Here is a 141,310-nt window from a genome sequence, read left to right as displayed (position 1 = left end):
GGAACCCTGCTTGTTGATAAATAATTTAATAATATATTTTTCTAATAGTTTAAATTTTTAAGTGAGACGATTATTTTATTTATCCAATATCGTATCAGAGCTCTAAGTATCTATTCTAAACTACACCCCTTTTTTATTTTTTTTTTATTTTTTATATTATGAGTATAAATGTAACCCCTTCTAATAAAATCTAGTGACTCATTTAATGATAGGACAATGTACCAAACACAACTTTCTTATTCTAATCTACACATGGATTGAAATCGTGAAACCTTTAACATGCATTGTCAATACATTACAACCATTAAATCATGGGAGGAAATTTTTTTGCACCATTAAATTTTGAAGTAAAATAACTACTCCCTCCGTTCCAAAACTATAGTTTCGGTTATATTTGATACAAAATTTAAGAAATATTGATATTATATTGGCAGTGGATAAAAAGTACGGATAAAAGACTTTTTTACCCTTGTGAGTGTATTAGTGTAAAAAGTAGTGACAATTGTGTAATAATAATAAAAAAGTAATGGTTGTTTTATAGTAATATGATTAGTTATTGAAATAAGACTATTGTAATGAGACGTAAAAAAAAATGGAAAACAAGACTATTGTATTAGAAGGAAGGAAGTATAAGTTAGTAAAACACAACAAAAAGACATAACAACACAAGTTTGTTTTTGGGAATTTTAATAATATTTTACTATTTTAAATTTTTGCCCTCGAAACAACATATCAAATCATATCAATAGTAAGTATTCTACTAACAACACAACATATACATAATTAGCAACATACATCACATAATTTATATTAATAAATACAATGCAGCATAGGACAATAATACAATAATCCATATATTATATGGTACCATTGATCTCATAACATCACGTAGTAACAAAATACAATATAATATAATATAATATATGTTATATATATAATTAACAACATATACATTACAAAAAAAATAGTATATTAGTAACGGAATTCTGTTCCTAAAGTTCACATAGTTAACTCAATTCACTCTTTAATTCTGTTTCTAATGTCATTAGTAATAGAAAAAATAGATTTAGAAAAAAAAAATCTTATTACAAAATTAAAATTTTCTTGTAATGATACTTAATGATATACACTATATATTGTTTAAAAACACTTAATTATTGTATATATTATGACAATGTGTTGACACCATAACCAGTCCGAATTCTTTACTTATTAATCTAAACAATATACAATCACATATGTTACATTTTAAGAGCTTTATGAATTATATTTGGAATATTGAAATTAAAGGCTTATTTGAAAGAGTTTTACATTATATATATATATATATATATACTTCCTCCTCTAGGTAAATTTAGAACATTTGTATCAGGGACAGAGATTAAAAAAAATAAATATTTTATTGAAAAGGTGATAAAAGTAAAAATGTAGATTGGAGTATTTTTGAAAATTTAGTTAAAATTAAAGAAAAAAAATAAAGAGGGGGAAAGTAATAAAAATAGTGACATTTAATTAAAATAAGTATTGAATGGAAGATGATAGTTAGATGTTTGACTATGCTAAAATTAGTAATGAGTTAAATTTAACGGACATATTAAAAATAAAAGTGAGTGTAAATTTAGCGACAGGAGAGGGTATATATAAATAATAACTATCTAATATAATATAGTTAAATTTAGCGGACATATTAAAAATAAAAGTGAGTGTAAATTTAGCGACATGAGATGGTATATATAAATAATAACTATCTAATATAATATAGTAAAAATAATAATCACATAAATCTAATATAAATATATTGTCGCAATACAATATATTGTTTTTACTATTTTTGTCCGTCACATTTAAAATTATCTACTACTTCTTTTTAATTATACTCCTTTCGTCCCCGATATTATGTCTTAGTTAATATAAATACGAGAATTTAGAAAGAATATGATTAGTAAAATTAATTACTATAATTTAATACAAATAATTATATATTAAGATTATATAACTAATTAATCTAATTAAAAATATATAAATTATAAAAAACTTATAATATAATTAAGGATGAATTGTTCCTCTGATATCACCAATTAGTCAGAGTCATTGTGTCTGTATTGGTTACTGATCCAGTATGAATTTTTGAGATTATCATATCGAACGGGAGTATTGAATATGTTCCACACCGTGGTAATTCTCTTGCTTACAAAGTCAAGGACCACTCCACCTATTACCGATTGATTTAGGTTGAAAGTCTGGATCTCTTTTTAACAAAGTATGTAATTATTTTCAAAATATAGAAAATGACATGAAATGTTGAAGAGACATAACTAGAAAATGTGACATTATATGTGGGACGCAAGAGTGGTAAAAATAATCATATATAAACTCTAAAATATCTCTAATTTTTACAAAACAATCATTTTTTTTATATATACTTTTAATGACAAAACTATCAAAACCATAGTACATATTTTTAATATTTAATAAAATACTACTCTTTCTGTTCCAATACAATAGTCTTGTTTACCATTTTTGTTTGTCCCAAAACAATGGTCTTGTTTCCATAAATGACCATATCACCATAAAATTATCCATATTTTTCCATTATTATTATACAATTGCCACTACTTTTTACACTAATATACTCCACAAGTACAAAAAAGTTATTTATCCTTATTTTACCAACTACCAATATAATATCAATATTTCTTAAATCTTGTGCCCAACACAATAAGATTATACTTTTGGGAAGGAGGGAGTATTAATTTTAAATTTACTATATAAAAAAACAAATTAGTACACTAAGTTAAGAGGAAGGAGTATATAGCAACATTTAGACAAAGAACATTAAAGCACATGAATTATTAACTAAGATATGAACATGGACCCAAAAATCATAATTATATATATATAATATATATATATATATGTATGTTTGTTTGGAAATAGAGTAGCTCGTAGACCCATTGACTTTAGAGTGAGAAACCCACAAAGATAGCTAGCCTTGTTTTGTAGTGTACACATGAGAATTTCTCAGAGTGAGTTGTTTTGATGAGATTAAAAAAAAATTGATTTGAGTTTTATATGAAAATAATATTTGATGTGTTGTTTTGTGAGAGAAAAAAATATATATTTTTCTCAAAAATTTACAGAATGTAAATAGTAAAATTTGAGAAAATTATACTAAAAAAACATATCCTTAGATCATCATGTGCCTAACTATTGATCAAATTTTTTTTATATAATAATAATAATAATAATAACACCTTCTAATTCCTTCTTGCCTATTTTCTTCTTTCTCTACATACTCCCAAATATTCCTTTCTAATATTTTCAAGCAACTTTGTCTGTCATTGACCAATTATATATATACATATAATTGGGTTTTATTATGTCTTCTCCCACATGTATATCAAATTTAAAACCCTCAAGTGATTATATAACTTTTCAAAACCCTAGGTTGAATCAAATCAATATTTTTTATTTATATATATGAGTTTTCGGGATCCTTTGCACTTTTTGGGAACCAAAATTTTTCTAGAATCTTTAATTAATGCACTTTTGGAAGATGTAATGGAATTAAATAAAAATATATATATATATATATTTTATTTGTGTGTATATTGCATTTAAATGTTGAGTAGAAGTAACTAGAACAGAGTGTACAAACATTATTTGCGTATAAACAATTGATCAGAGAAGACACAACTTGATTGATATCTCAGCCTGTGTTTGGCTGGTGCATTTAATATAATATTAAATTTTATTATTTCTTTTGGCTGTTTATATTTTTTGTTTTACTCAAAAATAAAAATAAAAATGTATGAGAGTAAGTTTTCTAGAAAAATATATTTTTATATTGCCAGCTTGTAACTTAATTTGGAGACTTCCATCCCTATCGAACAAATGTTATATTTTATTTATTGAGCATAATAATACTCCATTCGTCCCATTTGCCATGTCCATGTTGTCGTTTCTATCCGTCTCACGTTTCATGTCACTTTTCTTTTTTTGGAAAATGATTACCCATTTTAATCTTTTTTTAAATTTTCTAATTTAATTTTTTTAAAAATTTTAATTAAACTAATTAGTTATTTTAATCTTAATTTATAATAATTTATATTATAAGTTAATTATTTTCACTAATATATTCTTAATTATTTACTAATTATACTTATATTAAATTCTCGTGTCTAAAAAAGCAATAAATTGGAGTGAGGTTCCTTCCATTAGAGAATTTTTTAGAGTTTTTAGTTTTGAAAATTTTAAAAATAGTAAAAAGTTAATACTTGGTGATTATTTTGTAAAAATATATGTATATATATATATATGGTGTGATGTTTTTTAAAAAAATAAGTGCCGCCAAAATTTAAAAAATACTGTGTAACACGCGATGTTAAGTCGTACTGGTAATATTACCAAAAATACTACTGATGATAATTTTCGGCCTAGAATCCTCATAACATTTCTCCTTTGTTAATTCTATGTGGATGTCTTCTTTTTTTTTTTTTTAATCTTTGATTGTAAAATATACTTAATTTATTTTAGCACAAGCTCGATCATTCAATTGTTTCCCATTAGGTAGTAGTAGTAGTGATAGTTGATTAGGACAATTCATTTGAATAAATGAAAAACCATTTCAAGATCATTTTTGCATCAATCAAAGGTCACAAGGGAATTCCAAAGAAAGTTGAATCACAAAAATACTATTTAGAGAACATATTACCATTTGTATATTACAATTTGTTACATTGATCATATGCAATGTGATTTCTTGATTAATTGAGTTAGTTTAGACATATATATATAGGTACGGTAAACATACAAGAGGTTTCCCATCATAAATCATTCAATTAATTATAACCCCACATCAATATCAACATCTCTACCGGCTAAAGAATATTGACTTGTGAATTATAACGATGGACCGCAAGATAAGGACACATCTATTCTTTACAAAGACTTACCCTTTTCAAGAATTATATTCGTATTGAAACAAATATACGTACGTATGAGCATATATATTATTCCATATCGAACTATCTTTTTATATGTATTATCCAACGATAACGAAAAGGGAAGTGGATGAAATATTTGATCATGTGTTGTATTCATCACTATATATACTAATAACAATGAGGGGTCATATTCCAACTTCGTCATCGACAAGAGCTTATCAATGCTTCGAGAAATGACATTAAAATGGGACCATAATCCTCACTGTAGAATTGCCTTGAGAAAATGGCATTGGATGCCAATTTCTTGTTGGAACTACTTATGGTACATATCATCAAAATGCCATTGATTTGATTCAAAATGATATATATATATATATATATATGTGCATATATAAATTTGCACTAATTTCTTTGAAGATTGTGAGCTTGAACTAATTAGCTAATATGGGTTTGTTTGTTTGTCTTTATGCAATACCTCACTTTCATTTAAAACATTGTACTTTAAAATCAAATAAAAAAAAAGTTAATAGATCATATCTAACAGAAATCTTTTATTTAATATATTGTATTTAAATCTCATGGAAAACTACCACGAATCTAAAATTTTCATTTAATGTGGAATTTGAATTAATTTAACTCGTTCTCCAACAAGAATGATATGAACGATGATTTTAGAGCATAAGAATAAAAGCAAAAGTACAATTGTCATATTGCATTAATGTACATATGGGAAATTAGTATATGGCCCCTACCAAAAAAAGGAAAAATATCAATAGTAATAAAAATAAAATAAAATAAAATACAATGGGAGAGAGACTATTAAAAAGTACTAATTTTAATATCAATATAACAGATTTCCTGAAAATGAGACATTCAAATTGTTAACATACTACATTGTGTTTATTTGTATGGTTTTGATTTTGAATACTAAAATTTTGATTTGTAATAACTGTTTGATGTTATAATATTTTAAATTTAAAAGTAATATAATAAATAAAAAATAGGTGTTTGATTTGATATTTTTTAAGATAAAAAAGTCGGAATAATAAAACCTCTCCTAAACGATTCTTTTACTATGCTTAATATTCGACTTATCCTTAGAATAATTGGAGTGGTGAATTGGTGAATTGTTTTCACATCTCAAGTAACTATTTCTACACATATATTTTAATATCATAAAACTAATAACGAGTTCATCTTACACCACTAGGTTGTCTTTACGGGAATCTCTTTGGCTTATCAAAGTATTGTGTTTATATATATATATATATATACAATAATGTACATAGGGTTTTCAATATTTTCTTAAATATATTTGACATGATAGAATCTATATAACATAGTAGAAAATAATAGTATCGCAAGTACTCGAGATCATTCACACACAAAAAAAAAAAAAAAAAAAAAAACTGGTTGTATGTTTTATTTTTAAGATTGAATTAATTTGAATTTAATAATTAATCAACACTACATACAACATTCATCATAAAAAAAATACACAGAAAATTAAGAAAAAAAAACAAGAGAACGAATGTGCCCAAAATCATTTTATTTTAAGGAGATTCATAAAATCCTTCTTGATTAATAATAATAATAATAGCAATAATAATAATAATAATAATAATAATTACCACAAAGATGAAATGGATGAAAATAAAATAATAATAATAATAATAATAATAAATAAAGATATATTTATATATTAAGCATAAAGAAAGATATGAGAATACAATATATTCTGACATACCATTTCCACGTGCAACTACTTTTGAACTTTTCTAACACAATTATTGATGTAATGATGCCTCAGTCAAAAAGTTGACAACAATGAATACATATTACTAATATATAAAAACAATTGTACTTATTATTATTAATTATTATTATTATTTTCCACAAAACAAAGTTGTATGATTTGAAAGAAAGGAAAGAATAAGGAGGACAGACAAATTCCAGTGGGATAGATTAGAAGATTTATTTTAGGTTAAGTAAAAAAAAGCTAGATTCCCGGAAAGTCATGTGACATCAAGGTTTGTCACGTGACTTGACTTTCTTTAAATTAATTAATTAATTAATAAATAATGAAATTTAATTAATACTCTTAAGATGCACGCATTCTTTAAGCTTTTAATTTCACAATGTGACATGTTATATATAATCCATTTTTGCAAGGGATTTTTTTTTATTATTATTATTATTATTATTATTTTTTATGAAGTGGGAATCCGCCGTCGCTACCCGAAAATACACACTGGATAAACCTCTGATCGAATCTAATATCCTGTAAATCAGGTCCGACGGAAAAGTCACACTAAGCACAAGGAATTGTTTATCATAGAGATAGGTGATAATGATATGCTTGAAATCAAAATCACAAAACATTTTTTTAAAAATTTATGTATTATAAAATATATATATTTATAAAAGTACGTCATTTATTCCTAAAAATATCATATCTAATTCATTATTATTATTTTTTTTAAAAAAAAAAAAAAAACACTTAAAACACACCTTGTTAAACACAAAAAAAATACGTGGTCAACTTATGTAAACAAAAATTATAGGATAAAAATGATAATTATATATATGTACACAAATAAAAGTATAAAAGAGTATCTTTAGATATATTTTGGAAGAGTATTGAAGTTTTGAATAATTTTGGCATACCAAAAATTGGATTGAAAAATAAAAAATAAAAATCATTAGTGGATTGTTATATAAATAGATACAAATATAATATTTGGAATAAAAACAAATTATTTATTTATTATTTAAAATGAAGTATGCATTGGGTTTGAAGTTTTTTAGATAATAAAATATGAATAAACAATGTGAAAAACAAAAGGTGTGTGCTCATTTCGTATTTATAAATTTATATAATTTTTACTTTACTTATTTTTTGTGAATGAAGAATATATATATATATATATATAATATTGTGTGATGGTGTTTATATATTGTATTTTTTATTAATATTTATTGAAAATCTTATTATAAAAAAAAAATTATAAGGTGAACCTATATACTTAATTTTTTTTTTAAAAAAATCTTATTTATAATTATGTAAATACTAAAAGATAGTTTAGTATTATTGTGTGATTACTTTTACAATAATATAAAAAATTTATATTTTCAAATAGAATAGAAAAAAATGATTAAAAAAAATATTTTAGTAGGGATGGAAGGATTGTTAATTAATTAATTAATTATATATATAATAATTTTAATTTAATTAGCTCACAAATTAATTTAAATTAAGTTCCATTTTAAATAATTCAACTTAATTCACTATACTCATTATATTAGAACTGAAAAAACCTAATATGACACAACGTCGACAACACAATACAAAAATAATGAAGTTTAAATCAAGAATTTCGATCAAATTATGTATACAGATTAATATGAACCCGACACGATAATAAACAGATACCATTAGAATTAAATGATTTCATCCATTTAAAAATATTCCTATATAAACCCGAGACAAATCGACCAATTGTCATATCTAATTAATACATATATATATATATTTATATATATATATATATATATTCCCCTTAATGGAAGTCCTCTAAAATATTAGCTATATTACATGGCCCTACATGTCTCCTCTTCTCAATTTCACTTTACCCATGCACTTACGTACCCTTTTTATTATTTTTTATTTCCCATAGTTTATTTCATTTTAGATTATCTTTGTAGATCCAACTATTAATAAATGTGTCTCCGTCCCAATTATATTAATTATTTTTGTATGTCTAACTTAAATATAAATATTTTCTATTATAGTAAAAATATTTTAATACTAATGTCAAAATTTTCTTAATTTTTATATAAATTATAAATATATAATTACACATATTAAATACTATGCTCATATTTTATTATCACCCGGGATAATTTCGAGGAGCTATTTTAATCTCGTTTTGCATGTGATATGGTTGATGAATAACATTTTATTGACTAATAAAAATATGTAAGATAATTTTGATATTGTTATCATTTAATTTGACTTTATATAAATTAATTATATTATTATAATTTATTTAAAAGTAAAATACTAGTATTTTTTATATTAATAGATGATTACTTTTATTATAATAGAAAATAGATACTTTTGAGTGAAATGAATAAAAATAATATTTTAAATTAAGACGGAGCATACATAATTGGCCGGAAATGTATACCATAATCGCTATCACTATCACTATCACTTAAAAATTTTGAGTTGAGATTTGAATAGTAAAAATTTTGGAATTTGAATAGTTGTATGATGTGATATAAACAGATATTGATGTGATGTTTTGAATGTAAAATTGATTTTTAGTATAATATAAAAAATAAAAAATAGGTGTTTCATTTGATTTTTTTTGGAGAAAAAAATGGGATGAATAGTGTATTTAAAATCCAATCCCCCAAACAAACACACCTTAACAAAAAGATTAATAACCTAAATTTTGAAAATAAAGAATTGTGTGTATGAAATTTTTTCACTTTGGAATGCTTTTATTGCAGTCCTCTTTGTGTATATATTCATTTTAATCAAAGTTATATCTAAACGAATGAAAGCAACACTTGGAAAAGTATAGTAAGCTAATCACTTTATATAAAGTGATTTTCGACATCTTGTGTTCTTTCACTTTATGCACATACATATGTTTATTTTATTTTGTGCATGGAGAGGATTTTCTTTACATTGAAATATATGTCTTTTCATTCATTGAAGCAATGAAAAAGTTGCCCACACATTTTGGATATGCAAAGTGCTTAGGGTTTATATATACACAAAAAAATATATAACACAATCTTGCAATTTTTTTTAATTATTATTTTGAATTTTTTTTAAGTTGATCTTTCTAAAGAAAAGCAAATTACGATGAAGATGACGTGGAGTATATTTGAATTTCCCTTTTCTTTCGGTAGATTTTCTTCGAGGTTTGTTGATTTTATGTTTGTGAAGTAAGAGATTGTGTTGTTCATAGGTGACTCATTGATATATTGTTTGGATTTTGTGTGATCCGCGACGAAATCTTTACTTATTCCTCACTTTTGTATATGAATAGTTGGTAATAACATTGAATCGAGTGTAGCTTTTTTCACTCGCACTTTGAAGTTTTTGTGATTTTTTTAATTTTTCAAACAAAAATCTCCTAGTTGGTAATAAAAAATTGCATATTTCGATTTTTTTCCTTGATTTCAATAGACTCGGACCCGAGACCTTCGGCGGGATACGGGCTAAACCTTGGACTTTAGTTCTCTGTCCTTAGAATTTGGCGACAACAAGAAGAAAATATTTCATTCAATCACTATGTAAGTCAAAATATAAAATCAAAACACCAAGTGAACACATCCGAATTCATTGTGATTTCCTCGGACAAGAAGTTTGTTGAAATATAAACGGGTATCAATAACTGGAAAGAATATATATATATATATAACATAAGCCAAGGAATTGAGGAGAAAAGAACAAATATAAATGAAAGCAAAACATGTGAAAGCTCAATTTAACGCTAGTATGAAAGTCACGTGTGGAGAGTCTTTTTGGATACATTGATATCTTGTGTTGTCAAATTCTAACAACTTTGTTGAATTTATGAAATTATTCAAAAATGGGGAAACTTTTCTTATGCAAAACATAGAAGTTAGTAAAATGCCATTAGTAATATATATATATATTTGCAATTTTTGGTTAACAATAATAATAATAATAATAATAATAATAATATAGAATTTTATCTAAATATGTTCTCAAATATTTAGATTATAAAACTGTATCAATAATATAAAAGATAATATTTTGCCTAATTTATTATTTAAAAGAGATGGTCTGGTGGTGGACTGGGTTCAAACCACAACGGTATTGTCTGTTACATATTGTTCGCTAGTGTGATTTGTCTTGTCGAGCTTAGTTCGATCGGGAATTTATCCAAAGCATACTCGAATGGTAATGGTTGCAAATTCTCACCTTATCAAATAAATAAATTATTAGTTGAACAAAACCAATTTTCTTCTCACAAATCTATATATTGCTGGTCTAACCTATCTTTGATTTTCAAGAGGGTAGAGTTCCTTTTCTTCCAACAATTAAGGTCAAAATATGTGTGTCTGAGAGAGATGCGGGGAGGGGGAGGGGGAGGGGGGTGGGGTGGTGTGGGGTAGGGGAGGGGGTAAATGTGTGACAGAAGAGAAGAGAGTAGTCGGGCCCGTAAACCAAAAAGAATTAAAAGAAAAGAACAAAGGCAAGATGAGGGTGATGCTGCGTATGTATATGTATATGTATATGTACATATATATATACTCATTCTTCTTCAATCATCCCTTTTGACAATGGAATAATAATAATAATAATAATAATAATAATAATGGTATTTATAATTAATATTAATATTATTGAGAATGAAAAGACCCTAATTCATTGAATTGATTCTGAACCAAATAGAATGTAGTATTTGCAGAGAGAGAGAGAGAGAGAGAGAGAGAGAGAGAGAGAGAGAGAGAGAGAGAGAGAGAGAGAGAGAGAGAGAGAGAGAGAGAGAGAGAAAGGGAATAGAATAGATGAAACACGTTGATATCATCCATCCCCATCACACAACTACTCATGCTTCTCTTCATTAATTTCACACATCCATCAATTTCCTCCACACAATATTATTATTATTATTATTATTATTATTATTACTATTATTATTATTTACTTATCCCCATCCATTTCACAATTGCCATCCTCATACATATATATATATATATATATATATACATGCATGATCATTTATGTCTTACTATTAAAACATGCTACCTCTCTTCCCGAGAAGTATTATTGAATACAGTATTATATCGGTTGATTGCGACATAAAGTAAAAATATTTTGAAAACTCTATTGGTAATCGTTGGAATGCTTTGAATATGTTTCGACGTTGGTTACCACTTCGTTGAATTGTATCGGCTAGCTCTATTGTCTACTTAGACTGTTGGGCCTAGTTTAAAGCCAAATCAGATAGGTTTGATTTGATTATTATAAGTATTTATTACCATGAAATTCTTATTGTACTCCCATTCTAACTCTGATTAAATTAATCTTCTTCTGCGGTAAATGTTGCAAACGCCCTCGTTGATAAACCACGTAATTTTATTTTTTGAATCTTTTCTTTTTTTTTTTATTTTTTTTATTACATTTGTCACAACAATAATTTATAATGAAAATAGAGAAAATTTTGAATGAATTGAAAGTGTAAATGATTGTAGCATCTTTGTATATAAATATAATGTGGACAAAAATATATATATATGCATAAATTTGATGGACGAATGGAATAATATATATGACACCTCCAATCGTTATCTCTATTTTTATATAAAAAATAAAATAAAATCAAAATGGCTTCAATTATCTTCTAATTTTATAGCTACACCAAATGTTAAGCTCCGAAATGGAGCCATGGACATTGCAATAAAAATTAGTGTAAATATGTCCGTTATTGCATAGGTTTACAGTAAAAGTATACTAGTCTCGTCCAAATTCAACCTACCTATTTATTATTATTATTATTATTATTATTATTATTATTAAATTAAAAAATAGTAATATTTTATTAATAACTGAAAAGTATGAGATGATTTTGACATTTTTATTTTTTAAAGTACAAAAAATATATACTCCCTCCGTCCCTTAACAATCTATCCATTTTTCCATTTTGGTCCGTCCCATAACAAAGTATCTTTTTTCCTTTTTTAGTAATTGTACTATCTACCTAACATTACAAATACCATTCTAATTTACAATATATTACATAAATGTCATTACATTTATATCATACAATACTAATAGAGTTAATTTAGTCTTTTTACCTTTATTTCCACTTTATCCCAATATAAACCTAATATTTCTAAAATTCCGTGCAAATAGCAAATGGATAGATAGATTGGGGACAGAGGGAGTATAATTTTTGGAAACATTAGGAATATTTTGGTATGATTATCTTATATTATAATTAGAAACTAATACTTATGAGCAAGACGAACCAAATTAAAATGATAAATATATATTTATATATATATTGAATTGAGACAGAGATAGTAAATAAATAATGACCGTCTTTGTTTATTTTAAAATTTTCAGAGTAAAATTAATTAAATCTATGTATAAATATATTTGTATAACCCAAAGTTATAAATTATACTTCTCCTTAACTTATGTGTTTTTCCCTTTTTTTTTTTCTGGTTGTTATAAAAAATATAAAAAAAAAAATCGTTTCTTTTTTTTAGTTAAAAAAATATATTAATTTTTTTTTACTTTTTTTCGTATCATTAAAGACAGAAAATAACTATTATTACTTATTTTTATTAAAATTTGTTAATATGTAATGCACAAGATAAATTAGATAATGTATAAAACTTTTGAGTAGAAAATATAATATGTTAGATAAATTTTGATTTTGAAATTGATTTTATTTAAATAAATAAAATAATAAAAAGTAGTGAATAATGCATGGCTTGATAAGTCGGAACTTGTTATATGCCTTAATTAAAATTGTGATGAGTGTCCTTAAGTGTTTGATGAATCCTAGGTCAAACATTATGCAGGCTTTAATTTATATTTAGCCCTGCACGCCTCTTTTAGTACACCTTATTTGTAGACACACCTATGGATGAATCCATGTGTTTGGTTTACTTTTACTACTTAATATTCTCTCTTTCGTTCCAAAACTATAGTATAAGTTGTGTTTGACATGGAATTTTTAAGAAATATTGATATTATATTGGTAGTGGGTAAAAATTACGGATAAAATTTTTTTTTGCTTTTGTGAGTGTATTAGTGTAAAAAGTAGTGGCAATGTGTAATAATAATGAAAAAATAATGATAGTTTTCTAGTGATATGATTATTTATGGAAACGAGACTATTGTTTTGAAACGGAGAGAGTATTATTTTTTTATTTTTAAATTCTTTCATCTCTTTTTCATCCTTTCACGTCAATTCTTCACCTAATTTACAGAATGTTATGTTTGCCTCATTCTTAAACTCAATCTTTATTTTTTAGAATAAAAAATTTTAAAACAAAAAAATAAATAAATATACACTATTTTCGCATTATATGTTTCTTTTCACACACACAAATATACTCCTATAGTTTGTCGTGTCGGACTTAGTTTGTAGGGTGTTAAGTTCAGTTGGAGATTTACTCAGTGCGCACTTTCAGATAGCGGCCGCAAGTTCCCACGTCATTAAAAAAAAAAAAAAAAAAAAAAAAAAACTCCCTATTTAACAATTTACCTTTTTTTTTTAATGTAGATTTTAGTATATTAACATTTATAAGTAATAATACAATAAAAAGTTAAAAATATATTTTTATTTTTAAACTCATTTATTTTTCAATAACATTAGTTGGAATGTTTTAATTTTTGTGTAACTTAGAAGGCTACTCCAAGAAATAAATTATATATAATGAATTAAATTAATAAATGTAAATTCAACATTAAAAGATGAATTTTAAAATCCATAGTATTTGATAACATATTGTGTATTAACAAATATTATATTATTTATATTAATGTAATATAAATATATTATATGAACTAACAATAAGTATAGTATAATTTTGTACATATGCTATTGTTGATTTTAGCCTATAATATATTATTACATATAATACACTTATGAATATAAACAAAAAGTATATATTTTATTTTATACATCATATATTGTATGTTCGTCTATTAAATTTGTACTATATAACTGTTCTCAAATGTTTATTAGTGGTGGGAGTGAATCAAATAAAATGGAATAAGCATGAAAATGAAATAAATAAATAAAGTCTGTTTGTTTAATGTTTTGATTTAAATTTTTTTACATTAAATACAAAAACTTCTATTGATAATATAGAAAATAATAGTTTATATTCGTTCAGTCCCATAACAAATTATCATTTTTTTTATTTTAGTTTGTTATGTAACAAAGTATCTATTTTTTTTTAGTAGTGGTAATATTTACCTAATATTATAAATACTCTTACAACTTATAATATATTACACAGATGTCATTATCTTTATATCACATAATACTAATAAGGTTATTTTAGTCATTTCCACTTTATTCATACTATATCTCAATATAATACTAATATTTCTAAAACTCAATACAAAAAACAAACGGATAACTAGTTATAGTTACAGTACGATTGGAGTATTAAAATTTTTAATTTGTTGTGGGAGGATAGAATAGAAAATCGAAAGAACAAATCCAAATTGAATGGAAGATTAATTAAGGAAAGAAAAAACTAGTTGAAGCAAAGCTGTACCCGGGCAGGGCATTATAATAAGAAGTTGACATGAGAGAAATATATGGGTGGGGGTGGGTAGGGTGGTGTGGGGTGGGGTGCCATCTCAGAAGGCCCATTCCTCGAAAAGTTTGTAATAAATGCAAAAGGGACAGAAGGGTACAGGACTTTTTTGGCAGAACAGAAAAGATGGATGTGAGAGAGAAGGTGAAAATCATTTTGTAATCGATTGCTTTATGATTGATGAGAGAGAGAGAGAGAGAAAGATAAGAATGTGACAGTAAGAGAGAGATAGAGAGAAATTGATACAGAAGAAGAAGAGAGAGAAAGGGAGCTGTGTATTTTTCTTTCCACAAAAAGCCCTTTTCTTACTCTACTTGCTTTTTCAAAGGACAAAAGTTAAGACCCTAATACATACATACACATTCAGACACATACATACATTCAGACATACTTACATACTTACTTACAGAAAGAGAGAGAAGAGAGTACATAAGTAAGGGTCTTTTTCTTTAACTATTTTTAAAAATAATTTACTATTTATATTACACGTTTTTTTTTTTTCCTTATTTTTAAGAATCATATTTATTTTTTATATTATTGTATTTAATATTAAAAATATTTTTAAATTTTTATAATTTTTTGTACAAATTTCTTTATATTAGTATTATAACATACTAATAAAAGTATATTTATATTTTTTAAAAAATTTGTACTATATTTTGATGTAATAATTAATACTCAAATCAAGAAAAAAGTAAATTAAACCCATTGACCTGGACAAAGATAGTACATTTTTTCTTCTAACAAAATATCTCATCAAATATTCCCTCCATCCATCCAGTTAGAATGTATATATATTTCTATTTTGGGACGTACAATTATAAATAAATATTTCATTAAGTACCTTCTTTTTTTCACAAATAGTCTTATTTTACATCACATTATCACTTTTACACCAAAAAATAAAGACAGAAATGTCATTACACTACTTTTAATTACCCATTATAATTTAAATACTACTCCCTCCGTCCCAATACAAGAGTCTTGTTTACCATTTTGTCCGTCCCAAAGCAATAGTCTTATTTCCATAAATAATCATATCATCATAAAACTACCCCTATTTTTTCATTTTTATTACATAATTTTCACTATTTTTTACACTAATACACTCACAATGACAAAATAGTCTTTTACATATACTTTTTACCAACTACCAATATAATATCAATATTTCTTAAATCCGTGCCCAACCCAATTAAAATTATAATTTTGGAATAGAGAAAGTATTACTCCCTCCGTCCACAAAAAAAGTATATAATTACTTTTGGCGCGGTGTTTAAGAAATAATAGTATTTTAATTATAATGGGTAGTTAAAAGTAGTGTAATGATATTTTTGCCCTTGCTTTTTGGTGTAAAAGTAATGATGTGATGTAAAGTAGGGATATTTGTGGTAAAAAGTAAGGTATTTAATGAAATATTTACTTTGTAATTGGATGTCCCAAAATAGAAACATGTATACTTTCTAGCTGGACGGAGGGAGTATTTTTTAAAGATCGATTCAAAAATAATTATTTACTTTATGTGTGCACAGAAAAAATATTATTTTAATACTCTCTCTGTCCCAGATACTGTGTCCGCTACACTGTAGATGCGGTATTTTAGGAGGAGTGTAATTAGTAGATAATTTAAAATGTATTAGTGAAAATAATTATCTTATAATATAAATAATTATAAATTAAGATTAAGATAACTAATTAGTTTAATTAAAATTAAAAAAAATAAATTAAAAAATTTAAAATGAGATTAAAGTGTGTAATCATTTTTCAAAAAAAGAAAGTGACATAATATGTTGGACGGACAAAAATGGCAACATGAACATAGTATCTGGGACTAGGAGGGAGTATTAAAATTAAATTAATTTTTTTTGAAATTCAACCAAAAAAATCACATTGTTAGTAAATTGAGGGTGAGTATTAAGCGGGATCTGGGGTCCCTGGAGCTGGAGCGAATGAATGAATAATGAGAGAACAGAGAATTGTGGTTTGTTTGCAGTTGTATTTATTGGCAATCCCACTGCCCTAGGTCGATGGGGACTGCTGCTTTCCTTTCCCCTCTTTCTCTCTCTCTCTCTATATATATATTGAAAATAAAAATAAAAATAAAAATAAAAATAAAAATGAAAATGATTTAGGCATCACATCGATCGAGTCATATATGTATGGATGATCCATGCAATGCAATGCATGATGGTTGAGACTGACAATATTGTCCTTCACGAAAGTCGCTGACTGAATTGTCTACTCCGCATTTAAAGCGCGCCACTGTCACATTACATACACACACACACATTCATACCTACATTATCTTTCAATCTTTTTTTCTTTTTTTCTTTTTTTTTTTTTTTTTTTTTTCATTTTAGCTCTACTTTGCCTTTTTCTCATCTACGTAGGTTTTTCCATTTTTCTTTTATTTATTTGTGGACTACTTTTATTATCGCATTTTCTTTTATACAAACTTTATATTTGAATTATATAATTTCAAAAAATATATATTTTTTTTTTCTGTCTAATATAAAATGTTAGTTTTTTATTTTGACCGGCTTATATAATTTTTTTTAAAAAAATATAATTATATTTTTTCCGTCTGTCTTTATGGGTCATATTTACATTTTGCGTTATTATATTTAATATTAAAAATATCATTATATTTATATTAGTATTATAAGGCACTGATAAAAGTGTTTTTACAATTTTTTTTCTTAATTTATACTATGTTTTGATATAATAATTAATATTCAAATATAAAAAAAAAAAATGAAACCCTTACAACCGAACGGAAATAGTATATTTTAATCTTATTTTAAATTTTTTAATTTATATTTTTTAATTTTAATTAAATTATTCATGTATCTTAATTTATAAATAATACATTTCTTAATTACTTAGTAATTATAGTTTACCAAAATTTAAGTATTTACGGTAACATCAACAAAAAAGTGGAACAAATAGAGTATTTTTTTTTTTCACAATATTTCATTCGTTTAAAGCTATTCATTTTGTTATTTCTGTCTGTTCAAATTATATAATTTGTTTCCTATTTTAGTAAATTTTGTAAAATTATACTACCTATATTCTCGAACAGATAATTTATTTTCTTTTTTGATTTGTTGCAAAACAAGACATATGATCAATTTTTATTTTTAATAAATTTATTTATCTAAAATATATTTAATAAATAAAAATTAATTTAATTAAATTCATAACATTTTATACACAGGACCATCTAATACTCCTTTTACTATTATATATAATACTAAAAATATTTAAATACATTTTTCTGAAATTCTTTTAATCATATGTATAATAATTCATATTTTTTAAATACCAACAATACTACTCATATAAAAAATAATATCTTATTTTACTATTAATATCTTACTAATATATGGTATCTAAAAAATTGTGTTGAAAATAAATTGATCATATATTCGGAGAGCGTGGTAATAATAATAATAATAATAATAATAATAAATGAAGGTACAAAAAAACCTTTCTTAGTCACCAACCAACGTTGCAATTATTCTCTACCATTAACTGTTGTATTATGACTTTGGAGATTCTTAAAGATTTTTCTTATCCTTACAATGTAAATTTAATTTGATGGTCATATGTACGATAAATTCATTTTTATGTTTGAAAGTTCGTTTTTATGTGTATACTGTCATAATTATTATGTGTCGTGAAGTCCAATCCAGCTTTTATTTTTTATTTCTTATTTTAATAAATCAATTATTTATTTATTTATTTATGTTTTACTTGAAAACAGTACTCCCTCCGTCCTACCTACTTTTTCTGCTACATTGTAGACACGGTATTTTAGGAGGGATATAATCGATAATATAAATAATTATAAATTAAAATTAAGATAACTAATTAATTTAATTAAATTTTTTTAAAAAAAAATTAAAAGTTAAAAATGAGATTAAAGTATGTAATAATTTTCCAAAAAAGGAAAGTGATATGGTACATGGGACGGACAGAAACAGCAATATGGACATGATATGTGGGACGGAGGGAGTAATATTTATGAGGCCTGTTTATTTGTTTGTTTTTTTTTTTTTTTTAAATCAAATCATGGCATGCAAAAAGTAAATAAATTCTTTTAAATATTTATACTCTCTTCTATCTATTTATTTCTATACGAAGTTTTAGAAATATTAATATTATATTAAAATAAAATAGAAATAAAAATAAAATGACTATATTAACTCTATTAGTATTGTATGATATAAAACTAATGATATTTGTGTAATATATTGTAAATTGAAAAAGTATTTGAAATGTTAGGTAGATAGTACAATTAAAAAAAAATGAATACTTTGTTATAGGACAAACCAAAATAAAAAAATGAATAGATTGTTAAGGGACAGAGGAATTATTACACACCATACACCTTAGAAATGATTGCATAATTATAAACCCGCTTATTATATCATATCGTATCATATCATAACTATAAGCGGAATTTGATTAATTTAAAATAAAGGAGTATATTGTTTGAATCACATGGTTGATATGTTAATTTTGTCATTTAAATGAATATATATTCTTTTAGCCTATTACCCTTTTAATAGAATATGTAAATGTTATATATTATTAGAATAATAATAAATTTAAAATATATATTATTAATATTAGAATATGTAAATGTTACTAATCAAAGTAATACTAATTCATAATTGGACACCCAATCTTGACTTGTATCAAATCGAAAGTGGGCCCAAATTTGAAACTGCTTAAATTTGGGCTTTTTGGGGTTTGTTTCATATATAGGGTAATACTCCTCTTCCACTCGAAGAATATATATTTTATTTTTTTAATAAAATTAATAAATATTATATTTTAAAGATAGTTAGTAGTAATTTCGATAAGTAAAAAATTTTACTCTTATAATTGATATTGTAAATGAGTATAAATATGATAGTATTTGTAATGTACAGTGAGATTTATAAATACTAAAATATATATAAATATATTGTGTTTAGACAAAATAAAATAAAATAAATAAATTGCAAGATACATACGGAAGGATTATTAAAATTCAAGTGGATGGTGGTTGTCTTCATCTCTGCCGGAATTTCTTGCTACTGGAGTTTGTGGGCACCCATATTTTGGACATTACTAATATAATAAATAATAATTAATAATTAATATATTTTAATATTTTAAACAAGATAATATATATATATAGTTATTTGAGGATAAAAAAATTCGCAGTTGTTACTTTTCGAGTGAATTTTGGATAAATTTTTGATTAAATATAAATTAGATTAAATTATACTAGGCAGATCATGACAAACCAGCCTTGGAGGTGTTGAATATTTGAATTCATAGTCTTATAATCCCAAATTCACCTTTATGTTCCAACTGAAAGTACTATTTTTATTATTTTTTTTTCTCACTTAGAAATATTCATTTTACATTAATATCATTACATAAAGTACAAATAACAAAAATATTAAAATCATTTTACATTTTCACTAACCAATAAAATAGTCCATCCGTCCCAAAACAATAGTCTCATTTTCATTTGTGGTAACTAACTCTCCACATTTTTACAAAACTATCCCAATTTTTTCACAATAATTACATAAAGTAATGACATTTCAATTTTTTAAACACTTTTTCACTCATACTATCAATATAATACTATTATTCTTTAATTCTCGTGTCAATTCCAAATATCTCTATGATTTTGAAACGGATGGAGTATTGTTATTTTTTAATTTACTATAAAAATCTAAATAAGTACTCCCTCCGTCCCAAGCACCCTGTAATATTTCTTTTTTGGTATGTTCCAAACACCCCGTAATATTTTCAAAATATGAAATAATTAATTATATTTAATCTCTACCCTACACTTTATCCCCTCACATTATCCAAATAAAAAAATAAAATATATATCTCTCTTCGTCACATCACCTAATTTATAAATTATCATATTTTAAGTACAAAATGGACTTTCCAAACACTCCTTTATAAGTTGTTAGATTGAGCTTTCAGACAAGGCCCAAATGTAGAAAGGCCCAGAGTTTGTTTTCAGCATGCCCAGCAGATTAATTTAATTTAAATCATAAGTGAAAGAAAAGCCCATGAATCCGTTGCTCATCACTTGCTCAATATATGTCAGTGCTAAGATTTTTAATATAACGATGATTATTTAAATGGTAAAAAGTACATTTTTGTAAGGGTTATTAATGGTATCATGATATTTTGCTAACTATAAGGCATATCAAATGATTTGACTGTGATTTAAAATTGATTTAAGTTTTTATTGGAATAATATGTTGGTCGTGACCTACTCAACATTGATTTAACAATATTTTTCACTTGCAATATTATTTGAATAAATCCATTATTCATAATTAGGAAGAAGTAGAGTAGTCGATCATTTAAATGTAAAGACTAGTTTCGAATTAATTAGGTAACGTTACTTAACGTCCCGACAAGAGGGTAATGGAGGTGGAGTTGGGCAAGGGCGCCGAATTGTTAGATGATGCAGCCTCGCTGATAAACCGGCTAGCATTGGTCGAAGGAGGTCGTAGTCGCGGATTCACTTGGATAGCATCGCTACCTCTTGCACTTAGAAGTGTCACCAAGATTTCAGACATTGTTGGCCTCGACGAAGGCGGTGATTGTGTGCAAATCAGCGCTATCTCCACCATTTTCTTTACATCCTCGGCAGCGTATTCGGTCTTGTTCAGTGTCTCGTCTACTAGCTGTTGATGCACCCCATTCTCGTACAACTTCCAAGCCTGTGCATCATTATATTAATTAGTTTGTGAAGACAATTTGTTAAGAAAGGATCCGAAATTTCAACTTAAAATTAATTTTTACATTAATTTCGATGTGAAATACTCTAACAGTGATATATAGTATTTATTCAAGTTCTATTGTAATCTATAGTTTGTAGTCATAAGATCACAAAATTTCATTACAAATTATTTAAGAATTTTATAGAACCAATGAAATGATTTAATTATGAAAAGTTCTAAAAGCTGAGATTTAATGTTGTGAAATGTTTTTTTTTAAAAAATAAAATAAATTATTGTCTACTTAATAATAATTGAAAGTGCAACTATCTTTATTTTCAGAAATAAATTGAAAAAAAGTCATGAAACTAATGGTCTGATAATGTGAGTAAACTTGTGATAGTGAGAGAGACGATGAGTTCAAACATTTATGTCTCAAGGCTCACACGTCCTAATAAATAAATAAATAAATAAATATATATATTGAAAAAGTCTCTAATCATCATGTTTAGTGCATACCTCATCGAGTAAATATTCAGTTTCGATTTCAGAGTTCCTATCGCTGCTCCTCCGACCACTAATGATTTCGAGAATGACTACGCCAAAGCTATAGGTGTCAACTTTCTCGGATAAATGCCCGTGAATTGCATATTCGGGCGCCGTGTAACCCCTGAATTCAAGTATGTTAGAAATTTCTAACTTTACTATTGTTTTAAAAGTAAATTCAAATTTGAGGCAACTTTATTTTCTAAAAATCAAAATAAACAAAAAAGCGAATGATAAAGATGAGGATGAACTTACAATGTCCCGGCAAACTTTGTGCTAACATGGCTTTGGTTCTCTGGTAGAAGCCGTGCCAATCCAAAATCGGCGATTTTGGCATGAAAATCGTCGTCTAGTAGAATATTGCTCGGCTTTATATCCCTATGTATAATGCATACATGGTATTGTTCGTGTAGATACGCTAGGCCTCTTGCCGTGCCTAGTAGTATGTCGGAGCGTTGTTTCCATGTAAGTTCCCCTCTTCTATCGCCTGCAAGCCAACAATAGTTCTCTTATGTATTCAAAACATCGCACAAAATCCTTTTTTTGGGGATTCTATACAATATTTTAAAAAATATATGAAAATTTCAAGTAATTTTTAGAAAATTTTATGCGATAAATTTTCTAAACATAGAAAATATGATGTCGACTTTCTAAACCCAAAAGTGGTTTATAAGAAATTTTGCCTTAAGATATGTTATATAACAAAAAAGTTGAATTACCATATAGGAATCTATCAAGGCTTCCGTTTGCCATGTACTCGTAAACGAGAAGTAGTTGGGATCCTTTGCTACAACATCCTAAGAGGCGTACGAGGTTGCGATGATGGACATTGCTGACAAGCCTTACTTCACTCTCGAAGTCTATCTTTGCTCTACTGTAGCTTATATCGAGTCTCTTAACTGCAACAATTGTCCCGTTCTTAAGTGTGGCCTGATAATAGAGAATCATAGGTATGTAAGATACAAAAACATATAATGAAAATTAGTGAAGTCCATATTATGAAACTAGGAATTTCTACGCCCGAAGAAAAATGCACATTGAGTTTTTAATAATACATAGATTAAACTTTAGCTCAATCTACTCAACTGTGTACTTTGAAAGTTTATGATTGTGCTTGATGGACTCAATTAAATTTTGTTGACTTTGTTATTGAAAGAATTTTAATATGAATAAAACTTAATGCCATGTAAATTTTGCTCAAGATTTTTCAAATTTAAATTAAAGCTCCATTTGTCTAAACAAAAACCCTAAATATATGCTAAAATATTCAGCTGCTGAACAAATGAAAATATATACATTTGAAAACTCAATTTAAAGTTGATTTTATTATGATTATTGAGATACTTAATCAAGCCCAATTTAACGGTCAAAACAATTATTTTTTATTGGATCATTTGGAGTTTAAATTTGAGCTTAAGATTGCTCAATTATAACAACAAAACCTTGTTAAAATTATGTTGTTCGAATGATAATAGAATCACTTTAGTTATTGTGCTGATACTAATTTGACTCAATCAGCACATATTTATAAAAAGAATATTGTATATCCAATAACACATATTTTTACAGCACATTATATAATTTTATGTCTAACAGTATATTGTAATTTTAGCCCAATACAATATATTCCCTCCGTGCCAGAAAAGATGTCTTATGGGGATTGGGCACGAGAATTAAGAAATAATAGTATTTAATTGAAAGTGGGTATAAAGTAAAATATAAAAGACTAAAATACCCTTACTTTTCGAATGATTTTAAAAAGTAGTTATAATAATAATTAGAAGTAGTTTGTAAAAAAAAAAAAAAATTTTTGTCATAAAGTGGAACCACGATTACTAAATACGGAAATAAGACAATTGTTTTGGAACGGACGAAAATGAAAAAACAAAACAACTCTATTGGGACGAGGGAGTATAACTTATATACCACATGCTTCTATAAAACACATTATATGTTGTTTTGTGATAGAATGTTGATTGTTTAGAGTTAGTGTGTTGAACAAACTTACCTTAAATACATCGCCAAAGCCTCCTTCTCCAAGTTTGTTTTCCTCACTAAAATTATTTGTTGCAACTTTCAAATCCTTGTAACTATAAATATTTGGGCCTTGTAACTCGGTTGCACCCAATATATTATCTAGCATTAAAAGAAAAAAGAAAATAAAAATAATCAATGAATTTATTGGATCTTAAAGATTTTACATTTTCTTTCAAACAAATGAAGAAAATTAATAAGTATTAAAATTTGGATTACCTCTTTTAGACGTGGGCTTAGCCTTTCTTGAAAATTTATACCATAAGAAGAAAGCTGATAAAATTAGCATAAGACATACACCTCCCACAACACCCCCAATAATTGCTTTTTTCCTCCATGAATTCCCTGAAAATAAAAAATGAAACAATGATTTATATATATATATATATATATATATGATAAATTATATCTTATTTGTTGGTGTTTACACACAAATTTTATAAGAGTATTGTGGTTCAAGAACTATGCATATTATTTCATGATTGTTTTTCTATTTTTCAATCTATGCATATCGCACAAGACTAGGAAAAAATTGCACAAAAATATCTCTCATGCATATTCTGTTATCATTTTTGTCATGTATCTATCTCATTAGCAAAATATACCCTACATATCTGCAAAAGTCGATATTTCTATCATTTGACCGCGTGTGATCGCGCAGATATTTTTTACAATTTTCCCTACAAGACTACAATCCTTGAATATCAAATCTATAGGCTATTCCCAATACTATCATATTTTTATCCTAGGCACTAAATGTGTTTAATACACAAAAAACAATCTATCAATCCAATCATAATAAATCAAGCCCTAATGCGTTGACATTAAAAAATAAAAAAAAATAGTTACCTTCTCCTAAGTAAGGTGTGATATCCATTGTGCTATTTTCCGGGAAAAATTGATGATTTGAATATCGAAGAAAGCAGCCGGCATCGATAGTTTTTCCATCGGTATTGGGCAAGCAACTCTCAATGTTCTCAATCGCGACAACTAAGCAATCTCGACAGCCATCTTGACTTATTGTTTCAACACATTGTGCTATCCCATAAATGGTTGAGTTTGAACCACTTTCAACTATCATTTTAGTTGCAGCGAAGTAGCCATTAATCCTCGGAGTCGCCTTTACAAGATTTTGTATCAATATAAGACCCTTTTCTCTGAATGTTGCTTCTTGAGGCACGGTAATATTGTTGCAAATATGTTCATTTCCGATTTGTGTTGTCTCACTATAAAAATTGTTGCTCTCGTACCTCTTATGAAAAAAAAAACAAATCTAAGTACATTTGTTTATATTACATCATGATTCATACATGCACGTAAGTTAATAGAAGTAAGTTTAGAATAAAAGAACGTGTAAGTGCAAATAGTTCGACAAATTTAGAGTTCATCAATATTTAGTAAATTCGATCCTTGAGTAAACTGAAGATTTTATTAATTTCTACGCAATACTTTTGGATTTTTTTTATTTTTTATTTTTGTAAAATGCTTTGTTCTAATAAATTTTGAATCAATAAATTTTAGTCACTCAATACTATACATTTAGTTTATTTGAATTAATATCGGATTTCAATTATAAAGTAAATGACAAATTTAAATATATTTGTATATTATGAAGTATTTTAAATTTAATCCAATTTTATTTCATTACTTTTTATCGTAGACAAAATTATATCAAATCATTATCAAACTAGAATTTAAAATTTAAACTTAATTTTTAAATCACAAAGAAACACACAATATGGATAATATATTTATTATGCAATTTATAAAAAATACTTGTAGTTAATTAGTTATCTACACGTTCTTTTTTTAATTTATTTTTAGTTATCTACGACAAGAATATATTGCTCTCAAATTTTAAAACACTTTAGTAGTTAGAATTCAAGAAATATATTATATATATATATAGAGAGAGAGAGAAATAGAATCCTTTAGAAAAATATGCCAGCTCATGTGAAATGGATCGGTATCAACATCAATAGTATTTAATATTTATTAATAATTTAATATCCAGGCCGGCATTTATCCATAGCCAGCACAAAATGGTTGCTCTCTATTGCTTACATTTTTGGCCAAATTCTTTGTTGAGGATATTGCACAAGATGCCCTCTAATAACCACTATTTACTGATGTAGGGACACCTAACGTACATCATAATTGGATGTGTGTTTGTTAGCAGTATTTTTCATCATAAATATTATATTGACTTTTTTCATAAAAAAAATATACTCCTTCCGTTTTCCGTCCCAAATATTGTGCAATATTTGTATTTGACACCGGAATTTAGGTGGGGAGTATTAAGTATGGTAATTTGATATAATATTTATATAAATATTATTAATTATTTTTAAATTTAAAAATGTTGCAGTGAGTTTGAAATGAAACAAAAAAAAAAAAAAAAGTTGCAGGGTGTTTGGGACGGAGGGAGTATATTTTATTCTGTCTTTTACAAATACTTTTATTTTTTTAGTTAGTAAAAAATCTTATCATTTTCTATGTTAACCAAAACTACATCCTTTTATTAAACATATATCTAAAAATATTAACACATCTTTTCCAGACGAATAAATACATGAAAAATACGAAACACACAACGTTTTTTTCGGAAATGAAATTATATTTTTTAAATATGAAAACTTAAATAAAAAGCATTCATTAAACATAACTATAATTAACAAATCAATTAAATATATATATATATATATCAAATTTACCTTAGAAAACAGCCGTCGTAGATAACGCGAGCGCCATTGGCGGCGGAGCAGCTGCGAATCTCGGCGACGGCGGCGGTGTAGCAAGCGAAGCAGTCGTCGTCAGACAGGTAGTTCCTGCACTGTGCCATCCCGTAAACCGGGTCCGACGACCTCGCCTGCTGTGCGGTGGCGAACCGTCTCCCTCCGCCGGTCGAAAGCTGGGCCGCCATGGCTGCAAACGTGGCGTTCCGGTTCTCGAAGAAGTTCTTCGAATTCGTAGCGTTATACTGGCTGCATCCTCTGTTCAGCAGATTGATCTGCGGCTCCGATTTCGCCGCCACCCACACGGCGGCGACCACCGCCGCCGCGGCCAGCCACCTTGCCGCTTCCATTTTTCAGGGATATATATATATATGTAAATGTATATTGTATTTGGGGATGATGGGCCTTAACTGTTACAAGTAGCTGTAGGAATGGGAGGCGAGGTGTCCACAACATTAATAAGTAATAATAACATAATAATTACTCCTCTGGTAGCATGTCCACGTTGTCGTTTCTGTCCGTCTCACATACTATGTCACTTTCAATTTTTTTAAAAATGATTACATATTTTAATTTTATTTTAAATTTTTTAATTTTTTTTTAATTTTAATTAAACTAATTAGTTATCTTAATCTTAATTTATAATTATTTATATTATAGGATAATTATTTTTCTAATATATTTTAAATTTTCTACTAATTACACCATTTTGAAATATCATGTCTACATTGTAGCAGACACCAGACAGAGGGAGTATTATAATAAATAAATAAATAGTACTAAATAATTGAATATATTTTAATTTGGAGTCTACTCTATCGTGTCTGACTTTTCTGCCGGCACAGCGCAGCCGTGGTTACTTGGCTAATTATAATCGAAGTCCTCCTGTTATTTATATTTACATATTTGGGCATCATACTTCTGGAAATTATAATTACAAAATATTACACATAAATTGGTTTTCATATTCTAACTACTATTTCTTCGTCAAGTTTCAGGTCTTGTTTGTCAAATATGGGTCGTCTATAATAATTTGTTTTATCTGATCTAAGTTGAAAGCTATTAAATTCGACTAAAAATTTATCCAAAGTACATTCAACGAATAACAATTGTTGATTCTCACATCATAAAAAAAAATATATATATCAGTTTTGTCAGGCCGCGAGGGATAACTCTTGTTGGTGACGACAATGATGATCTTTCTTTATACTACATCTGCTAAAAGGTCTTGAAACTTTTGCCTTGTTAGATATGTTGTTTTTAAGTTTTAATTACCTCAAGTTTAACAAAACAAACATATTTATGTATCTTTCTTATTTGGCAAGCCCTGCTCCGTTGTTGCATCCGATCCAAACTCGTTGGATGGGTCTTCAATGTCAACATCAATCGTGGATCCAATAGAGTTCTTGCAGCAGAATTCCAGTCAAACCATTGTGAAGATTATTTCTTAATTAACAGTATTAATACAAAAATCCTTTCTTTCAATTTTGGCATATGATATAAAAATCTTTAGGTCCTCAGATTGTTAGAATTGCACAAAAACAACAAAACAGTGGAGTGTGCATAGAAGGACTTGGCCCCAAACCCATTATTCTATACTATTTTTATTTATAATAATTTGTACCAATAAATCTAGCTATAAATATAATACCTCATTCGCCCACTTGTCATGTCCATCTTTCTATTTTCGTCTGCCTCATTTATTTTATCATTTTTCTTTTTTTTTAAAGTAATAATACATTTTAATCTTATTTTAAAAATTTTAATTTATAATTTTTTTAATTTTAATAATACTAATCAGTTATCTCAATTTTAATCTATAATTATTTTTATTATACAATAATTATTTGGAACGGAGGGAGTAATACATTATATATTAATAATAAACTTTAACTCAAGGGAAAAATATGAATTTCTTCTTTCTTTTATGTCTATATATTGTCTTTTTTTTGTCATTGTGTTTGTTATTGTACAAAGATAAATCCAATAAAATAGACGAAATTATATCCGAATGATTTCAGTTCAAAGAATAAATATGAATTAAAAGAACAACTTTAAGAATTATCATTACATTTATTAAATCATTTCCACTTTTCTCGGGTTGAATAATATTAGAGATTTGGCCAAAAAAAAAAAAAAAAGGAAAATGTATAGAATAGCATACTATTTATAGGTTAATATATCAACTTATTGAGTTCTCATTAATATTAGTATATATTATATATTTATTTATTAAATATCTAAAAATTTACAGGCATTTTGCCCTCGAGGATTCATAAGCTAGTTCCTGAGAATGTGTCTTTATTGGTGAGATTGGTATAGTGATGCTTATGTGTGCATGTGTGTATATTGCCTCTACAAGATCAACATTTCAATCTCAATAATATCATATGTATCTCAATGATTTGCACTTCAATAATTAACCACAATGATGTCCATTTGGTAGCTCGAAATAGAAATAGAAAAAGACATTGCTCTCTATTTATATTTCACAAACTCCTAATTATATACACATAAAATAAAATAGCTAGAAATAATATTAAGTAGACGGATTGAATGACATGAAACTCAAAATCTTCTAAACCCAAGAACACAAATGAAATCAAATGAACAAAAATAAACTTGTTTGATTTATTTTTAATTACTTGGCAAAGTGTTGGACAAAAGCTCATCCAATAAATCTGATCCCAATTCCTCAAGAACTACCAAACCCTTATCCATTTCCATAACCTCTTGTCTCCTTCTGTTGGTTGATCTACTTATCATTTTATGGGAATCCTTTAAGGCCTTCGCCGGCGACGAGCCCTTCTTACAGCTGTAGTTCATCTGCGCAAGAGATTCCAACACTTTTTCCAATGGGAAATTCATTACAACTGAAGGACCTCTCATTGCGACCGCGGCTTGGTCGTAGGCCATGGGTGCATCTTCTGCAGTATCGAATGTTCCGAGCCAAACCCTAATCCCATGCCTCGTCGAATCTCTTATTTCTGCGGCGAACTTTCCCCATGGCCTCTTTCTGACTCCGATGTAGTGATCTGTTTTCCTTGTTTGTGGCTTTTCGACATGTTTTTTTCGCATTTATAATTCGATGGTGAAGATTCCCCTACTGTTAGGGTTTGGAATTTGAATGAGATGAAGGTTTGATTTAATTCTTGCTTGGTTTGAGAAGATGAATCCATGGTCTTGTTGTGCCATTGGCAATTAAGGGACAGATACAGACATGAATAAATACTTGCAGTGGGAAGAGGAATGAGATCTGTATAGGGTATGTAAATTGCAGATTAACTTGCATTAATAAAACTAAATTCACTGTTTATAAAAAATAAAATAAAATTATCTTTATTAAAATAATTTTTTTTTAAAAAAAAAATCACTAATATCTCCCAGGAATCAGAATAAACTAAAATAAGCTCTAAGGTTATTTGATAGTGAAACCCTAGATTCTAGGGCAAGTTGCACATTTAGAGAAAACTTAATTGAATTTTTTAAATTAGGTCAATGATAGATCAAAGTTTTACTAAATAATTTTCTAGAATTCCACAAATTTTGCAAGTAAAATGACAAATTCTGGGAATAGGAATCAGTACTCCAAAAAATAAGACAGCCTGTAGCAGAGTCGTCGTTCAGGGCATGAATATTTTATGCATCCTGTCTGAACTCAACTGTACATGTCTTGTAATGACTAATTAAGAAAAGCCTTTTATAATTGAACTGTCGGTTGGGAATGTTTAAATTAATTTTTGGCTTTGATCGGTATAGTGCGGCAACCAATGTGCCATTAATTTATACCGCCGCCATTAAAAAAAAAATGGATATTTTTATTAAAAAATAAAAAGAAAATATTTTAAAAATTTAGTTAATAATTAATAAAATATATAATAAAATTAATGATGTTTTTTTTGAAAAAAACAAATATTGAATGTAAAAGAATAGTTATATATATATATATATTTTTTTTTTTACTCTTTCAAATATAGCAATGGAATAATGGAAAATTTTAATACTGTGGGTTTGGGTTTTTGAGTTTGATGGAACAATGGTAGTTTGATGTGATATAAATAAATGCTAGTGTTGCACGATTTGTATAAATTGTTGAACGCACAATTTGTATAAATTGTTGAAATAATATTAAATAAATAATTAATTATATTTATAAATATTTTGTAGAAATATTTTGAATGTAAAATAAAATTAGAGTAGAAATCTGTCCAAAAACCCAAAAAAACACAATAAACTTGAATTTGTATCCAATTCAAAGAGGAAAAAAGAGTAATTTTAAATTAAAAAAGACGCCTTCGGACTGGTCCTGAATCAGATCTCTTTCCTGGACCGTGGTTCACGCAGACGGGCTGAACCGGTCGGGCCGTCTGGTTTCTTTCTGTGGGTTGAAGCGGTCGAACCGCCCATATTTCTCCAATCTGGACTTGAAGAGATTTTGTCACAAAATAATATTTTGGGATAATAATAACTATATTATAAAATATATAATATAATGTATTAAATTATATAACCGAACACGGCAATCCGCATTCCACATGAATTGGCTAATTATTTAAACTTGTATTTTAATAGATTTAATAAATTATCGGCCAACCTACATTATTTTAGGGCTCTGGTGTCCGATCTAACTTGCAAGGTACTAAGTTCAATCGAAAATAATTCAATATAACGTGAGATAATAAATAAAATAAAAATAAACAATATAATAAATAAGGCAAGGCACACTAAGTTAAGGCACACTAAGTTACCGGGTTCGAAAAATTATCAATTTAGTCATAAATTAAATTCTCAACAATCGATCGTAGTAAAACATTAAACGGATTACCAACATTAATTAATTAAAAGTTATAGTAATTACACAACAATGTAATGAATGCTAACAAAACCACAAGAATATGTATTAGTCAAAAAAGATCACATAAAGTAGTTTGTCATCATCTCTCCAAATTCCAATTCGACAATGATCAAAAGCTCGATATATATATATATATATATATTGCACTAATCATATATATGAAAAGAACATAGTACTTTTACTAATCATGCATAATCCAAAATACTTAATTAAAAGCTCTTCTCACTCATTCATCCATCAAGTAAATCTATAGCTGAGAGCCTCTCCAAGAACAAGTCGAACTCCTCATCTAACCCCAGCATGCTCGCTCTCACATACTCTGCCTCGCTGCCAAATCGCGCGCCACTTCTCGCCAAAATCTTATACTCCCTCAGCAAATTTGCGCAGTCGACGCCATTTTTGCATTTCAGCCACACAAATGCTGCCAAAAGACAAGTAGATCGATGATCATATATATATATCTATATGTTCTGTGGATTAAGGTTGTAAGAAATTAGTAATAGTGAATTAGTAAGGACGTATACCGGGGCATGGATGGGTGAATTTTTTGAAGAAATTGCAGTAGTGAATGGGGTATTTGGGGGCACTGAAGACTTTGTTCTTGGCAATGACATCTCGAAGACTATTCCACCTTTGTGCCAAGACTCCATAGCTGTACTCGAAGAAATTCTCGACCTCAAATGGCTTGTCACTTTGGCAACTCAGATTAATGGTTTCCAGCACTTTAGCAGCTCGGAGCTGCGACTCTTTCGACACTCCAATGGAACTCAGCACCAAGAAGTTCATCATTTTTTTCGCTGTAGTTTCATCCTTCACAAGTGCCCACCTTTAACAAAGTTAAAAAAAAAAATAAAAATCAAACCACATTATTTCTTAAGAAATCCATGGAAAAAAAAATAGGCGAAAAGTCTGCATTATTCTATTTAAAAATTGCATGATTCAAAAAATTGCACAAGATCTCACTTTAGAGGATTTTGCGCAATATTTTCAAAACTACAAAGAAGTTTCATAAGTTATAAGCAATTTTTTCGAAAAATTAAATATACCCAATACGCGATCCAGCATGGCCCGAGCATTTGGAGAGAGTGAAGAGCATAATTTCTTGATCGGCCGGGGAAGTGATGGAAGTGTATTGAGGCCAATAGTAAGCAAGATCATGAACAGTCATGCCTTTTCCTTTGTGGTTAGACACCACAGGCTCTCTGATAGTACCATCTGGATTATTCGGAGACGTGATCATCTCTATATACGGTCCATCTTTGTCGTAGCGACGAGCATCGCCCGACCATTTTAGTAGCCCCGATTGCAAGAAAGTAACCATCTCCGAATACGACTGCAAAAACGATCGAAACTAGACTTAATTAGTATAGAGACTAATGTTATACATAAAAATAAATAAAATTGTCAGTATAATACTTTGGACTTCAATCGAAACTTATTAATCTTGAAATTTTTTGGTTTGTATATAGTCGTTTAAATGCAAATTCAGTTGTATACTTATGGTCAATTATACATAAAAATAAAAAAATAAAAAATAAAAAAAGATTTATATGTGAATTAGTAATATACAAAATAAGAATGATAATTGACTTTGTATACAAGATTAAGTATGTAATTAATTTCCCCAAGTATAACATAATTATGTTTATGGGTACTAGGGCTAAATATTTAAATTTTCAAATTATAATTAACACTCACAAAACTCAATTAATAGTTTTCTTATTCTAAGAACTATAAAACCCAAAGTTTTTAAATTGGATACATACAATATATAAAATTACAATTAACATAGTTTTCTTTCCTTATTTCCTCAACACCTACAAACTAAATATATCAATCTAAAAATTTTCAAATTATGACATAGACTAGGAGTCTTAAATTTATTTCACATCTTCACAAAATTTAAAAATGATCCTTGTACATAATAATAAGTTAAGGGCATCAAGTGCTAACCGAATAAGCCGGAGTGGCGGCGACAACATCGATAGGATTAGGATGATTCAGTCGATCCGAGAGGGCGTACATTGCCGCGAGAATAAGTTGACTTGATCCTGTCCCAACAATAATGTATCGATCTTCTACTACAGCATTGCCAACAATAGTATGAACCCTCTTGATTTGTTCCTCGAGCTTTGGCTCCAAAAACCAACAAAAGCTTTTGGAATTGGCAAAATAACTCATGGATTGATTTATAGGGATTGTGATGCTCACGTCGCACTTCTCTCCGATTTCTTTCCAATAGGCCTCGTACATTCTTGGATCGCCCCTGAACAAAATTACCATAAAAATAAAAATAAGCATGTATATATATATACGTTCTGATTTCTATGCTGACTGAGTCGAATCAGTATGACATTCAGCACATATACAATAAGATTATACATATTTAATAACTCATGATATAATTTCATTACAAAAAAAAATATATAAGTACAACATATGCTTCTATATAGCACAAAATTATGTGTTAACGCCAATGCGCGGCCATATATATATATATATGTGTGTGTTTATACGTACACATCAAGATTGATTAGGGTTTCGTGTTGGTGGGCTATGGTGGAGCCATTGGTTTCAGACAAATTCTTGGAGTTGCCATTGGCCAGCAGTTTCTCTTTGAGAAGACACATTAATTTTTATTTCTCTTTTGGGAGCAAACCTTTCGAATCACTACTAATATAAAAAGGACTGTCTGTTTAAATCCTTCTCACGTGTGTATTTTATAGCCAATTTCTTACACTTTTAATAAACTTTAGTATATTCTTTTAAGGAAAAACAAATATATAAAAATAGTAACAAATTTTTTGCAAAGTTTGAGATTCATTGTATTTCATATTTTAAATCTTGACTGTATTTTCAAATTACATAACGTTCATTGTCGACTTTAAATTTTATTATAAATATTATACTTAGAATTGGAATGTGGGATACTGCTAATTTTAATTCTTGTAATATTGCATCAACTGAATGGCAACAATTTTATTTTATTTCCTTAATATTAAGTTATATATATATATTTACATTTGGTAGGTGAATTTCAATGACATTATATTAATTCAATGAGATTTATTAATTCTACTGCAAATTTTATAATATCTCTACAATCCACAATTATATATATTTTCCTTTTTTTCAGACATATTTTATATTAGTGATAAGTATTTATTATATAAAAATCGACAACTGTAAAATTGAATAATATATGTACTAGATCGATCCCTATGTTATTCATGGGCTGTTTGACCCAAAAATGAATAAAAAGAATAGACGGATTCGACCAAAATAAATGTGACGTGATTCAAGAAGAGAGATGATCCGGCCCAATAAGGAGTGATCGGCCCAAAAGAAATGAATGGATCATACAAATTGGAGGCCCAAATCATCGATAAAAGTATAATACAATCAAGCTAATACATTATTTGAAAATGATGATTTGAGTTTCAAATCCGCCTTCAAATCTTACTTGTCATACATACATGATTCACCTAAAATTGACTTGTCTTAGTGATCTTAGTTTGCAAACTATCAGGTTCAATAAAATAGTTGTTGTGAATTCTCATATTTATTAATAAAATATAATGTATAAAAATGTAAAGGAATGACACACACCAAAACACAACACACAGATGAAAATAACAAAATATTCTTTAATTTTTACATAAATTTATTATCTTTTAATTTACAGCAAGCTCACATTATGTACAGACTAGAGAGCCACAAAGGAAGGAACCTAACCTTTTATTTAACCAACTCTTCCCATCATCGGTCCGACAATCAACAAGTTCCTCTAATACTCAATGTCCGGCAAAATAAACTTGTCCCGAGAAAACAACGGGTAACAATGAGATACATCCTCGATTAACAACGCGTAACAACCGAATCATTTTACTCTATTCTATTCAAGAAGAAATTCTAACTCACAGCATCATCCATTGTACTTATCAGAATCTTGAATAGTGTTTAGTCGAATACAAAAGTTGAGTGAAATACATATAAACTGATGTTGTAACTAAACTATAATTTTATCACGCTTAATGAACATAAGATCAAGCGGGAGTTCTTCCATCTTCGGATATGAGCTTTGGACTCATTCTCCATCTCCCCACAAGAAAATTAGTTTAACCTTAATACCTAAAATCACAATAATAGAGAAAAGATAAAAACTAACTTTTGTCACTGTGTTTTGGGTTCGAAAATTTAAGTGGAAAATGAATTTTGGATCGATATTTTAAGTTGTTTGGATGTGATATTTTCCGGGGAGAAAACTATTGCACTCTATCTAAGTTCTGAAAACTTTTAAGTTCAATAATTTTTTTTCAAAATTTTATCTGTCGACCAAAATACTCATTCAGCTCTGAGAGAATGAGCTTGACTATCATGCAGTGGTAATCTACAAGGAAATGCATAGTAAATCCACAACTAGAAAACGATTTCGATAAACTGAACTCAAATTCACCTAAAGCAATAAATAAAGGAGACATCAACCAACAAATTACTGCACAAACTGCACTCTCTAAAATCCCAATTTTCTGTATACTGAAAACTGTAGTTTTAGCCAAGCCATGTTCACACCTTCTCAATAACACCATAACCACACTTTCCCAACATCACGCAAAAGATTCTATTTTTGCAGCAGTTCTCTCACACTAAAGTGACTGATTCCATTACCAAAGAACTACAACTAAACTCGAAAATGTAGTTTAACATTGATAAAAAAAAGGGAGCTTTTATCCTTGAAGATTTCGAACAATGCAAAATAAAGCATACAGCACACTACATTACAGCTCTATCAACAGCAATTGGCCTATCCAAACTTTATTCTTGATTTTATCAAAATTAAGATTTCAAGTGAGTTAACATTGTCCATCCATACCTCACAAAATTACTCTACAAGGCAAAACCTTTGAGGTATTCTGGATCACGTTTAGCCCTCTCCTGGAACTTCTTGAACCACCTGTCCAATATATCCATGGGGACAACAAGCTTCGACCCATCCACCCCACAGAAAGACTGCATAAAATTGAACAAATTCTCCCCAACCTTCAACGCCAGCCGCTCAATCCTCCGTTCCGCCGCCACGTCGAGCGAGGGCAACGCCGCCAGATCCTCCACCGACACTCCGATCTTCGCCGACAGTGGCTGCGCATCGGCCGCCGTCAGCTGCGGGACGCCGGCGCTGCCTGGCTCCGGCCAGGGGAGCGAGAGCACGGCGGATGGGCGGGAGACCGTGACGGCGCCGCAGAAGAGAAAAGCGCTGCCGGGGGACTGGATGTAGACGGCGAGGGCTTTATCCGGCGGGAGTGTGAAACTGTTGAGCAAGAAAATGCAGATTTCGCGGATGGAATCGTATGATTCGCCGACGAAGTGATTCATGTCGAGAAGCCAGTGGGTAGTGTCGATTTGGGCGAAGGTGGAGATATCCAAAGGGAAACTCCGGTTGGGGAAGACTACGCCGAACATGATCAATTGGCTTAGCTTGGCTTGGCTGGCTCGATTTCGTGTCAGGAATTCGATTTTGGAGAGGGTTTCTGTTGGATGACAAGAAACTTGGGGGAATTTGGATAGAAGAGTCTAGAAAAGTCCAGCTTTGTCATCCGTGTAAGTTTCGCAAAATCTTGAGCAAGCTCCGAGGATACTGGCCCATTCAACCTAAGAAATTTTATTTGAAGTTAGGGTTTAACTACTTTGGATTTTTAAGGTGAGTTGATATAATGTATGTGTTTATGTTTAGTATAATTTTTTATAAATATTATTAATATAAAATATTATTTTTTATACTATCACGATACATTTTTTAATGTTCTAATTAGTATTTAAATATTTTTTAAGTAATTAATTTTTTAATTATCAATCGACAAAATTACTTTTTATTTTATGTATAAAAGAATTAAATAAATTAATTAATTAAATGTAAAATAGTAAATCCCGTGTATAAAAATTAAAAAAAATGACAATAATGTATTATTTATATAATTGATATTTAATGTAAATATATAAATTATTTAAAAATATAAAATAAATAAATTCATTATATTTCAATTCAATTTTTAATCTTTAATTAACTTATATTTCTTATGAAACTATATTACTAATTTTAATAAAATACTATTATTTTAAAATAAATTCATTCCATTAAAAAAAATCAAAATCAACAAATTTTTTATATTAAAATTAATTATTTTTATTATTGTTGATCTCAAATTCGTTCAAAGATAAACATAATTAACATTTTAATACTAAAAACACGGCACAACATATCATCAACATAGACACAACTTCTACTGTAAGATTGTAAATTCAAACTAATTATTTGTTGAACTATCGAATTGAGAATGAACATACTGGTGACCACAAAAACATAAAGTACAAAACAATTGTTAACTTAGTTCGATCATCAATAACATCCATGTATCCACGGGATCTCAAAACAGCATTAGAGTCACAATTCTCAATAAATGACTACCCTATTTCCTTAAGATACTCACTCCTAATCTACCCAATTGAGAATGAACTAATATCTCTTCTTTTTGCCCGTACAATGTTATCCTATCAACACAACCAATTCATTATTCCTCACAATTATATTAAGAATTTTATTTTTTTCAAATATATCTATAGCTCACACTATATTTTATTCACAAATATATCATCATTTAACAAATTTAATGAATAATGAAATCTTCTTTTTTTTTTTCACTATCTTTTCCATTTTCACAAATTTTGTTACAATTGATTATACCCACATATGGATTGGACTGAAATTTGGAGGGAGTAGCTAGGACGGACCTAATACCCTGCAAATCAAGTCTGATAAGAAAATCACACTAGACGAACCATTCGTGACAGATGACCTGAACGGTTTGATCGATCCAATTTTGGGTCACCTGTATATTTGTTCCGGTATTGTTCGGTCCACCTGCAAATACAAATACAATCTACTTTTAACAATTTTAATATAGGCCATTTTTTATATTTATATTTTTAAATTCTAATATTTAAAATTTATAAAAATAATGTGAATATAAAATATATTTTCAAAAAATTAATCCTGCCCTGAAATCGGAGAAGTAACTCGCTCAGGGGTGAGGGGTTTAGTTACGGCTTGTTTTCTGAGGAATACGCAATCGATCTTTCTAAGAAAGAGCGAATTGGGTAAGATTGTGCTCGTGAGCGTTAAGGCCGACCGAAGAGAAGTGCCTCAACTTTCACAGTGAGGGAAGCCACTCGATCGATTCACCGTTGTTAGGATTATTGCCCAAGCAACCAGTATCCGCCATCTAAGCATACCAATTGACCTCTGAATTCATCTCAGCATTCGAGTGTTGACGCCGGTGGTTCTCTTCTTGATAGAATTGGGAGCTCTTCCGTCGCTGTTGATACGGTATTTTCCTCTTCGTTTTAATTTGAAGTGCTTGTTACGATTTTCGGATTTGAGATTTTGTGAGAGAGTGGTTTTTTGTTGAAGGAGGTCTCCTTTTGTTGTTGTTGGAGGGTTCACTTCGCAGGAAGCTCATAATTTTTGTAAAATGAATTTTCAGAAATGTTTTCCCGATCATGTAGAGGAATCTATTTGTATTCTTGTAGCAGTGGTTTTCGTACTCAGGCTCAGTCTCAGTCTCAGGCTTCCTTCTCCAGGTGATTATTCTTCCCGGAAAGTTTTCTTTACAACTGCTGCTTTTTTTCCCCAGAATTTTCGTCTGTGAAAATATTGCATTTGTTTATTGATTTCGATATTAACTAGTAACGTGTTTGTCTTTTATATGTATCTTTGATTTGATAGAGCTTATTGTAGGATGATTATCTGATTGAGATTAGTTTAAGACTGTAAGTTAGTGTGAATTAGTTTGGAATTGATTTTGATCATAGGATAATGATTGTAGAAAAAGCTGTTGAATGTGTATATATTTATGTAAGAAGGATATGTGATTATTTGTGGTAAAAATTAGTTAATGTGGAAAAGTACATCCAAACACACTATTCATGATTTCAGTAAATTCTCTATGGCCACTGTGAATAATTGATAATTTAATTATTCTTTCTATAGCTGATGAGTTTATCGCCGTACATTTCAATGCAGATCCTTGCTTGACTCCGTAAGTTCGAGATGCAATTTTATAGGTCCAAGTAAGAGTGACATATACCCGCCAGTATTTGGGTTTGGATATAGAGGTTTTGTGTCAAATAATGGAACAAAGTTGAGGAGATTTAATTTGCCAAATTCATGTTTTATTAATTGTCGGCGAGAATATGCAACTAATGCTGTGACAGAGAAGAAATCTAAGAAGATGCTTATGTATTTGACGGGATTGGTTTTTGCAATGGTGGGGTGTAGCTATGCTGCAGTTCCGCTGTATCGGAGGTTCTGTCAAGCTACAGGTTATGGTGGTACTGTTCAGCGCCTGGAGGTGATAATGTTTCATTTGGTCCCATACATTTTACAAGTTCTTTCTTATGCATTTGTTTTTAGGAATCTCTAACTGAGAAGATTGAATTCATTCAAGGAGAGGTTGAAAGATTCATACGATGCAATCTATATCTTTTTGCAGAGGGTTGAGGAGAAGATTGCACGGCATGCAAAGGATGGTACTGTGACGTCTAGGTATGAATTTTGTTGGGTGGAAATATGATCAGTTCCATTTATTATTTTTTCAATAAATGACAGAATATATCATGGTTTATTGTAAAAGATAGAGGTGTATTTGGATGTAGTATAAAGTGTTTTAGATTTGAAATTTTAGAATGAAAAATAGGATTTTTAGTGGAAATAATTTTTGGATAGGGTACTTTTTAATGGAAAAATACTTCACTATACATTGTATAGTGCGAAAGCAAGTATGATAGCACAAACAACCAGAGCATCAGTTTTTTCTAACATAGGGAAAGTGAAAATTACATGGCTACTGTTATCTTTTTTCAAACTTGGATGAGTTCTTGTTCTTGCAGGGAGATTGTTGTGCAGTTCAATGCTGATGTTGCAGATGGGATGCCCTGGAAGTTTATCCCAACCCAAAGAGAGGTGTTTATTACCCAAACTTATCATTTTCCAACAGAGATAACATTTTGTTTACATACTACAAAACTTATTTGATGCTGACATATTCTATGCTTTTTGAAGCTTTACTATCACTACATTTTCTATGTTTTGATATATTATTCAAGTTTTTTTGTTTGTGAAACTGTGTGTTTTTGTTGATTTGAATAGTATTGTGTTTCTCTTATACAAATACAAGTTCAATTTGACATGAAGTGTTAAAAATGATTGTATATGCCTTTTATAGTTTATCACGAGTATATTGTTTCCAATATAGGTGAGAGTCAAGCCAGGGGAGAGTGCCCTTGCATTTTACACTGCTGAAAATAAAAGTTCAACCCCAATAATAGGCGTCTCTACTTACAATGTTACCCCGATGAAGGTAAATAACCTAATACATTTTTGGCATTTAAGTGTATTATTACTTGGCTGGATACTTTCTTTTTCCATTTTCATTACTGTCCTAATTGTTTGCACCATTATCTGTGTGGAGTTATTTTGGTTATTTCAGCTATCGAAATATGCTTAAAATACATTGTGTGCCTCCTTTGTTTGAAGAGGAGATAACTTGGTTGTTGTCTTGGAAATTTGGACCTTCGGTTCATGCAAGTCCTTAGACTTGACGAAGAGCCAAGATGCCATGACTGAGTGAGGATAGGATAAAGTTAAAAACAAAAATCGTGACATAATTACACACATTGCAGTTTTCTTCATTGAGTACTCATTTTCTAAAGATGTTGTAAAATAACTCATTGGCAATTTTATCCAGTTTATCTTTCAAATGTAATAATAATCAAACAACTGGGATGCGCAATGTTTTTTCTAGGACTCCAGGAAGAAATCACATGTATAATCTATACATATATATATGTATATATAATCTTAAGCACGATATGTATCATTTGACCTTTAGAAGTTAGAATGATGCTACTCTACACTGCCTAGGCTGATTGAAAAATATTTGCTCAAACCATTCTAGTGGCCATGGTTATTGGGATGGATATTCTAGTTTATAAAATACATTTTCAGGTGATTACATTAAATTTTAGTTACGTGGACATAACTGAACATTGCTTACCCATTTTTCCCATCTATATCGACATCTACTTGAGTCATCATTCAGATTATCAGTTTATTATAATATTTCATTTGATGATCCAACCAAGATAATCATTTTGTTACTTGAACACTACAACATATGCTAACCTTTTGAGATTTCTTATGTGCCCTCGAAAATTCATGCAGGCAGCCATATATTTCAACAAAATACAGTGCTTTTGCTTCGAGGAGCAGCGTCTTCTTCCTGGGGAACAGATCGACATGCCGGTGAGTGTTGTTTCGCCTCTCTTCCAAGCCTGCATCAATGTTGCTAATATTAATCAAGCTGGTATGGTGGTATATCCAGGTCTTCTTTTACATAGACCCTGAGTTTGAGACGGATCCGAAAATGGATGGCATCAACAACTTGATCTTGTCCTACACATTCTTTAAAGTTTCCGAAGAAAAATAAATAAATAAATTTGTGACTACTACTACTATTCGCTCTGCTCTTGTTTACTAACAGCTCCTCCCTATCTATATATATATAGATATTGTGTAGTCTCTCTCACTCACAGGGAAGATGAAGATTATCTCATCCGTTGGGGGAGCCATTCTCAAAATGATAACAGCAGCCATGGTAACGTTTTGTTGAGCTCTGTATTTCTTAGGTGATGAAATAAATATTACTATTATTATTATTATGTATTCATTCATTGGCCATTCTAGGCCGGGAGATAATCGAATAGATGTCAATTTACATGATTTTCAAAGTTGTGACTATGGAATATAAATTTATGTGGGCTTTCATAGAATCTCAACTGTTGAAAATATTGATAAATGTATATAAGTAACACATTTATATATAAAAACATTTATTCAAATTTTTTAATATATATATATATATATTAATGTGGTATTTTAAATGTAATAATATATAAAAAAATAAATCAAATTGTTGTACATCAAAATTCTAGTATGTGGGGCTTTACATTTAACTTTTGGAGTTTTTGGTATTATTTTTCAATATATATACATATATTTTTAAAAAATATCTCTATCATATCATATATCATATATATATATATCACAAGGCATTTTAAGAATAATAAAAATGCAACTAATTTTATTATATTTTTCTCATTCATTTATTTTTATTTTTAATTGAATTTTCAAAAATATTCTCAATCATCTAAATATTTATTTTTCTTAAACTTCACTAAAATAGGCTTTAGTAGAAATTTCACTATATATTAATAAAAAAACACAATCCCTTTGCAATAATACGGAGAACGATACCAAATTATATTGACAAATAAAATACAAAAGAAATATAATTAATCTTAATTTGAAAAACCTTAAATAAAAAAAAATTACGGGTAGCTAGACCAAAGGTGAAAATCTATTTACGATCAAATTGTATATAAGAGTCTTTCAATAATGCAAACACTTCCTAATCACCATTATATCAACCAACAAAAATCCTTAGGTAAAATTCTGGTCGAACTACAAATATCTGATTACAAATCTCACCGTTAGATTGAAAGTTGCTAACACTACTCGAAAAATGCTTGAAAATTTCTTTTGTGTTTTCTGTATCAAAATAATCAATAAAAATATTAATAATTAAAAAAATTATACTCCCTCCGTCCCGGTACAAGGTTACCGTTTACTACCCTATTAGTATTGTGTAATATAAAAGTAATAACATTTGTGTAATATAATGTAAGTTGGAAGGGTATTTATTAGGTTAGGTAGGCAGTACAGTTACTAAATTAGGAAATGATAACTTTGTTTTGGGATGAACGAAAATGAGCCGAGGGAGTAGATGATTTTTAAAAATAAAACCAATTTTTTTTTATGCAATAACAATTTATAAAATTAAAAGTGAAGTATATATATATATGTAAAAAAACATAATATTATTCATATTTTTGTTATTTATTATTTCAACAAATTTGAATTTTATTAAATTATTTGTTATTTTAATAAATTTTAATTAATTTTACAAATTATTATTTTTTAAATAAACTTCAAAATTATGAGAGTGTACGTTCTTGTCGTCTGTGTGTATATATATATATGATACAATGATATGATATGATATGATATGATATAATATAATATGATATATGATATATATATATTATATGTATGATGATATGATATGTCAAATATTTATTTTTATATAGAATTATAAATATTATGCCGGATAAGCTTATTTTATTCTTAAGCAAATAGAACATGAATAAATAAATATATAAAAATCAGTGACTCGTCTTACAAGTTGAGTCCACATTCTATTTTGGCTCTTTTGGGAACACTGCTAGGCGTTCGTAATCCCAACTAGGGTTGGGAATCCTCGTCCCGATTCGGTCTCGTTGTTCCTCCAATTCATCGATTCTGGGTAAGCAAACCATACATAAGAATCATGTTTCTAAATTATTGGTTGCTGAGTATTAGTTTTCAATTGTATTGCGCCGCGTTCTCGTCCGGATCGATCCCTTTTTCGTAGGTTTCCTTGTTCGTGCATTCATTCTATCGAATGACTAGATTTTTTGGGCTGGGTTTTCTGTAGAAATTGGCGGATAACTTATGTCGAGTTTATTAAATCGACGCTGTAATCTTAACGGATTTGTGCAATTGCTGGATTGGATGCAATAATGTTCGAACTTTTTGTTATGTTGAGTTTAGAAATAATACTGTGAGCTTACTTTTCAACGTGAACTTCTATTTGAGTTTCAGATTTCCTTCTCGTGAACAAAGTTAAGTTTAGTTTCAGGATGGCAAAACCAAAGAAGGGTTTTTTTTGGTTGGCTACGGTCTTTTATTTTATTTTGAATTTGAATCTAGATGCAATAAACCCAGAGTAGTTTGGGGGCGGTTGGCATCAAACTACTGTGGTGAAGCCTTGATGAGACCCGATTTAAGAGTTATCTGTGGGCCCATCCATGGCAGAATTTGGATACGAGGTGTTCTTTCGATACATGATGGCTTGTCCTTTTTGAGGAAAATATAGTGTTGTTATACGAGTTCTGTGTTGTTTGCTAGGATGAATGTTAGGTTATTTGATCATTGAACTGGAAACTCTTGCAGTAGCTGGCACATCCAGGGCTGAATCAAGGTTAGTTAGGGTTGTAACGGCTTTTGATACCAGTTGGCTAAACCCTCGGAGAAAAAAAAGGAAGGAAAAACTCATTGATCACTGCTAGCTTATTACTAACATGCATTGATAATTGCCTGTTTACTTTATAATTAAACTGAGGGATTATATAGTGTTTCAGTTTTAACAGTGATTTGTTTTTGATGTTTTACGTGATACAGTTCAGGAAGTGGGTGATTCAGTATGGCTGAAGTAAAGTCTTCAGGGAGACCTATTGATCAGTTGATTGAGAAGGTCCTGTGCATGAATATACTTTCCTCTGATTACTTCCGTGATCTTTTGAGACTGAAAACATATCACGAAGTGATTGATGAGATTTATGTTACTGTCACTCATGTGGAGCCCTGGATGACTGGAAACTGCCGGGGGCCGTCGACTGCATTCTGCCTTCTTTACAAGTTCTTCACCATGAAACTCACTGTCAAACAGATGCATGGCTTGTTGCAGCACCCGGATTCCCCTTATATAAGAGCAGTAAGTGTTTTTTAGTTTGCCTTTAGTGTTTGTTTCCAAAAAATGATGTATGGAAGTACTGAACAATCTAAACCATGAACCACTAAAGGAAAATGCGAGTGTTGAATAGTTTTTCTTTTGTGGGGAAAAATTATAAGGCAGCATTACAAATGACGCAGCCTCTGAGCCAGTTGCTATGGCGCAGCATCTTTGCCCTGGCACAAGGCGCGATTTGATTAATATTATTAATTAGGTTTATATTAGCGTTTTTTATATCCTTTTAATAGTCTTCTATATTATTTTGATTGACTCTCTCCCACTCGAAGCCTCTGCTCTCCAGCTTTATTCACATCACTTCTTGCATATGTGTGTATGTATATATGTGTGTGTATTAAAGTCACATTAATACTTATAGTGGGGCGCTGTCCCCCGTGTTGTGGCATAGGCCTTGCAGTGTGTTGTTCCATACGCCATTTACAGCTATGTGCTAGGGCATTTCTGATTTCAACTTTCAATCATGTTATGATATTATAACAAGTGTGGAACTTGCTCTAGTACTTTTGATTATAAAAAAGCTGAAGATTTCTACTGAATAGATGTGGTGTTGTTGACTCAACATACATTTATCTCAAGGATGATGAGTATATAGAAAGCCTTTCGAGTGAAGGTTCCTGGAGGAACAAATTTGGATTAATTATCTTAGAGACTAAAAAAATAACTGTGATAGCTTCAACATCCTTTGTTTGATACTTGAAATGCATGATATGCAAGCTAGGGAAAGTAACTTAGTAAATTAGATGCAAGTCAAATGTGTTTTAATGTGCTACATATAAAATGTCAACAGATGGGATAACCTGTAAAATGCCGAAGAACTTATCCATATTCATCATGAATTGAAAATGAAATCAGGAAATTTTCTATAGAAATGATGATTGGTGTTATATTGATACTATGATTGATGCGATTAGCTATTCATGATATCCTATTAGACATCTGTCTTTCACCAGCTTATCATCCTGTCTGCCATATGTCATCATGTGTGTAGTTTCCTAGTATTCACAAGACGTATTCTCTAAACCAAAACATATGTACACCAGCCCACTTGGCTTTGTTGATCTTTGAAGCTTCTTTATCAAGTTGAGTGAGAACTTGTTGAATTAGTTGGTAAATAATATATCCTTCCATCATTTAATTTTTAGCAGCAGCAGACTGTAATTGTGGTACTTTTATGATTTACTATTATGATATGACGCGCTCACATTTGATATTGCAGATCGGATTTCTTTACTTAAGATATGCTGCAGATCCAAAGACATTATGGGGTTGGTATGAACCATACCTGAAAGATGATGAGGTAAGAAAGTGATTTTGCTTGGTTCTTGCTCTTTGAATCTCATTGAAATAATTCTTCTCTACTATTTATAATCAAAGACGAATATATACAGTATGCTGTTGGTTAATTTTGGTGTGAATCCTCTTCTCTTTGCGCTCATTATTTTTGTTGTCCTCTCTTTGTTAAGTACCTTATTGTTCTCCATTATAGCCAACTGATTTCGCATGCCATAATTGACTGGTCGCAGTTTGTTTTGATTTTCTATATAATACCTTGCTGTTGCAATTCAATTTTGTGGCAGTGAGCTCTGGTAGGTAGTCTTTTGTCACTCTTATCGCAAAAACATCAAATCCAACACCAATTTTTTATTTATTATATTACACTAAAATCTCATTTGACATTCAAAATATCACATCAATACATAATTATATCACATCAAACAACTATTTCAATACAAAATTTTATTATTCAAAACTAAAACTAAAAACCAAAATTTTACAAGTAAACACACTCACAATGTGTCCTTTATCATGGTTGTTTTATGGAAAATGTCTAAGATTACTTGTTTCTTGTTTCATAGAGCTCTTGTATAGATTTGGGATCCTCTCCTTTTGTATTTCTGATACCTGATCGTCCAGGATCGAAGGATTTACAATTCCTCAGTGGTGCATCAGCATGATTTCTGTGCAGGTGAACTGCTTTTGTGTGATAAAATCATGAATGAAAAAACCTTGTAATATTTCAAGATACAGCATTAGATGTCTGAATATCTTGATGTCCATTCCTCTTAAAACTTTTTAACTTTCTTTGCGGAGGCTTGAGGACTTTTAATAAATCAAGGAAAAAAAATTTATTGATTCTGACTTCCGAGTACTGTTTTTCTCCAGATTCTTGAGTCATGTGATCAAATCTTTGCAGTTGTACTTTGTAACCCTTTTACAGTTATATTGTTGAATTTTTTTGTTTGCCAAAAATCAAATCTTACGTATGAGCATTACTATGGAGTGTACTTATTTTTTAGAATATTCTAAACCAGGAATTCTCTCCGGGTTCTGATGGCCGAATGACTACAATGGGTGTGTATATTCGCGATGTACTTCTCGGACAGGTAAGGCAACATGTTTTAATTGAACTTTCTGGGATTTATACAAAACATTAGGGGATTGTTTGTGCTTAACTAACAGGGGTTTGATTCTCCATTTATACAACAACTCCTGATTTATTTTCTTCTTGCAGTATTACTTTGACACACTTTTCCCCCGCATCCCTGTTCCTGTCTTGCGAACTATTACATCGAAACTTGAAAGTATGAAATTGCCCACAAAACTTTGTGGAGTTACTGGTGAGAACACCCGCGGATCCGATGAGACTGCAAGGAGGCCACCGTCTGTCAAAGCTTCACTTTCAGTCTCCTTTGGTCAGCGTGCTCCCCATCGCGCATCAACCCGGGATTCTTCACCAGTTCGTCGTGCTGTAACTCCTTCACGAGGGAGAGATGACAACGGAAGGAGGTCACCCTATAACCGTGATTTACCTGATCGAGATTATCCAGACAAGGGCAGGGGCAGGGAAAGAGACAGGGACCATATCCGAGATAGAGAGAGGGATCGAGAAAGGGACAGGAATCGAGACAGGAGGTCTCGAGACGGCCATTATGATCGAAGGAGTCGAGGTAGTTCCCGCAGAAGCCGGAGTAGAAGCCGGAGCAGGAGCAGGAGCAGAAGTCGAAGTGTTTATGATCGCGATCATACGAGCTCTAGCACTTTCGAACACAGCAACAGGGAAAAGACATCGGCATCCAGTAATCTGGCAAAGCTTAAAGATTTATACGGCGACTTGACCGGGAATAGTCGGAAGGAGGAATCGGGTAAGGACAAGGAGCCGATTGGCGCCAGCGGCACAGAGGAGGTGATCAGACTCGGCGGCTGTTCATGGAGGTAAAAAAAGTAAAAAACCATCTCTTTTTATCTCTACAACTCTACTCTGGCCCAGTCAGTCAGCTTAATTTCATGTTTAATGCATCAGAGGATTGTTGAATGACTGCTTATAGACATATAATTATTGTAAGCTACTTTGTAATTTGATACCAAATTATCAAGTTTGTGTCATTTTGGCTTATTTATAATTTTAATTGAATATGAATCAACATATATATATATATACATATATTGACACAGTACAGTAATTTAGTGATACTGTTGACAGATTCTTTAGTAGTTTGGTATATGGCAGCATTCAATGCGGATGGTAACTGTTGGGCATTATTAGTAGGGTGTGTTTGTTTGGGTGATCGGATTTTAAATTCATTATTTGTACTATTTTTTTTTTTAAATATTAAATCAATTATTTATTTTTAATTTTTTATATTATATATTTATTTTTAATTTTTTATATTATAATACTTATTTATATCGCATCCAGTTTCAAGAAGGTTATCTCCCTCTCTCTCTCTTTATAGAGAGAGTATATATATAGAGAGAGCCCATGAATAGGACTTATTGTAACTGATAGTGATACATCTTCAAATCTCTCTCTCTCATTCTCTCTCTTCTTGTACACACTCTCTTTTGATTGATTGATTATGGATTTGGTGTTTGATCCGAAGAGTGGAAGCCAATTCTTGATCGAAGCTGGTTTCTTCGACACCATTTTAGAGATCAAAGAAAAGATCGAAAAGGAGCGCGGCATTCCGGTCCCGAACCAAACCCTGATCTTCAAAGGCAACGTCCTCCCCGACGATCTCAACATCCACCACTCCGACATCGTCGACTTCTCCTGCATCCGCCTACTGCTCCCAGGCGACGAACACGCTTCTCCTTCCAACATCCGCCTCCTCCTCAAAATGCCGGCCTCCAAGACCCCCGACGCCGTCGAAATGGACATCTCCGACACCGTCGCCAACCTCAAGGAGAAGATTAATAAGATGGAAGGGGTGCCCACGAACCGACTCTCTATCCGCGCCAACGGCGTTGAACTCGCCGATCAAAAGACCATGCAAGATTGCGAGCTGTCGCATAACTCGGATGTGGAAGTGGTGGTGCGGCCCCCTCCGCCACCCCCGATTCCGGCTTGCCTGCCGAGGATGCTGAAGGTGTTTGTTTTGTCGAGCGACGGGAAGGGGAAAGTGTCGGTTGAAGTGAATCCTTCGGACAATGCAGGGGAGCTGAGGAAGAAGTTGGTGGCGATGAAGGCGGAGGAGGAGGAGGAGGTGGAGGAGATGGAGTTGGATCTTCCGCCGGATGGGTTCTTCTTTATACACAAGCAAAATGTGATGGATGACGATAAGTCTTTTAGATGGCACGGCGTGCATCAAGGCGATATCATCGAAATTTTTGGCGGGAGTGTCTCCAGTAAAACAAATTGATTATGATGGAGCGTCGACGGTTTGAATTCATGATTTTACAGAGATTATCTTTTACGTGACTGCTAATGAGAATTTTTATAATAGTATTAAAAAGATCTTTTAGATAGAAATGTGTAAATTTATGGGAAGTTTCTGTGATAGTGTTAAAAGATGTTTTAGATGGAACGGTATAAATTCATCTAAAAATTTATTTTTTAAGGGTATTAGAAGTCTTTTTAGATGACATCATGGAAATCAAGGTAATAGTATATCTAAAACTTATTTATTTATTTATTTTTTGCATACTTATATAATATGAGCATATACAGTGTATAACTAACTAAAAGAAGTTCAGATTATTTAATGATTAAAGGGAAATTTGATATTGATTATTTAATAACTAACTAAATTTGATTTTTGCATACTTAGTAATAAAATGTTATGTAAATTTATCTAATATTAATCTAAAGAAGTTTATTTTGTGAATTTTTACCAAATTCTTCTTAGATTGGGATCACTTTGATTGAGATGTTTTTGGGACATTAAAATATCCCCATGAGAAATACATCATCTCACATGCACTTATGTGAGATTTGCACTGAAAATTTCAGCTCATATATATATATATATATATAATAAATTTTATAGCCTTATTTGTGTGAGGTTTGCTATAGCAAATTCGAAAAAAAATTCATGAACTGTGAAATTTTTTTTTATTAAATTATATATATTTTTTGTTTCAGATATTTTGTTGACAAGGCAAGTCACATTAGTCGAATTATGTATCGCAGCAGGTTGGTTAGGAGTGATTTTTTAATGACTAAATTGAGTGGACAAATATTTGTGCTTCTTTTTTTCAAATAACGTAGGCTACAGACAAATCACACTATGCGAACCATGTGTGGCAGATGGACTTGAACATATAAAGACTTTGAACTCGTGATCTCACAGTAAAAAAAAATATTATCCCAAGAAAAAGAGGACAAGAAGAAGATTGGTTCACTCTTGTAGTTCACATAAAAACACACAGACACACTAGCTGGAAAATAACATAATATTCAAAATTCTATTCATCAGATCAAATGAATTCCCACGCCCTTATAAGAATCCTCTACTGATCTATATATATATATATATATAGTCATGCTGCAAAATTGGTTGTTTGAAATTCTAATCAACAAAGGATAGAGATAGAGAATACTGACTTGATCATTGGAGTTGGAGTGCTACTACTCGCACTTGATGGAGCGGTATATGTGTCGCACGAACACCAGAACTGCCCGAAATCCGACAGTCCCCAGCATCAGAAAGAATCCGTAACAGATGCAAGCCATGTACCCAAAGAAAAACGATGTTTGCATGAATCCCGACATGTCCGATCTTGCGTGGTAGTAATACAGGCAGTAGGCGTAGATGAACATCCCCGTCGATCCACCGCACAAGAACGACCTACACATGCTCATTTATTTCTTCATTAATTCATTAATACAATACAACTGAATTGAAATCTACGTACCTCCACCACCATTCATGGTCCTCGGCAACAAGCTGGAAGTACGTCAAAGCCACAGTCACGAACGCCGTGACGATCAGGAGGATGACGAAGACGATAAATAAGATGCTGTAGATGGTGTATATTCTGTGACCCCACACGCTGGCGAATATGTAATAAAGCTCGATGTATATGGCGCTGAAAGGCAAGAATCCTGCCATAGCCATTTGTGGCAGAGTCCCGCGATACCAAGGCAATGCAGGTATCTCCCGAGGGTATTTTGTGGTGCGGCATGGAGCTTGGAACTCCACCTTGCTGTTCTTCCCGGCAATCCCTCCCAAGACCAGCAATGGTGACGTCACCAGGGCCCATATCAGAAATATTACTACAATGGTGCCGAATGGTAATGCTGCCGTAGCTTTGTATGTAATGGCGACAGTGTTTAGGAAGCAGAATGTAACAAATAGTGGCCCGCTGAAAAGGCTCCCTGTTAGTAATAAATTCCGAACCTGTACGTGTAGTAAACAGAGTTTAATTGATCAAGAATATATGTAGATAATCTATCCCTTTCGATTTGATGATAATGATACACTTACCCAATTGGTTCCTTCTAGCTGGCGATAGAAAGAAGCTGCAGTATATCCTGCAATCCCTGATGTAAGTGCATAAACGATGACCAGAGAAGTGAACAGAGCTCCGCGGTTGTAGGGATAGAATACACCAACCAATGCAAGGATGAAGATAAATACCGTGCTGTGGACAATGATGAGATGACAATTATTCACAACATTTCCAGATCGAATGCTTTTAGGACGATAGGAGTTTGGTTGGAAATGGACTTACAGGGTAAAGAGTTGAGTGCCGGAACCAAGGGCTGCTGCAAATAAAGATTTGAATTTTGGGAACCTGAATACATCGCCATGGATGTACTTCCAACCAGTTTCTTCTTGATCATCAGCTATCTCCTCGTCATGAGCATACCTTTTCATAAGTTGAATTAAATTCAGAATCTTACTAAGATATAAATGAGTGCACAGGAAAAAGATGGATATAGAGAAGAATGTGTGTTTACTCACTTGATGAAATCATTCTTAAGGACACGCATCAGAATAGTGGCAAGGAAACCAGTTAGAAGGAGAACAGTCACGCAAGAATTGATTATTGAAAACCAATGAATCTCCAAGTGGCGCGGCTGTGAGGATGACTGCGAGTACTTCTCCATTCTCCTCTCAAAAGGAGTGTCTGTTTCTTTCCATTTTACTGAATACATGAGTTCAAGATCAATCTCCTTGTCCACAGTGACATCTGCGAGAGCATTGGGGTCAGCCCGTGCATTAACTTCGATAACACGATCTTTATTGTAGAAAATCTCGAAATGAAGGTGCTTGAATAGATAGTATTTGTGCTCTTCGGGGTCAGATTTTCCATCTCTTTCGACTCTGCCTAGGAAGCCCCAGATGGGCAGATCATCAAAGTACATTTCAAAATAGTAGTCCTTCAAGACTGCCTTTCGAAATTGTGCAACTTCTTTCTTGTTTAGTTTCTTTTTGCAGACAACTTCAGAGTCTCTGTCTTGCAAGAATTCAATTCTGTATGGGGCACTAACTAGACGATCTCCATTCAGAACTTCCCCTAGTGCTTCCTTTTTCTCTTTTATTTGCTCTACAGCAATTGCACAGAAGAATCAAAACTCATTTATATAAAAATAATTGCCACTATGGTATCATCACAAAGATAAAAGAAAGATACAAACCTGGAGAACAGAAAGGAAGATCAAAGTATCTGTATGTTTCACTGAGACAAAAGAATCAAATAAAGTCAGAGTATTATCAGGAAACTCTACCATTTAATATTCTAACTGAAGAAAGAGCAATAATTTGTAGCTTGAAAACAATCAGTTGGAATTGAATCATAATCTCTTCAATTCTAGTTTCCCTTTTGATATGCTTAAATTTTGTTTCGAATTACTGTTCCTTTACGTCTTAGATTGCCTAGTTTTTTGGCGGAGAGATGTGAATTATCCAAGCTGTTTTTAGTATGCTGTTCCTTCAAAGAATTCAAGGAATGGAAAATCACTTCTTTCCACAACCAGAAATGAAACATTGGTTTCTATGTAAGCCAAGAGATAATTGGCTCTGCAAACATTGATAAGTAAATTACAGAGACATAGATCAAACAGACAGAGCAGGTGAAGAAACTCTCACCATTAAATCCATATTTCCAGCTCAGAGTCATAACATCAGTTGCTTCAAAAATTAAATAAAGTCTCAATTTCTAACAGAAAAGGATAACAAGCTAAGAACGATGTCAGAACATCCTATAACACATTATTCTGTTCCCAACCTATAATATAATGATTTCCATCAAACACTCCCTTTCTTTAACTAACTCACTCACTCACAATAAAACCAGTTCAATGATTCTCAATTCATCAGTAGCACTAGAACGTCGTTAACACAAAAATGATCCGGTCCATTCTCCAACGCCAAATGCTCAACATATTATCCAATCGAAGTCCAATCAACCTCAGTCCTAAACCGTAACAACAATCCAGAGGTATCCATTCCATAACGTGCAAACACCATAGGTAAAAGCCTCAAACTGTAAAGCTCTCGACAACAATTCGAACAGTAAATTACAAAAATACGAGCAATACACATCACATACGATTTTCACACAAACAACCGTAACAACAATTCTATTCTTTTCGTATTTTCATCAAAGAAAAACGAAAAGCTTACCTAGGGTTATGAAACGGTCCGACTTTATTGGCATAAAGGGGCACTGGATCAGCGACCTTGTACTGGTGATCCGATCGAACCAAAACTGCGGCGCATGCGAGCATCAAAACGGCGAGGTACAATTCACCTCCCGCCATGATCATTTACCACTGGTTCGCGAAATCGAACAGGGAGAATGAAAGCTAAGAGAGAAGCGAACAGAAAATGAGAATCACAGATAATGCCATTGAAGATGTATATTTATATGCTTTCTCGGCGTACATATTTCATGCCCCCAGTGGCGTGTGCGTGTGCATGTGATAGTATGGGTAATTTATCAAATTTTGAGGATCATTAGGCAATTAAAAGTAAATATTAAATAATTTAATGTAGAGTTAGTTTTAATTATTTTGAAATTTACTCCAAAATAGAGCTGTTATAGTTTTAAATCTTTTATGTTCTTTTGTTAATGTTTCTGAACAACAAGGTTAGTATTTTTTCGTTAAATATTTTTATTGTTTGAGTTTGTATTCGTGTCATGCTCGATTAACTTGTTTGAGCTAGTTCGGATAGATATTTTATTTTATTTTTAATTTATATATATAATATTTTATTTATTTATTTTTAAATTAATAATTTCATATATATATTTATGGATATTGACGAACAAATATTAGACTATTTTTGTTAATGAATTTATTTATATTGTTCCGCTCCATTCGTTTATCTTCCTAAACGGAGTGGAACTGAACTTAGTTAAATTCAATGATAAATTAATTATTATTTGTTAAAATGGATATGATAAAATTGTGAATAGATAAAATTATTTATAAATAAATTATATATAAATATAGTATGGAGTACAGATCACTCTATATCATTTTAGTTAATAATTTTTACTAATCATGTTTTGGCACTAAATAGCATAGGAAGAAGTATAAAAAGAAATATAAGAGATTATTACAAGAAATACATAATTTATATTAATATAAAATATAATACAATAACTAAAGGCACATAATATATTCTTATAGAACATATAATATATACTTCCATAGAATACACATTTTAAATACAAACATATTATGCATATTATACATACTCTTATTTCACAAATCATATGGTATATGCATTTTTTTTATCATTCCTATCTAGAAAAAAAATAAAAAATGATAATAATAATAGAAATAATAATAATAATAATAATAATAATAATAATAATGAGAGAAAACTTAATGCATCATTAATGTGTAATGAATGAGAAATTGGAAAGAGGAGCAAGGAAAAAATTCAACCAAAAAAATTAAATTCAAAGTTGACTAATTAATAGCACCATTAGTATAAAATGAATAAAATTAGTACAGAGCTAAGAACATAAAAGCGAATTGGAATTCTTTGACTATATTCTTTACTTGTAATTATGCAATTTTATTTAAGAAAAAATATAATTATTATATCTGAAAGAGTAATATCAAATCATTCTTACACGCAACTAAAAAGACAAATCAGTGCGTATTTTGAATGACGATTGCCGGATTTTCATGTTATAAAAAAAAAAAAAAAAAAAAAAGACAAACCAACTAAACCCTTTATTTCTTATTTTAAATTTTTTAAGAGAAAATATTATGTTGTATTTTATAATTTAATAATTGAAGTTAGATCTAATTTCTTGAAAATATCAAAATAATTTGTTTGAAAGATTTTGATTTTGATTCTACTATAATTTTTTTTTTTCTACTAAAAATATCAAATCAAATATTTATTTTTATTCATGATATTACACTTAAAAAAATAATTTTATATTTATAATATTGTATCTTTATATCATTTCAAAATTTTACTATTTAGCCAACAAATAAACGCACGGCACCCTACAATGTAGGTCTCACTTATTATTTCTACCTTTTCTTTCCTCGAAAATTTAATTATTTAATAAAAAAAAATTGGGGTGAATTATTTTTTCATATTGAACATGTGCTTTGAATATATATTTTGGTAATGGGCTTCAAACATCAAGTAATTAAGAGTGGACTTACAAGATTGATTGAGCACAATGAGGATAGAAAATTGACAACTTTTCGTGTCCAATTTTTAACTTTATAAATTTATCAAATTGTGTAAGCTTATAGTGCAATTGTATCACAAGTTTATTCAATATTGACAATTAATGTTTTATGGAATTAGATGCCTCCAATTCACAAGTGAAGAAAGCAATTCAAAATGAACAAGAAAAGTGAGATCCAACACACAATGTAGACCAAATATGGACCTATAATTTCAACTTTATATGATCTTTTCTTATCGATGATCATCGAGCTGTATAACTAAATTCGATTGTTTTATTAACTCATATGCACGGAAATGAAACATGGAAACAACCTTCATAACAATGGGGATTTCCGCCTTTCAATCGGCGAATATATATTTATTATTCCGACGACTTTTATTCTTCTTAGTTCAAAGTCTACACGTTACAAACAAAACAAACGCCATACGATTATGAGAGGAACTCTCTTATATATCTTTTGGGGAATTGATTTCCTGATCATGTAAGTTAAAAGAAATTTGAGTATGTAAACACATAATTCATGAAATAAATAAATAAGATTGACAGTTGAATGGTATGGATATACTACCTTGTTGATGATCACAGCTCTGTCGGGGATTTCCAGTTTTGAACCAGATTTAGCAGTGATAGTCACTTTGCCCTGGATGAAAATTTTAAATCGATAAAGCCAAAAAAAGGATGCAACGCCACATATTTCACTATCCATTTTATTATTTTAGGTTGTATATAATCGATATATTCTTCTTCTTATTTAATAAATATGGCCCCAAAACAAAAATAAAACACACTTACATTATCCCTAAAATTACAAACATACCGCTATCTATCATGTATAAATAATAATATTCCTTGATCCATGTATTTACAATGAATATGAAAAATTATTGCGTTTTTAAATGTAACATCTGAGCTCACCTTCAAACTCTTTTTTATTTATCTACATTAACTTTCACAGGTGATATTAAACAATTATAGATGCTAAAGCTAGTGAATACAAGGAAAGAAGAGTACCTTGAGAATTACACCAGCTCCAAACCAAACATCACCTGTCACCTTCAAGCTATCAAGTTCAATGATGCTAGGAATAGATTTAAACCGGCTTAAGAAATTGGCAACCTGAGGAGAATGATCAGAGATCACGTGCCCGAAAGTAAACAGATCAATCAATATAAGGCAAAAAAAAATAAAAATAGCAAGAATGAACATTAACCTTCTTGAATTCAGGACCCAATTCGATAGTAGGATTGGCAGGATTGGTCCTTCTGGGGTTCCGGATCACAAAGCCATCATGCAAAGTATAGAGATCCGACTGAAAATGAAAATGTTTGAGTCAACTTGTAGAAAGCCGTAGATTGTTAATAAGCTGAATTTCATGTCTGATAAATTAGCTTACTTGGACTAGAAGCAAATCTGAAGTAGCCTTCACAGGAAGAAATCGAGAGCGGGGAACGTTGACTCCAATGGCATTGTCAAAGAACTAAATGATGGATGAGAAGAAGAGGGGAGTTATTGCTTGTTTATCAGGTAGTTTGAAATAAAGAATTTTTTGAAAGAAGAAGAAAAAATCAATCGAGAAGATATAGAAAAAGTGAAGCATGAATACCATGGGTAGTTTACTCTCTCTCTCTGGGTCGAAAATATATTCATATATGTGTGTGTATCGATATATCTATATATATATATATATATATATTACTCCTTTGCAAAAAGTTGCATTTTTTAAAAGGGATATAATAATGCCCTGCACTTCTATAAACATGTAATTTACGTCTCAAGTGCCAATGAGAAGTTCATTTTCTCAGGCTTTTCAGAAAACAAGAATTTCACAGTAATAAATTTATGTACCTTTATTGCTGCCCCAGCAGCAGTCTCAAGTTGAAGAACTTGGACGCCATTGACTTCCTAGAAATCATATTAACTTTATCAAAAAAGATGCCAATATGCTAAGAAGCCTTCAAGAAAAATAGATCCAACCTACCTTTGGGTTGGGAATAATCTCCATCTTCAGTGCATCTCCCTTGACAAGCCTGTCGATTGCCCGCAGGTTGATCCACCTGCATGATTTGGTTTATATTAACTCAGATGTTTAGACCCAAAGAAACATTTGAAGTTGCCGACTGAGAAAGAAAAATACAAAGTTTGCTGACTTACAAGTTGTTGGTGTTGAAAATTTTGAACTTCTCGATTGACTTAAACTCATTCACCTGTGCGAAACAGAGATTGATGTCAAAATACCACATCTTGGTCTAACAATGCCTTTCCAATCTTTTCGTTTTTGTTTCTAGTGGTCAGTTAATTTAAGAGCAAAACTGTATGATTTTGAAGTGAAACATCATATTTAATGTGGACATGCAACACATGCAATATTATTGTATACACGAGCTCTTTCATCAATGTTGAGAAGTATTGCCTCTATCATCATGTATTATTTTATAAGATAGACATGACTTGAACTAATGGAACAGCAGAACTCACATGTTGCTGAGGAACTTGGGCTATTTCCAGGAGCTGCACCACACAAGATAAGAGATTTTTTGTTTTTTTTTTAAGAAGAGCAATATCTTGACAATAACCATGCAAAAGTATACAAAAATAATCTTCCAATACACGGTGTCAGGATTCACAGGTGAGTATAATTGAAAAGTTATAGGAAGACAGCATACCTGTACTTTCCCTTCATATGATATCAGAGTACCACCTTTAACATCTGCAAGTGTCTTGGGTGTGACCTACAAAACCACCCATCTTTAAGCAATAAAACTTGTCTTGGAAAGGCTACAAATCAGTGAAGCGATTCTTTACTTTATTACCTCCATGCAGTATTCATTCTTGTTCCTGATAAGATGATTTAGAATTTCTATAACAGTGAATCAAGGATATGGTTTCACAGTTCACTTCAAATATAGTTTCATCATTAGCAATAAATATTACTTCAATCAGAATGTAACTTGAAAAAAGTAACAAAAAAACAATGTCTTATGCAAAATGTAAAGGCTGAGATCGAATTACAAAGGATACTCAAATCAACAACGGCACCCAGGTTGTCTGAATTGGCAACAAAGACATACTCTTTGCCCTGCAAGTAAAAAGAAAAAAAGAAGACTCACAGGAATTATTGAGTCTTGTTTACACCTATAGTGTCGGATAAATCGCACTAAGGACAGTAGGCTAGACCTGAGATAACAATGCATCAAGCTTCCCACTGTTTTTCAAAGAAGGAAAGACATCTCCATGACCAGGAGGATACCTGCACAAGAAAAATACTTAAATAAGGTTGAAAGGAAAAATGCTCAACAGCTCAAGAGGTTTGAATCAACAAATGATTGTAGTTGCATGGATTGTATGGAAGAGGTCATTAATTTCAGATAAAGATGAGCTACTGATAACTCCAATTACATAAAAGGAAAAATAAATGCAATTACGTTGAGCGGTAAATCGTGGAAAGAATCACGAAATATAAACAATAAAAGCAACATAAAGTAATAATTAAGAACCTTGTGAGAAACAGGTTTCCACTTTGTAATCTTTTAATGATAAAATAAGAAAATAAGACCAACAAAGATAAATTCAAATTTCAGAACACAATGAAACCATCATAATATGATTCAGGTCTATAGAAAGAAAACCATCAACCTTGGCAAATCAACAATACATCACAATGTTAAATACTTCATAACTTGTCCAGCTAAAATTCTGCATGTATTATAGCAAAACTTGGATATCACAAAATACCATGCATCCTTTCCAGTATTTCCTTGGCAGGGGAGTGGACTGAAATCTGGAGTGACAATACGAGGGTATTGGCTCTGGAAATTGCAGCAAGTGTTGAGATATTAACCAACATAAAACATATCTCAAAATGGATGTAGTAATTTCTCAATGCATAAGAAAGAGGAGAAAAAAAACAAATCCAATGGGAAGAAAAACCTGGTTAAATGTGAGAATCTGAATGCTTGAATTGGTGTACTTTTCCACAATCTATTATTTGTGAAAGAAAAAAAAAAAAATCAGCAATTTACTTAATTTAAATGTTTATTGTGGAAGACCAACCTTGTCTGTACAATCAAAATTTCACCTTCTCTGTATCATCATGTGTGTTGAATGAGTTCATTAAAAGCAAAGGGACATTGCATCCATATTTGGCGTTGAGTTTCTGAGAAAATAAAAAATATATTTTATTTGCATGCTCTTTTGGATAAGGCTGTGTGTTACTTCTAGTTCAGACAATGAACCTCAATTTGAATGACAATCAAGTCAAGAAATGTCAAACCGTCACGAACTTCAATAACAGATCTGCAACATTTAAAAGGAAAAAAGATTGAAGTTACCAAAATATATGTGTATATAATTATCAAGTCAAATACATCAAGATGTGTAAAAAGTAATGTTGACATGAATAGACAAGCATTGAGACAAACAAAATACAAACTGATCAAAAACATGATGAACTGATAACATATTGCATAGTTTCCATCAATGTCAGATTAGTTCTGATCGAAGAATGATTCATCTTCTTTCAATTTAATTGTTAAGTACATTAAAATGCAAAATAAATAGGATCTCAGGAGTGCAATGGTCAGCACAAGTAGAGCTTAGGCGCTCTGAAAAATATTGCATTCACGAAACTGTTATTTGTTTTAAGTCACTGTGTCGGCTTAATAGATTCATGTCCACCTCTATTGTTTATTTCTGTCAAGGTCAACAACCTCATTTTCGGTTTCCTCATATCGGTAAAATTTAAGGTTAAAACAAAGAGCGAACAAGCTGATGAGCTCAGTTAATGGGGTCGGTAATAGCTCCACTTAAACTCAGGGAATCAAACTTCAGCACAAGCTTGACTTATTCAAAGTTTTAATGAGCTAGAGCTTGAACCTAGACTTTTGTTTGAAATTGCACAATTCAGCTCCTGTGATTTTTATATCTTTTAAGTATCTCATATAACTTAGGGGACAACCATTCTGTCCCACACTATTCCTAGCCAAGACTCTTAGTCAGGGTAAGCTCAAGTTCAAACTGAGAAATATTTAACAGCCAAGATCAAAGACTATTTCCAACTCATTTAACTTAGGGGACAACCATGAGCTAGACTCTTTCCTAAATAAGTTGAGCTTAAAATGTAAAAAATCGTCCTATTCGTTTAATTGATAACTTCAATTCAGAAAGTAACAGTTGCAAAGCAATCAAAATAAATAACAACAATAGAAGTGGGCTAATTTGTAAATGCATACTTTGGACCAGTGCAACCCATTGTAGTTCCCAAGCCTCCATTAAGTTTTAATACCACCAGTTTGTCCAGAAGCTTTCTAGTCTCTGCCGTACCTGCAATAGCAAAAATTTCAAAGTAGAATAGCATCAAAGCAAAACCAATCAATTATCACGTGCACATCAAGGGGCAACTTTATCATCATTTCAAAGTTCATGCTAAGTTAAACATGAGTGCACCTTCAGGGACAGGGGCTAAGGCATCATAAGGCACCACCACCTTATCAGTTGGCGTCCGGATCTTACTCCACTCTATCTCTTGTGCATCACCACTTTGATTACCGACAAAAAACAAAGGAAGAAAGTGGGACAAATAACTTAGCAAAAACTTCACATTATTGGAATTTCTTATTCAAATGCACTCCAGGAAACTTCAACACAGGTCAAAACGGAAGTATCATACTATCTTCAGAATCAAAAGACACAGAGAAACTCAATAACATAGAAATTCAAACAAGCTGAAGAAAAACAAGAAGCGAAGCTTTTCAATAACTGATCAAATCTGATATTCTCGCACTCAACCGCCAAAGCTTGCTGCGCGCACTTAGAAATGAGCGACGAACACCAAATTTTGGCATTATTTAGCGAAATTCCCAATTCAAAACCGCGACAACGCCAGAAACTTTCGACGTACCTGAGATAGCGGCTTACCAGGTCGATGAATCCAGATTTCTCGTTTCCACTGAACCAAAATATTTTCAAAACGCCAAAATCAACCACCGATCTAACATAAGCACGAACACAAAACAGTTGAAAACTATAGAAAGCTTAGGAAAACAAACCTTATTTGGTTGAGGGTGGCGACCTCGGATCGAAGCTTGGAGAGGACCTTATCCGCATCCTTGGAGGTGATCGTAGCTGCAGAAGCCATTTATTGTGAACAAATTTGGCGAAGTGTAGCAAGTGAAAGTGTACAAGGGTGGTTATATATATATATATATATATTATGTATATACAGAAACATGCACATATTGTAAGGGCGGTGGAAGAGAATTTGACTAGAATGGCTTCGTTGTGTGTAAAAAAGGTAAGAATCAGGTGCCACGCGTCGCTTTTTGCTTTTCTTGTCAAAATCTGTGTGTACGTTACTTTGTTAATTTTGGAAAGAATTTTATTTAAATTTGAAATTTTTAGATAGTTCTGAAAATAAATGTGTCCGTTGATGAGTAGATTTTATTTGGATTTGTATTAATTTAATAATTAATGAATATTTATTAAATTAATTTATAAAACTCATAATAATGTGAATTTAATATTATTTATGTAAATTATAAATAAATATTTATATATTTTTTTATCTTTAAGTGTCGCATTTACCTAACATTATAAATATCGTTATATTTGTATAATTTTTGTATAAATTTTTTACAAGATATTAATGAAAGTATTTTTTAATTTTTTTCTTAATTTGTATAATATTTTGATATAATAATTAATATTCAAATATCAACTACACCCTAACAGAGGTAATATAAAATTTTAGTTTTTTTAAAAAATAATATTGTATACATTAATTTAGCCCTTTGTTTTCAAACTATATCTAACATTTTATAAGAGTAGAAATTCCATTTTTATTTGAAATTGATCAAAAAAATGTCCAAAAACCCTTGTGAATTGGTTTCGAAAGCATTCCGCCAGTTATTTAAGAGTTTTATTAAAATATAGTTATTAAAATAATTAAATATATATTTTTAAAAAAAATTTATTCAATATATTATATTATAAATTAAATATATTATTTTTAAATTAACTTCTAATTCAAGAAGCAAAAGAGTTAATTTGGTGCAATATTGCATAGTGGTGGCACTGTTTGAAAAAACTACTCAATCTTACGATAAGTATGTGTCAAAAATTGTCTAATAGGGTTTGGTTTGACACCAAAATTGCACATTCACAGTATTTTCAAAGTAGGTTTGAAAAATTCTCTAAGGGATGGCGAGAATACACTAGTGACGGTACGATCATAAATTCAAAATATGATATTCTTTTTTGTTTGGAGTTTACTTAGTACATACTTTTCAGGTAGATAGCTATTGCGAATTTTCACGTTAAAAAAAAAATATAAAAAAAAATGATTGTGATTTCTATGTTATAAAAAAAAAAAAAAAATTTAAAAAACTGAAAGCCAAAGGAAAGATTCCGTCCCGCATATGCAAAGAAAAACATGTTTATTACCTAATACAAAATATATTCCGCAAAAAAATGAAATAAAAATAATATATTATATATGAATATATATATATATATATATATAGATAGAGGAATATACCTACTAAAATTTTCCAAAAGCAAATGGACTGACATGAAATATACCCATCCAATGGAGCTTTGGTTCTATTTTTTCGTTAAATACAAAATGGAATAAAAAAAATCAACCACAAAATATAAGAATCTTTAGTTGCGTTTTCTTTAATCAGAATTCTTTTATTTTCATAGATTTGTCAAGGACATCAAGAGTTATCCGAGTTTCATATGAATGAGAGGATAGTAATTTAATTTATTACCTGTATAGTTTTTGTAGAATTTGATTATGTTGAGCAGACGGGATCATATGTCCCGGACAGAACCTTGTCTTACTGTTCCAAACACACAGTATGTACACATATACTTGTGTATATATATAGATACACACACTATGACTTTATATATATATACACGTGTGTGTGTGTATATATAGATACACACACTATGTATATGAAGATATGGGAACAGAGTTATGTAACTTTAGAGTATTTTGTAATGGTTTCATTTACTGTAGTAATACATTCTTAACAAATTTTTATTTCAAATATTTTTCGAATTTTTTTTAATATAATACCATAATATCTTTGACTTTATAGGTAAAAATATTATTGGAACATCATTCACATGAAATTTATTGATTTTTTTCAATGAGGTAAAAATTCGCAAAAACTGTTATTTTGTGTGTACTTTGGATAAACTACTTTCGACCAAACCTAATTGCATACAAATTAAGTTATGTATGACAAACAAGACTTAAAAGCGCAGAAAAATTAACTCATAAAAAAAAAATTAAAATACTATTTAATTTAAAATTTAAATTATCACCTCAACCTCAAATCAAAACCAAACAAACCCAAAATGTTTAGTTGCAGAACTATTTTATGAAAACATAAAGGTAACTAAAAGCATTACAATGGCATTCTGATTTATTACCAAATAACTATAAAACAAAATATTGGAATAATTTGGTGGTGTAAAGATAACTCTTAGCCGTGAAGTTATGAGTGTTTATTATGCATAAATTGAACTAATAACAAAATAATACTCCATCTAATCTTGTTGTGTTGGGCACGAAATTTAATTTTTATTTGTCTTTATGAATATATTAGTATAAAAAACAGTGGCAATTATGTAAAAATAATAAAAAAAAATACAGATAGTTTTACAGTAATATGATTATTTATGAAAATGAAACTAATATTTTAAAAAGGATAAAAATAGTAAATAAAACTATTGTATCACGACGATAAATAATAATAATAAAATAATTTTAACGGAGTGAGGAATTAATAAATTATAGTCATCCATCCCAACCAAACTAAGGGTATATACAACAAAACTGAACTTAACAAAGTTCCCACATTATTAATTCACAGTTACGAAGGTAAAAAGGGAATGCAAAGGAGATGCATGCATACGTATATTCAGTACAATTAATACACAGCAAAAACCATCAACACAGCATAAATACACACATACATACAATGCATATATATATATATATATCACAGATGATGCCAACATATGCTAATTAACTAACAGTCAACGGGAAGAGCCATACCTGACAAAATAGACATCTCCCTACCCGGCCCGGGCCATCGCTGTTGCCGCCGTCATCGCCGGAAGTCCTTAAGGAAATGAAGAAACAGGTTACAGAGTTACAAGCACAGGCGGATTCGCTGCTTCTCCGTCTTCACAGCAGTTTTCGCATTGGAAATGGCCGAGCCTTGCTTTGAAAAGCATCTTTTGTATGGCATGAATCCCGACCGCGCCGAGATTCTCTTGTTCAACTTGTGAGACGAAAATGGCAAAAATGGCACTTCTTCCATACCTTTCCGATCAAACATTAGGAGGGTATTATTCGAGTCTTTCGAAGATCCCTCTTTCATCTCCTCACTTTCCTCTGTGTTCGCCTTTTTCGACAGCCGAGCTTTCACTGGGGTTGGACTATGCACGTCCGAAGCATTGCTGCAACGCGACAGCCATGGGTATGGAAGCATATGAGCACTCATCGTGTTTGACTCATCGTCGTGTGCCATTTGTGCGCACAAAAAGTTGCTCTTCATGACTCCGTCAGGAAAGGCTTTCCACGAATAATTACAAGGGCTTGTAGAAAACAAACAAGTTGCTTCGTTCCAATTGAGCGATTCGGATTTGCACTTTTCCACATTCAAATCCGATGGTTTGTTAGGATCCACGACTAATAATGTTTTTCCAAACAGCTTTAAGCTATGGGTGGTGAATTCAGTTGGATTTGTATCACAACTACTGTTAGTCGACGAAAGCTCCACTCCCTGTCAATAAAAAAGAAATCATGGCTGATTAGCTGAGAGGATGAGTTGCATCGTAGCAAACACATCACAAGAATGCTAAAAATATATAAAGTTCGTACCAGGGGAACAGGAGCGGGAGCTTCTTCATCAGGGCTCAATTTCTGATCATCATGATTGGGCGGAGAAGATATAACATCTTCTAAAAGACACTTGGGCAGCATCTCTGTACTCGATGCATTGCCGGGATCGGGCACTAGAGCGGATGTAGCAGATGAAGGGCTGCCATTAAGCATAGTGGAGTCAGGCCCGAGTGATGAATCTGACCCAACTGCAGATAAGACAGATTTAGGAGATTGGTTTTCCCGTTCCGAGGTGTTTGGTGATGCAGAAAACAGAGGCTTCTCAGGTATTATGATCATTGTTTTGACAGGAGAAACCAGCTTGCGTGGATATGGATGCACAGGTTTCCTCTTAGGCCGAGGAGGAGGAATTTCTATTGGCTTCACGGAACTTGCTTCACAGGTATTTGATTCACGAGCAACCTAACCCACAAAATGATACTCAAGCATTGTCATAATCACTACGACTTTTTCAAGAACAGAATTTGCACGCCTCGGTGTCATAGAGAATATGACTTACTCGAAAAGGCGGCATATAGATATAAGGGCAGATAATGGTATTGATTTATGAGCACTAAAACCTTGGAGAAAAACTTTTGAGCATGGCTTCTAATTTGGACTGCAGTCTTTGTTCCCACATGCTCTGAAAAACAGGGAGGAAATAAAATCAATCTCAGATGGAAAAACAAGATATGAAACATGCGGCCATAAATGACTCAGCTATAAACAACCACCTTCAATTTTTCTCCATGCTCGGCCATGAAGTTTCAAAGCCTCAATAAACTTTCTGTGTTCTTCCTCAGTCCATCTTTCTCTTTGTTTGGTAATGGTATACGGTTTCCTTGCCTGCACAGATATGAAAAATGAAATGTAAACAAAGATACATTGAATATTTACATCTACATAAAAACAAGTCCGGTGCGTATGTATACCTTTGGAGTGAAGTCATCATCCCCGGAATTCAACTGCTCTTTCAATTCGATAGCCTTCGTAGTAGGGGAACCCAAGTCTAACAAAAATTTGTCTCCTGTAGGTGAGGAAATGTTGGATCCATTGCATCCATTATGCTCCTGTAGGAAAACAACCAACGCAAAGAAGCATTGAAAACACTTCTGTCTTGCAAGGTTCAATTGCATACTATAAGATAAGAACAACTAAAACTTTCTAATCAAGACAAGAACACCAGGCCACACACTTTTTCTTTTCCTTTTTAAACACTAGATCACAGTAGGAGTGAAGTTGGCTGTAAAATCCCAAAGCTTATACATTCATGCTTAGTATATTGCGCAATATGAATGTGATCAATTATATACATCAAACATGGAGCTCAACCTTATAATCCATCTTTTAAAATCCTAACAGGAAAGGGTTCATATGCATTTCAAAATACATAAAAATTGAAGGGGTAGGTAAAATTAATTACTCGAAGGAATTGTTAATTTTGCTACCATGTAAATACTCAAATATTAGTTAGATAAAATCTAAGCAAAATTTGGCTACCCCTAAACTAAGTTCAGAACAATCATCATCAAACCAACATTCAAACCCGAGGTTTCAAGTTTCAACACGTTAATGCACTCTCGAGGAGCAGAGAAAATTAGCATGAACACAAAAGGCAAATCCACAGGCATTTTGAACAACCTGAAAGCCAAGTCAAAAGCAATAAAGCTCACCACAGCCATAGTAGCAGACACAATCAATATCACCAAATCCTCTTTCCGAGCAATTCCTAAATTTCCTCGGCTGATTCGATACACTTAATCTCCAGAAAGAAAGGCTTTTATATAACAAACGACTTTTTACAATACCAAGAAGGGACCACTTCCTGATTCAGAAACAAACAAACTTCCATATCCGATATATCTTTCTTCTCCATCGAAATTACAAAACGACAAGAGAAGCTCAAAATTTCATGCTCCTCACTGAACCAAGCCTCACGAAAGGGCGAAAACACTGCCTGTTTCCACACAAAAACCACCTGATTTACCGAAAAAAAGCGCCAACAGTGGAGCTCCAGCAGCAGCTACGCTTCAACACACCAAATATAGAAATTTCTGAACATCGAAACTTTCACAAACCAAAAGCAGAGTCTGAAAAAAATCAGGTGCAAAAAAGGCACAGCGTCCTAGAATCCTTATCTGTAACCCAAACCACCAAAACGAACCAAAATTCCGGGAAGAAACAATCCAGCAACGGATGAACAAGACGCGATTCCGACCCAAAACACCACGCCGGAAGACGATCAAAAAGAGGAATTGCGAAAACGAGAGAGAAAAGTGGAGAGAGCAAAAGAACAAAAAAGCTTTTTGTGAGTTAGTTCTATGAAGAGGGGATGGAGGAGATTAGAGGAGGGGTGTACGGTCGCCACCTCATGAGGGGTCAAAGTGAAAATAAGAGAATTTTGGAGGAGGTGGGTGTAAATGTAGAACGATCGAGAAATCCGTGGAATCTTGTGGCTGGAATTGAAAGAGAGGCAAAGACACGTGGCGGGGTTAGTGTCCATTGCGGGATAGCGTCGCTTTTTAGTCCAGGCCAATCCCACGCGCGATCAGAAGAACACTAATCGCCACGCACTGACCGCCACGTGTCAAGATTTTAGTGGACAGATGATATTTAGTACAATTGGGTTGGGTTGTTGTTGACCATTTCAGGCCTCGCCAATTCAATTTATTTCTTACTAAATAATCTATGTATGATACATCGTGCAACGGTAAGAACGTCGGAGTTGGTTCATCTAGCGTTTTAAATATACATTTTTTTATTTTTAAATACTATTTAAAATATACATTCCATTCCAGCTAATTTATCTCATTTAACTTAAATACAGATTTTTAATTATTATGTAATTAATAAATAATTAAAAAATATATAAGTAATTTTTTTTATAAATTATAAATTTTAAAATATAATTATATTTATTAAAAAAAATTATGTGAAAAAAAAATTAAAATCATAGTTTCTAAAATTCATCTAACTTCAAATAAACTATATATATATATATTTTTATAAATTAAAAATATCTAAAAAAATTGAGCCCATTACCCATCAAACTCACACTACCTTCTCATAATTTGTTACTGTGATGATAATAATAATTTATATGTAAAAATGGGTCTTACGGATATTATTTTGTGCAGGATAATTAAATATTGGTTATTTATGTCTATAATTTTATTACATATATATATATAATATATTTAAAATGAAAAATTGAATAAATATATTTTGATGAAAGGACAAGACACTAGCTAAGATCTTATTTGGGCCATCCTTTATATTCGATGTTATCTACAATTAGATTGAATGAATAATGCTACCTTTGTACTCCCTCCGTCCCAAATAATTTGTTCCTATTTTTTATTTTCGTTTCTCCTATATAACTTGTCATTTTTATTTTTAGAAATATAATTATGCATTTTAATCGCATTTTAAATTTTAAATTTTCTTAATTTTAATTAAACTATTTACTTATCTTAATTTTAATCTATAATTATTTTTACTAAATAATAATTATTTTTACTAATACACTTCTTATTACTTACTAATTATACTTTACCTAAATTTTCGTGTCGACGGTAATACACTCATATTACATGGGACGGAGGGAATAATATATTTGAACTTATTTTTGTATTATTTAATTATAATAAAATGTATTGTATGATATGTGAAACATACAGAAATAATAATATGATTATAATTAAATTATAAATTCGACAACAATCTAAAATTAAATTTTAACTTAAATTCATATATTTATATATTAATGGAGTATATTTTTTAGTTAATATGATCAATCATCATTTTTTTGTATAAGTTTTTCTCCATAGTCGTTAACAATAAAATTATAATTAAAAAATATTTTATTTTTATTTTTAATATTTGTAGTAATTAATTATTTGCATTTTCTTCTAATATTTAGAATAAAAATATAAGTAAAACTTATAGAAAAAATTTCATAAAAAAAAAACAACTACTAAAATAGTAACATATAAATATATTAGATTATATAATTATTTTACATATATATTTTTAAAAATATTATTTAAACAAAAATTCAAATCAACAATTCATTTTAAATTAATTTCATATTACAACCAAACAAGTGTTTTTTTTTCATACATTTATAGATTTCTATAAAAATATATTTATTTATATATATATATAAAGTATTATTTTAAAAATTAATTTTATTTAAAAATCTATATAAATCAAAATAGAAAAAGAATACTACCTAATCACAATTATTATTGTTACTCACTCCGTTCCATAACAAATCATCAATTTTTCCATTTTAGTACGTTCCATAACAAAGTATCTATTTCCTCTTTTAGTAACTGTACTATTTATCTAACATTACAAATACCCTTACAACTTACAGTATATTACACAAATGTCATTACCTTTGTATCACACATACTAATAAAATTATTTTGATCATTTCTATTTTATTCCTACTATATTCTAATATAATACTAATATTTCTAAAATTACGTGCAAAAAGCAGATGGATACTTATTTCTGGGACGGATGGAGTATTACTTATTATTTATTGAATTTGTATCAATTTCACATGTGATTCCATCAAAGTATGATCCATATTACAAAAAGAAGATAGCGTTGAAAAGATGATGAAAATATCTAAAGCCACTTAGACTGATCAACCCAAAATATAAAGAGTCATATGAATTCAATAGCAAACAAAATACGTAGATAAATAAATAAAATTAGGCTCCAAATAAATAAAATATTTGACTTTGACTTATGATTTTTTTATTTTTATTTTTCTTTTCAATTACTACACAATAAAATAAAATTTCTAAGTCAATGAAATTTATAAACAAAAATACTATATTCATTAAAATACTATAAATACTATGTTCAATTTATAGATATATATATATATTTTAGAATATGAAATTGAAATTCTCTATTTCAATACTAAGAATACGCATAAATTTATAATGATACACAAATCGTCTAAAATAAGACAAGAATCCTATAAATATCTTAAATAAGATAACTATCATAAATATAATATATTGCTTTTAAATTTATTTTAACTATATATATATAAAAATTTACGTTATTAACCCACTTATATATTCTTAAAAATATTTCTATTCCATATTACAATTAATCAATATAATACTCCCTCCGTCCACTTACAAAGTTTACATTTACTTTTGGCGCGGTGTTTAAGAAATAATAGTATTTTAATTATAGTGAGTAGTTAAAAGTAGTGTAATGATATTTTTGCCTTTACTTTTTTTTGTGTAAAAGTAATGATGTGATGTAAAGTAAAGTAAGGGTATTTGTGGAAAAAAGTAAAGTATTTAATGAAATATTAACTTTGTAATTGGACGTCCCAAAAAAAAAATATGTAAACATTGTAGTGGACGGAGGGAGTATTACATTTATTAAAATTTATGTCATGCTTAAACGAACATGAATTTTGTGGACAAAGAGAATGCTAATTTTATGTAAAAAAGATTACATGCAACAATTATTTTATCCTAAAAAAGAATGAAAAAATAGATCCAAACTAAACAATTGCTTTTCTATTTTGGAATTTGATTTAATTGTTTTTTTCTATTATTATTATTATTATTATGCACCCATCACAAATTTTTTATACAAATAATATATTATTTTCTCTTATAAAATATTTTATCAAAATTAGTTTTTTTTTTTTTTTAAAAGTAAACTACACGAAAGTAAAAGAAAAAAAAAAACTTTGTATTTTAATTTTTATATCAAATAGTACATGTTTTATATTGAAAATAATTAATATTTATTAAAAATTATATGAAACTGCATACTAAAAAAAATAGGGTGTGTGTGTGTGCGTGTTTTTTTTTTTCTATTTAAATTGGATTAAAATATTAAACTTTTAAAATCTAAATAATACTTAATGCAATACTTCTTTAAAAAATATACTCCCTCGTCCACAAACTAATATCCTATTTTCGTTCAACAACTATTATCCTATTTTTTTTTTCAACATAAATTTTACATTTTTATCCTTCATTTATTTATTACTTTTAATTTCTACCATACACTTAAGGGCAAATTTTTCAATTTATAACAAAAAGACAATCTCCTAAAAACTCGTGTAAATATACTTTAGAACAATAGAAATTGGACGGATGAAGTATTATTCTTCTAAAAAATATAAATAATAAATCATAAACAAATTATTTTGAAACCGAAAATAAACACAAAATCATGGCATTTTTTTAGATGATAAATAGAAACCCCCTGCATTAAAAATAGTATAGTACTCCCTCCGTCCCACGTGTCTGCTAGACTGTAGACACAGTATTTTAGAAGGGGTATAATTAGTAGATAATTAAGAATGTATTAGTGAAAATAATTATTCGATAATATAAATAATTATAAATTAAGATTAAAATAATTAATTAGTTTAACTAAAATTTTTAAAAAAATAAAATTAAAAAGTTTAAAATAAGATTAAAGTGTGTAATCATTTTTCAAAAAAAAAAAAATAACATGGTATGTGGGACGGACAGAAACGACAACGTGGACATGGTATGTGGGACAGAGGCCCTCCATCTCACGTGTCCATCTTTCCATTTCCGTCTATCCCACTTATTATTCTGTTACTTTTCTTTTTTTTTGGAATAATTTTATACACTTTAATCTCATTTAAAAATTTTTAATTTAAATATTTAAAATTTTAATTATATTAATTAATTAACTTCATGTTAATTTAAAATTATTTTTACTAATATATTTTTAATTATTTATTAATTATAGTAGTGTTTACACTAAATTGGAGAAAATACGCGAGAATGTGAGAATAATGTATAAATAAATAAAAATAAAATAAAAGGATAAAGGGCGAAGAAATTGTGGAGTGGAAACAAAGAGTGGTGGATGAGGATGAAAGAAAATGACATGACACAAAATGACATGACATGTGTCTCCCCTATTAATTAATTAATTAATTTCAATTAAATATTTTTATTATTCGAGGGGTCCACGTGGCGGATGACCTTTTTGCACTTTTTCCGCCACGTCACCGCCTCTAATTTACGAGTGGGGCGGGGTGTCTATCCACCACATAATTTACTTCACCTTTAAAATATTAACAGCCACACGTTTTTTTTTTTTTATTCCTTTACTATTATCATTATATACTCTTTATGTGGATTTTCTTTTGTTGGTTATTATAAAATTATTATTAATTTTTTTTAGAAAATATATTATTTTTGTATTTTTTTATTCTCTTTTATTAACATCTTTAATAAACAAATAGGTATAATCTACGACAATAGAAGGAATATAACTATATATATATTTTTCAAGTATTTTTTCTTTGTATTTCTGCGGTGATATTTATAAAAGTTTAGAGAAGGGATAAAACTAGAAAACAACATCCACAGATATTTTTAAATGTTGTTTGGTGGAATTTTGCATTTCAAATTGCTTAAAACACAGTATTTATTAATGAGTGACATCTATAGTAAAAAATTGAAAAACATTTTTTCATTGTACTCCATGTAAGTAACGTATATAAATAATAAATTAATTTTTGTACATGAATTTAATACTCTCTGGAGATGGGTTGATGATCTAAAACAAATTTTAACAATATCTCAACCTGAGTAAGTACTCTTATTGGGCCCAAGACTGGCCAGGCCCAGACCAGCCCAATTCAATTGGAGCTAGAATTGAATTTGAACCTCATATAATCCCCTAGTCTCATTCTAATATGTTTGTAACAAAAAATAAAATAAAATCATGCCATCTATATTACAAAGTATCTTATTTACTATTTTGGGGCAAGTTAAAAAGAATATGAAGATGGTGAGCGAGGTGGTGAAAGGTTACCTACCACCTGTATGATTTCCATGCTTTTAGCATTTTCCGACCGGCGTATCTAAGTCCGCGATTAATGCCGGCTGACAGAAGGCCGGCAACAGCCTGCCTTGCACTTGATATCATCACCTTGCGTTTCAGAACCGTCTGCAAGTAATATGCAGCTCCATCCGGGCATGTGCCTTCACGACAAGAATGAGATGAATAAGTAACATACATACATTCGACACAGAGGAATACTTAAACTTTTAGGTAAGACGGTCATTTAACATTTTGTAACATGATATCAAAGTCGGAAAATCCTGTTCGCTTGAACTTTTAGGTGAGACAGTTATTTAAAATCTTCGTAACAAAAATAATTACCACAAAAAAGAATGATGGAATTATGACATAGTTACATGCGGTATTTTTATCAATGAGTTGAAAAACAGTAGAGATCGTACCTGGGCGAATATTACTTCCAAGTTTAGCCTCCGTGAGGCTTATTATTCGCCGAGGAAGTTGATCTAGAAGGGCCCCTTTGCCGTTCCCCTAATTTTAGTACTCACCAAATTTGGTTATTTAGAAGCAGTAAGGAATTGACATATTATCAGGCTAGCATGAAAGCAGATACTGCATGGTAAGAAAAACATTCTTGTACTCTCCCGAGTTGTATCGGCAACACATGCATCGAGACAATGAACAGAACAAATGGATAATATTTTCCATGCAACTTTACTCGGGAGTTGATAAGAAAATCATAATGTGTTTCAGAAACACAAATAATTAGTTGTGCCTATTTAGTACAAGATCTACTGCAAGATGTAATTTCCTAATACACCAAACCACATACTATAAAGTTTCCATTACATTTTACATTATCTGACTCAAGAAACGAACGAGTTTGTGGGCAGACAACTTGTTGAAAGAAAAAGACAACTGACAAAAGGCATAAAGTAGTTCCCTTGTTCAATCAGTGAAGGGCGGAAAAAAGAACAAGTCCATGAACGACAATTCACTAGTGCATCGAACCTAAAATATTGGACTAACCTCTTGTATATGTAACGTTTGATCAGTATCATAGAACATCCTAATAACTTCCTTCGACTGAAGTGCTTTTAGACGAGGTCTATACAATGTTTGAAATAATGGAAGTTGACTGTTGACAATCTTTGCCACCTGGTAAAAAAACATATTTATTAATCAGTAAAATAAAAACACACAATTGTTAACACTACAAGAAAAAGTGAATTATCTCTTCAAAACTTGAAAATAACCCAGAGATTATGAACAATTATTGTCCTACTATAAGTAATAAGAGTTCAAATGTAGTGACCAATATCGGAGAGGACTGAATTAGCTCATTTATCATATTTCTCTGATGCAAGAACATAATGGGAATTTGTGATCTCGGAGTTAAAATCCAATTACAATACTATTTGAAATGGTATCGAGATACTTTACATGCACAGGGAAGTACTGCCAATGCACACAGAACAATGTCAATGTAAGTTTTCCTGTAAAGTCATCAAAGTGAAGCTAAACGCATTTACCTTGTCCCTATCCTCCGCAAAAAGCATCCGCACATCACCCATGTATGAAAGCCTGCATATATTGGAGTACAGCTGTACCTGTTAGTACAACAGACGCTATTCAGTTTCATGCAACATCAATTGATTGTTTAAAGTAATATATTTTCATACCTCAGTAACAAGTGATGGCCAAAGGAGGAGAGTAGCAGCAACTGAAGCCGTCAGGTTTAACTCATTTAGTTCTCTTACATTCAATGTATCCACTATGAGATCAACCTAAAACATAGGTGCAACCTGATGTTATATATGAAATTTTCAGATAATATATATGGTTAAAGTTTATTTTCTAAATGCCTACAATAAAAAAGATGAGTCGGTCGTTGATTTGAAATTTACTGGTTAAACTGTGAGTTTAGTAAATTGACCAAACCTAACCTGATAATTTTGTGGGTCAATCAGGTTTGACTCAATTTCAACCCAAATGCACAAAAGTTTAAACCTACCCCACTAAGTTTGGATTATGCCATCCCTAATCATTTGAATTGTAGACTTTAGAAAGCGTATCTCGAAAAACAGTAGCCTTACAAATGACGTCGAAGAGAGCAAACACATACAGGTTTCTGTAAGCGCCCACTGGCATAGAAATGCTGCCAAGACAGAACATCCTCAACAAGATCATGCATTCGAATAACACCATATTTGAACACCTACAAGTGTAACTAGTGTCAATTTTATAAGCATTTATTAAAAAGCACAAATCAAGATGTAAACTAGATAGATAAAGAACCATCCATATAGTCAAGATATAACCAAGATAATATGCTAACACAACCCCATCACCAAGTATAACTTCTCGAAATACCACGACAATGTTACTGATAAATTAATAACCTTATCCTTGTGTGGAACAAAGGGATTGAAATGTACACCAACACCAATTTCATCTGCAACATCAGTGATCTGCAAAAATAAATTTCACATAAATATGATACGAATAAAAACTGAATGAATTAAGAGACACAAAGCAGCACCGCAGCACCAGTTGCGCTCCGCCAAAATGGGCAATCCATGGAGCATAATGATCCCTGTTCCTCTTCAGATTCTAGATAAGGAAAGACCAATATTGTCCATTAATAACTGAACTACATCACACTAAAGCACCAACAAGAAGAAGTATTATTAACTTATTAAGTAAAAACCCAGTAATACCTCAGCATGCCACTGCTGGGGATCAGCCACACCAAGAATGAGATCTATCATGGACGACTGCAATATCCAAAACTAATATAATAAGCAGAACATAAAAAATGGAAATTGGGACAATAATGGATTGTTAATCTTTCAACATCAAGTCTTTATATTAAAAAGAAAAGACAACAAAACCAGAAAAAGAAAAAGATCACACCTTATCCAAATTGTTTGTATGGAGGGATGAACCATACACACAGCAAAATTCAACTTGCGGAAGAGTTTCCAGGAAACTGACGACAATTCGTCTGTGCTCGCTATCCATTTATAGTATCTACGAACGGAATAACAAAATAAATAAATAAGTGTTTGGCTCATGAATGTGTTCTCAGAAAAGATAAATAAATAGAATAAAAAACATTAAGAGGCACAAGAGTTGCATATGAGCAAATAAAATAGTTAACCACTAAAACAAGCTTTTTAGGCAATGGTAAATATATTCAAAAAACTATCACAAGCTAAAGAAGGATTTTTTCGCTAGGGAAATTTCACTTCTAGACAATAATATGAAACATAAAACCTAGATTAGTCTTAAGCCAAAATATTATTGGTAGAAATGCAAGTAATATAAAGTCCCAAACCATGTAGTGCTCAAAGAAAAAAGGAAGAGAATAACAAGACCCATTTCAGCTGGAGATTAAACAAAAAACCTATCCTACTAGGTTTGATCGGCGTTCATCCAGAGGGCAATCGAACAAATTCCACGAAGAAATTCCATCAAACCTACCAACGTAAACCGAAAAATGCGTACATTCAAAATAATAAGGTGAAGAGTAAATCAGATTCTAACCGTGGATGATCTCAGGCAGCAGAGCTCTCTCCTGCGGGCTTTGGCGCTTTTGTGAGATGAGAAGTGAGGAAACCCTAATCAACAAAGGTTTTAAATATAGAAATATGGAAACTAGACCGAACCCTAAACCCTAATGTTATTTCCCGGTGTTATCGGGTGTGGTTGTTTGGGATATGAATTTTGAATTGAAATTTGAATAGTAAAAATTTTGAATTTAAATAATTTAATGGCTGTACGATAGATATAAATAAGAATTGATACGATGTTTTAAATATAAAATTAATTTTTAATATAATATAAAAAATAAAAAATAGATACTTAATTTAATATGTAAAAAAAAATGGGATAATCAGTTTATTTAAAATTTAATCCCCAAACTAACAGAATATGTTCGTTATAATTTCTTAGTTATCGTTTTATTTTCAATTTCAAAAACTAACTAAATAATAATAATAATAATATATATCAATTTCAATGATGAACAAGAAGGCTATTCTATTCTGTTGAAATTGGCTAATAAAGGCTGCTAAGGTAATTTGCTTTGAAAAAAACGATTAATAAAACGACCGTTGATGGTTTACAGTCTGATAAAAATGTAAAATCAAAACTAAACTTTAATTTGGAATCTAATATCCTGCTAACTAGAACTAATAATACAAATCATACTAGATAAATTATATGTGACAAATAAACCTAAAGATGTCGGAGTTTGAAATAATAGTAATTGTAGTTCAACCCAAAAAATACAGAACCACATAAGTCAGAACTGCCAATTTGGAATTGTTTGTGCAAGTCTACAGCATCCAGACGTGCAAGATGTAGCCTCAAACATGTAAGGGAGAGCTCAACCATTTGAGCTATACATTCTCGGCAAGTCAACTTACAGTAATGAATCAATCATTAGAATCAACCCTCCCTCCCTCCATTCAGCTAGCTTTTCGAATTCAATTTTTCAAGGAGGATTTTGTTCAAAAGCCCCGGATTTGCCTTGCCTTTTGTTTCTTTCATTACCTGATCAAAAGACACACACAGCATCGGGAGATTCTCAGTTCAGTTCACCCGCAACAATAATATATATATATATATATGTACATGTATCAAGTCACATACATACCTGACCGGCAAAATAGCCTTGCAGCTTGGTTTTCCCCCCACGGTACTGCTCCAGCTGCTTTGGATTCTTTGCAAGAATGCTATCGATTATTTTCTCAATCTCAACCGGGTCTGTAATCTAATTGATTAAAGGCAAAAGCAACACGTCGATCAGTTGTTGGTTCCCCAAATGCAATGTATTGATTATCAACCGGACCAGCTATACACAGCACAAATTAAAATTAAAATGTTGTAACAACTTGCCTGAATCAAATCCTTTTCTTTTATAAGTCCTTGTACGGTTCCTCCTTTCGCCATTAACTCAAACAGTATCTGCATATTAATTCAGTGCACACGATCAACAGTTAAACGTGCTGTGCACAAAGGATATTATTTTGCAAGAAAACATCACTGTTGATCATTGTGCACAAAGGATATGCAGTAGAATCATATTCTAGATTGCTTGATTTATAAAGTAATTAAGGTGTACGGCTGCGACAAAAAACTGTAGGCCCATACGTACCTCTTTGCCCATCTTTCCGCTAATGGTTCCTCCTTTGATTGTAGAAATGAGCTCTCCCAATTCTTGAGGGGTGAGTTTAATGTCGTTAATGCTCAGCTTTTCATTGTTCATATGCGCAGTAATGTCGCCCATAATCCAATTAGCAACCACTTTTACATCAGCTCCTGTTGCAATCGTCGCATCAAAAAATGCTGCAACCTGAAACAAGGATCGGAACACAATGCACAATGCAAATTCAATCTGTTATACCTCAGTGATTTAAACACAAAAAGGTCCATCTTAAGCAACAATTTATCTACAAACTTAATCCAGAGGTCGAGTAAAGAGGTTGAATCAGGGCTTACATTGACATCATTTGTGAGAAAAAGAACATCCTGCATGCTCAATCCCAGTTGCTCGTATCTCCGGCGTTTCATTTCAGGCAGTTCAGGTAAGGAGTCACGGATAATGTTGATGTACTCCTCACTGAGAACAACCCCTGGAAGATCAGGCTCTGGAAAGTAACGGTAATCAGAAAGTCCTTCCTTCTTTCTCATCGTAATTGTTTTCTAATTTGCATAGCAATCCAAAGGGTTAGCAATGACAGAAACATGATACCAAATCTGACAGCAGGCATTACGGGATCTAACCTGAGCTCCCTCCTCCCAGAGACGAGTCTCCTGCACAATTTGATCAGCCTGACCTTGACTGTGAAGCAACACTTGTCTAGATATCTCAAAATCGATGGCCCTACCCACTGATGAGAATGAGTTCAAGTTCTTTATTTCAACCTGTCTAGGCGAAGTTAGACAAATAATTAGTGTAAGAGATGCATATAAGAGCTGTGGAAATCAAGCAAAAAACTCAACTTCAAATTTGTCAAAAAAAAAATGAAAAACACATTGTGCAGAAATTTTATAAAACACTAATGTACCTTTGTGCCAAACTTCTCCTGCCCAATCGGCCGGACAGAGATATTGACATCACAGCGAAGAGATCCTTCCTGCATATTTCCATTACTAACCCCAAGATATCTGACCAATCTCTGTAGTTCTGCAGCATATTCCGCTGCTTCAATTCCTGTCCTCATGTCTGGTTCAGACACAATTTCAAGCAATGGAACTCCTGCTCGATTCAAGTCCACCTGGCCAAGCAAAAGAATCGATGAATTTGAAACCTGATATCAGCTAGACGTGAAGATTAAAGACATAGTTCAAAGATTCAATGTATTGATTAAATTCGATAAGGAGAAATAACAAAAGGCAAATTTCCTGAGAATAGCTTGAGTTTCCAGTGTGAAGCAGCTTCCCGGCGTCTTCTTCCATGTGAACTCTGGTTATGCCAAATTTCCTATGCCCACCCCCAAACTCAACTGGTAGATCAACATCAATATAACCACCACTAGCAATTGGAATGTCGAATTGTGATATCTGATAGCCTTTCGGGAGATCTGGATAAAAGTATTGTTTCCTGTCAAACTTTGAATTAGGCGAGAGCTTACAGTTCAGTGCAAGCCCGAGTTTTACTGCATACTCTATGACCTTGGAGTTCAAAACCGGCAAGGCTCCAGGCAACCCCATGCAAACAGGACACACGCCCGTGTTTGGTTGCGCCCCGTAATTATATGGACAGCTACAAAATGCCTTTGCAAGAGTGGAGAGCTGAACATGAGTTTCTATTCCTATTACTGCTTCATAGTTTTTCAATGCTTCTTCAATTTTGAAAGTTTCGAATTTGGGTGAAGCTTTCGACTGAGCCAGCTTCTTCTCTTGTGTTGTAATTTGTCCTTGCACACTACCCATACTACAACATTGTAGAACACGTTTTCTTGAAACATATGCCGATGGGTAAAGCCGAAAGCAACCTGATCTTATACCGTTCAATAATGTCAATGCCATTATGTATACAGTAATACTTTCCCTCTGACTTCAGACCTCAACCAGCATGATGGTATACCTATACCTTACAATCAATAGAATTGTAAATTAGGGGAAAAATGATAATAATAACTGTTAGAATAAAAACACCCCCACTCCCCATAGAAAACAAACCACTGCCCAATCCATTCGAAGACTCAATTTGTATTGATTTTCGGAATTTCACTGGACTTCGGCAATTGCAGGTGAAAACAAAAACACATAAATTAGCTAAAGGACAACAATGACATGAGAGAGGAAGAAAAACCTATCACAGGAGAAGAATATCAGGAAAAGGAAGAGCTACTCCCGCCAATTTTAGGATAAATCACCAATCGTAGGTGAGGGCGGAGAGATGCGAGTGGTTCTCTGTCGCTCTTCTATCTTCTATCTGTGTTATTAAAAAAATATTAAAAAAAATACCTTTTTGAATTTTGATTTAAAACAACAGTGTTTAATGGAGTATTATATTTAAAGGTGTTTTAAAACTAAAATTAATCAATCATATCTTGTCGAAGATAACTTCAAAAATCACCCAAAATTGCATAAGAAATTCCAACAAAAGAAATAGATAATTTCCGCCCAAATAAACAAAAAATGAACCCGCCAATCCCTACAAGAATGCACAAAGCCAACAAAATTAACACTAAAACAGACATCAACCATACAATAAATCTTAAATCAATACAAGTAATTTCACCTAGCATCAAACGATTCAAGCAGAAACTCCTATAGCAGTCCTAATCGAAAAAAACAGAATGATAAAGCAAAATAATTCAAAAGTAATGTAAGCAATCGAACTTACAGAACCTCCATGAAACTGCAGAAGAAGTTTACTATACGATGCTGAAGAAGACAAACGTAGCCAGCTGCACTGGGCGTCTTTGAGGACGACGACGCCGAAAATCAAATTACGAAAGAAGCTACATAAAAGAAGACGAGAGGCGGATATAAAGCCGAGGGGGAGGCAGTAGACTTGCCCATCCGGTCCAAACCGCCGGTTCGAGCCGCTGTTCGCTGGTTCTCGAACCAGCAGCTACGGTTCAAACCGAACTGAAACCGTTTGTGTCCTTGGCAAACCGCGAACCGCCGGTTTACAGATTGAACCGGAGATTTGCCTTTTTTTTTTTGAGTTATTCTCACCGGTCTAGCCTACCAGTGCGCAGTGCAGAAGACAGAAAAGAGAGAGAAGGAAAGAAGAAGGCAGAAAGAGAAGGAAAGGAATGGAGAAGAAGAAGGAGGGAAAATCGCCGGTTCACGGCGGACAAAGACACAGACCGAAATCGAACCGGAATGACGATTTCCGTTTGGTTTGAGTCCGATTTCGGTTTGAAATACAACCACCGTTTTGAACCGGCGGTTTTTTCGAACCGGATGGTGGAGGCAGTGTAATAGATTTGGAAATAAGGGTCGAACCGGCCCGCTGAGATGAAATGGGTCGGGTCAAACAGTCTCGGGCCGGCCCAATCGGACACTTTTAATAAGGTTAGCCTCAAGTGTCATTTGTAAAGAGATGAGGGATGTATTTGCAAATTCATCATCTCTGCCGTGGTTCCCTTCCCTAGTCAAAACAGCGGGTGAAGGTTCGTTCAATAGTCTATGACTCCATCGGCGCGAGAAAGAGATCACAAAACACGCTAATGGCAATGGGCCATAAAGAAGGAGGGACAGAGGCGCAGCGGTACGTCTGGAGAGGCGCCATTCCGCTTCAGATTCACCTCCACGATTCCGAAGTCACCACGCTTCCGCCGCCTCCGCCAGCGTTGGTAACTCCTTTGTATAAAGTCGATTAATTTGGCATGCCTGCTTGAATGCTTGACACAAGATTTATCACTGGTTTATTTTTAATCTCTTTTAGTTATTGTAATTGTGGTTTTGCGGGAGTTTGGGTTGCTAGACGATGTTGGGGAGATTCAATATAGATGTGTAAAGTGATGTAACTACGAATCTCGGCCATCATCATTTATGAAAGTTTATTTTGATCAAGGTTTATGAGAAAGGACAATAAGGATGTATTTAAGGTATTCGATTAAAATAAGCATGGAATGATACTTCTCCTGGATAGCCTTAAGCTTTTAGGTGATGTAGATGAAGGGTGTGTTTGTCTGTGGGTTTTAGTTTTTGGGTTTGGATTTTTTAATAGTAAAAAGTTGAATTTGAATAATTATTTGATGTGACATAAATATAGGTTGAGGTGATCTTTTGAATGTAAAATAAATTTGTAGTATAATATAAAAAAAATAATTGTTTGATTTGAATAGTAAAAATTTGTGGTAGAACACACAAAAGAACAAAACCGAAGCCATCATTCAACTGATGATTTATTTTTTAGACTTGTTTCTATAAAATTGTTGGGGATGGTGCGTTGAACCATTTTCAGATTCATTAGTTGCTCTTCCAGCAGTTCGTGATATTGCTTGATTAAATGTGTCAAGACTAAATTTTATTTTTCTTTGTTTATAGGTATTGGCCCCGCGGATAGGGTATTTGCCTCTTTTAGTGCCTCAGATTAAGCCATTCTTTAGTGGTTCTCTTCCACCCGGAGTAGACACTGTCTGGTTTGAGTACAAAGGACTGCCGCTTAAGTGGTTTGTCTTATGCATCTTCATTGAACCATGTTTTCAAAAGGACACGAACTTGTTTTATATATAGTTTCATTTTGGCTTTCTTGATAGAAACATTGTTGCTTCAAGCAGTCTTGTGAAGCATGTCGGCTCGATGGCAGATAGTATAGTGGACTATCAAATGTTATAGATATCATATAATTGAAATGTTTAGGGATGAATTCAGGCGCAATGTTACATTCATAGTAGAACCTTTAATTTATGATATACTGATAAAAAAGAGTGTTTCCAAATAAACTGAAACTACTAAGCTACTTCGATGTAATGGAGGAATTGGATTAAAATTTGATTTCATGAAATCTTTTTGTATTGCAAAAATTAATTTCATTGATGCCCAGTGCCTCGATATTTTGGATTTTTCCCTACTAATTTGAATCTCTCACCGAATCTCTATTTTCTTTGCAAATTATTGTTCTATGCTTATTGGTCACTTCAAGCAGAATTAATGATTCTGATATATTTTTATTGACATTGCTGATATCTTTCAGGTATATACCCACGGGAGTACTTTTTGATCTTCTCTGTGCGGAACCTGAAAGGCCATGGAACTTAACTGTATGAGGGTTTGGAAATTCATTAATAAATGCACTAGTTGATGAATGGCTGCGTTGTATATTTTGTTGTTACCACATTTTATGTTCTTGATAGAATCATAGAATGAATAATTTTCTATAATGGGAACTAGAAGTTTTTTTACTTCAGAAGATCTTGTATAGTATATTTTGTACCTCCTTTTGAGCCTCATGAGTAAAGATGCTATAATGTTTAGGATTTTAGGCTTTTCAGTATTAATGCTGTGGAATATATATATATATATATATCCATGTGTGTGAATATGTCTTTTCTTATATCCCCTTTAACTTCAAAGCCAATAACTTGATGTGGATTGGCTTATCCCGTCATCTTAAGTGGTCTATGAAGCGTATGTTATGAACTGTTGTTCATAACGGTTGGTTGCTGTTTCTATTTGGCGTTGAAGTCAACAAGATTTTGTTTGTTCTGTTCTGTACCATCCCCCAGAAAATCTTACCATATGTGGGTAGCTTGGATATGACATCAAACGTAACGCCCAATTTTGGAATCCATGTCTTTAGCTTGGTATTTTAAGCTGAAAAACTTTGTTAATTTACCTATAGCATGCTTTCGGATATTTCTGCAGATACACTTTAGAGGATATCCAGGGAATATATTGACCCCATGTGAAGGTGAGGACAGTGTAAAGTGGAGCTATATCAATGCTTTGAAAGAGGTAAGGTATATTTTCTCTGTGCTTTCCTTTGCTTTAACTTTATCTCCGGCCTCTTCAATTAGTTTCTTTTACTGCATGTGTAAATTCACGTAGCAATGGTACCTAATGCTCACCGAGTGAAGTAAGATGATATCATGTTTTACCTGTTCTGGGTTCTTTAAGCACTTATTATTCCTTCAGAATACGCACTGCAGCTTAACCTACACTGACTGCATCTGCATGTCTGCAGGCAGCATATATAATCAATGGAAACTGCAAAAATATCATGAATTTGTCTCAATCTGATCAGGCTGAGCTCTGGCGTTCTGTTTTAAATGGTATGAATAGTTTTAAATAATGTGTTTTGAGAATCCTATTTAGAAAAATGATATTTTACAAAATTTGGCACTAACCTCAGGATTTTACAATTATATTTTGTGGTAATATGAACTTTGATTTTTGTTACGATTGTATTAATACCCTGTGAATAGTACACTTTAGGGTTAGTTTCTATGGGAATATATAATTTTTATTGTTCTAGTATGCCATTATTACCTGAGGTCTTGTATTCAAATCTTCAGCACCACTTATTCATGATTCACGAGCCGCCTTATAATAAGAATGCTGCTTTCACATGGAAGTGAAGTGTTCGATCAGATTTGTTTCTTGTACGATTTTTCTCTTGCTTCCAAAAATTGGTAGGACTTGCATGTGTGATAGCATTTTCTGTCCTTCTGGAGTACTTGAGCCACTCAGTTGTTCTTGTGTGAATTTGTAATTTTCCCATGACTTGGGTCCTACACTGAAGAAATATAATTTTTCTAATTTATATGATTGTTTCTTTTGTTTGTTTACACTACATTATTCTAATTCTGTCAGTGTACGAGCATGTGCATGTCCAGCTGCATGAAGAATGTAGAGCTGTAAAATCACCTTATATTATTGGTGCCTGGTTCTATGGTTCTGATTGCACTTGAAGTGGATTACAACTCTTTTTTGTCCAGGCAGAATCCTGAAATTCAAAAACCATGGAATTACCCATTTTCAGTCTTATTGCATGTTAACTCTCTGAGTTGCTGACCACTGCCCGAATATGTTCTTTTATCCTTTCTTTTTATGTTGTATTCCCCGTTTGCCATAAACTACTATTCTGAATGGACCTGCATTTCTGTTAGTGTTAACTATAGAACCTCGCTATGTCTCAGGTCATCTGGAAGCTTTCTGTCATATTTCACAGAAACTTAAACTTGACGTTATTAGAGACGACTTTTTCCTCAAAGTAAAGGCTTCTGGGTCAAAGTCTCAACAAGGGAATAATAACTTGGAGGCTACTGGAACAACCAGGACAGGTAAGATGTTGAAAACTATACTGGCTTATGAACTTTAGCCAATAGCTTGCGTTTCATTTCCACTTTCTGTTACGATCCTCTCTGAAACTGAAGGAGTACATTTCACTGCATTTTCCATTTCTTGAAAAGTAACAAAAGAGTGGTGTAGCAACAATGATACATATCAAACAGTTGAGCATGTGCTGTGTTTTGAATGAATTAAATATGGGCCTGATTAGTTCATCTTAAAAGTAAAATGGACTACATTTTGGTGCTAAACTTATCTTCTATATTTGAATTTACTGTCTCAAAGTAGTAGTGATTGATGGCATTGTTCATTTGATTTGCTGTACTTTGTAAGTTAGACCTCTATCTTGTATTTTTCTGTTATATAAAGTTGTTGCTATTTCCAGGTAGAATTCCTGTTCGGTTATACATACGGACTATCGATGAAGATATAGATGAGTTAGAAGATGCCCAGACGGTTGATAGTTGGGAAAAAGTATCATACATAAATTGCCCTGTTGAGATTCACGGTGAAGGTAATTTCGTTAAAATAATATATTTATGGTTTTGATAACTTACTGCCTTACACTCACCATTTAGAAACTGTTTACACGTTTGGTATTGCATTACATTTGTGGAGTCCTTTTGGCATAGTCATTGAGATCATATGTATGTTTACTGAAAGAAACCCCAGAATTGTTCACACATATTAGACCTTTAAACATTATCCTGTAAACTATTGGAGTAAAATATCAGTACCATATGATTCTAGCTCAGTTTGTATCTCCATTTTTGGTCCTTGAATTAGTTGGCAACCTTTATTTTTGTACAGGAGAATGCTTTACATTGCTCGATGCGTTAAAATCACTATTACCCGAACTATTCTCAGTGGAATCCCCTCCGTCATGTGGAGCAGAAGACGAGGGTGAACAAAGATCAGATGGGAGCAGCTCAAAAAGCCCCAAAGAAACTGGGGAGGGTTCGAGGTTAGTCCCAGATGGCAGTGAGATGAAGGTGATTCGTATTCAGGGAATTGAGCCACAGCTCGAAATTCCATTTGGGTGGGTGGTGAACAACTTGATGAACCCTGAGTACTACCTTCATATCTGTTTATTCGTAAAAGTTGTCGAACCAAACAACTTAGAATAGCGCATGTGCTCGCGCACTCGCTGCTTATTTCATTTGTTATTCATTAACTGGAAATTAGATTTATTTCTGTATAGACAGACAGACCGGGGTAAGTAAATATCTAGGATGATTGTCTCTCTCAGTCTTACTTCTGATTTTTTCTCCCCTATATATTTGGTAGTGTTAGTTCGACTTCTATAACACTGATCTGATCTATCAAGAAGACAACAAACTGTCTTAGATGGAATTTGTGATTTTTGTAGAAGATGGATAGATGCGGGTTCGTTGTGTTTGATATCTATTATTGTTATAATCATTTGACAAAATAGTAAAAAACTCACCAAATTTGCTGAAAAGATCTTCAGCTCTCAAGATAATGTAGTGGAGAGATAACATAGAGGAAAGAAACTAGTTTTTTTTTTTTTTTTTTTTTTTATTATGACGTGTAAATTTCCTGTCTAACCTAATGTATTTTACAAACTATGTGTGCTAAGTGACCTGGGACGTTAGGGATTGAACCTATGACTTTATTGTCACAAGACACAACTAGTTTGTCACAAGTCACCACCACACTACCGGACACAATTAGTTTTAGTTGGTCACGAGTCTAGGGATAACTAGTTTTAATAATACACAATATTTCCCTTTTTTTGTTATTATTTTGTGATATTATTAATCTGGACAAAATAAAAAATAGTCTTAATAAAAAAAAACAATAATTAATTTTAGTTTTATTATAAAAAAATTATTAAATTTTGCTTTTATTATATAAAATTTTAATTACTATTGATTCCATTGTTAACAAATTAACACCAATCTAAAATAATTATTATCAATTTCAAATAAATTTTAATTGAGTTTTATATTTGATTTTTTTTTATTTAAATAGTATTTTGATACATGTTTTGTAAGGTAAAAAATATTTATATATCAATTATAAATTTGAAAAATTTTGGTTTGTATATGATATTAAAATAATGTATGATTAGATATTTTGTTAGAGAAATAAATGCATATATATATTTTTAAAGAAAATACAATAAATAATAAAAATTTGAGATTTGATGGTAAACAAATACACCCTTATTTATTTATCTTAAAATATTTGAAGTTTATGTATTTTGTATTTGAAAAAGAATAAACAGTTTTGAATTTGGTTAAATATATTTTAAAAAGATTAAAAATAATAAAAATATTTATTTATGAATTAAAACAAACTTGCAATGATTGATTAAGTGTGGACTAGTCTGAAAAGAAATGCTTATAGGATGAAACTAAGAATACCCTTTTTAGTACTATTATACTATTTCTTATATTCTTTTCCCCAGGTTTTCTTATTGAAGGGTGGGGGTTAACTGCGACGTCGTTTTACACTTTTCTGATCAAAAAAGAAAAGAATTAGGGCTTCTTTCGGAAAGTGCTCTAACTAGTACACTACTATATGTAATAAAATTAATATTTATTATTTATTTCCTTTCGGTGTCACAACTAGGATTATTTTTGTAAAAAGAAAGGACCCTTCTTAATAATTGTATTTGGTTGAAACTTCTTAATACTATGTAGGATATGTTCAACCCTACTTCCCTTCAACACGATAATATAGAAAATTTAAACAAGCACCGTAACTCTGATACTACGTTAAGAAGGGATTCGAAATTTCAATTTAAAACCGATTGATATTAAGCAGAACAATTCTTTTACCCGTATTACTTTCATGTGTGAGATATATTCAACAATTTCAACCTCTAACTAAACACATTTGTTGTTGGCAGTTGAAAAACATAGATGAAAAGAGTAAATAGATGATTGGTTAGGGTAAGAATGGAATCGAATCGAATGAGACGATACCACGTGGACCACCCAAGCCAAGGCAACCTCGACGATTCCCTCCTTCCTTCCTTACATGCACAATCTTCGTATCCTCCATACACAAACATATATACATATTCTTACATTTTAGTATTTAAATATTAACTGTTCACATACAGACATAGATACATACAAAACAATCAAATAATAAGATCAGAAAGACAGCAAGAGAATGTATAAAAAGATAAAGTAATTAAGGGGGTGGCAGCCTCTCCCCATTCAATATATATATATATATAATTATTTATTTATATTAGAAGTTTCTTTTTGTTCCCTTATAAAACCCTCTTTTGGAATTCAGTCTCCTCTCTTCTCTTCTCTTCTCCTCTATTCATTTCCTCAAAATTTCTTGATTCCCTCTCATGGCGGGTGTATCGTTGCCTCCCGGCTTTCGGTTCCACCCGACAGACGAAGAGCTCGTAGCGTATTACCTCAAGAGGAAGATCAATGGCCAAAAAATTGATCTCGAGGTCATCCCTGAAGTCGATCTTTATAAGTGCGAGCCATGGGATCTTCCAGGTACGTATTTATATATAACTTATCTCGTACACACCTACACGTAAATTCAATAAAAGTATATTTAAACAAAAATTCAAATCAAAATTACTGTTTCAAATCAATTTCAAATTATAACAAGAAAACAAATCTTGAAATAAAAGAAGAAGAAGAAGAATGATATTAAGAAAGTATTGCAATGAAGGAAGGTATATATATGTATATTGTAGAGAGAGAGAGAGAGAGACTTTAATATATTTATATATATATATATGTATGCATATAGTTCAATATTAGAACATGTTCACATTATTAGGAAAAGGGATTGAAGTAAGTTGATGGTCCCTACATCTTTCTAAGTGGATGCATATGAAATTTAATCATTTATAATGTTTTTTAAGACATCAATCTCATGGAAAATAAAACTAACTAATTAATTAAAGAAGTCATATTCATTGCTCAACAACATTCCCACTTTTTCATCTTTTTTGGCTACCTCCCCTTTATTACACGCTAAATATCTATTGTAGTATGCTTATATATATATATATATAATTTGTATGTACATATTTTTTTTGTGATTTAGAATCAATCATATGAAAAAAACTGTTTTACATTTTAAACATCATTTGAAACACTATATTTACTTCAAAAATACAACAACAACAATAATCATAATAATTAATAATAAACACACCATGTTCCTTATCTTTGTTTAATTTATTTTAAATGGAATATTTAAGAATTTGTATATTCCAAACCCTAAACTATATTTGATACTCTTTTCACTAAAATTCAATTGTTAGCTAACAAAGTTCTAAAATGGAAAAGCATGGCCTAAGACATGTAGAGAAGACAATGAAAACATGAACCAGATCTTGTAATAAAGCCAGCATTTATATATTGACATATAAATATATATATATATATATTCATGTTCTTCCATGACAATTGACATAATTAATTAACACCATTGATCAGGAAAGTCACTGCTACCAAGCAAAGATCTTGAATGGTTCTTCTTTAGCCCACGAGATCGTAAATACCCGAATGGATCAAGAACGAACCGGGCTACCAAAGCCGGGTATTGGAAGGCGACTGGCAAAGATAGGAAGGTGATGATGAATAGTTCTACTTCAGAAGGAATTAACAGGGCTGTGGGGATGAAGAAAACCCTAGTTTATTACAGGGGGCGAGCCCCCCATGGGGCGCGAACCGATTGGGTTATGCATGAATATCGCCTCGATGATAGAGAATGCCTCGATCCCTCGTCGGGCTTGCAGGTATATCTATATATATATGTGTGTATATGTATATGTCTATATACATGCCAATTTAATTTTGCTTTTATAGGTTTGTGAGGAAAATTATTGCAAAATTAATTAGTCTCATATATACATTGAATCATTACTTTTGTCGAATTCTATATTTTTATTAGTCGTATTTGGCCCTATACTTTATAAAAAGATCGCTCTTTTGTGTAATGGCATGTAGATTCGCAAGTGAATACGAGCATTCATTCATCCTCTATGGAAACATGAAAATTGCGAATTTTTTTTTGTTAGTATAAAACTAAAATACAATCGGAGAAATATATGAGGTACAAGTGATAATTAATCATCTATACTATGTAATAAATAAATTATATGTATCTCTTTATATTTAATTTTTAGATGAAATGATCATTTAAAATGATATCAGAGTCAGGATGTTCAAGACATTTATCTATCTTGTATGTGAAGGGATTTCATGATTTAACAAACCATCACAAAAAAATCGAACAGAGTTATTATATTAGCTTCAATTTTCTTATTGATCGATATATCCGGACAGGATGCATACGCCCTTTGCCGCATATTCAAGAAGAGTTTAAACATCACAAAGGTAGAAGAAGATCACCAACATCCTGACAATAGTGTCTCCCCGAACATCGACCTGGCTGACGAATTAGGACATTTCGGCGCTTTCAATTCCGGAAATCACCCTGTAATGACATTGAACTCCTCATCAAGTGACCATGAAGCTGCAGCATGGACACACTACTTATCAGAAGAGGCATTTGGTTTTTGCAATAATGAAGACAATAATTCTTTGCCATACCCGCCATCAAAGGTAACCATATATATATATAGATATATATATATTATATTTTCTCGTAAAAAGTTAACATTTAATACAAAAATATTATTTTTTATATTTTCAACACAATTTCTTATTCCTCACATAAAAAAAAAAAATTCAAACTAATATACCTAAAAAAAAAAATAAAAATACACCATATATTTATTGAGTATATACACACATAAGTTTCATTATTTTATTCTTAATTTTGTTATATATTATTATTATTTCTTTTTTGTTTAGATGGGGATTACATTAGAGTGTGCGAGATTACAAACGAGGTCTTCATTGCCTCCGCTAGAGGCCATTCCCGATTTTTCGCCAGCTGCTTTCTCTAACAACCCGACTAACAACACACCATCTTCAAGCGTATTCCATGACTATACGTACCCCCCTCGAGATCTCATGTTGTCGACTTACTTGGATAATTATGGAGATGAGAACAATCCCATGAGGTTCATTGAAACTGGAAGAAATAATTATATGGGTGATGAGAACCTAAGCTGGATTGGAATGCCTAACCACGAATTTGAAAAGGTAATTTTCCCTCCGTCGTCTAAGGGTCACATTTATGTTTTGCATCATTATATTAAAAATATTTTTATATTTATATAATTTTTTATTTTTTATAAATATCCTTTTATTAGTATTATAAGACACTAGTAAAAGTATTTTTACAATTTTTTTTAATTTGTACAGAAACTCAACAACAATTTTTATATTCTTTTTTTAATTTCTCCGTATCATATTATCCTTCTTCCACCTTAATTAAAGAATACATATATATTTATATTTATATCAATCTAATTTATTTTCAAAATAGAATTTAAATAAAAGTATATTAATATACACATAATTTGTATAGAATAATTTTTTATATATATATATAGTATAAAAAATATTAAAAAATAATTATAATTAAATAATAATAAATTCCATGTCTAAATGTCATTATAAGTTTGGTGTCTTTTGACAACCTTATACTCAGGTGTGGACAGATGACTTGAGGACGGCTCCCATAGAAGGCATCTCCAATATTGTCCGAGGGGAATATCGAGATTTTGAAATTGAAGGTATGTATGTAAATAGTACTCACGTTCTTTTGTGTTTATTTAATTCTATCATTATTTTTTATTATTCAAACTTTTATTTTTCTTTCTTAAAATATTTTATTCAATTTTTTTTTTACGAAATTATTGTACACTTATTATTTTGGCCTACTAAAAAATATATATAAAAAAAAAACAAATAAAAGTGATGTTTTAAATTGAAAAATAGAATTAATATCAAATGTAATACTTTTGAGCTGGGTATTTTATTGTAAATTGTATATTACTAATTAAGAAGAAGTTTTAAAACACAACAACTTCGGATGTGTTCTTTTTTATGATTATTTTGGATTTTCATTTTCATTTTCATTTTCGTTTCAATAATAATTTGAATGCGATATTTTATAAAAACAAAATATAGGAAATCGTGAAAATTGAATAATACTCTCTATCTCGGATAATTATGTCACTTTATATGATGCTAATAAATAATTGCATTTAAATATAAAAATATGTTTGATAAAAAATAAAGTAAGAATACTACGAAAAAATTATTAAGAAGCTTACAAAAAAACAAATATGGTAGGTAGAAAAATAATTATTACTAGTTCAAACAAAGTTAATAAAATTACGAACGAATAAAAATTTTCGATGCAGGCGGTCACAACTTTGAAGCATTCTTCACTACAGAAGTAAGCGATACAATCGGAGGCAGCGAGGTGTTGATTGATAATTTCTCGAACTCGCCGGACTTGGACATATTCGATGACAATAATATCCAAGTGAATCATGGATTACTCGTTTCGACTCGACAAACAGCTACAACATTTTATCACCAAGTAGTGCCATCAAAGACAATCTCCATCTCTATAAACCCAACAATTAGAGATGAAAATCCACCGATGGGTTTTGTACCGAGTTTGTCGAGGAAATTTAGGATGTTGGCGAAAAATACGATAAGAAGCTTGGGAAGATCTCAAGAGGAAATGAATCCAAGAAGTGTTGGGGGAGGGAGAAATTTGTTTGGGGAGATTAAGGATGTTCTAAGGTGTTACTTGACCCTAGTTTCTCTTGATTTGCACAATTTGTGGAAAGGGGATTTGTTGCTAGGGTAAAATAATCTAAGGGCCAAGAATAGAGCGACTTCGAATTTCGATTACTTGCTACAACAACTACAACTATTATTAGTTTTTCTTTTTTTTTTTTTTTAATTGGGAATTCTTGATGAAAATCGTTTGATTGTATGTTGTAATACAATATTGAAATTAGAATTCGTTTCAATTAATTATACTAGTAAATTTAGAGTGATATCTTTGTATGTTATTCAAATTTATCCGGTTTGATTAATATACCCTTTGAATTTTTCGCTCAAAAAACAATAAGAAATTAGTTGTAGTAGAAAAACATCATGTAACAACATGGGATGAATCCGGTATTATTAATACTATACAGATCAGGTGTTGAAAATATTATTTCAGCACCCGATGAATAATTACTTTAATTGTATTAATTAAGTATATTACTTGAACTTAATTAGTTTTTAAGCATTCAGCAAAGTATTGAATTAAAACTTTTCAGCACTTGATCCGTATTGCTATTAATATACCATTTGAAATGTAATACTCTCTTTGTCCGGTCAGATTGTACTTAACATTAAAAATATTCATATATTTGTATAATTTTTTTTACAAATGTTATTCTATTAGTATCACAAGACACTAATTTAGGTATTTTTGCAATTTCTTTACTAAATAAAATCCTTAGAACTTGATTCACGAGGTAGTATATATTTTTTGTTTTGCATAGTTAAAAAAAAAAAAGTGATTAAAATAATAAAGGAAAATGGTATTATTTGTTTCCTAAAATATGAAATCGACATTTTTTTTTTATGGATAAGTAAATAAATAAAATAAATATTATATATATATATGATATAGAGAGTATTTAAATAATTGGGTCTTGAATTTTACTTTAATTTTGGTTTCTTTGGTACGACAGATACTCTTGGGTATGATAATAGGGAATAGAGTACTTCCCCTGTTCCTGTCCCTGTCCGGTTCCGGCAACCCCAACCCACTGTAGTAACTGGAAACTACTGCACGCCGGCGCACCGCAGGGAGAGCGAAAAAGAAAAAAAAGAGTATAAAGGAAATAAGGCACTGTTTGGGTGTATGAATCTGAGTCACATGCATGGTACTGGTGAGGCACTACAATTACAAAGCACAAACACAAAGCCCCAACACACTAAAAACCAAAAACAACCACGCCAAAGAATTAAAAGCTACCCTTTTCATTCACGGGCTGATATTAAAGCACCAACCAACACTAAACACAGAGAGAGAGAGAGAGAGAGAAGAGAAGAGAGAGATTCATCCCCTTTTGCCAGACACAAAAATCTCAACCAAACACGGCCTTGAGGGGCCATTAATGTAATTCATTGAGTGAGTCCTTCCTCTCTACAATGTAGTTACATATATATATATATAAAAGCACTCTCACTCTCACTCTCACTCTAACACAGACCCACAAATATAGATATATATATATATATTGTGAAAATGGTGGAGAAGTATGTATGGAATAGGAATTGGTGGAGATGTAGTAGTAGTGTTTGGTTAAGGGTAATTATGGTAATTTGGGTAGTAATGTGGAGTGAGAAAATTGAGAGAGTGAGGGGAGGAGGAGGAGGAAATGAGGTGAAGATTAGTGGGAATGTTTCAGAAGCAGAAGATGCAGCAAACTTCAGAATATACTATGGCCAGACCTTTAAAGTCATCAAGAATGGCTTTGATGGCAAGAGTTATCTTCTCATTCAGGTCTTTCTACTCATTCACACCTTACATTTATTTCTTTCTTTCTTTTATTATTCTGAAATTCGATCAAATTATGCCAAAAAATAATACTCTTTTCGTCCAGCCAGAAAGTATACATATTTTTATTTTGAGATGTCCAATTACAAAATAAACATGTCATTAAATATCCTACTTTTTTCACAAATACCTTTACTTTACATCACATCATTACTTTTACACGAAAAAACAAAGGCAAAAATGTCATTACACTACTTTTAACAACTCATTATAATTAAAATACTATTATTTCTTAAATATCGTGTCAAAAGTAAATGTAGACATTATAAGTGGACGGAGGGAGAAATTGTTTTCTTTCTTTCAATTCCTTCTTGATCTTGTTCTTGTTCTTCAATTAATATATATATATACACAAAAGTATTCAAGCCATAGAAATATGACTTATATTATGCAAATTAATAAAACAAAATGTTCCAAGTTAATTCTAAATAAACCTCTTAAGTTTGGGTTGAAAATATTTTAGTTGCTCTCAAAGGATTTATTTTATTAAATTATCATGTATGTAAAATATAAATAATGAACATTTCCTTTCTTTATTGTCATCTTCCTTCTTCACACTTTTTCTATGTATTGATATTTATCTATCTATCTATAAATTATTTTTGGGATAAATTTTTGTTTAGTCTATTATCTGGCATCCTTTTATTATCTTCGTAATTTAAATGAAAAGCATTTATAAAAAAATAGTCATATATTATATCCCCAATTGTCGAAAAGGTTTTCCATAGCAAGATATTACACAAGATGGTACTAATATTGATGTAGATTTAAGTTATATATTTATAAATTGAAAATATATGTTTCAATATTTATTTAAAAATTAAAAACATATTAATATTTAGTGCAACGTGATTAGTTCAAGTATTATGTCATGTCAGTATATATGACAATATTTTAGTAACAAAGAAATTTTAAGAAGAGTATTAATAAGCTTATTTTTATGAATACTCTTAAGTAAAAAAATCAAGATTACCAAAATTGCCACATATCATACTAGCTAGAAATATACTCCCTTCGTCCATGCATAAAGTATACAATTATTTTTGGAGTATTTGTTTTACTATTTTTATTTAGACTTAGGAATTTTCAAACCTCGTTGCTAATTAATTTATTGATTTCCATAGTTTTTTTTTTTTTGCACAGAACAATTCAAAGATGGCAACGAAAACAAAATATTGCACTTCAAGGATAAAGTCATTCGTCATTCCATTATCCAATTATTCCATTGACGCCGACTATTTTCCAGGTCATTTCATTACCGATTTAATTTTTGTCCCACGCGAATATATAGGGGTGTCAATTTTGAACACGATAAAAAAATATGAGCATGTTCGACTTGAAAAGTAAAGATCCGAATGAAGATGATTTTGGTTTCTCTAAAAATCAGCTTGAGTTAACCATTTTGGACATCATTTAACCATTTTGATGACTAAATTGTTAGACGATTAGTTAATTTTTTCCATCGAAATGCTTATTTTTATTAATGATCTTTTGAACAAAATGTTGACTGTAATTTTAATTTATAAATCATGATTTTATTCTTGTTAATTTAGTTATATATATGTATCTATTATTTTTGTAGTTTTTAGTAGATTATATAGTAAAATTTCAAGTGTCCAGTAACTTTTCTAATATGTTTTGTGTTTGGTTATTTATTTTCATTTTAGGTTATTGTTGGCAAGAAAAATCCGACCTTAATTAAATTAATGCCATGTTTGTATGTTTAAATTTAAATTTAATTTCAAAATGAAAATCATATTTGTGTTTGTATATTTTATCTTTTAACTTAACCCGACATAAATACGATACGAAAATATGAATATGACATATGTTCCAATATCTGCACTAACTAATGTCTCCTCCATCTACAGTTTCCTTCTTCGAGGTGAGAGTTGCTGTTTTCTGTAAGTAAATTTGTTGTATGGCCCGCTTTCATGTCAGCAAAAAATCGTGTTTTGTCGGAGGTTTGGATTTTGGATATGAGTTTTGAATAGTAAAAGTTTTGAATTTGAATAATTTTATTACATGAAATAAATAGGTATTGATGTGTTGTTTTGAATATAAAATTAATTGTTAGTATAATATAAAAAATAAAAAATTATGTATTTGATTATTTTTTTGAAAAATAAATTAGTAAATAGTAAAATTCGGCCAAAATTCTTCACCCATATACATTGTGCTTATGCATGATTTAATTAGGATAATTCGAGAGTAATTTATGCAATCAAAATTCATACAAAGATGTTTTGTGCAGTTATCTTAAAATGGGAAAATACTCTGTCTGTCCATTCAGCTAATCTATTTATAATAAATATTTTTATCCACTCACAATTTAATATTAGAAGAGTAAACTGTTTTTTTTTTTTTTTTTCCTAGTAAGTAAGTCTGTAGCAAACTAGTCCCAGAAAAATTTTTCGTTGTTTTAGTCCTCCGGTGCCGAAGATGCCTACGTGGCTCGCTGGAAGCTAAGTATCCGCCAGGTGTCGCGGACACGTGGATTTTATTATTTATTATTTATATATTTTTAATTTTAGTTTTTTTAAAATTTATTTTTATTTTTATTTTTTTTAATTTTTTATTTGGTCCAATTGAAAAAAAAAATTAAAAAATTAAAAAATGAAAAACAGAAGAAGTAAAATCTCTTGTCCACTAGGCGTCGATGACCTGGCGGACACGTGGCTTTCGGTGAGCCATGCGGACGTCTCCGGCGCTGGAGAACTAAAACAACGACAGTTTTTTACTTATGAGACTAGTTTGCGACATGCTCCACTATCTACGACACTAAAATGATAAAGGGGTCCAATTACAGAACTAAAGCCCTTTGAGATTTTGTAGTACATTATGAAATAACATTATTTTATTAGTTATGGGAAGTATTTTAAGAGATTTTGACCTTTTTATCCTTTAATTTAAAAAAGTAATTGTATATATAATAGTATGTTTGTAATTTAGGTAAAAGTTAAGAGTATTTTGGTATTGATGTATGATTACTTTTACTAAAATAAAAAATAATACTTTGAAATAAAACAGACAAAAATGGTAAAAAAATATACTTTGAATTGAGACGAATAAAATATTATATTTTAGTTTTCATGTTCAATTATACTTACATAATTTTACCAACAGAGAAAGTAAAATAAAAAAAAGTAATTGTTTGTTCACACAGCACAATTGTAGCACCGTAGTCCGCACAACACGTACTACAATCAATCTCACCACAATAGAGACATATAAACTAAAATAGAAAACACGCTAAAAATATATACCACATATGTTGTATGTTCTATTTTCATATATTGATTAGCCCTAATCAATGCCCTAACTATTCTCATATATCATTTCATGAGTACGTACATATGTATGAGTACAGCTTCTAGGACTCTTAGGAAGTTTAAAGGGTGTGACGACGGATTATGTGGCATCTCAATGCGTGTTGAAGCTATACAACGACGGCCAGCTTCAGCTTATGAACAAAAGCGAGCCGCAGCAGCTGACTAAATTTGCAGCGCACTTTATCGCCAACACGGATCAGCAACAATGGTGCAACTTCGCCACATTTCTCCCGGCCGGGGAGGAGACTGCTCTACAGGTATATATGGAGAGCAAACTTTCGATGAGGCTAGAATTTTTAATGTAATTTAATTTAATTTAGTATAACTCAACCAAAGTTTTATGTGTAATATTGTAATGTGTTGGAAATTCTAATTAAGTGCTTGTGCTTATGCTAATTAATTCAATGGTCGAGTTTCTCAGAGAGCTGAATGGATCAAGTACCTTGGGGTTTTTGCAAATATGGAAACACGAGCAAATCAAGTCTATGATACGGTGAGCAATTAAAAAATTTGATTCGAAGATTTTAGTAGCGCTGAACTTCCAAAAAGATGGGAAAATTGCAAAAAATATCTCACACGTATACTCATTATTCCTTTTGTTATGTATTTATCTTTTTTGCAAAAGTCGCTATTTCTATCCTTTGGTCGCCCGTGGCTGCGCGTGATTTTGCGTAAGGGCGCGTGGTGTGAATTTCACGCGCGGGCAAAGGACATAAATAACGAATTTTGTAAACATGTGAGATATATTTTGCCAATGAGATAAATACAAGACAAAAGTGATAATAGGGTATAAGTGTGAGATTTTTTTGCAATTTTCTCCCAAAAACATTTTAGGAAATTGTAGAATTGGTTTTTAGAGCTTCTACTTGTAAGAACTTTTGTCGAAACACCATTTGCATTCTAAAACAACATCGAATACCATTTTTTTGCTCTAAGCCTTTCGAAAAATCTTCACTTTTTCTATATTTGACTTGATTGCAGATCAAGCAGAATTATATGTGCTTAAGCAAATATGCAGCTAGCAAGAAAGCATTATTCAAGCCGATCGTTGCTTGGATGGCGTTCAAAGATGTAAAAAAGTTTAATTTGTTCTTTTATTTCAATTCTTAATTTTTTCGACTCTCTACAATTTCATTTTCAAAAAGACTGATTTGCATTTCTTTATATATATATATATATATATATAGGGAGTGTGGTCGTTCACGAAAGAGACATACAAGCTAAAGGTATCGAGCAAGAGCAACTTCTGCCCATTAGCTTATCATAAAAAAATTACATTTTTTTTTCTTTCGTGCAATCTATCCTAATCAAGCATATATATTATGCCTTATTGCTACCGTGCGCTTTTGTAGTATGTTGAGGATTCGGGCGGGGAAAACATCGATGACTCCATCAGCAAAATCACATATAACATTTCGATACCAGATGACTTGGAAGCATTTCATGCCATTTTATGTGTGAGTGTGTCCATTACAAGTGCCTTATTTTTTTTCCTTTCACCATTTTTTTTTCGATAACTTGTTTAAGTAAGCTCTTAAAACAATTACAACATAGACTTTGGACGTTGTAATTGATGAGACATATGTGCCCGACCCTTCGGCGTACAATGCCTCCTCGTTTCTTCAAAACTTGAGCGTCGAGGATCAATCTTGCTTTGGTTTCATGGCGAACCAAAGCCTATGGAGATTCGACAAAAGGATTCAAAATTCAGTGATTCTTGGTGAGTATATAGATTGCAATAGACAAACATATATATATATATATAAGGTGTCGTGCTTTTGCATGATCGATAAGATAAAATTGTTACACTTTAATTTTGCTCCATTTACACTGTAAGTATGACTAAATTTATGTTTCTTGATCAAGATTGGTATGATGGAGCAATCTCTCAGCCTCATCTTGTTCTTGCTGATCTCATTGAAGCTTTGTTTCCTTCCGGAAACTACACCACAATGTATTTTAGAAATATCGCCAAGGTAATAAATCTCTGTTTACTTATATTTTCAATTTTATTTTTATACTATTCACTTTCTTGAAATTCATATCAATCATTCGAAAATTTATTTTTCATTTAAAATATTATATTCGAATTTTATTTATTGTCTCATCAAATTTTTTTTTATTTTTTTATTCAAATTTTTACTATTTTCATGAATATTAATTGCAGGAGGAAGGGGTTTTGAATCTTGGTGCAGATATGTGCGATAGAGACAGCTCCATTCCGATGAACCCTGTAATTGTTGCTTGCTGAACTTCTTCCATCACAGTTTTTCAAATTTCTTTGATCTGATACACTCCTATAAACTTTAATATGATTTGATTGTATGTTAACGAATTCATTTAATTTGTACGAGACGAAGAAAGTGTGATTGTTTGTGGGTTTTGGTTTTGAATTTAATTTGGATTTTGAATAATAAAATTTTAAATAAAATACTTGTTTGGTGCAATATAAATACGTGTTAATATACATTTGATTTTTTTTTTTTGAGAAAAATATTTGTTCATCTAAACTTATTTTATGGTGATACGAATTTTCTATAATTATGTATTGAAAATACAATATATCATTTTGGCACAACATATATAATATAATATATTTTATTCATCCATAAAAATAAAAATTTTAATATAAAATGTTATTTTTTTATATTATCGACACGATTTTTTGTATCTAATATAAAAAAATAATACATTAAAAAATACAAAGTGAACACACCCTAGTTTTCCATAATTGTTTATTCTTTGATAACAACAACATTCGATTAATTAGTGGTGCCGCTTCTACCATTTGCCATGTGCTCTTTCCAATTGACAATCGATGCATGAATGTTCTCTAACTAGGCAACACATTCAACGTCTTGATCTTAATCCAAGATGTTGATGGATACCTTAGCCAAATTGAACTACTTGTTAAGCTTGATTCGGGACCGGGAATGAATTTCAACAAACCAAGACATTCCCGCAGCCCTAGTCGACGAGTGCGCTTTGAGTAAACCACAACTAATATGCATTTTATTTTATTTTTTGATAATGAGAATCTTTAATCGCTACTCGACTTTTGGCTAAACCCCAACCAAAATATGACAAATTGGTTGAGACTTCTTTATCTTCCTTCTCAAAAAAGTTCAGCAACATCGTCATCCTCTCTCGTTAAATAACAAAAAGGGCTAAAAACATTGTTATGATTTGGGTTTCAAGAAATTATTGTAGCTGTAATGATGAATTCATAACTTTGTTGGGGATTATTTATAGTTGAAATTTTGAATTATAAATTATGTGATTAATTATATTTTACCTTTTTAGTTTGTGGATAATTGGTAACTAAAATTGTATATTGGTAACAAACATTAATGCAGTAATATCACTTGGAAAAAAAAAAAAGAAAATTAAGAATTTTAATAATTTCACTTGCTATTTCAGTAATTTAGTAAAATATTAAATGATTTTCTGCATAAAATATGGTAATATTAATTTTATTCAATAAATATATTTTCAATTGCCTAAATTTATAATTGGGTGGCGGTTAGAATGCTGACTATATCAATTAAGCATTGTGCTGATTTGATTACTATTGTGCTGAAACTTGAATATATTTTTTTGAAATTAAAATATATTTGGTTATATGTAATTATATAATATGATATTAAAATATGTGTTATATATTATACTTCTTTCATCCCGAAAAAATAGTGTTGTTTGCTTTTTGCATGTAGATTTTTTAATATTATTATTACATTGGTACGTAGTCCAAATTAATATAAAGATAAAAATACTCCTATTAATATTACTCAATATAAAAGTAATGATATTTGTATAATATATTATAAATTATAAGAGTATTTATTATTTTCAGTAAATTGGTGCTATTATTAAATTAGGAAACAACACTCTTGTTTTGAGATAAGCAAAAATTAAAAAAAAAAAATAACATCTTTCTTTTGAGACGAAAATAATTAAATTTTGCTACTTTCTTCGTACATATTTGTTGATTAAATCAAATCACCCAATTAGCACATTAGAGTGTATTGGGCCAATAGTTATGTTCCTATTTACAAAATTAGTAACAAAATTTTAAATTGGTAAAAAAGATAATAATAATAATAATGCAATTATATCACTTGAAAAAACATATAAAAAATATATATATATTCTAATAATTTCATATACTATTTAAGTGATTTAGTCAAACTCTAAATTATTATCAACATAAATTACGATAATATTTATTTTACTAAAAAAATATTTTTTAAATTACCTAAAAGAATATTTTTATGCCAATAATTATGTTACTATTTAAAAATATAAATAATACTAATAAAATCAGAGAAAAATTTAGCAATTAGTAATTCATATAACATACTCCCTTCGTCTCAAACACTCTGCAACATTTATTTTTTTTGTTTGTTCCAAACTCACTGCAATATTTCTAAATTTAGAAATAATTAATAATATTTTTATACATATATTAATATACACTTCACTTTATCCCATCACATCACTAAAAAATAAATAATCATTTCTCTCTCCAATCACATCACTTAATATCTAAATTATCTCAAATTACCATACTTAATACTCCTCATCTAAATTCTCGTGCCAAACACAAATGTTGCACGATGTTTGTCATTTGGGACAGAGAAAGTACAAAAGTATCCAAAAGCAAACATAAATTAACATTAGAACTGAAATATAAATTTTATAATCCTCTTTTAGGAAGCGTCTTGATGAAATAAATTTGAGTTTTAATTTATATAAAAAAGAAAAAAGAGAACAAATGTATATAGGGAACAACGAGGAAAAATAATGACACTGATTTTTAAATTATAAATAAATAAATAAATGAGAAAATTATTAAAAAATAATATACATAACAAATGAAATTACTCATCGGAGATCGAACCATTCAACGTATTTGCCATTGAATAGAAACATATAGCTAATGGTTTATCCGCAAGTATTTGAAATACAAATTACGTGACCATATAAATGATATATGTATATGGAAGTATGAAAGGCCAATACACATGAACCTTTATATAGATCGTGTTGTATTATTTTTAAGCGTAAGTAATTAATAACTCTTTTAAATATAAAATTTTTAATCGTGATCTAATGCAATTTAATTGAAGATTTTATTTATATCGTTATATAATGCAATCACAGGGTGTGTATAATTTTTTTTTTTCAAATTAAAATTTTACTATTCATTCTCACGATTTTCAATAAAATTATATTATTTTTTCATAATAAAAAATTATTTAAATTAAAATTCAAATCATCACTTCAATTTCAAATAAAAAATAAAATATATTATTTTAAATTAAATATTTAACTTGAATTCCAATGCTCCGTTAACCCAACATTTTTTGATAGATTGACTTTTTGTGTATGATACAGAGAATTGTGTCAAAAGTATAAAATATAGTTCATCCGTTCCAATTTAAAGTACTATTTTTACTGTTTCTGTTTTTTCAACTTCAAAATATATCTTTCTTATTTTAGAAAAAATAATCATATACTAATATCAAAATATATTTAACTTACGTATAATTATTTTATATATAAAGTCAAATGGTAAAAATGTTAAAAACCCTTACAATTTTTTACTAACTAATAAAATATTACTATTTTTAAATCTACTATAAAACTCCAAATGGTCCATTTGATTTGGGACAAGAGAATATTATTTTAAGTTGAATATTTAAATTTTTGTAATGAGTATTTGAATTTTATTTTTTTTTATTTTTATAAAAAATATTTTGTATTGTTTATTACTATTTTTAGAAAATCGCAATTAAAAATTAATGATAAAAAGAACAAAACATTCTTTTAAACATTTGAAAATTGGAAAATAATTTTGCATACCATATATATGGGATACATATATAAAATTTATAGACATAATTTACTTTCCGATGTACAATGATAATATCCAACCATAATCACTACACTTGCCATGCATTCAATAAAATTTTCCAAATAAGAACAAAGAATAAATAGACTATCTTCTTCCTACAATAAAAATATTTTTGCATATTAATATTTAAATATTAATTATTAAATTAAAATATAATATAAAATTAAAAAATTAAAAAATAATATACTTTTATTAATATCTTATAATATAAATATAAAATATATTTTGTATTAAAATTTATTTTGTATTAAAATTTTTGTGAATTAATAAAATATATATTATATATTGTGTTAATATATGTATATATTATATTTTTATATAATACTTATAAAAATTGTGGACTCAAAAGTAGAATGTGAGCAAACCCCATGTAATTATTGCCCATTTATAAAGAAATTGAAATATATTTAAATAAATAATAAATAAAACAATAATGATTAAAAGAAAAAAAAAAAAGAAAACAATTTTATTTGTTATAATTAATTATAGTTATTATTATTAATAAGATAAGTCAAAACAAACGATGATTGAATTATAAATAAAAGTACAATTCTTAATTTTGTTATAATATACTTCCTACACGGGGATACATTTTTCATTTTAGTATATTATAACAGTTGATATACTTTTATTTTTAATAAATTTAGTAATAATAAATATATTTAACAAATATAAATCAATTTAATTAAATTTCTAATTTCAATTCACTCAAAAAAATTTTATTTTTATCCATCTTCAATTTCATACAAAATTCTTTTATTTTTATCTTTCTCCTCAATTTTTTTCAAAATCACTATATTTCTAACTCCCTCTTCAATAAAAAAATATTTTTATTTATATTTATATATAATTCTCTATTTTTCTAAAAAAGATTAGTTTATATTAATCATAAATAAAGAAAAATATTTTTTATTTAATCATAATATATACTTATTATCTACAAAATAATATTCATATTATATATATTTTATTGAGATATTATATTTTAAATATTTAAATATTTATTTTAAAATTTGTTAATTATATATATTAATTTCTATTTTAATAATATAAGTCACCATTTTCATAAAAAAATTAAAAAAAAAAAAAAACAAAATCATATACTACTATCACTAACAGATAGAGTAATAATTTAGTTAATATTTTTTTATCAATAAAATCTTAAATTGAATCGCATTAGATCACGACTATAATTTTTGTTTAAAAATGTCATTAATTACTTACGTTTAAATAAAATACGAGTAGACCTATATAAAGGTTAATATTTGTCCGTCATTCATACCTCTCCGCTAACAACACACTATCATTTATATGGTCATGACTTATAATTCACACTTCAAATACTCCCGATAACCCATTAGCTACATGTTGTTCGATCTTTGGTCAGTAATTTCATTTGTTATGTATATAATATTTTAATATTTCTCTCATTGTTTTTTATATATATTGGGTTTGTTCACTTAATTTTTTGAATGAATTTGTTTTTTTTTTTTATGTTAAGTATGATAAATCATATTGGTAATATAAAAAATAATTTTGTATTTAATTATTAATTTTTTGTGAATAAATAATATATATTATGTATTGTATTAATATAAGTATATATTATATTTTTTATAATATTTATAGTGAATCGTGCCAAAAAAAAAATAGTTGGTGAACAAACTCGTTCTCTCTTCTTCTTTTTTTCATTTCTTTAATTAAAAATAAAAAATAAAACCCAAATTTATTTCATTGGTACCTTGGAAAAGAGGATTATAAATTTTATACTTATTAAAGTTGTAATATTAATTTATGTTTGATTTTTGTTACTTTTGTATGCTATATGAATTAGTAATTGCTTGATTTTTCTAAGAATTATTATTATGTATATTTTCAATGAGTAACATAATTATTGGTAAAATAATATTTTTTAGAATAGAAAAATTAATTTTTGAATTAATTTAATATTATTATATTTTATGCGGACAATCATTTAAAGTTGAAAGAAATCACTTAAATAATATATAAAATTATTAAAATTTTATTTTTTATTATCAATTTACAATTTTAGTTACCAATTTTGTAAATAGTAACTTAATTACTGGCGCAATGATATTTTTTAGGTACATGAAAATATATTTATTGAATAAAATTAATATTACCATATCTTATGCAAAAAAAGCATTTAAATATTGACTAAATTATTGAAATAGTATGTGAAATTATTAAAATTTTTAATTTTTTTTAAGTGATATTACTGCATTAATTTTTGTTACCAATTTACAATTTTAATTACCAATTATCCACAAACTAAAATTGTAAAAATATAATTCATCACAATAACTTCTAATCTAAAATTTAACTATAAATATATCCCAACAAAGTTGTGAATACATCACCACATATACAAGAATTTCTTGAAACCCAGAACATGAAAATGTTTTTAGCCTTTTTTATTATTTAACAAAAGAGAGTGATAATGCTGCTGAGCTTTTTTGAGAGATGCATGAAGTCTGCGTTGAGGACGATAAGGAAACCTCCAATCAACCTGTCAATAATGTATATTGATTTGTTGAAATTCATTCTCCTTCCCGAACCAAGCTTCATAAGTGGCTCAACGAGGCCTTCCAAATAAAATAATAAATATAACAAAATAAAAATAAAAATAACTCGATGTGACATCAGTTGAATTCGCTCGAGTATAGGCATCCCTCAAGATTTTGGATTAAGATCAAGACGGCGAGTGGATTGCTTAGTTAAAGAACACTCATGCAAGTATTGTCAATGGAAAGGAGCACATCGGAAATGATAGTCGCACCGGCACCACTAATCGAATGTTGCTATTGTCCAAGAACAATAATTACGGGGAAACCACAATTACATTATATTCTCTATAATGATAAAAATCCAGGCAATGGCATTGGCGGAAGTAGCGGCGGAAATGGTGGAGATGTAGGTGAAAGTGATTGTAGTGGTAAATGTTAGTTAAAAAATATGATGTAGTCTTTCTGTTTTTAGTGAAAATATTTTTTTTATTCAAAAGTATTTATGTTATTATAGTAAAAGTTATTGTACAATAATATTTAAATTTTATAGAAATTATAAATATATTATTATATATACAATTAATCTATCTACAAATTAAAAAGAACAAAATTATCAAAAATACTTTGCATTACTCTTACTGATTAATAAAATATTATTATTTTTTAATTTATTATGTTTGGATTGAAAATGAGAAAAGTATAACTGATAATTACAAAATTATTAATTTGACAAAATATTTTTTTATCCATAATAAAAATATTGTATTTTTAATGTTTAATATTTCTTTTAATAGTTTTTTTTTTTTTTTTTTCCTTTTTCATAATTTCATTGGAGGGAAGTGTGAAATTGGCTATTATTGGAAGTAAATAATGTGGTTGGATTTGGGGCATACTAGTGAATATAATGTTTTGATATAACAATTAGATATATTTTTTATTTTAGTATATTATAACAGTTGATATATTTTCTATTTTAGTATATTATAACAATTGATATATTTTTATTTTTAATAAATTTATAATAATAAAAATATTTAACAAATACAAATTAATTTAATTAAATTTTTAATTTCAATTTATTCAAAACATTTTTATTCTTATCCATCTTTAATTTTATTCAAAACCCTTTTATTTTTTTATTTTTCTCCTTAATTTTTCTCAAAATCTGTGATTTGGTTTTATATTTTACTATTTCAATATTTTTATCCCTAAAAATATTACATCAAACATCTATTTTTTATTTATTATATTACACTAAAATTAAATTTTACATTCAAAACATTGCATCAATATATATTTATATCACATCAAACAACTATTTTAATTCAAAATTTTACTATTTAAAACCAAACCTCAAATCTAACAAGTAAACACACCCCCTCAATAAAAAAAAAATATATATATATATATTTATCTATATTTACATATAATTCTCTATTTTTCTAAAAAGATTAGTTTATATTAATCATAGATAAATAAAAACATTTTTTATTTAATTATACTACATCCGTCCACTTAATAAATTTACACTTACATTTTGCGTCATTGTACTTAACATTAAAAATATTCTTATATTTGTATAATTTTTTACACAGATGTTATTTTATTTGTATTATAAGATAATAATAAAAATATTTTTATCATTTTCCCTTTATTTGTACTATATTTTTTTATATAATAATTAATATTTAAAAATCAATATAAAAAAACAAATGTCAACCTTCAAAATGGAGGGAGAGAGTATTATATAAAAATTTATTATTTACAAAATAATATTCATATTATACATATTTTATTGAAATATTATATTTAAAATATTTAAATATATATTTTAAATTATATATTAATTTTTATTTTAATTTAAAAATATAAATCACCATTTTCATAAAAAATAAAAAATAAAAAAAATAATATCATATACTACTATCACTAACAAAGAGTGTAATAATTTAGTGATTTTTTTTTATCAATAAAATCTTAAATTGAATTGCATTAGATCACGGCTATAATTTTTGTTTTAAAAAGTCATTAATGACTTACGCTTAAATAAAATACGGCACGACCTATATAAAGGTTAATGTTTATTCGTCATTCATACCTCTCTGCTAAACACACATTATCATTTATATGGTCATGACTTGTAATCCACACTTTAAAAACTCGCAGATAAACCATTAGCTACATGTTGTTCGATCTATGGTGAGTAATTTAATTTGTTATGTATATAATATTTAATATTTCTCTCATTGTTTTTTACATATATTGGGTTTGTTCACTTAGTTTTTTTTTGGATGAATTTGTTTTTTATATAAAAAATAATATTTTGTGTTTAATTATTAATTTTTTATGAGTAAATAATATATATTGCGTATTGTATTAATATAAGTATATACTCCTTTCGTCCATCTTAAAGGTTTATATTTACTTTTTATGTGTTGTTTTCTAATATTAATTATTATATCAAAATATAGTATAAATTAAGTAAACAAGATAAAAAAACCTTCTATTAATATCTTATAATACAAATATATACAAATTTATACTAATACAATGATATTTTTAATATTAAGTACAATGATGCAAAAGGTAAACATAAACTTTTAAAGCGGACGGAGGGTGTATTATTTTTTTTTATAATATTTATAGTGAATCGTGCCAAAAAAAATGATTGGTGAACAAACTCGTTCTCTCTCTTTTTTTTTTTTTTTTCATTTTTTTAATAAAAAGAAAAATAGAACCCAAATTTCTTTCATTGGTACCTTCGGAAAGAGGATTATAAAATTTATACTTATTAAAGTTGTAATATTAATTTATGTTTGATTTTTGTTACTTTTGTATGCTATATGAATTAGTAATTGCTTGATTTTTCTAAGAATTATTAGTATGTATATTTTCAATGAGTAACATAATTATTTGTAAAATAATATTTTTTAGAATCGAAAAATTAATTTTTGAATAAATCTAATATTATCATATTTTATGTGGATAATCATTTAAAGTTGAAAGAAATTACTTAAATAATATATGAAATTATTAAAATTTTTGATTTTCCATTATTTTTAGTGATATAATTGCATTAATTTTTATTTTTTATTTTTATCAATTTACAATTTTAGTTACCAGTTTTGTAAATAGTAACTTAATTATTGGCACAATGATATTTTTAGGTACATGAAAATATATTTATTGAATAAAATTAATATTACCATATCTTATGCAAAAAATCATTTAAAATTGGACTAAATTATTGAAATAGTATGTGAAATTATTAAAATTTTAATTTTTTTTTAAGTGATATTCCTGCATTAATTTTTGTTACCAATTTATAATTTTAGTTACCAATTATCTACAAACTAAAATTGTAAAAGTATAATCCATCACAATAATTTCTGAGCCAAAATTTAACTATAAATATATCCCCAACAAAGTTGTGAATGCATCACCACAGCTATAAAAATTTCTTGAAACCCAAAACATGAAAATATTTTTAGCCCTTTTTGTTATTTAACGAGAAAGAGAGAGTGATGATGCTGCTGAGCTTTTTTGAAAGATGCATGAAGTCTGCGTTGAGGACGATAAGAAAACTGCTAATCAACCTGTCAATAATGTATATTGATTTGTTGAAATTCATTCCCCGTCCTGAACCAAGCTTCATAAGTGGCTCAATGAGGCCCGCCAAATAAAATAATAAATATAACAAAATAAAAATAAAAATAGCTCGATGTGAGATCAGTTGAACTCGCTCGGGTATAGGCATCCCTCGAGATCTTGGATTAAGATCAAGACGGCGAGTGGATTGCTTAGTTAAAGAACATTCATGCAAGTATTGTTAATGGAAAGGAGCATATCGAAGATGGTAGTCGCGCCAGCACTACTAATCGAATGTTGCTATTGTCCAAGAACAATAGTTACAGGGAAACTACAATTACATTATATTCTCTATAATGATAAAAATCCAGACAATGACATTGGCGGAAGTGACGGAAATGGTTTGGAAATAGTGAAGATGTAGGTGAAAGTGGTTGTAGTGGTAAATGTTAGTTAGAAAATATGATGTACTCTTTCTGTTCTTAGTGAAAGTATTATTTTTATTTTTTTTCCTTTTTTTTTACTTAAAAGTATTTTTTTATTATAATAAAAGTAATTATATATTAATATTAAAATATTATTTAAATTTTATAAAAATTATATATACAATTAATTTATTCATAAATTAAAAGGAACAAAAATATTTTATATATTTTTACTAACTAAATTAATAGATTATTATTATTTTTTAATTATTTGGATTGAAAATGAGGAAAGTATAATATGTAATTACAAAATTATTCATTGCAATGGAGATTTTTTATTCATAATAATATATTGTATTTTTAATGTTTAATGTTTCTTTTAATAGTTCTTTTTTTCTTATTATTTTTGTCATAGAATATCAATCAATACCTGAAAGTGCCCACCTCCGGCAAATTTAATACCAACAAACTAAGTCCCACAAAGTAAATCACGCTAGCTAAACTTATATGGGGTAACGAATTTTTTTTTTTTTTTTTTTATATAAAAAAAAAAAAAAAAACTCACCCCAAATATCCGGGATGCTTTGTGCAAACTAATTTATTGAATTATAAAATTTTATTTAGTAGTATTTTCTTCATCGGATCCTTCCTTCCTCCTTGGGCGTACCGACGGATTCGAACGCCGACAGCGCAGCAGGGGGCCGGAGAGAAGTGGAGAAATGGTAAGCAAAACAGAGGAAGAGCGACTAAATAGTTTGGAAAACCAAGTCGAAAACGGCGGAGGCGATTCGTGGGATTACCTCAGCCTCGTTAGAAAGCTCAAGCTCCGCCGCTCCGACAAGGTCTTGAAGCACGGCGTCTCGATTCTGAACGACCCTAAGAAGCGATCTGCTCTTGGCCCGGAAGGTATGTATGCGATAGATTGATTCGTGCTCTTTAGTTTTGAATCTGGCCGTAATTTTTTATAGTTTTAAAGATTTCAATACAAGTATATGCCTGCCTCGACACTTGTATCTATTGTAAGATAAAATTCTAATTTGTAAAGGCACTGAAATTTCTAATCTAACAAATGGGTGATTATTTTGGAGGTTTCATGTCCATATTCTTTATTCTATGTGCATTTTTATATGCAGAATGGTGTGGGAAAATTGAAATAATTATTGGTTTGAATATAATTCTTTTGTATGATGCCTCTAATATTTGTTATTTTTCTGAGACCTTCAAAGTTACAATTGAAAAGTTGTTGTAGGTGGTTTGAATTCCCTGTCTCCTATTGTTTTTTGTAGCTACACAAGTGGATTATGATGGGGTGTTTCCTGTTATAATTATTCTTCATTTTGTGATGCTCCTTGACCAAGAGAAATGGTTAAGCAATTTCATAGTGGTTTGCAGTTTTTTCGTTGATTGGTGTCTATTTTAGTGATTTGGTAAGAACATTCCTTTGTGTATTTACTGAAAAACCATGAGCTCAGAACACACACACACGCACATATATTCTTCTTGTGAAGGATAGCATCGAATCTCCCAACACCTTTTATTATGTTATGGATTGACAAATCTCCTTATTTAATTCCATGGATCATTCAGAATGGACTCTATATGAGCAAGTGGCTGTTGCAGCTATGGACTGTCAGCAACTTGATGTGGCAAAGGTAAATATTCTGTTTTCCTTTTAATGTTTGATACAATATGTGAAATTGAGGAACCATATCCTCTCCTCTGTTTGTAATTTTTTCCTCGTTGCATTGAAATTAATTTCTTTGAAACTTAATCTTCATTATAGTTTTCAAGGAGGTGAAGATACCCTACTAATTAAAATAATTGTTGCCACTAGAGAAGATTTGATGCCAATTATTGGGAACTCCAATAAAGACTAGCTTTTGGTTCATACTAATGTGATTTAGTCTCTGTTCGAGTCCATACATTGTTTTTCAATCATAATGAGTAGAGGTTTTGTAACTGGTTTCTCCTGTTCTCTTTCAATTTCTGGCAATATATGGCCAGTTTCATATTTTATAATTATCAAATATTTGTTTGTTTGTGTTTTTTATGTATGCCTATGTGAGCTAGCAGGACCCTCAATTATAGGCCTTGCTCGATTAATTTAGGTTTTACCTTATATGTCCATGTTAATATTTAATCATTTCTAGTATGCTTTCATTCTTCTACTTTTCAGATAATAGAGAAGAAATGTATGTAAACAAAATATTCTATCGCTCTCTTTTCAGGAATGTATGAAGTCCTTACAGAGAAAGTTTCCAGGGAGTAAACGTGTTGGTGAGTTAAACGTGGGAAATTATACCCATACATGCATCCTTGATGATTATTTGTAGTATGCTGCAGTAATTGTGCGTACAGATTATTTTGGTTTCCTGAGTCTGAGCCTGTTGCAATGTTTAAAGCATGAGATTGTGTCATCGATGTGATTGGAAAGGGGGTAGGCCATGTTTGAAATAGCCGGTAATAGTTTTGTAAATATCTATTTGCCAATATTTGAAATGGAATTGGGGGTTTATATTAGCTAGTTTTGAAATAGATCAGCCAATTTCTGAAATCGTAGAGTCAAAGTGTTGCTTATATCCTCTTTGCTTTTAGGTTTCCCATTGTGGAATTACAAAACCTTTCTTTGTCAGAAAATCAGCTGTGGAACAATGTGATATTTTATGGGATTGCTTTGAGATCTCCCAATTATTGATAGCTATTAGGGTTTAAGAAGTTAGTGCAGAAATTAGAAGGCTTAAGTGTTACAGTGGGATGTCGGGGCTATGAAACAATTTTAGTATAAATTCGAAAATTTTGTTTAACAACTGACGATCTTTCTTCTATAGATTGAGAGTACTGTATTATTGAGAAAAAAACAAGTTATCTTTCTAGGCTATTGAAAATGGGGTGGCTGGCTTTCGGGTTAGCCAGCTGCTTTGTCATGATTATAATTCTAGTTGCTTCCATTTCTGTGTACAATGCTTTCAAATGCTTGTATGTGTCGTCATTGAATATAAGTAAAATTCTTTGGCATACACACTTTTTAAGACAATTTACCCTTGCAGGTAGGTTGGAAGCAATGATGCTTGAAGCCAAGGGTGTATGGGCGGAGGCTGAAAAGGCTTACTCAAGTCTCTTGGAAGACAATCAATTTGATCAGGTGAGAAGATAAATTTAATTTGTATCATAATCATAATTGTGGAGAATTAGTTTCAGGATTTGTTTTTGCTTTGTAATAAACACACATAATTAATTTTAGCTGGAATTCCCCACGCTTTTCGATCCATTCAATAAATGCGATTTCGTAATCAAATATATATATATATATCATGTAACTCACTCTGCAGGTAATACACAGAAGAAGGGTGGCAATGGCGAAGGCACAAGGCGATCTTCCACGGGCAATCGAGTGGTTAAACAAGTATCTTGAAATGTAAGAAAAAGTTAAAAACCAACCAATTTTAATTTCTTTGAAGAACTCCCAATCGATTATGATGGATGCTTGTTTGATCATGATCCAGATTCATGGCAGATCACGATGCATGGAGAGAACTAGCTGAGATTTACGTCTCTCTACAAATGTAACTTCCGTTCTTTCTTTCTTTCTGTTTTTTATTCATCTTATTTGACAATAGCTTCGAGGACGGATAGCTAATGTTAATGTTGTAGATTATGTTGTTGCGAGTAATACTTTCTTATATAATCAAACCTTTCCATTTTATGGTTGTTATTAGGTATAAGCAGGCAGTCTTCTGTTACGAAGAGCTCATCTTATCTCAACCTACCAGTCCATTATATCACCTCGCCTATGCTGATGTAAGTATCATCCCGACACATCTGTTTTTATTCCGATTGTTGAAGATACGAGTGCTTAACAAAATCGCGACTTTTATTGGATACAAGAACAATGTTATAATATTCCTTTCCTCCATTAACATCACTCTCACAAATAGGTGCTCTACACAATTGGAGGACTCGAAAATCTTCATTCAGCGAAAAAGTACTATGCAGCAACTGTAGATTTGACCGGTGGCAAGAATATCCGAGCCCTTTTTGGCATATGCCTGGTAGTTAATTGCATTTGTTTCTTAATTCTTTTTCATGACTATCGATTTTGCCTTGCTCTGATGAACCTTTGTTTCAGTGTGGTTCAGCTATTGCACAGCTGACGAAAGGGCGGGGCAACAAAGACGACAAGGACAGCCTGGAGCTGCAATCGCTTTCCGGGCTGGCATTAGAGAAAATCTACAAGCAACAATCCCCTTCGAAACTTTCGCTCCTCAGTTCCACTTTGAGAAGCTTGAAAATCTCGTTGTGATTAACTAACTACGCACTTATTTTGCTTTCTTGGTTGAGGTTTCGGTTAATTTATGTTCCGAATTATTGTTTGTATTGAAGAGACATCTTGATTTAAGGATCTGTTATGGCTTCAATGGAGAGAGTTTGAGACATTTTTTGGGTTAAGAAGCTTTTAATTTTTGTACGGCAAAGAATAATACTATGTTTGTACAGCTAACTTTGGAACTTTTGACTACCCAAAAAAATCTGTTTAAAAAAGGAGTTAAAATCTTGGATGGAAAAACAATTTTTAATAAAATTATTATCTCCATCCACTTATAATTATTATTATTTTTTTTTAATAAAAGTAACGATGTGATGTAAATTAAGGGTATTTGTAAAAAACAGTAGAGTATTTAATGAATTGATAACTTTGTAATTAGACGGCCCAAAATAGAAATACGTAAACATTGTAAGTGGGTATTATTTTTTTTATAAAATAATTATATCAAAATATTATTTAAATAAAAATTTATTATTTGAATTAGAATGTAGATTTGAATTTTTATTTTGATGAAGTATTTTGTGAAAAAAAACTTAATGAATTTTTAAATATATATTAATATTACAAAATATTATAATTACTTCGGTTCGGATTGGATTTTGCTAAATTTGAACCGATTAAAATCCTAATCCGAAATTAGAAAATTTGAACTGAACCGAAATAATCTGAATTTCTTTTTTTTTTTAAAAAAAAAATATTTTTGTAATTGTATATAATATTAAATATATATAATAAATAAAATAAGTATATTAAAATATAATTCATAATTTTTAATTTTTTATTTCTATTAAAATTTTAAATATATAAATAAAATATATTAAAATACCATACTTTCAATTTTGGATTGATTTAGATTTTTAATATATCGATCCAAAAATTCAAAATTTATAAAGTTTAAAATCCAAATCAATCTAAAATTTTGAAAATTATAAAATTTTCAATCCAAATCAATTCAAAATTTTACAATATTTCGAACCAGATTTTAAATTTCACTATGATTCGGATCCAAATTTCAAATTTACGATATTTTGGTTGCCCCAAACAAGAGAGTGAGTTAAATCTAGCGGTGAAATAAGTATAGGCGAGTATTGAACTTAGCGGGCTGGGCCAATTTGGCCCGATGGGCTTCTCTGATTTAGACGTATTTCCTATTCTGTAATTAGGGTTTCATAGGAAACGTTCGCCATGCCCCGATTCTGACGGCGACGCCTCTCGCTATATATATGCACACCATTAGTTGTTTCAAAGCCATTACAATTGCAGCCTTCATCACAGGTTTGTTAATTTTCAATATTTCTTCCAAACCCTTTTTCAGTGCCATGGCTATGGCATCGTTAGCAATGTTTTATTCAGTATTATGCGTCGATTACTGATTGCCGGCGCTCTTCGATTGAAATTGGGCGTTGCGCATGAGCCGACGCCAGATCTGCATAGATCCGGTCCTGTTTTTGAAACGTGAGATTCCTTTGCATGGAACTTCAGTCTGGACAGGACAGGTGAAATTTTGATGATGTTTTATTTGCGATTCTGCGTGAATTATTTTTGCGTTTTTAATTTAATGTGGAGATGGAAGTGATGAGTATTTCCCCAGATGATTCGACGCTGAAATTACTGAGCGCTCTTTATGTGTTTTTCTCTCTTGTGGAGAAAATCCAAGCCAGATTTTCTGATCCATCTACACATACGTTCTTAGTTTGTGTATAAATTTGATTCTTTTTTTCTTCTTAATTTTGAACGGCAACATGGATGTGATGATTATTTCCCCACATGATCGAAGCTGAATATACTGTGCTATTATTACGTATTTCTCCAAATTTTGAGAAATTCAAGCCAGAAATCTGATCCGCTGTTTTGAATGATCTAATGTTGTTCTTGTTAGCGTGATATCAATTAGTTCACATTTTTAAAAGTGTGTTGTAGGTGTCTATCATCTACGAGTCTTTTTATTTGTATTTTTTAAGGAAAATTTAAAATTTTTTCGATACATTGTTTGATTTGTGTGCCGTGATGATGCATTTTTATATGGACTAGAGTTTCTGATCTTGCAGTTGAAGACTAACCCTTGGCTGTCTGAGCACACAAATCTTCGTAAAAAAGTTTTTTTTTTGTGTGGTTTAGAAAATTACATATGGCTTATGATGATAAGCAATTATCTTAGCGGATTTCAGTGAGATTATTTCAAATAATCAAGGATCTGTTTGTTACACACACTGAAGCCTTGCCTCTTATGGCATTTAGATATTAACCTCTTTTATCTTCGATTTGAGTGTTTTCAAGTGTCTGCGATGACGAGATTAGGCACCCTTGGGTGCTTTAAGGGCAGTGGATTCATCTCCGTGAGCCCATCAATACACGACTTCTCCTTCCACCGAGCAAATTTGGAACTTTGTAGTTTTATTTTGATTTTTCATCTTAACAATAAGATGAGATTTTTTCCTCAATTTTTTTTTAAATTTTATGAGATGATAGTTTTCTCGAGGTTCTTGATTTGATTTTTGAGGTGTAACAATGCGCCCATTACCAATTCTGGGGGATAATCTGTTCCTCTTGGCATAATGGCTCGGGCGCAAGATTCCAATGTGGCTATCCTGATCAATGTGTTTTTCTATCCGTACCATTAGATCCCGGAAACACCACAGAAATTCAACTACTTTTTTATTCAAAACACTACTTTATAAGTTTAATTATGTTGTATTGCTTTCGTGAGGCGTTGCGTTTATTAGTCCTCTGATAGACGTGTCAATCAAAGCATAGAGAGATTTATGCAGCCCTGATTTGCTTTTATCCTGTTAGCTGTAATTTTTGATATAGCTTGCTAGATTGTCTGGGTTGCAACATCATTGGTTTCTTTGAAATTTATAGTTTATACTTGTGTAGTTGCTTCTTACTGGTGAACCCCTTCTGATAAAGTGATGGGAATTCATGTTTCCGAAGCATAGATAAAATGTGACAGTTTTAAACAGCATGGTGCTAATCTTTTCGTGGCATCTTGCTACCTGTCTCCTGCTACATTATGAAAATTATTACAGAACTGAGTTTTTGTTGTTTAGAACAATCAAATAATGAGATTTACTGGTCCAGAGATTGCATTGAATTTTTGTGTTTGTTTCTTCTTGTCTTAATTGTTTTGTTGTAATTGCGATATTGAATTGTATTTATGCATTTGTTCTGTTAAGAACATTAGAGTAAGCAGTCTGTTATTTTGAATTCATCTGTGAGAAATATATTGATACGAATCTCATTGTGTTTGCTATTGGTGGATTCAACTATGGGAATTTGACCATCAATTTTGTTATGTTTCCATAAAGGTCACTATTTTTTCTAAGAACAAATATTGCCGTTATGTTATTTGCTTTTGTTTTACATTATGTAGCAAAGTTGTGATTGGAGCTACAATTAATTGAGATGTTACTATCATCAGAGATGAAGCTTTTTCATTTTGGGAACAGTCACCACTTCACTTTTGACAGCAGCAGTTCAAAATGCCTGTATTTAATTTGCTAACTTTTGTAAACCTTTTGGGTTTGTTTGGTTGTGAATGAGAGTTATTGAATAGTAGTGAAAGTAATTTGAAATTATAATGAGAAATACTTTATTATAAAGCTAAATTGCACAAAAATAGTAAATACACACAAAAAATAGTAAATATATTCAAAAATAATTTATTTTTACTATTTTTTAGGAATTTAGAAATTGAATTTTTAAAGTTTATTTGCAGTTTGAGCACATTTAGGTCAAAATATCGTTAATTAAAGACCGGTTAGACGACGCACAGTTTCTGAAATCGCGAAAAAGTTTGACATAGTTTGAAAAATATAATCAGAAAAAGTTTGACATAGTTTGAAAAATATAGGGATTTGGTTCAATTTTATAAAACCACTTATGCAATTTAGCCTTATTTTTATTATATTGTGTTTGGTGAGTAGTATTGAAAGTAATTTGAAATTATAATGTCATTACAATTATAATGCGTGTATTATTTTATTAAGAAAAGAATTAAAAATTTCAAATTTATTGCGAATTTATCCAAACAAATGTGATTTGAATTTAAAACACAATTTTATGTATTTAGATTTTTTTTATATTAAATTTAAATATCTAAAATTTTATATTTAATTTTTCATATATAACTAATCTAAAAAATTCTAAAATTTTAATATTTTAAAATTTATTTAAAAATAATAATATTATTGCAATTTACATAATTAATATCTTAAATTTTTAATTATAAAAGTATATTGAAATAAATAAATTATCATGAATTGTATAAAATAATTAAACTAATGATATACAAGGAATCTTAAAAGAACTTGAGAATATCACATTGTTTGACTTGTCTTCCTAAGTTTAAACCTTGTATCGAGGTCCTATTCAATACAGAACACAAAAATTTCGAAAAAGTTTTAGTACTAACTCATCAAGAATCATTGTTTAACATGGCACGACAATATGAGATGCAATCCCTCAAAATTCTCTTCCGACTAAGTCTCCATTCGATTGCCATCTTCCACTTGTAGATGAAGCTTTTCGACTTCACTGATAAAGGTAGTCTAAAGCTGTGGCTTTCCAAGAAGCCGCGAATCTCATCACATATCGACAAATCTCTGTATTCTGCATCTGTTGAATTATAGTCTTCAAGTTTTTCAACAATATCTACCAATTTCACATCTTCATCAATTGAGGTGGAACAACTGCTCAACAATGTCTCACATTTCTGCATCATCCACTCCATTGTCGCGCTCTCATTTTCAGCTGAGATAATATGGCCCGAGAGTGCAATGTGTTTAACTGATTTTCGCTTGCTCAATGGTGTCGCCCACAGCCGAATGGTGGAGAGAAGAGCAAATGACGGCTTTCCATCTCGGGAAATATAGAGTGAATCTTTGGGCCAAGAACAGAGGGAATACATTTCAGGCTCCAAGGAAATGAATGCCTGATCATTCGGATTGTCCTGCAGGAGAAACCCATAGTGTTCAAGAAGCTCTAAATTTGTGTACATTCCGTAGCTTAGCAGAACCTGCACTCCCGATCAAACAAACATATTAAGCAAAAAATTTAAAAATAAAAGGCAAAATTGTTCATAACCTACTTAGTGGTTTGAAAAGTTCGCAACCCTCGTGATTAGAAAGCGCATGAATTGCGCAATTTTTAGAGATTATGTATCATATTTTCCAAAACACGAGAGAATTCCATACAGTTTTAAAATCACAGGGAGGATGGTGCAGACTTTGTAAATCACAAATCTATAAAAAAAGAAAGAAACTATGAAATATACACTTTTGCTCCTAAATATGATGATTCTTTGTAATTTATGGTAATACCGAGTTATTTAAATGCTGCTTTCCACAGTATTAACAAAAGCATGAATTTTGCAGCGGAGGAATTTATATTAACTCAAAGTAAAGATACAGAAACACATGCTCAAAGAACCATGTACGCCGCTAAGAGATGGGAAACAACACCTACAAGCACCAAAAAGGATTTCAAGCATAGTAGCATACAATTGATATTTTTGTTACAATGCTTTTCTTCTGCCTATGTTATCTATGTGTGCTTCAGGTCAAACCACTCATTACATCGAGCTACGCCTTAAAGAAAAGCTAAGCATTTGTTTGCTTCCTAACAAAAGAGTAGACAATTGTCACAATTCCCTTTCCTTCCGTCCTCGCTAGAAACAATCAACATTGAATAAGATCATACCTTGATGCAGACACACACACTGTCTATAATATTGCAATAAACTGATAACAGAGAAGAAATGCATTAGATAAGTGTTGTTCTACCATACGAGTTTGATGTCTGAGCACAACAAAACCAAAAAAAAATTAACATCCAAAGGAAATAAGGGCAATTCGATGTAATAATTTGCAATGTGAAGCACACAAGACTAGATGCATAAAAATCAGAAACATAAGATAAGATCATATTAGAGCCGTACTTGATCTCCTTTTTCATAGTTTCTTTTAGCGTAGAAGCAATAGCATCCGAGTGCTTCATCATAACCAGCATCTGTTAACCTATCGGTATTTGTATCGTCTGTATGACTATGGGGAGCTTCACCTGGAGGTGCATAATTAAAGAAATCACCAACAGGGCATAAACAGCCAGCAGCATCCCACGGTATATGCATCGTGCGTGATGATATCTTCATAAAAAGCGAAATAATTTATAACAGTGGCTGCTGAGATTTCAAGGAAAGAGTGCTCGTGTTTTGTTTCCATTTTCGATTATTAAATCTAAAGTGAGAATTTACAAACACCCCTAGCTATCTTTACATTGTTTATTTTCATTGAAAGATTGAAAGACAAAAATGAATAAGTGTCCGCTAAACTGGAGTAGCTTTAAGAGGTTTTCGGACGAGTGGAATGAGAGTTAATTAATAATTTACTAGATCACAAAATGCTTACTGTTGCAGATGCCCAGAGCCAAGCACTGAAGGAAATTAACTTGATCTTGAGATTAAGTGCTCGCAAAATCGGAGTAGCTTCTTCCCACTCACTTTTACTTTTCTGGACAGCCTTTTCTGCAGCCCAAATCGCATCGGCAATCTACAAACGACTTTTAATATTCTTAGCAACAACAACAACAACAACAGCCACTCGTCTGACTATAATCATTTTTATATCTTGAATTCTAATGACTAAATCATTGCACAAAACTGACCTGTAAAGCGTCAATCTCAAACTGAGTAAAACTTGCGAGTAGGTCATAACTTTGAGGCAACTGCTTTAGGTACGGGTACCATGCAGAACTTGGGCCCTTGTTTATTTCATTAAGCAAGGCGATCGACAATATCTGGATCATACTAAAATCAAGTCAAGATACACATTCTATATAAGAGTGATATACACTAAATTCATTGCTCATTATCTTAGTTCACATGAAGATTCAAACCGATCAGAATGTTGATCAGCTTCCTCATATCTTCAATCTAAGTTAACATCTTTTAATGAATCGAGAACTTAGTTAATATCTTTGTATCATTGTAATTGATTACTTGCATCGATCGTTTCTTCCTCTAATTTCTTATAAAAAAAAAAAAAAAAGAGAGAAAAAATCCATTCAAACAAGCATCATTATTTCTACATTGTAAAGCAACTAAAACCTACCGAATTCATATCTACATTTTCTGGATGAGATTATAATCCAAATTACTATTTTGCTGATTTTAGCTTAATTTTCAATACTGGTTTTAACTAGGACCTGTTACAAATTAGTGAGGATTAAATGGCTCAACCCTAAACACGCCACACAGAAGAAAGACAAACCTGGGGAGAAGAGAGCAATGGAAAATTCCCCAAAACGGCCATCAACTTCTGATCGTTCCCTATTAGGCAATCACTTGTCATCAAAGCCTCCTTCGGAACCCTCAGAACCAACTCCCCTTTATTTATCGACCGCGTAGCAGCCAAACCTCTCCTGCATCAAATCATCGTTTCCATCAGTTCTGCCGTAATGCATATTGTGAATTTGTATAAAAATTTTACTCACCCGCCGGCATCTGGAAAATGAGAAATGCAGAGAGCGTGACCGAGACAAGAGGAAGAAGCGGCGACGGAAATCGGAGAGTCCGAAACTCCGAGTGCAGCTGCCCATTGGAGGAAATTTTCGAGGTTTCCGAGGTCTGGTTTCATTTTCGTTGATTGCAGACGGCAGCCGTGTAGTTTAAAACGGACCGGATCGGGTCCATGGTACCCGGTCCATGAAGGGCCCGGTCCATAAGTAATTGTCCTTCCTTTCTTTTTTTTTTTAATTGACATGGTAACTCTTTAAATAGCCCCGACGTCTCACGTCACATATGATTCGTCTAATATGATTTGTCTGATCATACCTAATTTGCAGGATATTAGATTGATTCGCTTAATATGATTTGTCTGATCATACCTAATTTGCAGGATATTAGATTCAGCCGAAGGTTTACCTAGTGCACATTTTTTTTTTTTTAGCAGTATATATATATATATATAGATAAAGGAAAGTTATTCAAATTGGTAAGACATCCTATTGAACTAAATGATGATTTGAAGAATCAAATTGTGGCCATGTAAACCAATTCTTCTACTGAACTAATTCATTCAATATTCAGATTCACAGGCCATGGCTAATCATTCTTTAAACAACCAACCATGTTAATGGTGACTATCAAATCTATATATTGTTGAATCCCTTTTCCTAGAAATAAAATTGATTTACAGATTTCAAAAAGGATGCAATAAAGGGCTAAGAAGCTGTCTATCCCTTCACAAGAGGAGAAGAGGCTAAGGATGATGGAGGAACAAGAGACTTTGCATAAGCAATTGGCAATGAAGCAAACTTCTTTGGTCTTCTAACATAAGCCCTCTTGCTGAAGTTTTCGTAGTCGTTGCGCGCAATGTCGTCTAGTATTTGTTCGTAAAGATCCAACGCCGTCCAAACCTGCAAAATATCACCTCAAGATTAACTACGACGATTCCTTTTATGTTTCGACTCTATTGTGACAAATTAGGATTATGGATCGAATAATAAAAGAAGATTCACGTGATTCACCAACAATATGCTAGCTACGTCCATATATAGAAACGAAAAACAAATTTATTGAGTACAGCTCTAAGAGAATACATCAGACGGGCTCGGTCTAATAGCAACTCAAAAGCCCAGCACTGCATACCGTCGGGCCGGGAGCCACTCTGCGCCCCCGAACCCAGACAAGGGGGACTTCACCCCCGACTTGCTGACCGAGCAACGAAACTCCGTGAAAACTCAGTGCAGTGATAAACTAGATTTAAGGCCTATCAACAGTAATGTTTTATAACTTTTTCCATACAAGGTCTACTTAAACGACTAAAAGGCCAGTGCGCAACTTACACGACTAAAGTTACATTTTTTTTCTTATTCTCGCAAACTCTACCAATCTATTAGTACAAAAAAATAATTCCATGTTATATATCCGACACTTTGTAAAAGAAAGCGATTCACACAATAAACATAGTCCAAAACGATTCCACAAGCTCTAGCTATAAGAGATCTCATCCGTAGCATAATAAAGTTATCGTTTTTCATATTATTCAAGTACTCGACTATGTCCAATTATTTCGCAACTACGAGGCTTCTCTCAACTTATATGTAAACCATAAAAGTTTCATAACTTAAAGACACTTACCGGCCATCTACTAGCCGAGCTGAGTTCTGTGACACCTTTCTCCGCATCATCGAAGAATTTCCTAGCCCTCTTAATTTGCTTCTTCATGAAATTTCGCCATTTTTCGGTAACCTTCCCGGAAAATATGTCTTCCTCTGATATCCCCGCCTGCGCCAATTCATCTTGTGGTAGATAAATTCTTCCTCGTCTCGCGCTGGCACAGTTAAGCAATAACATCAAAACTACGTCGACAACTAAACCTAATTCCGAAAAATCTCAATTTAATATTGCTCGATTCGGTACTTACTCTTCTCCCACATCCCGGAGTATATTCGTCAGCTGGTTCGCAATGCCTAATGACAATGCAGCGTTGTAGACACTCTCCGTCGTGGCCCGCGACTCGGGCGCTATGCCCATAACGGGTACGCTCATCAATGCCACCGTCCCGGCTACATAATAACAATATAGATACAGTTCGTCGAAGCTGTTGTATCTTGACTTCCGAAGGTCCATTCGCATTCCCTCGATCATATCCCTAAACGGCTACAAGTAGACGAACATTTTTGCGAAATGAACGAATGTTTTCCTCGTAACATATAAGATCACTCGAATACATTTATCAGTGTGTAAAAACATAAGGTTTGTTCATAAAGCAACAATGTAGAAATTGAATAACAACTACCTGGATGTCGACGGGGAATTTTGTGACTGTATCTGATAAAGCTGCATCGAGCATGTCGAAAGGGCGTCCTTTAAAAATATCTTCGAGCCGCGCTTCCCACCTATCCAAGGCTATTGGAGTTATATGCGATGCATTTGGCCCGTCAACGAGCTCGTCTGTTCTCCTACACCACACTATTGAAAAAAAAAAAACAAAATGATCGAAGCCTGTCTCTGAAATAACTCTCGGATTTCGATCAAGCATCGCATCGGTTTATTAAATTTCTACCTATCTTAAGGAAAGAAAAATGAAAATTCATCAAGATTACAAGAATGGATATCGAAATCATGGGCCGCAACACATTAGAAGTAATAACACAATGCATTTCAAAACCACAAAGTCCAAATCTAAGGTAATTTAAATACATTCATTTAAAATCGACTCTCAAATCTCATCCGTCCGATCAAAAATAACAACTTTGAAAAGACGAACTTTAGCAATGAAACAAGTGGCCTTACCATATATTGCCCATATGGCGCGTCTTCTTTCAGGTGTCATCAACATAGTCCCTATTCAAAAACGGCAAAAAGAGTTATAGCTAAAACAGCCTTTAAACCAATTCTTACAACACATACATAATGAACAAATCCGATGAACAAATTAATAACAACTACGCGCGAACCTAAATAAAATGTCTTAGCATATTCGGCGCACACTTCACCACAACGCTCGTAGGCTTCGCTCAACAAGTTTTGAGACCCCGGCAGCACGATATCTGTCCTAGCATCCATATCCTTTTCATTTCCCAATCTCTTCTTCACCAAAGCTGCCTGCCTCAATACAACTTCATAAACCTTCTGCTCCGATGATCTTAAGGCCACATCGCCTACCGGACTTGCGACCACACTCGACGCCATGATCACTCTCCTCCCTTTGCTCCCTATCACTGATCCTCCCAACCAGCCATAACTCAACCTGGTTTTTCTATCTCTGTTCATCACAGCATTGCAGCTCGACTCGATGTCGAAAATGGGAGAGGCAATCCACAAAAGGGCAGCAGACATACTCAAAAGACAATGTGAAGAACCTTAGTAATATCTAAACTGTTCTATAATCTTGTTCTTGGTTCTGAAAAATGGCCCCGAATTAAAAAACGCAAAAGGTTCAGATTCTTCTGAGTGTAAAGACTACTGCCCAAATATGATTTAAATAGAAAACTCCAAACTACAATCCAGACAAATCCCAACTCTTGCCGAACTAGGGAATTTGCAAATGGAGTATCTGCAAAACAATCACCATAGAAAATAAATAAATTAATATAAAAATTGAGAAAGATGCACACCATTGGTTCCCCTCCAAAACGACACCAATCATTCTCATAAAACAAAGAAAGAAAAGTAAAAAATAGAAAAAGCCAGAAGAAATTAACCTTGAGATGAATATTATATTCCGAGCACAAAAGACAAACCCTTGGGGAGGGATTATATATATATACATATACATGTATGTATGTCTGTGCAGAGAAAGAGAGAGATTTGAGGCCAGAATAAGGCCGGGGTTGGAGTCGATGGTCGATAAGGTTCTAGAAATCGAAGGATGGGCAGAGCAACGGCGTGTTGTCTTTTTGTAGATCAAAATTGTGGTGTGGATGGAAAACTGTGTGTGTGAACGTTGTGTAGTGTACGGTCATTGAACGCTGGCCACCATTTCTTGGACTACTGGGACGGGCTAGTTTTTTGTTTCCATGTCAGCACTCTCTCTCTCTTATTATATAATTTTAAATTTTGATAAAATAATACTTCTTCACTCTTAAATAATTTATTTTTATTTTTTATTTTATTTGTCCCACGTATTTTTATTTTTATTTTTTATTATCTACTTTAATCACATATATATTAAGTTTTAAATTTTATAATATTTTTAATTTTAATTAAACTATTTACTTATTTTAATTTTAATTTATAATAATTTTTACTAAATAATAATTATTTCTATTAATACGTACAATAACACGTCCAAAATACATCGGAGGGAGGGAGTAATTTTTTTAAAAGAAAAATATTTGCTTTGAATTAATATTATAAATATAACTATTGTTTAAATTAATACTCACTCCCCGTTTCAGACACTTTATAATTTTTTATTTTTTTTTTTTGGGTATATACAAACTCTTTGTAATATTTTTAAAGTAAAAAATAATTAAATATAATTAATATCCACCCCACATGACATGAAATCCGAAAAATAGAGTGGAAGAATATATAAAATGTGGAAGTAGAGTGTCCATATAGGAATGAAGCCATGAGAGTAAAAAGATGATCTAATGGGCCGGATTACATTTTTATTTTTTATTTTTTGGTCTGGGCTGGGCTCGGCTCGGCTCGTGATGGGCTTTGGGCTTCTATATAATATATTTTTCCTTATTTAGTATATATATTTTTGAGATCTTATAACATGATGATGTCTCCTTTATTGAATATGATATTTGTAAATACCATGATGCTATTTAATAGATTAATATTTTATATTTATAATATTTTTTTAAGCCGCATTTATTCATGGCAACGCTAATAGAAGTGGTAAATTATATATATTTTTATTTTGAAATATTCGATTACAAAATAAATATTTTATTAAATATCCTATTTCTTTTATAAATATTTTTAGTTTACATTACATTATTACTTTTACAAAAAAATAAAAATAATAAGAACAAAAATATCATTACAATATTTTTAAATATCCATTATAAATTAAAATACAAGTATTTTTTAAACATGGCGCCAAAAGTAAATATTTAGTTTGTATGTGGACAAATGAAGTATTACTCTCTGTCCGATAAATTTATTCTCACTTTCTTTTTTGTCCATCCATTAAATTTACATTATTACTATATTTAGAAAAGTCAAAAAATCAATATCTAATTATTACCTTCATTTAACTATTATTTACGGTAAATATCACTCATTTTATTACATTATCTCTCAATTATCTTTAATTTCTAATTAAATTTTTAAAAATGTCTTCAACTACCTTTTACTTTTTCTATTTTCTTAATAAAATATTCATTTTTCTTAATCCACATGTCGAGCCCAAATGAGCTAGATTTCCCGGACAAAGGGAGTATAATATTTGTTTACAAAATAGTCTTTGTAAAAAAAATATGAAGCGAATTTGTGATCGTAAAGTCATGAATTTAAAACTCTCTGATATTTATAAGTCTTATTTGCTACATAAAACTTGACTAATATGACTTATTTTACTGGCATAGCTTACAGACTATTACGCGATTGAAAATTTGTCTACGAAGCGCTCAAATAGTAATGAATGCAGATACTTATTCCGTCGTAAAATAAAAATAACGCAACATTTAGTTAGTGATGAGATTTTTGTGTGTATTGTGTTGTCTCTTTGTGGATGACACAATAATTGAGTGTATCATCATGTGAAAAATGGGTCTACTTATTCTCATTTTCATCGACATTTCGCTTATCATTTCGTAGAATTTGCAAAGCATTTGGATGATATCTAGGAAACTTCTTTTCTTCTTGTTACATATGTAGGTGTGAAATAGTCTTGAAATTAATTATGTCAAATTTTTTATTTTAATTAATATATATATATACGTGTTGGATACGATTGTCTATTTATTATTGTCAATTCAACGTTGAATATTGCTAATATTTAAAATTTATGGCGAAAATATGTTTATTAAAAATAATTTTTGTATGGAATTCTATGCTTAAAATATTTATTCGTCAAATGTTGCGTAACCTTTTCTTTTAACTCTTCGAGTTTAGTAATACTATGCGTTTGTTTACTTAGCATTTTTAGTTTAATGAATTTTTTATTTAAAATATAAAAAATTATGTCGATAATATAAAAAATAATATTTTGTGTTGAACGTTGATTTCTTGTAAAAGAATATAATATATTAGAAATTATGTCAAAAAAATTTGTAGTGCAAACAAACCGTGTGACTTTTCATTATAATTATTGAGTTTTTAGGTGAGACGGTCATTCAGCCCATCCGACAAAACTTATAATTTTTATGTATAAATTATAAATGACAAATGACATATTTGTTAAAAATCTTTTTACACATTTTTTCCCTAATATTGTTTATTATTATTATTTCTTAATTTTACAAATAAATAAATAAAATGTTTACATGAGGTAGAGATATAATTAATTTGCTAATAATACTCTACTAAACACGTGATAATCCTTTTTTGTTCTTTAAACTACTTTTATAAACTGAAGACACGTGGAAGCTTCTATAATCACTACTTTATTTAAGCTGGATAATAAATTATATATATTTTTTAATTTTAAAAGTGTATACTTATTTTTTTATCAATATAATACTATTGTTCGTTAATTCTCGTATTTATTACAAATGTCCCTATTATCCTGGGATGGAAAGAATATATTCCCTCCGTTCACTTACAAAGTTTACATATTTTTATTTTGGGACGTCTAATTACAAAGTTTATATTTCATTAAATACTTTACTTTTTTTTCACAAATACCCTTACTTTACATCACATCATTACTTTTACACAAAAAAAGTAAAGGAAAAAATGTCATTACACTACTTTTAACTACTCACTATAATTAAAATACTATTATTTTTTAAACATCGCGCCAAAAGTAAATGTAACCCTTGTAAATGAACGGAGGGAGTATTAGATATACTTTAGAAAATATTATGCTCCCCCTTGTCCCGACAATAATCCCTATTTCTTTTTTATACGCCCCATAAAAGATGATATTTTTTTTAGTAAAATTTATTTATTTTAAACACAATTAATATAAATAAATCAATTTAATTAAATTTATAAGCTCTTAAGGTAGACTCACTCAAAATCTATTTTTTTATATTTCAAAACTCTTATTTTTTATAAAATTAATTTTAAATGAATTATAAATAAATAAATAAATTTGTATTTATTTGTATCATATAAAATTTTTTTTTCTACAAAATGATATTCATATTGTATATATTTTATTGAAATATAATATTTAAAATATTTAAAAATACCAATAATTATCTAACATTTTTCTTGAATTCACATTCGTAATATGAAAGTAGATATGTTCAATATTTGTTTTGTTTTGTGTTTTTTTGTTATAAAACATATGTTCGACGAGATGTTATATGTGTAAAAATAAATATGGAGAATAATATATATATATACACAAGGCGGCAGTTAGGAAACTGGCGAGATCAAATCAGCACTGATCAAATTAGCAAATCAATAATTAACAATTTGTTACAAAACAGATAAAATAACACATGAATTTAAAGCGATTAATATTTCGTCAAAAAATAGATGATATATATTTTGTCTCTATATATTATCTTAATATTTGTTATTTTCTTTATAAATATTTGTTGATTGACTCAAAATATATTATGTAGATCCGATAAAAATATATATATATATTATGCTGAAATCATAATAATATTTTATTAAATATAATTATATAATGTGCTATTAAAATATGTATTATACAATAGTATTATATAAATATTTGCTACTTTCTCCGTATTCAAACAAATGAACGTATTTACATAACGGAGAAAATATATTTATCAGATACGAATAAAGATGGAATTTAAACTAAATAAAAACAATAATTTTCATTCAAAAAATAAAGCACGAGACGAAAAATTTAAGAAAACAAAAATCATTTATTCATTAAACTTATCATTTTAAATATTTATTTATATATAAAATATTATATTTAATAATAATGTTAAATTAAAAATATTAAAATAAAAATAAGATATAAGTGAACACACCATAGTTTTCTTAATGGCATTTCAACATCAAATTTCTTCAGTCCAAAAGTTTGAGTCAAACAACTTTCTTATACACAATTTTCAGTCATTTTCATTTTTATATGACTAGAAATTATATTTGGATTCAAATTTCAATAGACTTAAAAAAAAATAAAAATTCATTCCACAGAAAAAATTCAATGTTTCTTTTCATTCAATTTCTAGGTATTTCATTATATTGTAATTATTTTTTCTTAATTTTTTGGTTTGCCAATCTTTTTATTTTTAAATTAGGTTTTTATTTATTAATTATATTAAGAATAATACTTAAGAATATTCTAACCACTCTAATTTAATTATATATATATATTTGTTACTTTAACCATTTTTTTAATCAAAGATACTTATCAACTTCTAAACTTTATCACTTTCATCCACTTCTACAGTTTTTTTATATAGTAGTGATTAAAAAAAAAAAATGTAATTAATTAATAGTTTCACACCTAAATTTAAAAATATAAAACAATATTTTGGGTTTAAAATGTTTTGAAGTTATAATATTTTTTGATACAATATTTTTGAATAAATTATATTGAATATAATAATTTCTTAAACAAATAATAATAATAATAATTGTGCATTGAATATGAAGAATGAAAGCAAAAGCACATGCAAAATACTTTCTCCGTCCTATAACAAAGTATCCATTTTTTCATTTTAGTCCGTCTCATAAAAAAGTATCTATTTCTTTTTTTTTAGTAACTGTATTGTATATCTAACATTACAAATACCCTTACAACTTACAATATATTATACAAATGTCATTACCTTTATATCACACATACTAAAAAAGTTATTTTAGTCATTTCTACTTTATTTCTACTATATCCCAATTACGTGCAAAAAACAAATAAATACTTTGTTATGAGACGGAGGGAGTATAACTTTCTGTTATAAAATGGAAGAAAATTATAAAAATTATTTTCTACCTAAATATCACTTGTATTCTTTATTTATTTTATTGATAAAATATATTTTATATATTTATAAAAATATTTACTTTTATCATTTAACTACACGTGATGTTCACACGATGAGTTGATGCATTAAAGGACAAGGGTGGGCCGCAGCCCGTTGTCCCTGTTTTATTGTTTATTTATTTATTTCAAATATATAGACAACAACAATAATAATAATAGTATATAGTGTTAATTATTTTTTAAATGAAGAAATTGTATTATTTTTTATTTAAAAAATACAAAATTAAATATTTACAATATATGTAGTCATAATGTAGAATTATTAATGTTGTTTTAATTTTTTATTTTATAATAAAATAAAAATAAGATAAATAATTTTATTAATGGAAAAGAAATTCTCCCTTTAAATTTATTCTGGTTCCGCCACCAGTTCACACAACGGCTGTCCCACCCGTTGTCATGTGCAATCAAATAATAAAAATAATAACATTTATAAATATGTAGAATATATTTTACCAGCGACATAAATAAATGACAAATATTATAATTGAATATATATATAATACTTTTTGCAATTCTTCATAAAAAGAGATGCTATTCATTACATGAATATATTTGTATTTGTTTGTGGTTTCAATGATGTATTCACACTATACAATTTATAATAAAATGTAGTATCAAAATTTCCTTAAAACTATCTAATTTAATGCATATATTCTTATAAAATATAAGTTTATTTAGGTTAATGATATTTTACCTTAAATCTTAAGAGTTTGTTTCTGAAATTAGAAAATTTGTATTTAAATTTTGATTTAAATAATATTTTAATATTATATTTCATGAGATAATATATTAAATATTATGTATGTTTATTCGGAGATTTTTTTTTCGGTTTTATTTTTAATTTAAACAGTGAGGTAGATGTAATGTAAAGTTTTGTACTATGTGATGTTTGATATCAATTTATAACAAATAATAATTTTTTTTTCTTTTTTTTTTTATGTGGGATTTTAGTTTATTTTCTCAACAATAGCTTTATAATCTTTTATATTTCATCTAGTTTAATTTTAATTATTTTGTTTTGTATAATTAAGTTGTATTGTTTCTTTATGCTTGTAATTATAATTAGCTTTAATTATGTGTTATATATATATATATATATAAATTTAAGAATATAATTATGGTTGTATTGTAAAACCCGACTAAATAGAGTTCTAGGTAATTTAATCCTATATTTTTTTTATCTTTATTTTTATCAATTTTTTTGTATTATGTAATTTTTAAAAAAATTTAAAATATAGTATTACATTCAATAATTACTATACATAAAAAAAAAAAAATTAAAATTTAAACCCCCCACCCCCCTCTCCAATAAATAAATAAAATATACCAGTATTTTTTATAAACCTCTCAACCCACTTCGAGTGCATTCAGGTAAAAATTCGACCAAATCTAATAATGTACAAATTAATTTTAACAAGAAAATCATATTAAGCGAATTATGTGTGACAGATAACTTGAACCCATGATTTCACGGTAATAAATCAACCCCTACATTACCGGGCCATCGTTTACGGACAATCTGAAATTATTTTTGTTACACTAATGGGTATGTCCCCACTCTAATGGTGGGCATGACACTGTTTTGACAACTTTTACCAGTCAAAAACAAAATCAATATGTTAACAATACTTTGAACAATATTGCAACATTTTTGGATAAAAAGGGACAATGCCAAAAAAAAAAAAAAAAAGTTGTGGTCGTGTGTGTGTGTCTTTTTTTTTTCTTTTCATTGATAACTCTTATCAATGATCTAACCAAAACTTGCATCATGATCTAATGGGGCTTTGTTCACCCAAGTAATTTCGAATTTACATCATTTTCAATAAATATTATTAAAAAAAATATAATATATTAATATAAAATCTGTATATAATACTTCTATTGTTAAAGAAAAATATGTTTTTAAAGAACACAGACAAAAGCGTAAAAATAATATTTTCAATTGAAATAAAAAGAGTAATATATAAATTTCTTTTTTACAAAATACAATATTAAAATACTATTTAAATTAAAACCCTAATGGTTAAATCAAAACACAACAAACCCTTACATGTAGGATTTTATGTAGAGTTCTTAAAATCTAAATTGACATCGAACAATTTCTTAACTATTGAAGAAAAATATAGACTTATTTAAATAAGTTTTTGAAAGTTTTGAAGGGTTTTATAAATTAAAATTTTTAAATATTTAATGTAATATTTTATGAAAAGAAATAAGCATTTGAAATACTTTTTTCTTAAAATATTTTATTTAATTAATAATATTAAAATCTTCAAAATTATATAAGTATATAGAGCTGTAATTTTTTTGCTAAACTGAACTATAGAGATATAACTCTTTTTGAAATGTGAAAAAAAATAAAATAAAATAAAAAACTCTTTATTAAATGTGAACATTCTTCAAACTTCACTTCGTATATAAAATTTTACTATCTATTTTTTTTTTTAAAAAAAAATATCATCGCAAACACCTATGGTTTACTTTTTATATTATACTAAAAATTAATTTTACATTTAAAATATCACATCGTATAACTATTTAAATTCAAAATTTTTATTATATGATATTCATTCCAAATACGTCTTTTTTCTTTTTTCTTTTTTATATCTTTTCTCCGATTTTCTACTATTTAGACTATGCATTTTTCGAAAAAAAAAAAAATATTTTTTTTTCTCTCACAAAATATTTAATCAAATATTATTTTAATACCAAATTCAAATTAAACTTTTTTCTAAACCAATCAAAGGAAACATCCAAATTATTTCTATCCATCTTCAATAAATATATATATATATTTAAAACTACTAATTTTTATATAAAATGAATTTATATGAATTATAAACAAATATTTATAGTTTTAATTTATGAATTTGTATTATATAAAATTTTATTTTCCACAAAATAAAATTTATATTGTATATTTTATTGAAAATATATTTTAAATTCCTTTAATCATATATATTACATAATATATCAAATATTAATTAAATAAATCAATTTTAATCTAATTTTCAAATTAAAAATCAACTGCTAACTAAAAGCACATATTTTTATGTATATTTATACTTTAACTTGTAACATTTTAAATGAAATAAATACTAATATAATATTTTTTATTAAAAATTGAACGTTATGCTTTTGGATAAAATTTATAAAATCGAACACCACAAATTGAAAAAGTGAGTATGTATAGGAAAAGAGATGGGAAAAGAATGTTGACATAAGATGATGATAAGGCATTTATGGTCGGGTGGTTCTTTACCATCAAATTTAAAATTTTTACTATTTGAATTTTATATTTTTCAAAAAAAATATATTTTTTATTTTAACAAAATATTTTATTATATATTATTTTAAAGTTAAAATCCAAACTAAAATTCTTTGAATTAAAGCAAAAGAAACACATCGATTATATCAAAGCCATTGTATAGCATTCTGTCATTTATGTCGTTAAACATATATTTAGTAAAAAATCACCGAATAAGAAAAGTCGCATGCAAAATTTTATATTTTTATTTAAAATATTACATAAATCGTACTATTATTTATTTTAGACCAAATTGTCAATAATTCTCATGTGGTTTCGAAACTCAGCCTAAATATTTATTTATTTTAAAATTATATAACGCTCTTTATATTTTAAAAAATATTGTATGATATCCTTTGTGGTTTCGAAATTTAAAATAAAATCTCACTCTACTTTAAAAATTGTATGGCCCCAATTATTTTTTCAAAAATATCAAATAGGATTAATATTTTTTTATTTTTACATTATATAAAAAATTAAAATTTATATCTAAAATATCATATAAATATTTATTTATATCAAATTAAATAATTAATTCTATCAAAAATATTCAAAATTTTAAAACACACGGTACCCAGTGTTTTATAAAATTCGAAAAACTCTATCTATTAAATTTAAATTTAAATTTAAATTTAATGAATTTAATATATTAGTTTTCTTTTTTTCTTTTTTTTTTTTTAATTTTTATATACATGTTTGCCTCACGTGCCAATCACGTGCAAATAAAACAAGCATCACCTTCTTGTTACCTTCTCATTAAAACTTGATTTTCACATTTAATTGAATGAATCTAAAAACACGTCGAAATTTCTTTGCTTCTTACTATTAAATATTTACAACATTCATCTGTACGTACATTATGTATATATATATATATAAATATAAATATATAAAATTTCAAATGGATCATCAATAAAATTATAATTAAATGGAATTGACCGGATAGGGTTGTGTTTCGTGATCCCTTTGTCGTATTCTCAATTTACTTTAGTCATAATTTTCGTGGTATGAGACAAATTAATGGTCCATTAATTAATTATTGCCATTATGTCAAAGTAAAATTATAGAAAAATTTTCATTGCAACTAAACCAAAAGTTCATAATCAGTTGCTACTAAATTATTGTAAAATTAAGGTTGTTTTGTTCACTAAAAATAATAGGGTAAACTGTTTTTTTTAGTCCCGTAATTGGACTCCCTTGTCATTTTAGTTTCGTAAGTGGAGCCTGTCGCAAACTAATCCCATAAGTGAAAAATTTTCGTTGTTTTAGTCCTCCGGCGTCGGAGACGCACGCGTGGCTCGCCGGAGGCTACGTGTCCGCAAGGTCAGCGACACATGGCATACACGTGAATTTTATTATTTTTTCCATTTTTTTTTAAAATCGATTTTAAATTGATTTTTAATTTTATTTGTCTTTTTTATTTTTTATTTTATTTAGTTCAATTAAAAAAATTAAAAAATAAATAAAATCCACGTGTTCGCCAGGTGTCATTGACCTGGCGGACACGTGGGTTCCGGCGGTCCGGCGCCGGAGGACTAAAACAACGAAAATTTTTCACTTACGAGATTAGTTTGCAACAGGCTTTAATTACATGACTAAAATGATAAGGGTACAGTTATTGGACTAAAAAAACAGTTTACCCAAAATAATATAATTAAATAGTAACAACCTTCGACACTTATGAACGATTATCTTTTATATATATATATATATATATATCACCAATGTTATGTTGTGAACGTTGCTTTGCATTCATATATGTCTTTTATTTTATTGTTTTTAATTAATTGAAATAAAATAATTCAAAGTTGTATGTACATATATTGGGGCTAATTCGATGCTGATAGCACACCTTCTTTAGGGTCATTTTTACATGAAATTTCTCACTAAAAACACAACAAATCATTTTTACATCAAATTTGCGGGTCGGCGAGGCACGGCCCGAAAATTTTCGGATCTATCTTCTGAGGTTCAAGCACGCACGATTTTTTTCGTATCGAATTCGGATTGAATTTTCCGACAGTACCTATTTTTACCAATTCTACCCTATACATTAAACTTTGTATCCAAATATATATTTTTTTAATCAATTCTTTAATAAATTTCCTATAATATATTCACTTTAATTTTTTATTTACCATATACATTAAACTATCATTATTTTTAAATTTTCGTATTTAAACAAAATTGCATAAGCATGACAAAGGGAGATAATATATTTATTTATATATAGAGGCCCCTAATTTTTATTTAGTCTCGAATCCTTCAAAAGTCTAGACCGACGAAACCCACATGGTTATATAAAAATGATAGACACCTGTCAAATAGTCATAACATTATTAACTTAGCTAATTCAATATATTGAAAATTTTTAATGCAAAGTAAATTGAATATTATTTATATTATACTTTCTTTGTTCTAGCTATCATGTTCGGATTATTGTAGAAATATAAATTTAGAAGAAATATAATTAGTAAATAATTATTTTATACTATAGATAATTATAGAGTAAAACTAAAATAATTAATTAATCCAATCAAAATTAAAAAATTTATAAATTAAAAAAATTAAAATAACACTATAAGAAAAAATTATTTTTGTAATAAAACTTTTTTGTCTCTAAATCTACTTTTTCCGTTGCTAATGACATTAGAGACGGAATTAGGAACAGAATTACGTTAGCTACGTGAACTTTAGGGACGGAATTCCGTTACAAATATATTATTTTTTTTTAGTGTAAAATTAACATATATATATATAATTATTTTCCAAAAAATAAAAGGAATATAAAATGTGAGATTGACAAAACCCAAAATATAAACACGATAGATAGATGAGACGGAAATAACTTACAACAAACTCTTTTATAACCCCTTGTGATAGCAATAATATATTGAAGTAATTAACATATACTTCATTTAATATCTAATTACCTATGTGCAACATATTTTGAAAATCAAAATCAAATATTATTTTGGTCCAAACTCTAAGGGTCTCATTTACTTTTTTTCGTGTTGATATTTGGATATTAACTATTATATCAAAACATAATACAAAAAAAAAAGCAAAAATATTTTCATTAATTAGTGTCTTATAATACTAATAAAATGATATTTGTAAAAAAAAAGAATTATACAAATACAAGAATATCTTTGTATAAGAAATTAATTGTTATAATCTTGGTGATATCAAATTAATGATACATTGAATTTTAATTAACATATATTTAATTGTTGATTATACATGATTTTTTTATGAACACATGCAACAATGAGAATATTTTGAAAATCAAATCAAATCAAATACAAAATATTACTTATTTAGTAATTATTTCTATATAAAAATTTGTTATATAATCTTCGTGATATCAAATTAATGATTCACTGAATTTTAGTTAACATATATTTAATTTTTGATTATACATAATTTTTTTAATGAACACACGCAACTATGATAATATTTTAAAAATATTACTTATTTATTTTTTCGCTAATTTGACCGATTCAAGCAGTAACATAACTAGCTTTAAAACTCTAGAGGGCAAAACATCGATTTATTTCTACCAATTCAATGTTGTCTTTTTTTAAAAAAAATATATAAATATATATATATATATATTTTCTTGGAACAATGGGATAAATAAGTAAAAAAAAGAGGTAAAGAATAAATAGTGCTTGTCTTAATGTGTTATTAAAGAAGGAAAAAAAATGGCAAATGTTAAATAGTATTTTTAACGTGTTACATTTTTAAATTAAATAATATATTTTTATTAAAAATAATACATATTGAATAATGTGTAGTTTTTCGGTTTGAAATTATATATTTTAATTTCAAATCAAAATATTCTTTTTATCGGTTTGTTCCAATTAAAAGTATTTTTGTTTTATTTTTAAAAAAATATTATATACTTTTAATTTTTACTTAAATTACAAATATATAATTATCCATACAATTATTTTATAGATAAAATTTAAAGGCAAAAATGTCAATAATATTTACATATTTTTCTTAACTAATATAATATTATTATTTTTTAATATAAGTACGAAGCCTCAAAGGGTTACCTTCAAAAGTGACGGACGGATTAATTATTTTGCTAATTCGACCTGCGCAATCTTCTATAAAATATTAAATGAAACTGATCTTATCTTGTTTTTATATATAAATATATACTCCCTCCGTCTCAATACAATAGTTTTGTTTATAATTTTTGTTTGTTCTAAAATAATAGTTTTATTTTTATAAATAATCATATCACCATAAAATTATCCTTACTTTTTTATTTTTATTACACAATTACCACTACTTTTTATTCAAATACACTCACAATGACAAAAAGAATCTTTTATTTATATTTTTTACCAACTATCAATATTATTTAAATGTCATGTCCAACCCAATTAAAACTATAGTTTGGAGGGAGGAAGTATAATCTTTGTGGGGTGAGACTGATGCTACATTGAATATATATATATATATATGTATGTTATTTGTTAATTATATATAATAAACTAAAATTTTTATGAAATGACCGTGAGAACCAAAATTTTAGAAAATCAAGTCAATCTATTAGTCATTATTTTGCTAATTAAACTTATACTCCATCATTCAGCACCTACTAATTTAACAATAGTTCTTGAATTGCAAAATTTGATCGGGAAAATTGCAAAACATATCCCACACGTATATCTCATTATCACTTTTGTTTTGTATTTATCTCTCTGGCAAAATATATCTCACATGTTTTCAAAAGTCGCTATTTATATCCTTTGACCGCGCGTGATTGCGCATAAGGGCGCGTGGTGTGAATTTCACGCGCGAGAAAAGGATATAAATAACGAAACATGTATGATATATTTTATCATAGAGATAAATACAGGACAAAAGTGATAATAGAGAATAAGTGTGGAAT

The 141,310-nt window shown here is 29.8% G+C and overlaps 18 protein-coding genes, 1 long non-coding RNA gene and 7 other non-coding genes across 40 annotated transcripts; 15 read left to right on the top strand and 11 right to left on the bottom strand.

Moving 5' to 3' along the window:
• Nucleotides 1-21,592: 21,592 nt before the first annotated feature.
• LOC127262590 (cold-responsive protein kinase 1-like) lies at nt 21,593-27,741 on the bottom strand. The gene is made up of 8 exons (XM_051291343.1): nt 27,331-27,741; nt 25,466-25,866; nt 24,836-24,961; nt 24,591-24,718; nt 23,302-23,512; nt 22,838-23,069; nt 22,556-22,706; nt 21,593-22,039 (listed from the first exon to the last, which is right to left on the bottom strand). The coding sequence occupies exons 1-8, from the start codon at nt 27,699-27,701 to the stop codon at nt 21,719-21,721; spliced, it is 1,941 nt and encodes a 646-aa protein (XP_051147300.1). The 5' UTR covers nt 27,702-27,741; the 3' UTR covers nt 21,593-21,718.
• A 2,201-nt stretch (nt 27,742-29,942) lies between these two features.
• On the bottom strand, nt 29,943-30,452 carry LOC127262687 (ethylene-responsive transcription factor 1B-like). The gene has a single exon (XM_051291488.1). It carries the CDS (start codon nt 30,427-30,429, stop codon nt 29,989-29,991), a length of 441 nt encoding a protein of 146 aa, XP_051147445.1. The 5' UTR covers nt 30,430-30,452; the 3' UTR covers nt 29,943-29,988.
• A 1,882-nt stretch (nt 30,453-32,334) lies between these two features.
• Nucleotides 32,335-34,459, bottom strand: LOC127262685 (L-tryptophan--pyruvate aminotransferase 1-like). Its single transcript, XM_051291486.1, has 4 exons — nt 34,160-34,459; nt 33,253-33,539; nt 32,731-33,032; nt 32,335-32,627 (listed from the first exon to the last, which is right to left on the bottom strand). The coding sequence occupies exons 1-4, from the start codon at nt 34,457-34,459 to the stop codon at nt 32,437-32,439; spliced, it is 1,080 nt and encodes a 359-aa protein (XP_051147443.1). The 3' UTR covers nt 32,335-32,436.
• Nucleotides 34,460-37,093: 2,634 nt separating this feature from the next.
• On the bottom strand, nt 37,094-37,872 carry LOC127262686 (protein OPI10 homolog). Its single transcript, XM_051291487.1, has one exon. The coding sequence runs from the start codon at nt 37,664-37,666 to the stop codon at nt 37,094-37,096; it is 573 nt and encodes a 190-aa protein (XP_051147444.1). The 5' UTR covers nt 37,667-37,872.
• Nucleotides 37,873-39,258: 1,386 nt separating this feature from the next.
• LOC127261953 (cytochrome c oxidase assembly protein COX11, mitochondrial) lies at nt 39,259-43,099 on the top strand. The gene is made up of 8 exons (XM_051290395.1): nt 39,259-39,587; nt 39,745-39,841; nt 40,284-40,611; nt 40,753-40,805; nt 41,150-41,222; nt 41,515-41,619; nt 42,483-42,563; nt 42,643-43,099. The coding sequence occupies exons 2-8, from the start codon at nt 39,747-39,749 to the stop codon at nt 42,745-42,747; spliced, it is 840 nt and encodes a 279-aa protein (XP_051146352.1). The 5' UTR covers nt 39,259-39,587; nt 39,745-39,746; the 3' UTR covers nt 42,748-43,099.
• Nucleotides 43,100-44,534: 1,435 nt separating this feature from the next.
• LOC127262607 (pre-mRNA splicing factor SR-like 1) lies at nt 44,535-49,950 on the top strand. Of its 4 annotated transcripts, XM_051291370.1 has the most exons (7): nt 44,560-44,682; nt 45,372-45,399; nt 45,600-45,912; nt 47,165-47,245; nt 48,261-48,332; nt 48,461-49,161; nt 49,830-49,950. In XM_051291370.1, exons 3-7 carry the CDS (start codon nt 45,622-45,624, stop codon nt 49,846-49,848), a joined length of 1,164 nt encoding a protein of 387 aa, XP_051147327.1. In that variant the 5' UTR covers nt 44,560-44,682; nt 45,372-45,399; nt 45,600-45,621; the 3' UTR covers nt 49,849-49,950. The 4 variants fall into 4 exon arrangements, 2 of the variants coding, with proteins under 2 accessions (XP_051147328.1, XP_051147327.1); XR_007841172.1 differs by lacking the exons at nt 45,372-45,399; nt 49,830-49,950 and adding an exon at nt 47,863-47,914 and having other exon boundaries at nt 44,535-44,682; nt 48,461-48,609; XR_007841171.1 differs by lacking the exons at nt 45,372-45,399; nt 49,830-49,950 and adding an exon at nt 47,805-47,914 and having other exon boundaries at nt 44,535-44,682; nt 48,461-48,537.
• Nucleotides 49,466-50,805, top strand: LOC127262609 (uncharacterized). The gene has a single exon (XM_051291372.1). The coding sequence runs from the start codon at nt 49,806-49,808 to the stop codon at nt 50,586-50,588; it is 783 nt and encodes a 260-aa protein (XP_051147329.1). The 5' UTR covers nt 49,466-49,805; the 3' UTR covers nt 50,589-50,805.
• LOC127262605 (transmembrane 9 superfamily member 2-like) lies at nt 50,352-54,937 on the bottom strand. 3 transcript variants are annotated; one of them, XM_051291366.1, is made up of 8 exons: nt 54,801-54,937; nt 53,813-53,853; nt 53,136-53,721; nt 52,903-53,040; nt 52,656-52,812; nt 52,084-52,568; nt 51,773-52,016; nt 50,352-50,473 (listed from the first exon to the last, which is right to left on the bottom strand). In XM_051291366.1, exons 1-7 carry the CDS (start codon nt 54,935-54,937, stop codon nt 51,797-51,799), a joined length of 1,764 nt encoding a protein of 587 aa, XP_051147323.1. In that variant the 3' UTR covers nt 50,352-50,473; nt 51,773-51,796. The 3 variants fall into 3 exon arrangements, with proteins under 3 accessions (XP_051147323.1, XP_051147324.1, XP_051147322.1); XM_051291367.1 differs by having other exon boundaries at nt 50,392-50,470; XM_051291365.1 differs by lacking the exon at nt 50,352-50,473 and having other exon boundaries at nt 51,615-52,016.
• On the bottom strand, nt 54,863-63,042 carry LOC127262606 (UTP--glucose-1-phosphate uridylyltransferase-like). 2 transcript variants are annotated; one of them, XM_051291368.1, is made up of 21 exons: nt 62,892-63,042; nt 62,744-62,791; nt 62,290-62,381; nt 62,076-62,166; nt 61,080-61,140; nt 60,923-61,000; nt 60,775-60,825; nt 60,580-60,653; nt 60,022-60,094; nt 59,866-59,923; nt 59,658-59,704; nt 59,511-59,576; nt 59,323-59,355; nt 58,999-59,051; nt 58,826-58,901; nt 58,693-58,749; nt 58,241-58,324; nt 58,058-58,156; nt 57,859-57,963; nt 57,416-57,487; nt 54,863-54,982 (listed from the first exon to the last, which is right to left on the bottom strand). In XM_051291368.1, exons 1-21 carry the CDS (start codon nt 62,978-62,980, stop codon nt 54,944-54,946), a joined length of 1,446 nt encoding a protein of 481 aa, XP_051147325.1. In that variant the 5' UTR covers nt 62,981-63,042; the 3' UTR covers nt 54,863-54,943. The 2 variants fall into 2 exon arrangements, with proteins under 2 accessions (XP_051147325.1, XP_051147326.1); XM_051291369.1 differs by lacking the exon at nt 54,863-54,982 and adding an exon at nt 57,097-57,320 and having other exon boundaries at nt 62,892-63,041.
• A 2,638-nt stretch (nt 63,043-65,680) lies between these two features.
• Nucleotides 65,681-69,090, bottom strand: LOC127262551 (protein REVEILLE 1-like). Its single transcript, XM_051291283.1, has 6 exons — nt 68,419-69,090; nt 67,678-67,815; nt 67,480-67,591; nt 67,327-67,388; nt 66,746-67,168; nt 65,681-66,647 (listed from the first exon to the last, which is right to left on the bottom strand). Exons 1-6 carry the CDS (start codon nt 68,425-68,427, stop codon nt 66,012-66,014), a joined length of 1,380 nt encoding a protein of 459 aa, XP_051147240.1. The 5' UTR covers nt 68,428-69,090; the 3' UTR covers nt 65,681-66,011.
• A 5,264-nt stretch (nt 69,091-74,354) lies between these two features.
• On the bottom strand, nt 74,355-78,287 carry LOC127262645 (uncharacterized). 3 transcript variants are annotated; one of them, XM_051291432.1, is made up of 11 exons: nt 78,140-78,287; nt 77,507-77,623; nt 77,311-77,367; nt 77,141-77,203; nt 76,993-77,061; nt 76,716-76,808; nt 76,273-76,377; nt 76,123-76,200; nt 75,620-75,748; nt 75,034-75,121; nt 74,355-74,772 (listed from the first exon to the last, which is right to left on the bottom strand). In XM_051291432.1, the coding sequence occupies exons 2-11, from the start codon at nt 77,612-77,614 to the stop codon at nt 74,603-74,605; spliced, it is 960 nt and encodes a 319-aa protein (XP_051147389.1). In that variant the 5' UTR covers nt 77,615-77,623; nt 78,140-78,287; the 3' UTR covers nt 74,355-74,602. The 3 variants fall into 3 exon arrangements, with proteins under 3 accessions (XP_051147389.1, XP_051147390.1, XP_051147391.1); XM_051291433.1 differs by lacking the exon at nt 76,716-76,808; XM_051291434.1 differs by lacking the exon at nt 78,140-78,287 and having other exon boundaries at nt 77,133-77,203; nt 77,507-77,598.
• Nucleotides 78,288-78,802: 515 nt separating this feature from the next.
• On the bottom strand, nt 78,803-82,568 carry LOC127262418 (glutamyl-tRNA(Gln) amidotransferase subunit B, chloroplastic/mitochondrial). Of its 6 annotated transcripts, none has more exons than XM_051291085.1 (10): nt 82,455-82,568; nt 81,918-82,040; nt 81,008-81,695; nt 80,668-80,880; nt 80,384-80,524; nt 80,099-80,302; nt 79,755-79,952; nt 79,496-79,564; nt 79,254-79,370; nt 78,803-79,150 (listed from the first exon to the last, which is right to left on the bottom strand). In XM_051291085.1, the coding sequence occupies exons 3-10, from the start codon at nt 81,629-81,631 to the stop codon at nt 79,070-79,072; spliced, it is 1,647 nt and encodes a 548-aa protein (XP_051147042.1). In that variant the 5' UTR covers nt 81,632-81,695; nt 81,918-82,040; nt 82,455-82,568; the 3' UTR covers nt 78,803-79,069. The 6 variants fall into 6 exon arrangements, with proteins under 6 accessions (XP_051147042.1, XP_051147043.1, XP_051147044.1 ...); XM_051291086.1 differs by having other exon boundaries at nt 81,008-81,689; XM_051291087.1 differs by having other exon boundaries at nt 82,460-82,568.
• Nucleotides 82,569-83,191: 623 nt separating this feature from the next.
• LOC127262615 (autophagy protein 5) lies at nt 83,192-88,105 on the top strand. The gene is made up of 8 exons (XM_051291380.1): nt 83,192-83,415; nt 84,113-84,237; nt 84,762-84,828; nt 85,433-85,522; nt 85,752-85,839; nt 86,707-86,850; nt 87,243-87,371; nt 87,668-88,105. Exons 1-8 carry the CDS (start codon nt 83,290-83,292, stop codon nt 87,982-87,984), a joined length of 1,086 nt encoding a protein of 361 aa, XP_051147337.1. The 5' UTR covers nt 83,192-83,289; the 3' UTR covers nt 87,985-88,105.
• Nucleotides 88,106-89,887: 1,782 nt separating this feature from the next.
• On the top strand, nt 89,888-94,744 carry LOC127262473 (NAC domain-containing protein 86-like). Its single transcript, XM_051291165.1, has 6 exons — nt 89,888-90,351; nt 91,309-91,610; nt 92,161-92,439; nt 92,692-92,985; nt 93,437-93,521; nt 94,155-94,744. The coding sequence occupies exons 1-6, from the start codon at nt 90,195-90,197 to the stop codon at nt 94,610-94,612; spliced, it is 1,575 nt and encodes a 524-aa protein (XP_051147122.1). The 5' UTR covers nt 89,888-90,194; the 3' UTR covers nt 94,613-94,744.
• Nucleotides 94,745-95,859: 1,115 nt separating this feature from the next.
• LOC127262012 (uncharacterized) lies at nt 95,860-102,136 on the top strand. The gene is made up of 11 exons (XM_051290480.1): nt 95,860-96,313; nt 97,511-97,613; nt 98,239-98,252; nt 99,738-99,956; nt 100,121-100,192; nt 100,681-100,770; nt 100,887-100,925; nt 101,052-101,156; nt 101,254-101,419; nt 101,566-101,675; nt 101,867-102,136. Exons 1-11 carry the CDS (start codon nt 96,056-96,058, stop codon nt 101,948-101,950), a joined length of 1,260 nt encoding a protein of 419 aa, XP_051146437.1. The 5' UTR covers nt 95,860-96,055; the 3' UTR covers nt 101,951-102,136.
• A 10,613-nt stretch (nt 102,137-112,749) lies between these two features.
• LOC127262674 (uncharacterized) lies at nt 112,750-116,606 on the top strand. 2 transcript variants are annotated; one of them, XM_051291476.1, is made up of 9 exons: nt 112,750-113,063; nt 113,745-113,809; nt 114,386-114,434; nt 115,205-115,299; nt 115,487-115,572; nt 115,661-115,720; nt 115,874-115,955; nt 116,093-116,206; nt 116,294-116,383. In XM_051291476.1, exons 1-9 carry the CDS (start codon nt 112,877-112,879, stop codon nt 116,306-116,308), a joined length of 753 nt encoding a protein of 250 aa, XP_051147433.1. In that variant the 5' UTR covers nt 112,750-112,876; the 3' UTR covers nt 116,309-116,383. The 2 variants fall into 2 exon arrangements, with proteins under 2 accessions (XP_051147433.1, XP_051147432.1); XM_051291475.1 differs by having other exon boundaries at nt 112,753-113,063; nt 116,284-116,606.
• A 1,071-nt stretch (nt 116,607-117,677) lies between these two features.
• Nucleotides 117,678-119,927, top strand: LOC127262654 (uncharacterized). Its single transcript, XR_007841215.1, has 2 exons — nt 117,678-117,977; nt 119,855-119,927. It is a non-coding gene; the product is annotated as an uncharacterized LOC127262654 (long non-coding RNA).
• LOC127262705 (small nucleolar RNA Z103) lies at nt 118,048-118,156 on the top strand. Its single transcript, XR_007841223.1, has one exon. It is a non-coding gene; the product is annotated as a small nucleolar RNA Z103 (small nucleolar RNA).
• LOC127262716 (small nucleolar RNA Z103) lies at nt 118,224-118,328 on the top strand. The gene has a single exon (XR_007841234.1). It is a non-coding gene; the product is annotated as a small nucleolar RNA Z103 (small nucleolar RNA).
• Nucleotides 118,477-118,563, top strand: LOC127262708 (small nucleolar RNA Z157/R69/R10). The gene has a single exon (XR_007841225.1). It is a non-coding gene; the product is annotated as a small nucleolar RNA Z157/R69/R10 (small nucleolar RNA).
• Nucleotides 118,611-118,700, top strand: LOC127262709 (small nucleolar RNA R11/Z151). Its single transcript, XR_007841226.1, has one exon. It is a non-coding gene; the product is annotated as a small nucleolar RNA R11/Z151 (small nucleolar RNA).
• On the top strand, nt 118,761-118,858 carry LOC127262710 (small nucleolar RNA Z152/R70/R12). The gene has a single exon (XR_007841227.1). It is a non-coding gene; the product is annotated as a small nucleolar RNA Z152/R70/R12 (small nucleolar RNA).
• LOC127262711 (small nucleolar RNA snoR80) lies at nt 119,001-119,126 on the top strand. The gene has a single exon (XR_007841228.1). It is a non-coding gene; the product is annotated as a small nucleolar RNA snoR80 (small nucleolar RNA).
• On the top strand, nt 119,358-119,495 carry LOC127262712 (small nucleolar RNA snoR137). The gene has a single exon (XR_007841230.1). It is a non-coding gene; the product is annotated as a small nucleolar RNA snoR137 (small nucleolar RNA).
• Nucleotides 119,928-120,755: 828 nt separating the features above from the next.
• Nucleotides 120,756-124,139, bottom strand: LOC127261984 (protein SET DOMAIN GROUP 40). Its single transcript, XM_051290434.1, has 6 exons — nt 123,973-124,139; nt 123,750-123,900; nt 123,145-123,276; nt 122,889-123,029; nt 122,420-122,626; nt 120,756-121,498 (listed from the first exon to the last, which is right to left on the bottom strand). The coding sequence occupies exons 1-6, from the start codon at nt 124,113-124,115 to the stop codon at nt 120,899-120,901; spliced, it is 1,374 nt and encodes a 457-aa protein (XP_051146391.1). The 5' UTR covers nt 124,116-124,139; the 3' UTR covers nt 120,756-120,898.
• A 346-nt stretch (nt 124,140-124,485) lies between these two features.
• Nucleotides 124,486-127,874, bottom strand: LOC127262653 (phytoene synthase 2, chloroplastic). The gene is made up of 7 exons (XM_051291448.1): nt 127,690-127,874; nt 126,943-127,541; nt 126,779-126,829; nt 126,282-126,454; nt 125,907-126,142; nt 125,621-125,813; nt 124,486-124,896 (listed from the first exon to the last, which is right to left on the bottom strand). Exons 2-7 carry the CDS (start codon nt 127,322-127,324, stop codon nt 124,714-124,716), a joined length of 1,218 nt encoding a protein of 405 aa, XP_051147405.1. The 5' UTR covers nt 127,325-127,541; nt 127,690-127,874; the 3' UTR covers nt 124,486-124,713.
• Nucleotides 127,875-141,310: the final 13,436 nt, after the last annotated feature.

This window comes from Andrographis paniculata, unplaced genomic scaffold (assembly GCF_009805555.1).
Source record: "Andrographis paniculata isolate CXL003 unplaced genomic scaffold, ASM980555v1 Contig65END, whole genome shotgun sequence".
Classification (NCBI taxonomy): domain Eukaryota; kingdom Viridiplantae; phylum Streptophyta; class Magnoliopsida; order Lamiales; family Acanthaceae; genus Andrographis; species Andrographis paniculata.
Note: the sequence above shows the minus strand (reverse complement) of the source record. Positions and strands in the feature narration are given on the sequence as shown.

Coding starts and splice junctions, on each gene's coding strand:
- LOC127262607 (XM_051291370.1), top strand. CDS start 45,622: ATGGCTGAAGTAAAGTCTTCAGGGAGACCTATTGATCAGTTGATTGAG. Junction 45,913..47,164: donor ATTCCCCTTATATAAGAGCA/GTAAGTGTTTTT, acceptor TTGATATTGCAG/ATCGGATTTCTTTACTTAAG. Junction 47,246..48,260: donor CATACCTGAAAGATGATGAG/GTAAGAAAGTGA, acceptor ATTCTAAACCAG/GAATTCTCTCCGGGTTCTGA.
- LOC127262653 (XM_051291448.1), bottom strand. CDS start 127,324: ATGTCTGCTGCCCTTTTGTGGATTGCCTCTCCCATTTTCGACATCGAG. Junction 126,455..126,778: donor CGCCATATGGGCAATATATG/GTAAGGCCACTT, acceptor TTTTTTCAATAG/TGTGGTGTAGGAGAACAGAC. Junction 124,897..125,620: donor GCTCGGCTAGTAGATGGCCG/GTAAGTGTCTTT, acceptor GATATTTTGCAG/GTTTGGACGGCGTTGGATCT.
- LOC127262609 (XM_051291372.1), top strand. CDS start 49,806: ATGGATTTGGTGTTTGATCCGAAGAGTGGAAGCCAATTCTTGATCGAA.
- LOC127262418 (XM_051291085.1), bottom strand. CDS start 81,631: ATGGCATTGACATTATTGAACGGTATAAGATCAGGTTGCTTTCGGCTT. Junction 80,525..80,667: donor AGGAGAAGTTTGGCACAAAG/GTACATTAGTGT, acceptor TCGCCTAGACAG/GTTGAAATAAAGAACTTGAA. Junction 80,303..80,383: donor TCTGGGAGGAGGGAGCTCAG/GTTAGATCCCGT, acceptor TATGCAAATTAG/AAAACAATTACGATGAGAAA.
- LOC127262012 (XM_051290480.1), top strand. CDS start 96,056: ATGGTGGAGAAGTATGTATGGAATAGGAATTGGTGGAGATGTAGTAGT. Junction 96,314..97,510: donor AGAGTTATCTTCTCATTCAG/GTCTTTCTACTC, acceptor TTTTTTGCACAG/AACAATTCAAAGATGGCAAC. Junction 100,771..100,886: donor CTTGGATGGCGTTCAAAGAT/GTAAAAAAGTTT, acceptor ATATATATATAG/GGAGTGTGGTCGTTCACGAA.
- LOC127262674 (XM_051291475.1), top strand. CDS start 112,877: ATGGTAAGCAAAACAGAGGAAGAGCGACTAAATAGTTTGGAAAACCAA. Junction 115,721..115,873: donor ATTTACGTCTCTCTACAAAT/GTAACTTCCGTT, acceptor GGTTGTTATTAG/GTATAAGCAGGCAGTCTTCT. Junction 115,956..116,092: donor ATCACCTCGCCTATGCTGAT/GTAAGTATCATC, acceptor TCTCACAAATAG/GTGCTCTACACAATTGGAGG.
- LOC127262615 (XM_051291380.1), top strand. CDS start 83,290: ATGGCAATGGGCCATAAAGAAGGAGGGACAGAGGCGCAGCGGTACGTC. Junction 84,829..85,432: donor AAAGGCCATGGAACTTAACT/GTATGAGGGTTT, acceptor ATATTTCTGCAG/ATACACTTTAGAGGATATCC. Junction 85,840..86,706: donor CTGGCGTTCTGTTTTAAATG/GTATGAATAGTT, acceptor GCTATGTCTCAG/GTCATCTGGAAGCTTTCTGT.
- LOC127262687 (XM_051291488.1), bottom strand. CDS start 30,429: ATGCGAAAAAAACATGTCGAAAAGCCACAAACAAGGAAAACAGATCAC.
- LOC127261984 (XM_051290434.1), bottom strand. CDS start 124,115: ATGAAACCAGACCTCGGAAACCTCGAAAATTTCCTCCAATGGGCAGCT. Junction 123,901..123,972: donor CATTTTCCAGATGCCGGCGG/GTGAGTAAAATT, acceptor GATTTGATGCAG/GAGAGGTTTGGCTGCTACGC. Junction 123,277..123,749: donor CATTGCTCTCTTCTCCCCAG/GTTTGTCTTTCT, acceptor AGTATGATCCAG/ATATTGTCGATCGCCTTGCT.
- LOC127262686 (XM_051291487.1), bottom strand. CDS start 37,666: ATGTTCGGCGTAGTCTTCCCCAACCGGAGTTTCCCTTTGGATATCTCC.
- LOC127262645 (XM_051291432.1), bottom strand. CDS start 77,614: ATGGATAGCGAGCACAGACGAATTGTCGTCAGTTTCCTGGAAACTCTT. Junction 76,809..76,992: donor TTGTTCCACACAAGGATAAG/GTTATTAATTTA, acceptor TTACACTTGTAG/GTGTTCAAATATGGTGTTAT. Junction 74,773..75,033: donor TGGAAGTAATATTCGCCCAG/GTACGATCTCTA, acceptor CTTGTCGTGAAG/GCACATGCCCGGATGGAGCT.
- LOC127262605 (XM_051291366.1), bottom strand. CDS start 54,937: ATGGCGGGAGGTGAATTGTACCTCGCCGTTTTGATGCTCGCATGCGCC. Junction 53,854..54,800: donor GGACCGTTTCATAACCCTAG/GTAAGCTTTTCG, acceptor CTTTTGTCTCAG/TGAAACATACAGATACTTTG. Junction 52,813..52,902: donor GGCACTCAACTCTTTACCCT/GTAAGTCCATTT, acceptor CATTGTCCACAG/CACGGTATTTATCTTCATCC.
- LOC127262685 (XM_051291486.1), bottom strand. CDS start 34,459: ATGTACGAGGCCTATTGGAAAGAAATCGGAGAGAAGTGCGACGTGAGC. Junction 33,033..33,252: donor CATGCTGGATCGCGTATTGG/GTATATTTAATT, acceptor ACTTTGTTAAAG/GTGGGCACTTGTGAAGGATG. Junction 32,628..32,730: donor ATTCACCCATCCATGCCCCG/GTATACGTCCTT, acceptor GTCTTTTGGCAG/CATTTGTGTGGCTGAAATGC.
- LOC127262606 (XM_051291368.1), bottom strand. CDS start 62,980: ATGGCTTCTGCAGCTACGATCACCTCCAAGGATGCGGATAAGGTCCTC. Junction 62,167..62,289: donor CTTAGCCCCTGTCCCTGAAG/GTGCACTCATGT, acceptor TTGCTATTGCAG/GTACGGCAGAGACTAGAAAG. Junction 59,577..59,657: donor AGAATGAATACTGCATGGAG/GTAATAAAGTAA, acceptor GTGGTTTTGTAG/GTCACACCCAAGACACTTGC.
- LOC127262551 (XM_051291283.1), bottom strand. Junction 67,592..67,677: donor ATGATGACTTCACTCCAAAG/GTATACATACGC, acceptor ATATCTGTGCAG/GCAAGGAAACCGTATACCAT. Junction 67,169..67,326: donor CTCAAAAGTTTTTCTCCAAG/GTTTTAGTGCTC, acceptor TTTGTGGGTTAG/GTTGCTCGTGAATCAAATAC.
- LOC127262590 (XM_051291343.1), bottom strand. CDS start 27,701: ATGGAAGCGGCAAGGTGGCTGGCCGCGGCGGCGGTGGTCGCCGCCGTG. Junction 24,962..25,465: donor CACACCTTACTTAGGAGAAG/GTAACTATTTTT, acceptor TTTTATTTTCAG/GGAATTCATGGAGGAAAAAA. Junction 24,719..24,835: donor TAAGCCCACGTCTAAAAGAG/GTAATCCAAATT, acceptor TTTTAATGCTAG/ATAATATATTGGGTGCAACC.
- LOC127262473 (XM_051291165.1), top strand. CDS start 90,195: ATGGCGGGTGTATCGTTGCCTCCCGGCTTTCGGTTCCACCCGACAGAC. Junction 90,352..91,308: donor CGAGCCATGGGATCTTCCAG/GTACGTATTTAT, acceptor ACCATTGATCAG/GAAAGTCACTGCTACCAAGC. Junction 92,440..92,691: donor TGCCATACCCGCCATCAAAG/GTAACCATATAT, acceptor TTTTTTGTTTAG/ATGGGGATTACATTAGAGTG.
- LOC127261953 (XM_051290395.1), top strand. CDS start 39,747: ATGTTTTCCCGATCATGTAGAGGAATCTATTTGTATTCTTGTAGCAGT. Junction 39,842..40,283: donor TCTCAGGCTTCCTTCTCCAG/GTGATTATTCTT, acceptor ATTTCAATGCAG/ATCCTTGCTTGACTCCGTAA. Junction 41,223..41,514: donor TTATCCCAACCCAAAGAGAG/GTGTTTATTACC, acceptor TTTCCAATATAG/GTGAGAGTCAAGCCAGGGGA.